General features: G+C 43.1%; 1 protein-coding gene across 2 annotated transcripts; it reads right to left on the reverse strand.

The window, feature by feature from the left end:
- Nucleotides 1-11,141: 11,141 nt before the first annotated feature.
- ARFGEF2 (ADP ribosylation factor guanine nucleotide exchange factor 2) lies at nt 11,142-111,408 on the reverse strand. 2 transcript variants are annotated; one of them, XM_036825423.1, is made up of 40 exons: nt 111,128-111,408; nt 96,347-96,377; nt 95,555-95,678; nt 88,017-88,163; nt 86,893-87,072; nt 86,299-86,533; nt 74,846-74,914; nt 73,049-73,200; nt 69,218-69,348; nt 67,776-68,010; nt 67,050-67,149; nt 66,190-66,329; nt 64,804-64,912; nt 63,919-64,102; nt 62,032-62,143; nt 61,280-61,485; nt 57,245-57,329; nt 56,970-57,141; nt 55,845-55,996; nt 54,645-54,773; nt 53,445-53,603; nt 49,496-49,643; nt 48,257-48,356; nt 46,331-46,371; nt 46,059-46,228; nt 43,331-43,482; nt 35,304-35,476; nt 32,909-33,069; nt 31,093-31,223; nt 30,810-30,939; nt 27,587-27,722; nt 26,596-26,734; nt 26,433-26,487; nt 25,138-25,252; nt 22,076-22,206; nt 18,551-18,719; nt 16,787-16,925; nt 14,786-14,903; nt 14,084-14,230; nt 11,142-12,050 (listed from the first exon to the last, which is right to left on the reverse strand). In XM_036825423.1, exons 1-40 carry the CDS (start codon nt 111,246-111,248, stop codon nt 12,039-12,041), a joined length of 5,340 nt encoding a protein of 1,779 aa, XP_036681318.1. In that variant the 5' UTR covers nt 111,249-111,408; the 3' UTR covers nt 11,142-12,038. The 2 variants fall into 2 exon arrangements, with proteins under 2 accessions (XP_036681318.1, XP_036681317.1); XM_036825422.1 differs by having other exon boundaries at nt 11,142-14,230.
- Nucleotides 111,409-144,179: the final 32,771 nt, after the last annotated feature.

Below are 144,179 nucleotides of genomic sequence, written 5' to 3' on the forward strand. Positions count from 1 at the left end.
ACCTCATTCCTACGTGCTCTTCCCTCTTTGTCTGGAAGGCTTTTCTAGATCCTTGAAAGACTGGCTTTTCTGCACCTTCAGATTCCAGCTCAAATGTCACCTCCTCAAAGAGGACTTCCACTTTTTTCCAAACAAAATTACCCACTCCTCACCACCCAATAACGAGACATTTAGGGTTGCCAGATTTAGCAAATGAAATACAGGACACCCGGTGCAACGTGAATTTCAGAAAAGCAATGCATGATTTTTTAGTATAAATATCGCATGGGACGTAGTTACACTAAAAAAATTATAGTGTTTATCTGAAATTCACATTGAACCAAGTGTCCTGTATTTTATCTGACAGCCCTACCTCCATTATATCATCTTCTTCACATCTTATCACTCCCTGTAATTGTCTCCTTTTTTTTTTTTTGGCCGCGCCGTGAAGCATGCGGGATCTTAGTTCCCCGACCAGGGACGGAACCTGTGCCCCTTGCATTGAGAGGCCGGAGTCTTAACCACTGGACTGCCGGGAAGTCCCCAATTGTCTCTTTTTCAATTGTCCCCCCCGGACCTGCCTAAGGACGCTATTAAAACAAGGACTTTCGGGCTTCCCTGGTGGCGCAGTGGTTAAGAATCTGCCTGCTAATGCAGGGGACACGGGTTCAAGCCCTGGTCTGGGAAGATCCCACATGCCGTGGAGCAACTGGGCCCGTGAGCCACAACTACTGAGCCTGCGCGTCTGGAGCCTGTGCTCCGCAACAAGATAGGCCGCGATAGTGAGAGGCCCGCGCACCGCGATGAAGAGTGGTCCCCGCTTGCCACAACTAGAGAAAGCCCTCGCACAGAAACGAAGACCCAACATAGCCATAAATAAATTAATTAATTAAAAACAAAAAACAAAAAACAAGGACTTTCTCTTATTTACAGCTATACCCCCAGCACCTAGCACAGCGTAGCTGTTCAATAAATATTTGTTGAATGTTGAATTAAATGCCCTATATAAATAGGTGAAGACCATTGAGAAAGGTGTACATCATTAGGATACTGGTGGAAAAGATGTATTTTTACCATTGCAGCAATAGTATAAGCAATCATCTTGATCATACTAGTCTGCTTTCCTGGACATTTTCCTCTAGTCCTGGTGAGAGCAACCCTGATGACTTAACGGTTTTTCATCCCCGAGAGCCAATCAGGAAGGAAGCTGGCTGGCATCTTGTGTCTGTCTAGCATCACTGCCCGTTTCTGTAGGAAGCCCTCAAGATGTGCCAAGGTTATCACGTCTGTGGACGTGGCTCCAGCGGGGCGCTCTCCCCTTACCCGTAGCAGCCTCAAGAACTACAGGGGTGAGGGCACAGAAAGGCTTGTGGGTCCTCTCCATCCTCTGTGGGGCGTGGGTGATCCGTGAAGATTCCCTGGGTATCCCCATCCTCCCTGCCCCCACGTACACACACTCTTAGGTTTGCCACAACTGCTGTTGTGCTGGAAACCAAGGAAAATAATTCAGCCATTTTCAGGAGCTAGAACTGAGTATGCATGTAGTTTTCTTTCTTTCCAAACCCTGATAAAACAATGCATATACTGTATGGAAAGATTTCCTGAAAAAAGGAAGATACTCTTACATTTTACTTGGATTCAGAAGGGCATGGACACATCTGGCTGTGCTTGGAAAGAAGAAGTCTTCTTTTGGTTCTATCTCACTTTTAAAGCCCAGCTGAGATGCAGAAAAGTGTTGACAGCTAAAATTGAGACGTGTCAGATTGCTGTTTCTTACCTTTTTTTAAATGGAGGCACCTTTCTTTCTTGTGCACATGGTAGAAAATTCACATGGTACAAACAGCTTTTGGTCTTTCACTAATTAGGACATTAGCTGTAGATAATATATTGAATATTTAAGCCCTTTATGTTCTTATTTTTTAAATGTTCTTTATCTGATGTTCTCTGAGAGGCATGTGAGTCTCCCATCGTGGTTCGTTGTTAAAGGGTACTTCAGTCAGCTTTTGATTTATAGTTTGAAGCTGTTAGGTGGATAAAGGGTTCCTGCCCTTTCTTCCTTATGAAGTCTACCATTTGATAATGTGAAATATTCCTCTTTGGCCCTTTCAAAGCTTTCCTCTTCCAATTCTTATCTGGTATCAGTACGGTTGGACCTACTTTCTTTCTGTTAACAATTTCCTGGCTCTTCCCCTCCCCCAGCTTTATTGAGATACAATTTTTTAAAATAAATTTATTCATTCATTTATTTATTTTTGGCTGCGTTGGGTCTTTGTTGCTGTGCGCGGGCTTTCTCTAGTTGCGGCGAGCAGGGTCTACTCTTTGTTGTGGTGCACGGGCTTCTCCTTGCAGTGGCTTCTCTTGTTGCGGAGCACAGGCTCTAGGCATGCGGGCTCAGTAGTTGTGGCTCGCGGGCTCTAGAGCACCCGCTCAGCAGTTGTGGTGCACGGGCTTAGTTGCTCCGTGGCATGTGGGTCTTCCCGGACCTGGGCTCAAACCCGTGTCCCCTGCAGTGGCAGGCGAATTCTTAACCACTGCACCACCAGGGAAGTCCTTGAGATATAACTGACATATCTTTCAGCATCCCTTTATTGCCAGAATTCTTTCATCCTTTTGTATCATGCTAGTTAAGTGCGTGGATTTGAGCCAGACTACCGAGGTTAAGACCCCAATGCCATCTGTGTGACACTGGGCAAGTTACTTATAACTTGGTTGCCTAATCTCTAAAATACGGGTAATAATATTGTTTTCCCTCAGGGTGGTAGTGAGGCTCAAAGAGCCAATATATATGAAGCCCACAAAAGGGCACCTGGGAAACAGCGCCCAACAGTGTTAGCTGTTATGACCATTTGTTATGACCGGTGGGAGTACGTTCTTGACGCCCTCCCATTGTCCCCAGTCCTCCGTTTTCCCAGGTGTGCTACTTTAGAGCTGCGCGAGCCTTCGGACCTTGGCCACTGTGCCTTAGCGGGCTCCACGCTGGCCCTCCTCCAGCCACTCCCTGCCCACAGGCAAGGGGTCCACAGGCCAAGTGGGTGCCCTTCCGTGCTCACCCGAACCTGTGCCACCCCCTTTCAGACCACGTTCCAGTCGTGCAGGACCCTGGAAGTCCCCACCCTTAGGCCCTGAGCTCTCCTCCAGGGTCTCTGGAAATCTCTTGCCCGGGTTACTTCTGAGAGCAAATGCACAGCTGGCGTGAGCGCCTGTAAGCTGGAAGTGTGACTGGGGGGCAGACGTGTTCACAGCTGGTTTATTTAAAAAATAAATTTATTTATTTTACTTTTGGCTGCATTGGGTCTTCATTGCTGCACGCGGGCTTTCTCTAGTTGTGGCGAGCGGGGTCTCCTCCTCCTTGCGGTGCATGGGCTCTAGGTACACGGGCCTAGTTGCTCCGCGGCATGTAGGATCTTCCCGGACCAGGGCTCGAACCTGTGTCTCCTGCACTGGCAGGTGGATTCTTAACCACTGTGCCACCAGGGAAGCCCCTGCAGCGGGTTTGGACAGAGCTCGATATCCACACACACATTCAAAGCCCTGTGGTGCAAGTTGAGCCTTGAGTGGGGAGAAGAAAGGGTGCAGGACAAAGGCCAATTCTCCCCCCGCTGCTCTGTTCTGGCATGGGGAACTCTGGGGAGCCTGAGAATTCAACTTTTGAACCTGGACTTGCAGGTATTACAAAGGTATTTATCAAGGAAGGAGGTTAGGGTCTGTTTTATTCAAAAGCTTATAGCTTGACATATAACTTTGAAATATGTAGACTTACTGCATGTGAGCCCACGGTTGTATTTCTGCCCCACAGCCAGCAGATGTCAGTAGTGGGCTGTGCTCTCTGCCCTCTGGAGCCAATGCCACAACGATCTATCAATACATCCATCTGTCTGGTCTCCAGCACATTAAATAGCCCTTCCCTTGTGTGAGATCCCTCCTTAGGGAGGGACTGAAGGGAGCATCAGTGATGCAGTGGAGGGAATTCCCTGGGAGTCCAGTAGTTAGGACTCTGAGCTTCCACTGCCAAGGGCCCAGGGTTCGATCCCTGGTCAGGGAACTAGGATCCCGCAAGCCACATGGCCCCCCGCCCCCTCCCAAAAAAAAGGTGTAGTGGAGGAGAGGGATGGGGACAGGAGCTGACGGCTCTCACAAGCACTGATAGGTGGTGTGGGGCAATGGTTAAGAGGCAGGCTCTAGAGCCAGACTGCAGGGCGTCAAATCTAGCTGTGTGGCCTTAGGCAAGTTCCTTGAACTCTCTGAGCCCCATGTTAAAAAATGGGGTGTGATGGGAATTCCCTGGCGGCCCAGTGGTTAGAACTCTGTGCTTCCACTGCAGGGGGCACGGGTTTGATCCCTGGTTGGGGAACTAAGATCCCACAAGCTGCACAGCCAAAAAAAAAAAAAATGGGGTGTGACGATGGTAGCTATCTTATGTCCTTATGGAGTGGTTGTGAGGATTAAAGGGGATAATATATGCAGAACAAATGCCTTGCACATTAAAAATCCAGTAAATGATCATTATTTGATCACTGCTCTGGTGCTATCAAAGAAATGGAAAAAACAAAAACAAAAAACGCTGAACAATGGCTGAAATGGCAAAAAGCATATCAAATGATCAACAGGGAAGCCTAACAGAAGAAATGAAGTTCTCTTTCTCACCTCCTTTGGTGGAGGGGAAGGGGGAAGTGAGGCCAGCAAGAATCCAGGGAATGTGGAGTTTCAAACCCGAGCCCTTTGGGCACCTTTGGAGTTGAGGACTGAGCATCTTCCTGAAAGCTCTCAGGGGAAGTAGGTGCCTAGTGCTAATTTCCACCATGGCAGGTATAGAGGGCAAGTGGAGTCTTTGGGTGGCAGCTTCCTCTTCAAGCTGAGCAAGGCAAATGGAGAGTGGAATTGCCAGCAACTCAAGAGAGCACAGGAAATTACCAAATTCCCCTGAGTTTGTGAACTGTCCCATGATCACCCTAGAATTTCCACTTAAAAAAAAAAAATCCCTGGGCTTCCCTGGTGGCGCAGTGGTTAAGCATCTGCCTACCAATGCAGGGGGCACGGGTTCAAGCCCTGGTCTGGGAAGATCCCACGTGCCGCGGAGCAACTAAGCCCGTGCGCCACATCTACTGAGCCTGCGCTCTAGAGCCCGCGAGCCACAACTACTGAGCCTGCATGCCTAGAGCCTGTGCTCCGCAACAAGAGAAGCCACTGCAATGAGAAGCCCACGCACCACAACGAAGAGTAGCCCCCGCTCACCGCAACTAGAGAAAGCCCGCACGCAGCAACAAAGACCCAACACAGCCAAAAATAAATAAAATAAATAAATTAAAAATAAATAAATAAAAGAACTAAAAAAACATTAAAAAAAAAATCCCTGCATTCTTTCACCAAAAGTTCACTGAGTGAATTTTATATCTGGTACTGTGTTCTGGTTGGTGAGATTGTCATAAACAAAACAGCCCTGGTTCCTGCCCCGACTCCATTCCCTCATTTCAGTGCGGGGAGACATATCAAACAGATCATTACAGATGGTGGTGAGCTCTGAGGAGGACACCAAGAAGGCACAAGGAGTTAGTGTTTTGGTTGAACCCGGGAGGAGGAACTAGCCATGAAGCGATCTAGAGAAAGTGCCTTCCAGGCAGAGGAACAGCATGGGCAAAGGCCCTGAGGCAGGAGCAAGTGTGAGACTCTAAAGAAGTCACGAATTCGTGCTTTTTTTTTAAATTGGAGTATAGTTGATTTACAATGTTGTTAGTTTCAGCTGTATAGCAAAGTGATTCAGATATCTATATCTATATAAATATCTTTTTTCACGTTCTTTTCCATTATCAGTTATTACAAGATCTTGAATATAGTTCCCTGTGTTATACAGTAGGTCCTTATTGTTTATCTGTTTTACATATAGTAGTGTGTATCTGTTAATCCCAAACTCCTAAATTATCCCTCCCTCCCCACCTTTCCCCTTTGATAACCGTAAGTTTGTTTTCTATGTCTGTGAGTCTATTTCTCTATTGTAAATAAGTTCATTTGTATAATTTTTTTTAGATTCCACATATAAGCGATATCATATATTTGCCTTTTTCTGTGTGACTTACTTCACTTGGTATGATAATCTCTAGGTTCATCCATGTTGCTGCAAATGGCATTATTTCATTCCTTTTTATGGCTAATATTCCTATATATATACATACACACACACACACATCCCACGTCTTCTTTATCCATTCCTCTGTTGATAGACACTTAGGTTGCTTCCGTGTCTTGGCTATTGTAAATAGGGCTGCTATGAACATTGGGGGTGCCATGTATCTTCTTGAATTAGAGGTTTTGTCTTTTCTGGATATATGTCCAGGAGTGGGATTGCTGGATCACATGGTAACTCTGTCTTAAGTTTTTTAAGGAACCTCCATACTGTTCTCCATAGTGGCTGCACCAATTTACATTCCTACCAACAACATAAGAAGGTTCCTTTTTCTCCACACCCTGTTCAGCATTTACAAATTGGTGACTTTTGAGGTGTGTATTTTTTTTTTAAACATCTTTATTGAAGTATAATTGCTTTACAATGGTGTGTTAGTTTCTGCTTTACAACAAAGTGAATCAGTTATACATATACATATGTTCCCATATCTCTTCCCTGAGGTGTGTATTAAAGTGGAAAAATGAAGGCACAAACCACAAGCGCTTACTGGCCCAACCTCGGCATCTGCTCGCTTCCTCTTACATCTTCTCTGCCAGACACCGTTCCTTTCCTCGACTTCTGAATGTCTGTGCTAGTCTGGAAAGGGTCTGAGGGTATAGCCCTACCAAGGTAGAGTAAGAGATCTGATAACGAATGTTTCTAACTCAGGTGTTTGCAATATCCAAGCAGCTCAACTTACAAACAGGGGCCGTGGAACATCAGCTCCTCAGAGACCAGGACTGTGTTCTGCTGGATGCCCTGCTGGGTTTCCCACCTCATCCACCAGATCAACCGGCGCAGTGAGATGCAGTGTGGTTGGTGTGTGTGTGTTCTGAAGACAGAGCCTCGGTCAGAATCCCAGCTCTGCCACTTCCCAACGGTGTGATTTCCCCCTCGGTGGGCCTCTTGGGCCTCAGTGTCCTCATCTAATGCTGCGACCTTCATCATATGGTTCTGGTGAAGTTTAAAGGACTTCCTGTAGGCAAAGCACTTAGTAAGGTGTCTGGAGTGCCGTAAACATCAATAAATGTTAATGATGTTGGGACTTCCCTGGTGGCACAGTGGTTAAGAATCCGCCTGCCAATGCAGGGGACATGGGTTCGAGCCCTGGTCCGGGAAGATCCCACATGCCGCGGAGCAACTAAGCCCATGCGCCACAGCTACTGAGCCTGAGCTCTAGAGCCCGTGAGCCACAACTACTGAACCTGCATGTCACAGCTACTGAAGGCTGTGTGCCTAGAGCCCGTGCTCCGCAACAAGAGAAGCCACTGCAATGAGAAGCCCGTGCACCGCAACGAAGAGTAGCCCCCGCTCGCAGCAACTAGAGAAAGCCCGCGTGCAGCAACGCAGACCCAACGACCCAACGCAGCCAAAAATAAATAAGTAAATAAATTTAAAAATGATGTTAATTAACATCATTAATGTTAATGAATGAATGACATTGATAGCCTGCTCAGTGCTAATACCCCAAAAGGGCAGAAAGTTAGCACAAATCCTTCTACACAAAGAGTTCTTCCTCTTTTTTGGATTTCCTTCTCATTTAGGTCACCACAGAGTACTGAGTAGAGTTCCTGTGCTACACGATAGGTTCTCATTAGTTATCTATTTTATATATAGTATCAATAGTGTATATATATGTCAATCCCAATCTCCCAGTTCATCCCACCACCCCACTTTCCCCCTCGGTATCCATACGTTTGTTCTCTACGTCTGTGTCTCTATTTCTGCTTTGTAAGTAAGATTGTCTATGCCAGTTTTTTCAGATTCCACATATATGCGTTAATATACGATATTTGTTTTTCTCTTTCTGACTTACTTCACTCTGTATATGACAGTCTCTAGGTCTATCCATGCCTCTACAAATGACCCAATTTCGTTCCTTTTTATGGCTGAGTAATGTTCTATTGTATATATGTACCACATCTTCTTTATCCATTCCTCTGTTGATGGACATTTGGGTTGCTTCCACGTCCTGGCTACTGTAAACAGTGCTGCAATGAACATTGGGGTGCATGTGTCTTTTTGAATTATGGTTTTCTCTGGGTATATTATATGCCCAGTAGTGGGATTGTAGGTATAGCTGATTCACTTTGCTGTACAGTATAAACTAACACAATATTGTGAAGCAACTATACTCCAATAAAAAAAAAGATATGAAAAAAAACAGAACAAAAGAATTCTTCCTTCCAGCTTCCATGATCTGACCACTGGCCTCTCCTACAGCGTGGTGCTTGGTTCTTCTCAGAAACCCATGCACTCTGGAGAAGGAAATCAATATGCCATTATTTAAGCTCAAATTCACTCAAGCTAAGAAGTTTATTAGAACATATGGGTATTTCTTGGACATAAATCAAGATAAATTCTTTAGGCAAATCTGAACTAGGTTCAAGGAGAGGAGGCTATACAAGCTTCATGTAAAGACTGGGAGTCTCTGGGAAAGATGAAAATTGACTATTGTATAAAATTATCCTCAGAGGCTCAGTCTTCAGTTGAGTACCAGATAAGGTTGGCTTGTGTCTAGAAATAGGCATTTAAAAAAATACTAAAATCATTTTTGCCAGAACCTCTGGGGAGTCCCCATCCCTGCTCCTCCTCCTCTTGCTGTGGGCACGTAGCTGCATTTACTAAGCTGGACGCTCCTAAGATGTGATACAAATCACTAACCCAAGGACAACTTAGATTTCTTAAACTGGACAACAGGCATGTTACACAGGTTTGCAAAAATTCTGGGGAACCACTCTGGTCCTCTGAAAAAGGAAACGTACTTTTGCCTAAAATGTGTTCCAGTCTGTTGGCAGGGTACAAATGCAGAATAATGCTAAAATTACCTTTCAAAATGCTTACGGGGGGTGGGATGAACTGGGAGATTGGGACTGACATACATACACTACTATGCATAAAACAGATAACTAATGAGAATCTACTGTATAGCACAGGGAACTCTACTCAATGCTCTGTGGTAACCTAAATGGGAAGGAAATCTAAAAAAGAGTGGATATATGTGTACGTATGACCGATTCACTTTGCTGTCCAGTAGAAACTAACAGAACATTGTAAAGCAACTATACTCCAATAAAAATTAATTTTAAAAAAAAGCTTAAATAAGTAGCACTTGAAATAAGGTGGAGCTGGCCCTTCCCTAACCAGTGACCTCAGCATGCCCTCCGTAGGGGCGAGCAGAAGAGACTTTTTTACAGGAAGGCCAAAGAAAGCTGAAAGTATCTGCCACAAAGGGACTTTTAGGTCCTGTAACACATGCTGAAGGAGCCCTGTTACTCAGAAGAAAGAAGTCACTTTAGTTCAGGGTGTTTCAACCTTGGCACTGCTGACATTGGGGCTGGGTTATTCCTTGTGGGGCGGGGGGTCGGGCTGTTTGTTAGCCTCTACTCACTAGATGCCAGTAGCACAGCCACTCCCACGCTGTTGTGACAACCAAACAGGTCTTCAGACCTTGCCAAGTGTCCCCCGTGTTCCCTGGGGGCAGAACTGAAAACCACTGGTTGGCAGCAGGTTGAAAACCACTGCTCTAGATAAAACTCAGGCACTATCTGCTCTGAAGAGATAAAGACTCTTCAGAAAACTTTTCCAAAAGAGAGCGCTGTCCCTTTGTTCTTCCCTGGAAGCACCTGAAATGTGGCACCAGAGAGAGATGTTTTATACCAGTGAATTAATAAAGACGACCATGTATTAGTCAATTTCACCAGTGGATTTTTTTTTTTTTTTTCCTGGCCGTGCCGCGTGGCACTTGGGATCTTAGTTCCCCAACCAGGGATCGAACGCGTGCCCCCTGCAGTGGAAGCGTGGAGTCCTAAACACTGGACCGCCAGGGAACTCCCAGCAGTGGAATATTTTAAATATAATCATGATTTACAACTTTACATATTTCAGAAGGAATGGATTCTGCGCTTGGAGGCAGGAAAGGCAAGGTTAGAGCTCACTGTCTTCCTAGGCCAGCTCCCTGTGTGAACCTCAGAATCGTCTCCCGCTCAATGCCCACTTGGCTTACCTGTGAGTCTTCCTCTGCGATCTTGCCCTCAGTGCCAGCAGGAGGAGATGTCTGTCTTTCTTGGGAACTAACCCACTGGTCAAACTAATTAATGAGATAAATAAGAATCTTCTCATGACCTCATAACTGGATATTCTTCCCTTTCACAGGGGGGAGGAAAGTGAATGAAGGGAATTTTACTTAAAAAAATTTAAACCCACAATTAATATTCTCCCATTAATAATTATAATAGTTAAACATAAAGGCCAAATTTTACCACCAATACCTGCCACAAGAACAAACTAACCCAAAACTTGATATACATTATCAAGTTTGATATACATAATGGCTTGATATACATTAATTACTACATTAAACGCAGCTTTACTTTTTAAAACTTTATTGATTTACCACCTGATTAAAGCATGGGATATTTATTTTAACAGTATTATACATAATATTTTTACATAGAAAACTTTACATAGCATTTCATATTATATAATTCTGCTTATTCTTTCAAAAATGTATACATCCATTGGGCAAGGAATGCTTTTCATTAAATTACCAATATTAAATGCACTTAATCATCGTGTATAGATTAAACGAAAGTAGCTATTAACTAACTTTTAGGCATTTTTAAGGAGGTAAAACATACATTTGCACATAAAGAAATATTTGATGCAAATATGCAGATAAAATTTTTTAAAAATTAGAACACTGAGAAAAACTACACTTTTGATGAGTGTCTTTTTTTGAGAGCAAGGATTTCCATATATAGTCATTCTTTTAAATATTCGGCTTTGGTTTCTTTGTTTCCCAAACTACAAAGCTGCCGATAGCAAAACTCCAAGATTTCACGTGAGTTCAAGCTATGTGTACTTTAACACAAATACTAAAACAGAATTCAGAAAATGCAGTATTAAGGATCCAGCTTCTATTTAAACCAATACCCATTTGCATCATAACAACAAACGTCTGAATGAGATGGCCATACTTGCATTTGTCAGCAGGTTCCTTTAATAACTATAGAGACTACTAAATGTATAGCCATAATCACAAAAGAATGACGAGAAAGTTTAGGTTTTTTTTTTTTTTTTTTTTTGCATTTTGTACAAAAGTCACCTCTCAGAGGAAAATGTTGTTTCCAGATATTATTATACAATTCCCATTATGTATGTTCTTTGCTTGTACGTGAGGAGTAACAGGGAAAAGGTGTATTTGACTCTAAAGATGCATACTAGAAATAAAATTTCCCATCCACCGTTTGTTGTTAAGATGCCAAAGCTGGTGATCTCCCTAAAGGACAATGAAGAAAAACAAAACTGCTCAAGGCAGCAGTCCTGTAACAAACAAAAACTTCTCCAGAGACTCAGCACAAAAAATCAACACTTAAAGCATGCTGAGAAAGAAATAAGGCCTTGGAAATGTGTCGCTCTTCTCCATAACCCTGTGAATGAATGGCCCCTGGCCCGGTGCTGCAGGGGCACACACACCCCTTTCACTGGTGTGTGAGTGGCACAAGCCACGTTCACCGTGCGCTAGAACAGATCCGTCACAAAAGAGAACTCGGGCTGAGTGGCTTTACCATTGGGAGTGAGGGATCTCCTCTGGACGTCACAGTCCACAGACAAGAAAAGTCACCCTAAATGGTTTTACATCCAGTTTCTAAAAAGTCCACGCTGGTACAATTCAAATGCCTTATTCAGAATATCGAATCTTTTAAAAAACACAGCTGAAAAGAAATTCAAACCTGAATGTTTCGGCAAGTGACAAAACGCGCTTACACATTTCCTACTCTGCCAGAGGGGGCAAAAATGAATGAAAGAGAAGGCAGGAACACGTGGGCGAAGTCTTGCAGTCACATTCAGTGAAGAAAACGTCACGTAAGAACCTCAGAAGGAAAGGAAGAATCTCCACCTAGGGACGCAGCTGGACAGAAAATGTAAGTATGAACAAACCCGCATGCTCCCCATTTATACCTTTAGTGCAAATGTTAATGGAGACGGCTGACTAGCGGAGGCTGTGACCACCACAGTACCAGCGAGGCCGTCTCAGCATGTGGGGTCCATGCTGCAGCGTAAAGACGTAACGGATTCCAGGACCAGGACGTCAGACATGCTGACATTTTCCATTCACGGTAAAATATTTAGCATGTCCTTTCCTGCTAAATTCCGTAGCCCCTCTTCTCTCGTGTATGTAAATAACGTAAAAACCTAAACCTGCTCTTTTTTTTTCTTTGGTAGAGAAATTAAAACACTTTTGAGGAAAGAAGAAAGTAGACAGAGTACTGCTGGCCAAAACCACACATTGCTCAAGGCTGTTAGAACACAAAAAATGTAAGAAATCAGTCTCTTAGTAAACAAAAGCACCAGAAATCCTTCTCTATAAAGAAAAACTATCCAATTGTTTAGATAGGTTCCCAACTTACTAACTTCTAAGGCACCAGAGTTGACATCAACACAACCCAATTTACAGGACTACAGGGCGCAGGGAGCAGTCTCCATGTCTTAATAACCCTGCAACGCTTCTAACGCTGAGTGCTGCTCTCGGTGAGCAGGGGACGAGAGGGCAGAGATGAAGCCTGTGTTCTTTCTCACTGACTCAGAGTAAAATTCAGCTCCCACATCTACTGCTTGCAGGCCTCGGGCTGTGTTCCTAGACCGCCGGCTTCCACACAAGCTGCACCAGAATTCAGTTCTACTGCAGCTGAGAGTATTGCACCGTCATTCACGTGATAGGGACCCCAGAATGTAACCCTTCCAAAGAACTCAGCTCCTCGGTTCAAATTAACGGAAGCACTGAACGCAGGCCACCTCCTGCCAAGGTCACGGTCAGCTGTGCTGGCCCACAACAGCACAGGTCTGCTCGGGTTCAACCCATGACACGTGGCTGGGGGAGGCTCACAGGAGCCACCCTTCTCACGCAGAGCCCCCAGCCCCTCTCTCTGGAGGGACCTTGCGTGGGGACGGTGCCCAAGCAGGGACACTAACCGCTGGTACACTCACTATCCCGAGGTACAAAGAAAAGGGCTACTCAGATATAAATTAATTCTCTTAAATTACTACTTCACTTTTGTTACTGCTTCATAGATTAGATGGACAATGTATTCTGGAAATTTTAATACTCCTCCACAAATACTTACTTCAATGAAGACTTATCATCTTCATTCAATTGTTGACTTTTTCCTATAGCCTTTTTCTCCCCCAGTTACTAAAACAGGGAGAGCCAGGAGGCACTACATTTGTTTTTTAAACCTTGCAAGCTCTTAATTCTAACTTAATTACTAAACTCTGCCTTCAATCAAATCCTCAGTAATATCTTTTTTGTCAAATGCTTTAAAAATCACCCAGACGTTAACAAACGAAACAAAAAAAAACCCAAAAGAAACCCCAACCCTTTTCCCCCTACCTTTCCCCAAACTAATGTAACTACAGCTGACTCACAACTGACAAAAACACTCAAACTTCTCTAGCACACTCAAACAACAAAAGATCCCAGCATATTTTAGGTGGCACTTAGCCGTTACAAGAAATTTTATTAACATACTCTCTAATAGTCACGAACCTATACAGCTATGTTCAGTATCATCAAGGAGAGCGACTTCCTCTGACAGAACATCTACAGCCAATCGTGGGACTTTGCTTGAGAATGACGGCAAGTGCAATGACAGATGTGACAGGCAGTTCAATCGGTAAAGTGGAATGACAGAGATGAGACTGACTCCCCACCTACTGTGTTAACTGGGTGTGCAACAGTTTAGGGAAATAGCACAACGCCTCAGTCAGGGACTCTGATGGAACCGTCTTTATCCAGGCCATTCTGAGCTCCAGGATGCCGACTTTCTACGGTCTGACCCTTCCCGAGATGTGCCAGGCAGAGGCGGCGTGGTGACAGGGCTGCAGAGCTGCAGCAGTGGCCGGGAGGGGCCAGGGCTACCATATTGGTGACGGGGTCCCTGGTACCTGGGATGGCTCTTCTGGAATCCATATCTTATATACAACACCTATCCTTAGGAAGAACTTCCGCAGAACTGCTCGGAGCTCAGGAATCAGGTCAAACTGCATAATTTCACACAAGTAGGGGTAGTACATTGCAGCATGTGCTTTAAACTTGAGGTGGGAGAAACAGAGAGAGAGAAAATTAGACATGGAACTATTTTTTGGCACTAGTTTTTCAAAAGTATTCATCTCACCCTGGAACTTCTTGCAAATAATATTGGTGTTTTTTCTGGCTATTATAAAGTAGGTGCAAAAAATTTGCAAATTAAAACTTCTTTTAATTATATTTAACTCCTAACACAAACTATTTGGGGACAACCTTGCTACCAAAGTCAACTTTCATTTTAGTAAATCAAGTTTCCAATTCTAAACCAGTGTTTCACAATCTCAACCCTCTCTTCCAACAAAGCCACACTGAAAATCACGGTAGCTGTTTAACAGCAACCTGCCTGGCTTCAACTTCAGCCTTTCTCCGCTGGGGCTCTTTGAGAGAAAAAGCCCCAATAACCCCGGGCACCCATTGTTCATAATTAATTAACTTCTCTCCGATGCATCTAGAATGGTGCTAGTTATGTAACCATCCTTGGAGGAATGAGGAAAGTAGTTACTTCAAAGTCTCAATGAAAAGCCAACCCAAATCCCAGTGGAGACATTACTTGTTTATACCTTTTCATCGTTTATTTTGAGGGTTTTTGTTAGAAGTAACAACAGGAGACTTGTCCAGGCCTCCCGATGGCTTTCAGAGTTCACTGTGATGAAATAGGCCAGCGCCTCGCTGCACACACTAGAAGAATCAGAGGTGGGGTGGGGGGGGGGCACATGTCAAATAAAAGAGGAACATCTCACATTCCAATGGAGTGAAGAACTCTTTATTCTTTTATTATTCATTTATTTTTAAAAAATCTTTTGGCTGCGCTGTGCAGCGTGTGGGATCTTAGTTCCCCAACCAGGGACTGAACCCACGGCCCCTGCACTGGAAGCGTGGAGTCTTAACCACTGGACCGTCAGGGAAGTCCCAAGAACTCTTTATTCTTGCGATGAGTATTTAGTGAACACCTGCTCTGGCTGTGCCATCTTGAACGAATCCCTGAGCCTCAGTTTGCTCAGCTGTAAAATGGGAATAAATAACTGTACCAAACTCAAGGGGCTGCTGTGAAGATGAAATGAAGCAAGTACATTAAACGTTAGCCAGCGCAGGCCTGGCACGTGGCTGGGGCTCAATCAGGGTTTGCAGCACAATCAGCACGAGAGCCTGTTACCCACAGTTAACCATGAACTGCCTTTCTTTTCCCACATCGCACACAACGGCTATTTTTAAAACATGTTGTGCTAAAAACATTTATGTATCTCCTTTAGAGAAACTTTATGAGACTATGTAGGTAGTTCTCTTTTGGGCCTGATGTAAATTGAGATGAGCTGCTGATGTCCTCTTTAATTAATGCATTTCTCAGCTTATGACGTCATATATTGTCCTTGCAAGACGACTGAAAAGTGCAAAAAATTATAGAAAAGAAAAAAATTCCCATAATTCTGTCATCCTAAGAGACACATAACAATATTCTGGAATAGGAAATATTCCAGTTTTTTGGTCTGTGATTTTTAAAAAACATTACTGAAAAATCACAAGTATATATGGTTTTACATCCTGCTTTTTTGTGGTGAAACTTGTATTATGAGCATGTTCCCACATCAAGGAAAATTATTTTTAAAAAACTTCATTTTAAAAAAAATTTTATTTTTTTTGGGCCACGCCGTGCAGCTTGTGGGATCTCAATTCCCTGACCAGGGATTGAATCCCGGGCCACGGCAGTGAAAGCCCAGAATCCTAACCACTAGGCCACCAGGGAACTCCCCAAAACTTCATTTTTAAAGGCTGCATAATATTCTATCATAGGATATACCACAATGTAGTTATCCATTCCACAGTCAAGCTGCTTTAAGTTTTTTCTCTTTATAAGTAAGTCTGCAATGAATGTTCTGTGTGGGAATCCTGATTCCCTAACAGTGGATTACTGAGTCAAAGAAAGAGATTGAATACTTTAAGGCTCTTGATATATATATAATGCCCCCTGATTTCCAGAAATCGGAGAGTGAGTGTCTTTATCCCGTGTTTGCCAGCACTGCATGTTAATGTTTTCAAATCTTAAAGGAGCGAAAGGAGGCTTAGACACAGCATCTTGCTCACAGTTGCCCAAGAAACTGGGTGGCAAAGATCTAGTTCTTTGCAGGGGGCTCTCTCAATGCCATCCGCTGCCAGCCCACTGCTGCATTTCCACACAAAGTAAGTACATCCTGGTACCCGCACGATTGTAATATGTTCCTCTTGGGAAGAAAGAATGGTGGGATGTTAGAGCTGACAGTGCTCTAAAGAGGACGCAGTCAGGACTTCAATCCAGGCTGCATGACTCTGAGCTCAGAGCACTTTTCCCTGCCTATGTTTCTGTGCTTTAAGCAATGTTGAATGGAAGAAATGAAGCCCTGCCCTCCTCAGGGCATTAAGAAAAGTGAAATAGAAGAACCAGATAGGATGAAAAAACAAAAAGGAAAACAGTTGGTGAGGGTGTCAGCATATAGGTATTTTTCTCCTACTCTTTTCAAATCATAGTATTGTTATGAAGCATCTGTGTATTACAGGTAAGAAATTTAATCAGAAATCATTCTTCTTACGTTAAAAGTCGCTGCTGTATTTCTTCCCAGGAATCCCTGCGGTTCTCATCGACATACATTCGAAACAGGATCCTCAAACAACAGGCCAGGCTGCTGGTTTCTTGTTTTAGAAGGTTGGGTTTAGACTTGCCCTTAAAACCTAGAGATCAGAAATAGTCATATAAATAGTGCACACTTCCAGGGTAATGCTGAGAAATCACATGGGAAACTAACTGAGTTACTTTAGGAAATACTGAAAGATCTCACATTTTTAATACGGCTCAATTGTGATACCAGACAAGGCAGCCCTGACATCTCATCCTCCCTACAAGGTACACTTCGCTCCTCAACACCCTGAGCTGTTCTCCATTCAGACTCTGCTCACTGGCCGGTGAAGCCATTCATTTCACCCTCTCAAGCGCGACAGTGCTTAAGAATTCCAGCATGGCTCTGACTCGCTAGATGTTTTTCACAAACCACATACAAGAACACATTTTTTTTTTGAGAACCAACATGATAATTATTTTATTTTTCTAGCCTTCCAAATTAGACCCTCCATTAGAGCATTTTATCATTTGAAAATAAGGACCACTGCCCTAGATGAAAACTTCACAGCAGTTCCTGAAATAGCTCCTCAGTGCGTCTCTGTCACCCCTTCTCCCTCTGCCAATCCATCCCACACACACACCTGCCAGAACAATCTTCCATAAGTATCCTTTTCTTTGTATCTCATCCCTGAAGAACACGTTTTCTTAAACAAAGCAATACCAATCAGCCACAGAGATGTGTAAACCACTCTTATAAGCAAAATCTTTTTTTTTTTTTTTTGGCCGTGCCACGTAGCATGTGGGATCTTAGTTCCCCGACCAGGGATCAAATCTGTGCCCCCTGCAGTAGAAGTGCAGAGTCCTAACCACTGGACCACCAGAGAAGTCCCTAAGCAAAATCTTATTACAGGCAAAGACATAAAACACCTAGATAGTTTAAAGCTATAGAGAAAAATGACATTTTAGAATTATGGATTAAAATAGGCATTTTGGTGGAAAATTCAAGTAATGGTAACAGTACAAGAATTATATAAAGTATCACTTTTGTACACAGTTCACAAAATGAGACTCCTACCATCACCCCTGCACATACATGTGTGTCTATACGCACACACATATCACTCACTTCTGGGACTTATATATTTATTTGTACACGTGGGAGAGAAAACCCCTAAAAACCTCAAAAAAATGTACGAATGCTTTTGTTGCTCCTAGACGACCACACTTTTTATATCATCATGCTTAACTTTACATTTATTTATTTATTTAGGCTGCGCTACGTCTTAGTTGAGGCATGTGGAATCTTTTAGTTGTGGCATCCCGGCTTCTTAGTTGTGGCATGCAGACTCTTAGTTGCAGCATGCATGCGGGATCTAGTTCCCCAACCAGGGATCGAACCCGGGCCCCCTGCATTGGGAGTGTGGAGTCTTAGCCACTGGACCACCAGGGAAGTCCCTAACTGTACAATCTTAACCTAATGTAAAATTTCTTGCCCTTGCTAGATCAATTAAACTCAACCAATTCATTTTTCCATCAAATACTTACTGAGAGTCTCCCATGTGCCAGACAATATTCCTGGTACTAGGATGAAATTTCCCTTCTCTCTCCCTCAAGCATGAAATATCTGGTAAGTTATTCCAGCTGCGTGTACCATGCCAGGAATTTTCCAAAGGCTTTAATGTTTTAGGATGGTGACCAGTGTGACCACCTGTCGCATCTGCTGTGCTTCCTCCCTTACCTGCTCGCCACAGGACAGTCCGTTGCTCGTAATTGGAGTTGAAGGCCTTTGAGAATGAGTGGGACTCCTGCAAGCAGTCTAAGAGCTTGAAGAGGTGCTGGGAAGACATGCACTTATACATGCCCTGGTCCTCTGTCTCTATATGGATATCTGCATCCAGCGTGTCTTGCTAGAGAGGGGAGGATAAGAGAGCTAAGTAAAGAAGATGGAACGGATTTGGACACTGTGGTATCAGACAGAGATCATCACAACTCTCCAGAAGTCCTCCTCTCTATAAGGTACACTTCATTCCTCAGTACCCTGAAATGTTTTCCATTTAGACTCTGCTCATTGGCTGGTGAAAGAATATGCTGAGCTCTTGCATGATGGCAGGCTTTGCTGGCCAGAGTTTCAGTTTTGTCAGTACTGCCTTCATTGCATGAACAGGAGTGTGTACTTCTCCAATTATTTCACTACAGGATTGCACCGTCCTCTTTTTATTTTATAAAGAAATTGGAAAATGAGAAAATCAAACTGTAGTGCGTGTGATAGAAGGTGTGAGTCTCAAAACATACTCACTGAAAAGAAAGAAATTGTTAAGCAAAGCCCAAGGGCATCTTTAGCCTCATCAGGTGATTAATGAACTTTAATAAGATTGACAACTGTGTTTTCAAATGTGAAGGGAAAAACCATAGAAATAGGTATGGAATGCTAGAAATTTTTATTGAACATGTTGCCTAAAATAATTAGGGATTATTAGACATAATTAAGGATTTTATATTTGTTGAGCCCTCTAGGAATGGACCACAACCCTCCCTAGAAGCCAGAGGTTACAAAAGGGCAGAGTTTGCAATACTCCCCAAATTGATCTATAAATTCAATGTAATCCTTATCAAAATTCCAACTGACATCTTTGCAGGAATTGACAAGCTGATCCTAAAATTCATATGGAGATGTAAATGACATGGAATAGCCAAAATAGTCTCGAAAAAAGAAGCACAAAGTTGGAAGACTCATACTTCCCTATTTCAAAACTTACTAAAAAACTACAGTAATCAAGACAGTGTGGTACTGGCATAAAGATAGACATATAGATCAATGGAACAGAACTGAGAATCCAGAAATAAATCCTCATATTTATGGTCAAGAGATTTCCAACATGGCTATCAGAACAATTCAATGGGGAAAAAATAGTCTTTACATCAAATGGTGCTGGGATAATTAAACATCTACATGCAAAAGAATGAAGGCAGACCCCCTATCTCCCATCATATACAATAATTAACTCAAAAATGGATCAAAGAGCTAAATGTAAGAGCTAAAATTATGAAACTCTTAAAAGAAAATGTAGGCCTAAATCTTTGTGACCTTGAATTAGGCAATGCTTTCTTAGAAATAACTTTAAAAGTACAAGTAACTAAAGAAAAAATAGTAACTTGGACTTCATCAAAATTAAAAACTTTTGTGCTTCAAAGGACACCATCAAGAAATTGAAAAGACAATGTACAAAATGGGAGAAAACAGGTGCAAATCATACATCTATCTGATAAGAGACTAATAACTAGAATATATAAAAACTCTTACAATTCAATGATAAAAAGATAAATAACCCAACTTAAAACTGGGCAAAGGATTTGAATAGACATTTCTCCAAAGATACACAAATGGCCAACAAGCACAAAAGATGCTCTACATCATTAGTTATTAGGGAAATGGAAATCAAAACCACAAAGAGATACTACTTCACACACACTGGGATGGTTCTAATAATTAAAAAAAAAAAAAGACAGTAACAACCATTGGTGAGGATGTGAAGAAACTGGAACCTTCATACATCGCTGGTGGGAACGTAAAATAGTCTAGCTGCTTTGGAAAACAGTCTGGCAATTCCTCAAAAAGGTAAACACTGAGTTACCATATGACCCAGCAATTCCACTCCTAGGTATATACTCAAGAGAATTAAAAACATGTGCACATTAAAATTTGTATAAAAATGTTCACTGCAGCGTTATTCATAATAGCCAGACAATGGACACAACCTAAATGTCCATCAACTGATGAATGGATAAACAAAATGTGGTACCGCCATACAATGGAATATTATTCAGCCATATATAAAAATGAAGTACTGATACATGCCACAATACGGATGAACCTGGAAAACATTATGCTAAGTGAAAGAGGCCAGGCACAAAAGCTCACATATTATATGATTCCAGTAATATGAAATATCCGGAATCAGACAAATCCATCAGAAAATAGATTAATGGTTGCTGAGGGCTGGGGCAAGGAGGGAGTGGGGAGTGACGCTGATGGTTAGGGAGTTCCCTTTTGCAGTGATAAAAAATATTCTGGCGCAGATGTAGAGAATGGACTTGAGGACATGGGGAGGGGGAAGGGTAAGCTGAGACGAAGTGAGAGAGTGGCATTGACATATATACACTACCAAACGTAAAATAGATAGCTAGTGGGAAGCAGCCGCATAGCACAGGGAGATCAGCTAGGTGCTTTGTGACCACCTAGAGGGGTGGGATAGGGAGGGTGGGAGGGAGACGCAAGAGGGAGGGGATATGGGGATATACGTATATGTACAGCTGATTCACTTTGTTATACAGCAGCAACTAACACAACAATGTAAAGCAATTATACTCCAATAAAGATGTTAAAAAAATATTCTGGAATTAGACAGTGGGGATATTTGCACAACTCTGTGAATATACTAAAGCCACTGAATTGTATACTTAAAAAATAAAACCAAAAACCAAAAAAGGACAGCCTTTGTGCTGGATCTGGCCAACAGATGTACTTTGCTGATCAATAATTATAGTATTTAATAAACAAGAGATGTCCTATATGAGAAAAATCTTGATTTCTGACTCCTCTTGAAAAACTGGAAGACCATCCCAGCTTGACCCACCTGACAGCAACTTGCCCCCGGAGCTGGAGGTGGCTGGGCTCCAGCGGGCCTCAAGCTCGGTGGTTCCCACTGTCCCACCCAGCCTGCCGCCCGCACTCACAGCATCTCCCAGCCCCTGAAGCACTTAAGTTTGCAGCCCACGGTGTAAGGTTACTGTCCAACTTTTGGACACCAAATTCTGTTTCCAAGCAAACCGTGTCTACAAAAGGTTGCACACAGAAAACAAAAAAGTGCACTTCCTGAAGGAAAAATTGGTACCTTTATCCACATATTTTCCCTCTCAGTGATTCACGGTTAAACTGTATATCAATTATAAGGAACAGTCCCTGCGATTAATGACACATTTTTTCGAAGCACCAAGGTGGGGGTGGAGTCCGAGCAGTACTATGGTGGTAAACCAGCTCTCGGTGAGGGCGGGGGGAGAAAATGCCTGATTTCTAGCGTTCGGTGATTTCAGCGGTGTAAATACTCCCATCGTGGCCAATTTTAAGTTACTAGTACCCTGTCACTGAACGTGGGCCTGGGAGGAATGAGCATGCTGGGCTCTTGCAAGCCAGTCTCACTGGCTCCAGCACACCACTGCATCTGAACAACCTCCCCGCAGGTGCCCTTCTTCAGGCCACTCTCACCTGGGCAGCAACCATGTGCTCTGCATCTTCCTTTTTGCTCGTTGCAGGGTAGAACACGATGTTGTCAATGGTCTGTATCAATTCCAACTGGACCACGCACTTGATGAGGAGGCTGGCAAACAGTTTCTGATCTATATTAGATGATAAAGATTAACCCTAATAATGACTCAGCCAGTACTGAATTCACTGAGCTCCGACTATGTGCCAGGCATGGTTCTTGATGCTGTGGCATTAACAGTGAATAAGCTGGACAAAAATCCCTGGTCCCGTGGCAGAGACAGACAGTAAACAAGTTACTTAAGTTAAGATGTAGTACGTTAAACGATGAGGACATCAGGCAGGGATGGGGATATGGTAGGGATGGTGTCAAGGTGGGGATGCAAGTTTAAACAAGCTGGTCAGGAAAGGTTCTCTCTGCAAATGAGCTCCCTGAGCAAAGACCTGAAGACGGGGAGGGAGTAGGTAGCGATGTCGGTCCCATGTCCTCTGGCACGTTTTTCTGCTGCCTGAAGGGTCACTCCTGCAGACCAGCTCTGGACTGTGCTCTATCCACAGAGGCTACAGGTTCCTGCGGTAGCCGACTCTCCAAAGGGCTGAACCTCAGTCTTGAGGGGTGGCGGTGGGGGGGGGTGTGGGGGGGAGGAGGGTGCGGCTTATTTAAGCTCTTAGTTCCTGGATCACTTTCTGTCTGCCCTGAAGGTAGTAGCTGCTTCCCACATTTTCTGCTTCCATATCCCTCAGAGTCTTCTCCTACTTCTTTCAGTGGTTAGCCCTCTTTGACTAGTTAACAATTCTTTTTTTTTTTTTTAATTTTTAAAAATTTATTTTTTTTTATTTTTTTTATTTTTTTTTTTAATTTTTTTTTAACAATTCTTTATGTAGAATTGTCCCTGTTCAAATTATTGGTGTGGTTTCTGCCTACTGATTAGACTCTGACTAACGTCTCATCTTCTCAATCCCTGGGCTCAGGGACAGTCCATGTCTGGCACTTTGTAAGTGTTGGCTGGTTTGACTACAGTAAAAGTAGAGCTTCCTTTTCAACTTGTTAAAGAATCAGAATGTTGAAAATATTAAATAAACATTAAATAAGAACAAGGAGTTGGGTCATCTTCAAGCTTTTGAAAGTGACTGTGAAATTATATATATACATATAAAAATTCTCCATGCAGAATTAGTTTTTTTTTTTTTGGCCGCATCGCAGGGAATGTGGGATCTTAGTTCCCCGACCAGGGGCTGAACCCATGGCCCCTGCAGTGGAAAGGCAGAGTCTTAACCACTGGACCACCAGGAAGTCCCCAGAATTAGTTTTAATTGAAAAAGTATACAGTGGAATTGCAACAGATTTACATTTAACTTATGCCAATTCAATGACACCATCTTGGACCAAAAAGAAAAAGAAAAAAAACAATACAAGTGGTGTAAGAGATTCTGCCTGCTGCTCTATTCACTGAGCTCATGCCCAGAAGGGAGGCTGAGATGGGAGCCTGGGAGAAACAAAGCACGGTTCCTTGGAGGAATGGCAGGGGTCTCAAGCCCCAGGCATCTCTTAGAGCATAAACATCTTGCTGCACTCAGTGGTTCCATTTAAAGAAATGCCCACTTGCCCCTCCCACACAAGCCAACCCCTTTATCAGGGGCTGATGAGGAAACAGCTTCTCTCCCTGGACACCGGAGAGACACCAGCTACGCTGCAGACACAGAGGAGCAGCCCGTCAGTCTCCAACATGGCGCCTCCTGAATGGATTCCATATTTTTTGTGCCTTCAAAAGGTAACAGTGACCACACCGGGCTTTGTCTAATGTGCTGCTTCAGAAGTTTAATGTCAGTGGGAACACCTACAAACTGGCATGTCGAGAAGAGGCTGAAACTGCTATGAAGAAAAATAATGGGCACCACAACTTTCAGAAGACCAGACTAATACCAGAAAAGTTCCAATTTCTCAGTCAGCCAAAAGGGTCTGAATCCCAACTCTACTACATACTGGCAAGTCATGTCATCTAAGGCCCAGTTCACTCAAATGTAAAACAGTACCGCTTCAAAGGGCAACCATAAGGATCACATGAGAGCACACACATGGGACACACAGTACTGTGCCTGGCTGATAGCAACTGTGAAACCTATTTGTTTAAATGACAGACAGGGAAACACACCATAAGCAACATTAAGAGGTAAATCAGTAAAAGTAATTTGAAACTCATATCCAGAAAAGGGATATCTAACACATAAAAAGCCCCCCACCCAAACCAATAAAAAGACAACAATCAATACAAAATGAACAAAGATTATGAATAGATAGCTCATAGAAATTGTTCTTAAACACATGAAAAACTGCTCAATTTCACTCATAATTAGAAAACTGCAAATTAAAACTACTCAAAAGATACCAAATATCACCTACGTATTCCCAGAGATCACGTAAATAGGTACAACCTTAATAGGCAGCAATGTGGAATTATCTATCAAAATAGCAAATGCACTTTCTCTTTTAACCTAGCAATCTTTTTTTCTGGGAATTTACCGAACAGATAACCTCACAAATAACACATGTATTAGGTGATTCAATGCAGTATTGTTTATAACAGAAAAAGACTAGGAATAACATAAACGTCCAGGTAGGAACCGAATTAAGCAAATAATAGCACATCTACAACCTGGGGCAATGTACACAATAGTACAGAAGAGTGTGAAAGCACTTTAGGTACTGATTTTGAATGATCTATAAGCTATATTAAGTAAAAAAAGAATAATGCATAGTATTCTATAATTTGTATAAAAAGGAGTGGAGAATTCATATATAAATATAGATACATATTGTATGCTTGTGTATGTGGATATGCATTTGCTTGCACATGAGCAAAATGTCTCTAGAAAGGTATATAAGAAACTGGTGACACTGGCTGCCACGAGGGAAGGGACAGGCAGACTGAGGCCCAGGGGTGAAAGAAAGGCTTATATCCTGTTTACCTTTCTGCACCTTCTGAATATCTGAATCATGTAAACATGTTACCTATTTAAAATAAATAAATAAATAAATACAAAAACAATACAGAAAGTGGTCTTACTTGCATACGGTCTAGCTTTCCAGCTGTCATCGGTCGGGTTAGAGAGTTGGCTCTGGCCTCTCTCAGAGGCATTTCTATCTATGCTGCTTAAAGACTGGCGGTCCAGATCCACATCCTAGAAGTAAACCAGAGAGAAGCACAACGTTCATTTCTCGGCCCACAAGTCAGTACCTGGGCAGAGATGAGCCCATTTTAACACTGCTGGCCCAACTTCAATCTGTGTCTGCTCAGCCTGAAGTATAAATGCAGCACTTCTCAGAGGCTGCAGGGGAGAGATTACAAATTTCAATTACTTCTCCCTCCCATTAAAATTTCACATTTTCTGATTCCAACTTAGACGGCATTTCTCCACATACTATGAGTTCATGATGAGGTGTGACAAATTTTTAATGAGCTCAAGTTCAAAAATAAACGAGCACGGTAGCTAGGCTTTTTTTTTTTTTAAGTTGACAGCAGAAAGTTAAAAAACAAAGAATGTTTATATAATGTGCTTCATTTTTAAGTTGCTATATCCCAAATGCCTTTGAAAATCTAATGGCTTTATAGGTACTTGGAAATAGAAGCTAATTAGACAAACCCCCTTGTAAACCAAAGTATTTTAAAGTGACACTTGAATTAGAACTTTTTTATGGGGCCTTACACAAAACATAAAAACTACTATTTCATTGGTGGAGAGGAAGGTGCTCCTTAGGTAGGAGGGCAATAAATAAGGATAATGACACCAAAGTGATATTTATAACAGTGAAACACGAGAACTGACGAGAGTGTCCAACAAGGGAAAACTCGTTAAATAAATTACAATAATGTGCAGCCACCGAAGAGGCTGTTCTCAGAGAATATTTAAGAATATGGAGGGACTTCTCTGGGGGTCCAGTGGTAAAGATGCCACGCTTCCAGTGCAGGGGGCGTGGGTTCAAATCCTGGTCAGGGAACTAAGCTCCCACATGCCACGCAGAGGGCCCCCCCAAAAAAAAGGAATATGGAAAAATGCCCACAGTGGTGTTAAGTAATACATTATGTACAAAGTGAGCCCAAATTGCAAACATGTGGGTTGTGTGTGCTCAGTCACATAAATAAGAAACTAGAAGTGTTTTGTGGTTTTTATTGAGTGAAGTGACTTATTTCCTTAATACTTTTCTGTACTCTCTAAAAAATATTTTAATGAACATACACAGTGTTTAGCTCTTATAACCTTTTCTACTCACTTCCCATCAGAAAAGCACAAACCCTTTGGGCTGCTTAATTTTTTACTATAATATGTGATCAGAGAAAAGACAACTGAAAAAAAATCCTACCAAATGTTTTTCTGATGGATCTTCCTCCGTTCCTACAGGTCTCCATGTCAGCAAACTAAAGGGAATGCAAGAGAAGGAAATCAATCAACGTGAAGGGCAACCTGGAGCTTTAAAATAACCACTGAAAGTAGAAATAAACAGCAGTAATCACATTAACACTTACACATGTGGGATGGTTGTTTTGAAAATATCCAACATACAATTGCATGTTTTGTCCCAGACGTCAGAACTGAATTTCTCTCCATTGGATATTACTAAGTTTTCTAAGCAATTTGTACCTGATCGAGCCAATTGCTCATTATCTGCAAAATAAAACACCTATCATTAAACTTCAAATGCTGTTTTGATTCCAACCTGATTGCTGATGCTTCCTATCGTGAGGTAGAGACAGTGCAACTGTTTGGGCTTGTTGGCTTCTAATTAATGAAGCATTGCTACGGACGGTAAAATTTTCAGAGTTTAAGTAGGCTATAAAGAGGCAGAATTATTTATCATGCTATATTGCTAGGGATGGAAGAAGGTCAACATTTTGCTACTTAATTAACTGGCTCCTTGTTTGAGAAACGGTAAAGACAGAAAATATTAGACCAGTGTTTCTGAAAACTTTGTCAAACATTACATTCCCAATTTTTGCTGTGTATCAACTGTTTTATCAGTTACTTGAAAACTGAGTACTCTTTGAAAAACTTAACTAAATTAAGCCTTGTCCTAAGCCAAAGTTATCTATGGGATCCAGGTCTAATGTGCTAGGTGGGTATTTTTCGTAATACATACTAAAATAAACACGTAAGTACTCAAAATAAAAAATGTCCATTGATGAAGCTGTTGATCTTGATTCTCACAGTACAGTTAAAAAACATTTTATTTTAGAAAATTTCAAACATACACAAAAGTAGAAAGAATAGTAATATACAAGGGTACATCTTTTGAGATATAAAATTTACTATATCCCACCTTAGAAGAAATGCTTATAAACTGACTTGGTGGAGAGACTGTTTTTATGTTCTAATTAAATTTTAAAAATACACATTTTCACCAATTAAATTATACATTGTACTCCTTGGCATTACATCCATGCTTTTATATACTGAAAGAATTAATCTCTCGTTAAGGACTATGTCAAGAAAAATGATGCCTAACCACATAAAGAGTACCTTGTTTTACACACCACTGCAACTGTGCAAATACATCAGAAAGAAGAACTTCATTCAAAGCTTCATAGAACTGGGTAAATACGTCACAAATAGCATAAAGTGCATGATTGCAAGTTGTTGTCATCCACTCAGATTTCTGGAAAAACAATTAAAAGATAATGTTTAAAAGCCACTCTCCCTGCGGTGAGATGGGCATTCTCACATATCATTGGCAAAATGTTCTGAAAAGCAATTCAGCAACAGGTAGCAACTGTCTTAAAATGTTCACATCCACTGATGCGATAACACTACTTCCAGTAATGGACCCTGAAGAAATAATCAAAGATCTGTGGCTGAAGGTTTATGAATAAAGATGTTTACCAACACTGGTATTCATATACTGTAAACACAGACATAAACTAATGCTCAGTAATGTGGCAATTAAATTGAGTACATCCATATGACAGAATATTAACAGTCATTCAAAGTGATACTTCCAAAAAATTTTTATTATGCTAAATATTCACACCTTACACCAAAGATTTAAATACTAAAAATGATGTTGGATAGACATTTTTCCAAAGAAGATATACAAATGGCCAACAGACAAGGTGCTCAAAATCACTAATTATCAGAGAAATGCAAATCAAAACCACAATGAGATATCACCTCATGCCTATTAGAATGGTCATCATCAAAAAGACAAAGATAACAAATGCTGGGGAGAATGTGGAGAAAAGGGAACCCTTGTGCACTGTTGGTGGGAATGTAAATTGGTGCAGCCACTGTGGAAAACAATATGGAGGTTCCTCAAAAAATTAAAAATAGAACTACCATATGATCCAGCAAATTCTACTTCTGGGTATATGCCTAAAGGAAACAAAAACACTATGTTGAAGAAATATATGCAACCCCCTGTTCGCAGCATCATTATTTACAATAGCTGAGACATGGCAACAACCTAAGTGTCCATCAACAGATGAACGGATATAGAAAATGTGATATATATACACATAATGGAATACTATTCAGCCATAAAAAAGAAAGTCCTGCCATTTGCAATAACATGGATGAAACTTGAGGGCATTACACTAAGTGAAATAAGTCAAAGACAAATACTGTATGATCTCACTTGTATGTGACATCTAAAAATGAAACCCAAAGAACAAAAAACAAAAAACACCCAAAACCAAACTCAGGAAAAAAAGATCAGATTTGTGGTTCGGGATGGGGATGGGGGAACTGGATGAAGGGGGTTAAAAGGTCCAACTTCCAGTAATAAGATAAATAAGTGCTGGGGATGTAATGCATAACATGATGACTACAGTTAACACTGCCGGATGGTATACCTGAGAGTTGCTAGGAGAGTAGATCCTAAATGTTCTTATCACAAGGAAAAAGAAAAGTTTTTTCCTCTTTTCCTTTCTATCTACATGAGATAATGGATGTTAACTCAACTGACTGTGGTAATCGTTTCACAATACATGTAAATTGAGTCATTCTGCTGAACCCCTCAAACTTATACAGTGCTTTATGCCAATTGTATCTCAGAAAGCTGAAAATAAAAAAAATAAAAATGTCATGAAATTACCAAAGGAAATATACAGAGAGATTTATAAATTAAGGAAAAGGGAAAGGTTGCCAAGCATGATTTCCAAAGTGGAAACTATAAAGTAAAAAACTAATAGATTGGGTTAGTTAAAAGCTAAAATTTTCCAAAACAAAAAAGAAACCAAGTGGGCAAAATCATCTGCAATTTATATAAGGATATGCTGTATTATTTTTATACTAAAAAACTCATAAATCAATAGGAAAAAGATGAATAAGTCAATAGATGGGCTAAGGATATGAAAAGGCAATTTGTAAAAGAAGAAATGTAATGATCAGTGGCGTGAAGGAAAATAACAGAACCTCGCCAGCAGTTAAAAAACTTTTAAATGTTTTACTCTTGGTCTATCAAATTGATGATTAAATAAACTAAAATATGAAGAGCTGGAGTGGGTGTGGAGAAACAGGAACTCTCCTGCATTGCTGACAGCAGTGTAAATGACTACATATGTATTTGGTCAACTCAGAAGTATGTATCAAAAGCCTCAGTAACATGTATGCCCCAAACCTGACAGTCAGGCCACTTGCCCTAAACAAATAAAGAAATAAGTACAAGTGTAGCTGGAAAAAATGTTCATTTTAGTGCTGTTTAAAGAAAGAAAAACGGCAAAGAATTTTCCATGGACTATGGAACATCCACAACTAGGAATGTTTTGCAGTCCTTAAAAACATTGTAGAAGAAAAGTTACAGCTGTGGAAAAAATACTCATGTATTAAGTTAAAAAGTATGTGAGGTGGGATTCCATTTTTGTCAAAAGAAAAAAGGTATGAGATATACAAACACACAAGAACTATCTGAAGGGGTAACAGTGGTTACCAGTGGAAGACTGAAACTGTGGGTGTTTAAATTTTTTTCTTTGTTTTCCTGTTTCTTGTTTTATAATGAAGAAAACTTTACTTTAAAGTAAGATTAGAAAACTGTATGTATACTATAACCTCAACCACATCTGAACCATGTAGAAGACTGAGGGAAGTTTGCCACAGCATTAAGTCTAATTTCGGAATGGTAAAATTATGAATTTTCTGTATATTCCTAATATTCTTTATTAAGCATATGGTACTTTTATACCGGGGGGAGGGAGGAAACATTGTTCCTAAAAGAAGGTTAAAATGTTGCACTCCTAACTAAAAATCTTGGAATAGAACATCCTTTCCTGACCCCCTTGTCCCTAGGGGAGAAATAACAAAGACTCCTAGATGTATCAAACATTCTTTAAAAAAAAGGCCTAATATTTGCCAACATTATCTCCAGCTGTAACCTCATTAAAAATCCTTTTAATGGATTTTTAAAGGGAGGAGAGATGTTCCACATTTTACCAACTGTTCAGAAGTCCATATGAAGCAAATAAGTAAGAGGACCAGTGGGGTGCCTGCGAGTCCAATGCCCGAGGGCCAAGTAGGCAGACGGTGGTGATTTATTTCCCCTCACTCTTCCCCAGATGGGGAGTTTCTTAGCACTACTCGATACTGGTAGAAGAAGGCCAGGAAGGGTGTTTCCATTTTCAAAACAGACCCGAAATGGCTCAGTATTTAAGACTTCCCTGTGCTGTGGATGACGATGCAACACCAGACGCAGACAAAGGCTGGAGGGGCTCTTCTCCCATCTCCCCAGGGCAGCGCTTTAGTCATCACCCACCTCCGACTGCTGCTCGGGGAGTTTCATATTGTCAAAAATCCTGAACACGATTCTGAACAGGTCCTGCCACCAGTGCTTTTCGAAGGTATGGCCATAGCTCTTCATGATCTCGAACATGACCGTGAGCCCTCTGGAGGAAAGAAAGCCAGCATGGAAGAGGGAACGGGTGGGGGAAGAGGACAGCAGAGAAGACAGTGGGAGAGCCTGGGGTCGGGGCGGGGAGCAGGGGCCGGAGGCTCATTCAGTGACGGAAGGAAGGGGCACCACCGTGGGTCACGGTTACCTTGTCCGTACATCTAGCTTGCATCTGTTAATGATGCAGGAGAGCTCAAAGAGGATGGGGAACCAGCCTCGGACCCAGACTCTGTCGCCAGTAGCCACATTCATGTCGTCGCTTGTGTATTCTTGCAGCACCTGCAGTGAGAATCACCTCTCAGAGACAGACTATGCAAGTGAAAGGAAGGAACTGAAACAGAACTACACGAAGGTTAAAGCCCCGCACATTTTCCTCGCCTGAAAATACCCATTCAGCAAGGGTCTGATGGGAAATCCTGAGGAGACAGAGACAAGCCTGTTCCAAGGGCACATGAGCAGTTTTCCCCTGTGAACCTTCGGAACTTAGTAGGCTTTAGAATAAGTTGAGTGGGGCTGACCACAAGAGTCCTGGGGGCAGGAGGTGGTACGTTAAGAAAAGCAATAAAGGTCAAATGGTGATAGCAAAATATCCAGGATGATTCAATATCTTAGGTCTTTCTGGAATGTTAGTGTAACACGTATTACTTAATAGCGGCAGCAGCTACTATCTACTAAATGCTTGCTATGGCTCAGGAACTGTGACGGTGCATTACATGGATTAACAATTCTCACAACAATTCCATGAAGCAGGTAGAAATAATGGTCCCATTATACAGATGAGTCAACTGAGGCACTAAGAGATTAAGTAAGCTGCCCAAGGTCATGCAGCTGGGAGCTGGCAATCTTTCCACAGTCTAAGTAGGAAGCCCTACTTTCTGCCCTATCTCTGGGATCTTGAGCCCTCTGCTCCTTAACCACTCTTGAAGTAGTATTGTCTGTGGTAATGGAATTTCTTTAACCAACCCCGGTTATTTAACATTAGGCAATTTCTCTCTCTGCTTTGGTTAACTCCCCTGTACAATGGGGATATAATTACCCATCTCGTAGGTCTGATGTGGGATTAAACAAATCTACACACACAAAATGCCTAGAATGTTGCCTGACATGTAGCGAGTACTCAATCAACAGCGGCTCTCATTATCATCACATCTTAATGAACCATTGTAGGGACCAGACATATCATCTTAGGGGTTTACACTTCTGTAAAGAATGCTTAAGAAGAGATCTATACAGCCCATCAGTTTAGTTGTGTTCATTTCCACCCAATTTCAGTGTTTTGAGACAGTCAGCTGAACCAAACAGGACTCTTTATTTTTTTATTTTTTAAAGGTTTTTTTTTTTGATGTGGACCATTTTTAAAGTCTTTATTGAATTTGTTACAATATTGCTTCCGTTTTATGTTTTGGATTTTTGGCCGCGAGGCATGTGGGATCTTAGCTCCCCAACCAGGGACTGAACCTGCACCCCCTGTACTAGAAGGTGAAGTGTCAACCACTGGACCGCCAGGGAAGTCCCAAGCAGGCCTCTTTAGAAAGGTGAGATGTAACAGAAAAACCCTAAACATTTTCGGAAGTAAACAAAAGGTCATCTTTAAATGTGATTTCTCAACCACATCACAGTGGCATAATGTCATTTCCTAAAAGAGAGGTTTGTTTTCTTTCAAATAGAAATGTCTTGCTTCTTCAGCTTTGCCAAAATTCATAGCTAAACTATTATCATCTACAAAAACAATCTGTAGAATACCATATAAAAGTTCAGTGTGAATAAAATAACTTCATACGTACAAAACAACATAAAAGGTATAACCCCTGTAATGGCAGCATTCTGAAATAAACACCTAGTTTAGGGGAAACATGCGTTTCTAGAAGAGTACCTGGAACGGTCTTTGCCAGGAGCAAGGAGTTTTTGCCTACAACTCCTTCCCCCCCTCACAGCCCAGATGAGTGAAGAGAGGAAAACTGTACCCGAGGCCTCTCGGAGACGTATCTCCCACAGAAGCGGATGAGCCGGATGGCTTCCATGCTAGTGTCAGGGAAAGCAGCGTTGCAGGCAAACTCGGAGAAGCACTTCACAGCGTCCTGAAAGGAGTCGATGGCTGCGGGGAGATGGTGCTGGAAAATGGCTGCTGGGGAAGTAAGGGCGCAGTTTTATAAGCCCGGGATTGAGAGATGGGGATCGAACACACACACACATACGTATACCAGGGATGATTACTTTTATGAAAATCTAAGGAAAGCGTGTCAGTGTCTCTGGAAGACAGGATTTCTTATTAAATTATTCAGGAATGAATGCATTGAGTACAGCTTGGGCTAAACTACACTGGTTCCTGAGCTCACGCAACGATGTAAAGGCCTAAACAGTCATTGATTCAACAAACATTTGTTGAGTGCTGACTACATGCAAAGCGTGGTTGTGGGCCCTGGGTACACAGAGGTAACCAAATTTCCTGCCTTTGCTCCAATGGGCAAGACGGACAATAATCACCTAAATCTGTAGATATATAAGATCATCTCAGCTGGGGTAAGTGCTGAGTAAGGGGACAGAAGACAGAAAAGGCTGGTGGTGAGGGAAGGGGGACTCTGTGAAGAGGTCCTTTCTGAGAAGTGGCCTTAAGGAAGTGAGAGAGGACAGCCAAGAGAAAACCAAGTTTCTCCAGGATGCCAAGGTGTCCGTTTTAGGATGGAGCTTGCGTAACCATATAAGATATAAACATGGATGTGTGTGTGGGGTTGGCCCAGAGAGTCTGCCTGACAAAAGCTGAGCACTGAGCAAAGCTCTGGCCCCAGTTCTGTGATTCTGAGCACGTCCCTTAATTCCCCAGCCGTTTCCACCCTAAGACCACACCTCATGCTACCTCACTGGAGCCTTATGAAGACAAAGTGAGATAAAGAAAGTCAGTGAGCTAAAGGTGACAAGGCAATTTAGAAACTGAAGGTTTTCAAAACCCTACAAATACCACCTAAGAGAAGAATACGAGGGGCGAGAAGTTTACAAAAAGTTAAACGACCTCAAAAAATCAAAGCTGACCCACTGCTTTACAATTTCCACAAAAACCAAGACAAGTAAACATCTTGTGACGTGATGACAGGCAGGACCGGGGACCTGTGGTCAGTGCAGAGTGGAGGGACACCGCACCAGCTCCGGGCTGGACTGCCAGCTGTCAATCTTCCACCACCTCCCAGCTGCATGACCTCAGACAAGTCGTCTTACTTTACTTTTCTGTGCCTGTTTTCCTCTTCAGTAAAATAGGGGGAAATAATGGTATCCACATCAGTGGGTTCAACCAACCCCAGATCGAAAATATTCAGGAAAAAAAAACTGCAGCAAGTTCCAAAAAGCAAAGCTTGAATTTGCTGTGCACCGGCTACTATTTACATAGCCTTACGTTGTGTTTATGAGTAATCTAGACGTGATTTAAAGTATACAGGAGGATGTGTGTAGATTATATCCATTTCATCTTAGGGACTTGAGCATCTGTGGACTTTGGTACCCGAGGTGTGTCCTGGAACCAGTCTCTCACAGATATGAAGGGATGACTGTAGTCAGTTCTTGTTACTCATGGTACTTGTGTTCTACAAATTCGCTGTGAACAATGAATTAGCAAATACTGAACCATCTCCTAGGGGAAAAAGGGGTTAGGTTCCTGCGAGGCTCTGGTTACAATACTTTCATCAACCTATTAACACACAACCTTGTTTTACGTGTGTTTCTGTTTAACTTATTTAATATATTTTGTTGATTCATTAACATTACACTCATGGCCAACAGCTCTATAACTCATGCCTGAACGGAGCTAATCTAAAACATGTTATTTTTCTCCATAAAGTACACCACAGTCTCCCTTAGGAACACCAGCCAGCACTTCAGCACTGGGCTATGGACTGGTTTAAATGGCAAAGTCACCAACTAAGACAAAGATGCCAAAAACGTGGCAGTAAGTTTTTACCACAGAAAGGCTACCTGTTTATTTACAGTAAGAGAGCTGAAACACAAAGGCCTTGTTCAACCTCAGCTGGGAAGGTGTGCCTTGGGTGACAAGCATTTTGCTGCTCTGTGCATGCACGTGTAGGCAAATGACCACAAAAGGGCCAGGAATGCTGGTTTTGGGGTTACATATAAATTTTAGCAAGTAGGTGAACTCACAAACATGGAACCTGCAAATAATGAGGGTCGACTGTGTTTCCTTCCTAGGGTTGTTGAGCACATGTCAAGAGCCCAGCACACCGCCTGGCATGTTAGCACGTCACAGTGTAGCTAAACAAGGAAGCCCCTTTTGGGAGTAAAATAGATGGGAAAGAAATGATCACCCTTCTAGACTTGCATGTGGGACATTAGTCAGGAGGGAACAGAGACACTTACTGACGATGTGGCCTGTGGTCTGGAAGGCCAGCTCCACGATGTTCCCGTCGTGATCCGAGGCGGCCTGGTGGAACACGGCGAAGATGTTCTTCCAGCCTGAGCGGATGTTGGCCGCCTGGGAGTTCACCATCTGGGTGATGCAGCGGATCACCATGTCCCGGATGGTTGGAGACCTGAGGAAAGAATGGGGCAGCCCATGTCATCTGTACTTTGGACAGTGGTAAGATAAATGAATACAGCTCATTGCTTAGAAGCAGCACTTTAAAAAAACATTTTTTAAAGCATGTCGTAATCCACATTCATTAAAAAAAAATTAGAGACAACAAAAAGAAAAAATAGTAAGACAGTCAACATGTCAGTTAGTTGCCTACCCAGCAGTCATCTTCCCACCTCCTTAATAAGTGTGATTTCATCTGGGCAGCAACATGCCCGACCTCAGGGAACCGATCATAAATAATATAAGACAACATGACAATCTTGTCTCATGTGCCAGGACCTCAATCTCCCAGCTTCCCTTGCAGCTAGGGGAGCTACATGACCTGTTCTAACTAATCAGATGTAAGAGAAAATCTATGGGTGTGGGAGGGGAGGGATTTCTAGGAAGGTTCTGCTTTTGTCTTAAAAGGAATACACTTGGTAGGCTCTGCCCCTTTTCCTCTTGTTCCCATTCTGATGGTGGGCTCTGCCTCTTTTAATCACTCCCACTGTGAACACAGCATGATGCCTGGAGCTAAAGTCTCTGTCCAGCAATCATGAAACAGTAAGCTCAAGGAAGAAAAGCAACCTGTTTATGGCCAAACAAAGGGACAGAAAGAACCTGGGCCCTTGGTTACAATTTGGGCTATGGAACCAAAGTTGGGACTGCCTGCTTCTGACTTGTTAAGTAAACAATACATAGACTTGTGGTTTAAGCCACTGTTGGTCAATTTTTCTGGCCCAAAACATTTAGACTAATATACTCATACTTTTGCCACCCAGAGATAACGATTCCTAAATTCTTAATGCATATACCCTCTTAGGTTTTTGGGCAGAGATATTTGTGGATGGCAAACACATACACTTGGATGGGAGCATACATATATAACTTACGATGAATATTTTAAATTTAATTATTACAAAACAAAACATGAAGACAGAAAAAATGGTCCATTTTCTGAAGCAGCTGCAAGGTTCAACATGGTGTGACCTGGATATTTACAACAGATTAGCACATATGTCTTTTAGACATATATGATTCTGGGGTGAACACTACTATCTCACAAATAGCAAGAAGCAAGGCAACACAAACCTAATGCTTCTATCGCACTAGCTTTGAAAGTCATTAGAGTGGTTTTAGGAGGAGAAACTTGGCTTGCAAATTTCATCCGGCTTAGGATAACATTCATGCTTGTCTGCTGGACCTATACTAACTGATAATAGGAAAGGTTGTTTAGAGAAGGCAAGGAGAAAGTTAAAAATTAGCTGAAAGTCCACAAAGAAAATTTGCCACCTGCAGATAATGGAGGACTGACTACATACCTAGGTGACTTTAACACATAATACCAATGAATTCATAGTTTTCTCTCCCGGGAAAAAAGAGCAACTTGTTGGCAAGAAATATACATATTTATTAAAATGTTTTTTGCCTGACTGTTAAAAGTAATAAATGATGACAATAAATGTTTTAGAAAATGTAGGGAAAAACATAAAGAAAAAGATTCTTTTATATGATGCTATGGCATTTCTTATGGAGAGATACACTATATCACAATCTTTATTATTACACTGACTGCCCAATTCTATAACCTGCTCTTTTCACTAAGCGACTAAGCATTTCTCATGTTATAAAATTTCTTTTTTTAATTGAATTTTAGAATTTTATTTATTGTTTTATACAGCAGGTTCTTATTAGTTATCCATTTTATACATATTAGTGTATATATGTCAATCCCAATCTCCCAATTCATCCCACCACCACCACCACTTTCCCCCCTTGGAGTCCATACATTTGTTCTCTACATCTGTGTCTCTATTTCTGCCTTGCAAACCAGTTCATCTGTACCACTTTTCTAGGTTCCACATATATGAGTTAATATATGATATTTTTCTCTTTCTGACTTACTTCACTCTGTATGACAGTCTCTAGATCCATCCACATCTCTACAAATGACCCAATTTCGTTCCTTTTTATGACTGAGTAATATTCCATTGTATATATATACCACATCTTTATCCATTCGTTTGTCGATGGGCATTGAGGTTGCTTCCATGACCTGGCTATTGTAAATAGAGCTGCAATGAACATTGGGGTGCATCTGTATTTTTGAATTATGGTTTTCTCTGGGTATATTGCCCAACAGTGGGATTGCTGGGTCATATGGTAATTCTATTTTTAGTTTTTTAAGGAACCTCCATACTGTTCTCCATAGTGTATCAATTTATATTCCCACCAACAGTGCAAGAGGGTTTGCTTTTCTCCACACCCTCTCCAGCATTTGTTGTTTGTAGATTTTCTGATGATGCCCATTCTAACTGGTGTGAGGTGATACCTCATTGTAGTTTTGATGTGCATTTCTCTAATAATTAGTGATGTTGAGCAGCTTTTCATGTGTTTCTTGGCCATCTGTATGTCTTCTTTGGAGAAATGTCTATTTAGGTCTTCTGCCCATTTTTGGATCGGGTTGTTTGTTTTTTAATATTGAGCTGCATGAGCTGTTTATATATTTTGGAGATTAATCCTTTGTCCGTTGATTCGTTTGCAAATATTTTCTCCCATTCTGAGGGCTGTCTTTTCGTCTTGCTTGTAGTTTCCTTTGCTTTGCAAAACCTTTTAAGTTTCATTAGGTCCCACTTGTTTATTTTTGTTTTTATTTCCATTACTCTAGGAGGTGGATCAAAAAAGACCTTGCTGTGATTTATGTCAAAGAGTGTTCTTCCTATGTTTTCCTCTAAGAGTTTTATAGTGTCCAGTCTTACATTTAGGTCTCTAATCCACTTTGAGTTTATTTTTGTGTATGGTGTTAGGGAGCGTTCTAATTTCATTCTTTTACATGTAGCTGTCCAGTTTTCCCAGCACCATTTATTGAAGAGACTGTCTTTTCTGCATTGTATATCCTTGCTTCCTGTGTCATAGATTAGTTGACCATAGCTGTGTGGGTTTATCTCTGGGCTTTCTATCCTGTTCCATTGATCTATCTTTCTGTTTTTGTGCCAGTACCATATTGTCTTGATTAGTGTAGCTTTGTAGTATAGTCTGAAGTCAGGGAGCCTGATTCCTCCAGCTCCATTTTTCTCCCTCAAGACTGCTTTGGCTATTTGGGATCTTTTGTGTCGCCATACAAATTTTAAGATTTTTGTTATAGTTCTGTAAAAAATGCCACGGGTAACTTGATAGGGATTGCATTGAATCTGTAGATTGCTTTGGTTAGTATAGTCATTTTCACAGTATTGATTCTTCCAATCCAAGAGCATGGTATATTTCTCCATCTGTTAGTATCATTTTTAATTTCTTTCATCAGTGTCTTACAGTTTTCTTCATACAGGTCTTTTGTCTCCCTAGGTAGGTTTATTCCTAGGTGTTTTATTTTTTGTTGCAATGGTAAATGGGAGCGTTTCCCTAATTTCTCTTTCAGATTTTTCATCATTAGTGTATAGGAATGCAAGAGATTTCCGTGCATTAATTTTGTATCCTGCAACTTTATCAAATTCATTGATTAGCTCTAGTAGTTTTCTGGTAACATCTTTAAGATTCTCTATGTATAGTATCATATCATCTGCAAACAGTGACAGTTTTACTTCTTCTTTTCCAATCTGTATTCCTTTTATTTCTTTTTCTTCTCTGATTGCTGTGGCTAGGACTTCCAAAACTATGTTGAATAATAGTGGTGAGAGTGGACATCCTTGTCTTGCTCCTGATCTTAGAGGAAATACTTTCAGTTTTTCACCATTGAGAAAGATGTTTGCTGTGGGTTTGTTGCATATGGCCTTTATTATGTTGAGGTAGGTTCCCTCTGTGCCCACTTTCTGGAGAATTTTTATCATAAATGGGTGTTGAATTTTGTCAAAAGCTTTTTCTCCATCTATTGAGATGATCATATGGTTTTTCTTCTTCAATTTGTTAACATGGTGTATCACACATTGATTGATTTGCATACACTGAAGAATCCCTGCATCCCTGGGATAAATCCCACTTGATCATGGTGTATGATCCTTTTAATGTATTGTTGGATTCTGTTTGCTAGTATTTTGAGGATTTTTGCAACTATATTCATTAGTGATAGTGGTCTGTAATTTTCCTTTTTTGTAGTTATCTTTGTCTGGTTTTGGTATCAGGGTGATGGTGACCTCACAGAATGAGTTTGGGAGTGTTCCTTCCTCTGCAATTTTTTGTAAGAGTTTGAGAAGGATGGGTGTTAGCTCTTCTCCAAATGTTTGATAGAATTCACCTGTGAAGCCATCTGGTCCTGGACTTTTGTTTGTTGGAAAATTTTTAATCACAGTTTCAATTTCATTACTTGTGACTGGTCTGTTCATATTTTCTATTTCTTCCTGGTTCAGTCTTGGAAGGTTATACTTTTCTAAGTATTTGTCCATTTCTTCCAGGTTGTCCATTCGACTGGCAGAGTTGCTTGTAGTAGTCTCTTAGGATGCTTTGTATTTCTGTGGTGTCTGTTGTAACGTCTCCTTTTTCATTTCCAATTTTATTGACTTGAGTCCTCTCCCTCTTTTTCTTGATGAGTCTGGCTAATGGTTTATCAATTTTGTTTATCTTCTCAAAGAACCAGCTTTTAGTTTTATTGATCTTTGCTACTGTTTTCTTTGTTTCTATTTCATTTATTTCTGCTCTGATCTTTATGATTCCTTTCCTTCTACTAACTTTGGGTTTTGTTTGTTCTTCTTTCTCTAGTTCTTTTAGATGTAAGGTTAGATTGTTTACTTGAGATTTTTCTTGTTTCTTGAGGTAGGCTTGTATAGCTATAAACTTCCCTCTTAGAACTGCTTTTGCTGCATCCCATACGTTTTGGATCGTCATGTTTTCACTGTCATTTGTCTCTAGGTATTTTTTTATTTCCTCTTTGATTTCTTCAGTGATCTCTTGGTTATTTAGTAATGTATTGTTTAGCCTTCATGTGTTTGTGTTTTTTACGTATTTTTCCCTGTAATTCATTTCTAATCTCATAGCATTGTGGTCAGAAAAGATGCTTGATGTGATTTCAATTTTCTTAAATTTACTGAGCCTTGATTTGTGACCCAAGGTATGATCTATCCTGGAGAATGTTCCGTGAGCACTTGAGAAGAATGTGTAACCTGCTGTTTTTGGATGGAATGTCCTACAAATATCAATTAAATCTACCTGGTCTATTGTGTCATTTAAAGCTTCTGTTTCCTTATTAATTTTCTGTTTGAATGATCTGTCCATTGGTGTAAGTGAGGTGTTAAAATCCCCCACTATTATTGTGTTACTGTCGATTTCCTCTTTTATAGCTGTTAGCAGTTGCCTTATGTATTGAGGTGATCCTATGTTGAGTGCATATATAATTGTTATATCTTCTTCTTGGATTGATCCATTGATCATTATGTACTGTCCTTCCTTGTCTCTTGTAACATTCTTTATTTTAAAGTCTATTTTGCCTGATATGAGTATTGCTACTCCAGCTTTCTTCTGATTTCCATTTGCATGGAATATCTTTTTCCATCCTCTCACTTTCAGTCTGTATGTGTCCCTAGGTCTGAAGTGGGTCTCTTGTAGACAGCATATAGATGAGTCTTGTTTTTGTATCCATTCAGCAAGCCTGTGTCTTTTGGTTGGAGCACTTAATCCATTCACGTTTAAGGTAATTATCAATATGTATGTTCCTATGACCATTTTCTTGTTTTGGGTTTGTTTTTGTAGGTCCTTTTCTTCTCTTGTGTTTCCCACTTAGAGAAGTTCCTTTAGCATTTGTTGTAGAGCTGGTTTGGTGGTGCTGAATTCTCTTAGCTTTTGTCTGTAAAGCTTCTGATTTCTCCGTCGAATCTGAATGAGATCCTTGCCGGGTACAGTAATCTTGGTTGTAGGTTCTTCCCTTTCATCACTTTAAATATGTCTTGCCACTCCCTTCTGGCTTGTAGAGTTTCTGCTGAGAAATCAGCTGTTAACCTTATAGGAGTTCCCTTGTATGTTATTTGTCATTTTACCCTTGCTGCTTTCAATAATTTTTCTTTGTCTTTAATTTTTGCCATTTTGATTACTACGTGTCTCGGTGTGTTTCTGCTTGGGTTTATCCTGTATGGGACTCTCTGCGCTTCCTGGACTTGGGTGGCTATTTCCTTTTCTGTGTTAGGGAAGTTTTCGACTATAATGTCTTCAAATATTTTCTCGGGTCCTTTCTCTCTCTCTTCTCCTTCTGGGACCCCTATAATGTGAATGTTGTTGCCTTTAATGTTGTCCCAGAGGTCTCTCAGGCTGTCTTCATTTCTTTTCATTCTTTTTTATTCTGTTCCACAGCAGTGAATTCCACCATTCTGTCTTCCAGGTCACCTATCCGTTCTTCTGCCTTAGTTATTCTGCTATTGATTCCTTCTAGTGTATTTTTCATTTCAGTTATTGCGTTGTTCATCTCTGTCTGTTTGTTCTTTAATTCTTCTAGGTCTTTGTTAAACATTTCTTGCCATCTTCTCGATATTTGCCTCCATTCTTTTTCCGAGGTCCTGGATCATCTTCACTATCATTATTCTGAATTCTTTTTCTGGAAGGTTGCCTATCTTCACTTCATTCAGTTGTTTTTTCTGGGGTTTCTTCTTGTTCCTTCATCTGGTACAGAACCCTCTGCCTTTTCATCTTGTCTATATTTCTGTGAATGTGGTTTTTCTTCCACAGGCTGCAGGTTTGTAGTTCTTCTTGTTTCTGCTGTCTGACCTCTAGTGGATGAGGCTATCTAAGAGGCTTGTGCAAGTTTCCTGATGGGAGGGACTGGTGGTAGGTAGAGCTGGCTGTTGCTCTGGTGGGCAGAGCTCAGTAAAACTTTAATCCACTTGTCTGCTGATGGGTGGGGCTGGGTTCCCTCCTTGTTGGTTCTTTGGCCTGAGGCAACCCAACACTGTAGCCTACCCGGGCTCTTTGGTGGGGCTAATGGCGGACTCTGGGAGGGCTCACACCAAGGAGTACTTCCCAGAGCTTCTGCTGCCAGTGTCCTTGTCCTCACGGTGAGACACAGCCACCCCCCCGCCTCTGCAGGAGACCCTCCAACACCAGCAGGTAGGTGTGGTTCAGTCTCCTATGGGGTCACTGCTCAATCCCCTGGGTCGTGATGTGCACAGTACTTTGTGTGTGCCCTCCAAGAGTGGGGTCTCTGTTTCCCCCAGTCCTGTTGAAGTCCTGCAATCAAATCCCGCTAGCCTTCAAAGTCTGATTCTCTAGGAATTCCTCCTCCCGTTGCCAGACCCCCAGGTTGGGAAGCCTGACATGGGGCTCAGAACCTTCACTCCAGTGGGTGGACTTCTGTGGCATAAGTGTTCTCCAGTTTGTGAGTCACCCACCCAGCAGTTATGGGATTTGATTTTATTGTGATTGCGCCCCTCCTACCGTCTCATTGTGGCTTCTCCTTTGTCTTTGGATGTGGGGTATCTTTTTTGGTGAGTTCCAGTGTCTTCCTGTCGATGATTTTTCAGCAGTTAGTAGTGATTCCGGTGCTCTCGCAAGAGAGAGTGAGAGCACGTCCTTCTACTCCGCCACCTTGAACCAATCTGGGTCACACAGTTCTTGACCCTGTGCGAGGCTGCTTTGGCAGTGGCTCTTTCCCTGAACTCCCTCAGCACCCAGCTCCCCGGTAAGGATGCATGATGTACTTCTACTAGCTGCCGTTGTATGATCTACCCTTCTGGAAAAGGTTACACACAGATCTTAGTGTGATTTACTTAGAGACAATAGGTGTGAATCAAAGTACGCTCATTTTATTTGCTTCCGCCAAACAGGAGAAGAAAAAATGAATCATGTGGTTAGTGTTAGGAGACCTTTTTAGACCCCCAGCAGGGATTTGACTAAGGGTCTTCTAGAATAATGCACATACCTGTTTTTCTTCATGATATGCTCAAAGGGCCTCAGAAAATCTTTCTGGAAACGGAAGTTGGCTAATTCTCCCTTCTCAAGAAACTTCATGGAGAGCTGCCTTAATGAGTCAACAGCAAAGATAGCCACATCCTCATTGGGGTTACAGCCAACCTGAGCAGGAACAGGAGGTGAGGTGAAATAGGCACAGTGGAACAACTGTGGATATGGGGTTCTGGACCTCAAACATGGACAGCCTGCCTTCAAAACAAATGCTCTGGGAAAACACACCTCAAGAGGAAGAAAAAGGTATTTCTTGGCATGAGCTGGACAGTTTTAAGTTTAATGATGAAACACATTTAATTAAACATGCTTTCAAAATATGCTCACTTTGTGTCTCTGTGTCACATTTTGATAATTCTTGCGATATTTCAAACTTTTTCATTATTATTATATCTGCTATGGTGATCTGTGATCAGTGTTCTTTGATGTTACTATTTTCAAAAAGATTACAACCTACTGAAGGCTCAGCTGATGGTTCATGTTTTTTAGCAATAAACTATTTTAAAATTAAGTTATGTACATTTTTTTGGTTGTTGCACACTTAATAGACTACAGTATGGTATAAACATAACTTTTTTATGCGCTGGGAAACCAAAAATTTCACGTGACTTGCTTTACTGCGATATTTGCTTTATTTCTTTGGTCTGGAACTGAACTCGCCATATCTCTGAGGTCGGCCTGTATACTGAATGGATAAAAAATAATTAGCTTTGGGGAGGGTCTGGTTGAGGGGTGCTGATGGTCAAAGGTGTTCTTAGTTGTAATTTTTTTTAAGTGTTCGTGTAATGTTGATGTAATTAGAGACTAATAAGAATATTATTCCCCGGCTAAAAATCCCTGGCTGCTTCAGGAATGCACACCACGCTTACTATGCAGCTTTGCACACCCCAGGACATATTTGTGCCCTAGTTTAGAAGAAGAGAAACATGTGACTGTCCCAGTGACTGTCCTAGAATCCTGAGAGCTCTACTCGGCCACTTACTTCTTCAAACCCACAGGATTTTCATGTGCTCCGGCTCCCAGGGGGAAGCGGAACATCCTTCTGAGGTGGTGGAAAGAATGATGAACCCTAGAGTGAGCAACTGAGTTTTCCACAACTTTGTGCTTAACAGCACTGATGAGATGGAATGGACATTTGTAATGAGGTTGACAACCACGACATGTCTAATGACTACCCGCCAGCCTAGATCCGAAGCTTGTCATAGGCTTGGACAAGAATACCAGGTGCAGTCATGGTAATGGTTCACATTTTTTCTCTCAAACAAGTTTATATCAGTGATGTCCACTAAGAATTTATTTACCCAGAATAGTGGGAAAGATGGTTGCTGAGCTGACTGATTACTTTAGATGACAGTGTTACCACTCACTCAACAAACAGTTACTCTGGGGCACCTGCAGGCTCTCATGGCCACCTCCTCACTGAGGGTTCAGAAAGGTCACCTCCAGAGAGGCCTGACACACTGCACTGCCTGACCCTTTACCATCAGTTATTTCATCATAAAATCCAAGTGAGCTTCAGGAGGGCAGGGACCTCATCTGTCTACTACCTGGTACAAGGCACTCGGACAGTTTGTTAAACAGATGGTGTGCTGACAGGTACTTTACTTAGAGCTGATAAGGAAGCAAAGTAAACAAAGAGCTCTGATTAGCTGATGGACCAAGTTAGAAGCAAGACTACATGTGACAATGCCTCATTTCAGTGGGGTTCCCCAGCTGCCCAGAAAAGCCAACAGTACCCAACTCTTCCCAGTTCACATTTAGTGACATCACACTGCTAACCTTCCATCGATCATGGGGTGATGTTTTAACCACAGAAATCAGCAGATGCTACAAATCATTCACCAGCGCTCTACTGCTTGTTCTATATCCCAATGACAGATTACTTCTTCTTATGATTTTCTCCTATTCAATATAGAGAGGGCAATTCTCTTTTGGATAAACTGTCTTTTATTAACACTATTTTTAAGCATCTCTATTACAACTCTTTATCTCCAGGCCTGAGAAAATTTTTTTGAAATCATGAAATGTGTTTTGGTAGCAAACAGTGTTGTTAAGCTATTAGTTTTCCCCTAAAAAGCAAATGACATTACAGATACAGACATTCATATACATAAAATATATTCTAATTTCATTTGTTCAATTTACATGTGCACGTGCCTATGTGTATATAACGAAACCTCGAGTGGAGAAAAATCTGGTTTTCTCTCCATAGTTTTCAGTTTTAGAACACAGTAGTCTCTGGCTTGTTTCTGATTTAAATAAATGTTAGTTTCCTCAACAAAGGTTTTAGAAGAGTGGTGGCAAAGGAAGCCAGAATACAAGAAGTAGTGACATTTAGAGTGAAACTATTGATATATAGAACATAAGTTAATCTTTGGTCATTCAGAAGGGGCTTCAGGATTTTGCAATGCTTTCAAACACCAAGGTCTGTCCAGTGACTATAATGATTTTTGTGGTGTGAGCCTGTCTCCTATATATGGGATATTAAAGTATTTTAGATACAAATGGATTTTTAATTCATTCTCCATGAGCTCTATCAATATGTCGGTATGCTACGAGCTGTTCTCCACTCCACAGGGAAAGTGAATTATACGCACCTACACACTCGATCACTTCTGTTTTGAAGTTAGTTGCCTGCCTTTTTTTTGGACATTGATGGAGTGGGGCTTTTGAATTTGAAGAGTTACCTTATTGAAGTGATCTCCAATCACATGCCATATTCGGGACCACTGTAGTCGGATCCGATTCATGTTGTAGTAAGATATCTCCACAATCTTCTGCAAGCTGAACATGCGGGGGTGGTGGGGGGAAGCCAGCTCATCCATGGACACGGCACACAGCCAGCGGACAAAGTCAACTACAGGCCAGACCCAACAACACACGCGAGGCCTCGTTAGTAATGGTCAGACAGTTATGATAGGAGGCTTCTGTAGTTGTCACAGGTGAGTCAAATACATACCTATTGCATTTCCATCCAGTCGGGTAGAGCCAGTAAAAATTCTAGGAAGAAAATTCCAGATATAATAAAATAAAAATTAGACTTGGAAGCTGCAGCTTCAATTTCAAACACTCAGAAAAGACAGAAAGGAAACATTTCAGGTCTGGCACTTCCACTAACATAAACAATGAGGCATCAGAGGAATAGAACTGGTCAGTGAGCTGAGTTGAGAGCTGAAATGCTTATACTGATAGGAAGAGAAAGTGGCACATCAAAAGGATGGGGGAGAGTCAAGATATGATAGCATGGAATGTCACGACAGTGGGAATGGCAGACTGAGGACCTTTAAAAAGCTGCTCCTCCATAAGAGCAACCAAGAAAACTGGCAAAAATTCAACAAAATCAACTTTTTCAGACCTGAACTCTGGAAACTACCAAAGGCTTGTAAAAATGTTCCTTCAAGAATAATGGCTGAATCTTTAGACAGCATAGAGTTGGATCATGTTTATTTTAATCCATCCTGCCAATCTCACTTTAGATTCAAAGACACAAATAGGTTGAAAGTAAAAGTATGAAAGAAGACACAGCATGCAAACAGTAACCAAAAGAGAACAAGAGTAGCTGCACTGATATCAGACAATGTAGACTTAACACTAAAATCATTACTAAAGACAAAGAACATTTTATAATGATAAAAAGTTTAATCTGTCAAGAAAACCTAACAATTATAAACATATATGCATCTAACAACAGAGCCCCAAAATCATGAGGCAAAAAACACAGAATTAAACAGGAGAAATAGACAATTCAACAATGTCCAGAATCCGCAAACCTACACAAGCAGAAAGTATATCAGTGGTTACAGGAACGGCGGGAGAGGAAATGGGGAGCGACTGCAATAAATGCAGGGCTTCGTTATGGGGGTGATGAAAATGCTCTGAAATTAGATAGTGGTGATGGTTGCACAACTCTGAATATACTAAAAACCACTGAACTGTACACTTTAAAAAGAGTAAATCTTATGGTGTATGAATTATATCTCAACTTAAAACAACGAAACAGCACACAAAAAGGTGCTAGGCAAGTTACTACTGCGCACTATCTGGCTAAGGCAGAAAAACAGGAAAGAAATGTGCGGTTAATGGTACAACAAACATTTTATTGTATTAGCCTAAACCTAAGGGGAAAAGTAGGGAAAAACTCATCAAAAGTACATTACAGACAATACCTCTGTTGGAGAGAAGCAGAAAAGCAACAAGAGCGAGGTGATCAAAATATGCTGATTAAGAGTTTAAAATACTAGGAAAATTGTTCTGAGAGCAATACAAATTATGTCATAAATTCTATACTGCTATCATTTCAGAATTATCTATATTTAATGTACATGATTAATCAATGGTAATTTTCAGAGGTTTGTTGATTTTAAGAAAATTCCTATTTTAAGCCCTCATATATAATGAATATCTTCAAATGGGAATACCTGTATTTCTCCTGGATGTTTAGGTCAAGTTTTAAGTGAACAGAAACAGTGGGAAGGTTTTGAGGAAAAAGAAATGCAAATGTCAACTTGGCCAACTCTCACTCATGGGTAGGCTTTAAATCCGAAACTCTTCTTGAAATTTTTTAAAAAGTAATTTCTACACTAAGGAAACAAGGTGATTTAAAACACTAGCACCAGGAAAAACTCTTGTTTTTGACATAATTTGGTCACAGTTATAATTTTAAAAAAGGTTATGATACAATTCAAGATCAAAATCCAAACGAATGTGAAGGTAATTAGTAGCTGCGGATCATGTGTGCCACTTTTAATCTTTCCTAGTTTGAGTAATCTAGAACTGACAACACTTACAACAGTCAAACGAATTAGTGATCATTCATACCCAGTAAATATACAGAAGATGCCAAGCCACTGGGTAGTCCAGCTTCACTGGAGAAGAAAATCATTACCTGTCTACAGCTACGACCACACTCTGTGAGCTGGTCTCACCGACCGATTCCTGGAAGCTGGCCATCTGTCTTTTGTCCACTCCACCACTCACCAAATTACCTGAAACACAATGCACAAAATCAATGGTGTTTCCAAAACAGTGAAGTATTTAGAACAAAGTATCCTGTGATATCCAATATGCACAGACAAGAAACATTAGTGAGAATGGTTTGCAGGCAAAACAAACAAACAACCCCCCAATGATGACAGAATAAAATTAAACTCAGGTTTTGGCATTTGGCATTCAGAATACATTCTTAGTAGAGGCTCCCTGGCTTGTACCATTCATCTCCCTTTCTTAAGCGTCTTTTACATTTTTATAGTATTAAATGTCTCTTTTTAGGAAAACAAATTCAAATTGATCAATACTAACTCAGAGCTCCTAGAACACATAATGGTTTCCACAAGCAGAAGGTCTGGAGAGCTCTCTAGGATTTCACTCCAGTCACCCTCATATACACCCCAAGAAGTAGGTGCTATTACCCCTCCCCCATTTTCAGAGTCTGTGCTTTTATACTGTACTACTGTATGTGGGACCTAGGAAGCCTGCTCTCTGCATCAAATGGCCTGGGTTTGAAACTTACCTCTGCCACTTCCTCATAATGTTCACCTTGTTCAAGTCACTTCACCCTCTGTACCTCACTTTCCTCATTTACAAAATGGGGATGATAACAGCCCCAATTTCACTGAGTTGTTACAAGGTTTAAATGAATTAAAATATATAAACTGAGTGCTTAGAATGTGGCCTGGCACGTTTGTTTACCCTTTTTACTATTATTATTATTACATCACGGACAAGAGAGTCTCTCAGTTCACTGTATCGCCAGAAATAATTCTACTTTGATAAGAACATCAGTTAACAAAAGATGAACATGGAAGAGAGGTTGAATCTACCTTTGAAAATCTAGAGATACACACACCCACTCCTCGAATACCAGATGGCTTTCCCTCCAACATACTTATACGTATAGAAAGAAAAGTAATGCACCCTGCTGATGTTGATAAAATAGGCATTTACTCGACAGTTTAATCACAACTTAGAGAGCTGAGGCAGCACTTCCGCTTCCATCAACAAACATACTGTCAGGTGACATGTAAGGAAGAGACGATCTACGGGACAGTCCTGATGAGACAAGAAGGGTTTCATGCCGGTTAACTGGTGAGTCCGTGACGGCTGGCTGGGGGGCCTGGTATCTTACCGAGGCCAAGGCCCATGAACTCTTCTCCCGACAACGTGTGGCCCTTCAGGCTCCCTTCTCTTTCACGCCCGGACCCAGACAGGTAGCGCGTCTTCACACCGGTTCCTATCAGCTGAGCGAGCTCCAGCTGGCTGATGCATTTCAAGATCTGATGAAAAGAAGGTGTGAAGAGATGAGTTCCCATTTCATTGGCTGAAAAGGGCACTATCATCTTAAATTAGCCAATAGAGAGTTCTCTGAAGCAAGCAGCTTTTCAGGTGAGAATAAAATCTGAGGGTCTCAGACTGGCTTCCCTAGTTCCAGCTAGGCAACCCTCTGAGTGTGGGTCTGGAAGACAGATTTCACTATTTTTTTTTTTTTTAACCATTAAAAAGGGAAAGAGAAAACGAGCAAAAGAAAAACTGGTACAGTAGAGTTATGCTACACAGATGTTTAGTTATGCAAATTTAATAAGTGCTCAATAAAGAAAGAAAAAGCATTTGATTGGAGCAGGGGATTCCATCCACCATGCCACTCAGTAAGTGCACCATCTAGTCTGACTCAGCCACCCCCCATCTCCCTTCCACCCGACCCCTCAGATATACAACACACTAGACTCCCCAGCCTCCCTGCTGCTCCTTTACCTCGACACGTCTAGTCCTACCCCAGAGCCTTTGCACTCGCTGTTCCTTATGCTTGAACGTGTTCCTTATGCTCCTCCCCATGGCTCACTCCTTAGATTCCCAGCTCAGACATGTGTTCCTCAGACAGACCTCCCTCGACCGCCCTGAGATCACACACCCTCCCCTGGCCACACATATTTTTTTTCCTTAGCACTTACTACTTTTTGGCATTATGCCAGGTATTTGTTTGTTCTCTGTCTTAAGAGCCAACAGGGCATTAACTCTGTCTTATTCACTGCTGAATCCCCAGTGCTTAAAATAGTTGGTGATTATTATTTGGTTAATCAAATAGATGAGAATGTGCCCTGGAATGGTGTGCAGTAGGAGAAAAGACTATCTCCCAGCCCTACGGGGTGGTTCAGGTGCTTGACAACGCGTCCCTTCGCACAGGCTGTCTCTCACCTGGAGCTTACCCTGAGAAACAGAGATTGGTTTCAACTTCTACTGGAGCAAAAACTGGCTGCTTAAAACTTACTGAGGGATGGCGGCATGTAGACCTCCAGGTAAACCCTTCCTAAGGAATTTCCATGGGGACTTCTGACTAAAGCTGAGTTTTGCTTTTCATGGTGACCTTACAATCCAATCCCAGAGTATGGGACTCCGCTATACCACTGAGCACTGCTGAGTATTTTCACTTATAAACTGCCTTCCCCTTGACTGAGAAAGGTACTTAATTCGGCCAGAGAGAGCCAACGCCTGACTGTTTCATATGGCATGATACTGTTAAATTACTACTAGTAAACTGCTAGTGTCCTCCCTTTTCCAGAAGCTGGAATCTCAAGTATGTCAATAACACTTGTAGCCGAGGACTTACTGATTCCAACCTGATTTCTCAAGGTTTCTGCATATCGAATAGGTGGTTGATTCATTTTTAACATTTCCAGATGCTGCTATATACTTGGCAACTGGCAGGAACCCCACCTTCACCATATCTCTCAGGTTAAAGAAAAAAGAAAGTTGTAGGAGAGAAAGCAGCTATTTATTGATTCACTAGGTATCACGACTCCTCAGAAAACAGGAAATTATTTCTTAAAAAAGCACACAACTAGGGGCTTCCCTGGTGGCGCAGTGGTTGAGAATCTGCCTGCCAGTGCAAGGGACACGGGTACGAGCCCTGGTCTGGGAAGATCCCACATGCCGCGGAGCAACTGGGCCCGTGAGCCACAACTACTGAGCCTGCGCGTCTGGAGCCTGTGCTCCACAACAAGAGAGGCCGCAATAGTGAGAGGCCCGCGCACCGCGATGAAGAGTGGCCCCCGCTTGCCACAACTATAGAAAGCCCTCGCACAGAAACGAAGACCCAACACAGCCATAAATAAATAAATAAATTAATTAAAAAAAAAAAAAAAAAAAAAGCACACAACTCAAAACACCACCACTGCCCCCCCCCCCATCTTTTCTAATATGGAATACTCCAGAGTGGTGACAGAGAAAGGAAACATTTGGTGAAAAGGGACTGAGGCATGTGCCATGATGATGAGCATCATGACGACCGTGACTGCTAATATCTACTGAGTTCTTACTACTTGCCAAATGCAGTTGTAAGCCCTTTTCCACATGTTAACCCCCTTTTTCTCTCAGAACAACCCTATGAAGATTGTAGAGAGGAGGAAGATGAGGCTCAAAGACTAAGCAACTTGCCATGTCATACAGGCAGGAAAAGGGTGATACCCAGACTGGATGCCAGCCGTCTGGCTCTAGGCCTTTCCCCTGAACCACATGACCCCCATGGCAGGAGGAGGCTGATAGCAATTTTCTTTCTAGGTCACCACAGTCCCCACCACTCTCCATGCCCTCACCTCTACTCTTTCAGTTTTCTCTCTAAAACAAAAAGTAATACGTACAGACAGTAGAGAAATTAGAAAACTTCAGGAAAAAAAGAAAGTAAATCGCCTGTATAATGCTATCACACAGATAGGATGTTAACATTCCTGTTTATCTTTTCAAATCCATTTTCTGTGTACGTTTGGCACGAGGGACGAAGCCTCACAATGTTTATAACGATTTTTTCATTTAATATACTGTGATCACCTTCCCACAGTGTTACAGTGTTTAATAACATCTTTACCTTTTTCTCTGAAGTCTCTTTTAATCCACAGGCCCGCCCCCGCCTCGTCCCCAACCATCTACTATTTTCCATGCAATGTATTTGTTGAAGAACCTGGTCACAGGCTCTGAGGCTCTGTCACATCCTAGAGTTTGCACGCTGCATTCTCATGATACCATTTACCGTGCTCCTCTGTCCCCTACATTTCCTTTAAACTGACAGTGGAGGCTTGAATTGACTCAGGTTGGAGTTTTGGGCAAAAACATTTCTTAGGAGGTATTGTGTGCTTCCATCAGGGAGCATGTCATGTCCGGCTGTCTCTCCCTTCAGCAACATTATTTTATTTTGTTTGGTTTGGTTTTATTTCTTTATTTTTTTAAGATTTTTTTTTTTGATGTGGATCATTTTTAAAGTCTTTATTGAATTTGTTACAATATTGCTTCTGTTTTATGTTCTGGATTTTTGGCCACAAGGCATGTGGGATCTTAGCTCCCTGACCAGGGATCGAAGCTGCACCCCCTGCACTGGAAGGCACAGTCTCAACCACTGGGCCTCCGGGGAAGTCCCTCAGCAACATCATTTTAAGTGGCCACACAGAATTCTAAGGAGTGGTGCAGCACACTTTTTTAAAAAAAGAGCAATCTCTCATTGTTGGGACATCTAGGCTGTTTCTAACTTAATTTTTCCCTTCAACAACTAAAATTTCGATGAACAACCCTTCAAACACCTGTTTGTGCACATGGATAATTATATCCTTACGTGAATCTCTTAGAATATGGTTTAGGTAAATAAAAACGTGAAACCACTGGCAATTTCCCTAATGGCTCATTGTAGATGCTGACCATCTCTTTTCTGATACACTTAGGAGAAATCGGGCTCCTTGGCTTTGCCTTAAACCTACTCTCTGGTGGTAAGAGCTCTCAGGAGGTACATAAGGACTTGGGAAAAGTGGGAAGAAAGCTGCCACAACAGAAGTGCTCTCCGTGTGGACACTGGCCACCGGGGACAGGAGCACCTTGTGAGGTGGCACATCTGAGGCATTTCACCCACCATGCCCCAGGGAGTCTGACTTTTCTGATACATGATGTATTTGAGGAATGAGACAAAACCCAGTTAAAGTTAGGCTTGACTTCAAGAAAAATGGAATCGACCAAAGAGAGACTGGCTCTGAATCAAAGGAAAGCTGGGACTCATCCTCACTAAGAAAAGGCAACCACCAGGCTTTCAAAGAAACACACACCTCGTGCCAGGAATTCCCGAGGTAGTTGCCGTCCGTGTGAGCCACCGTGATGAGTGTCTTTATGGTGTCGATGTTCTTCTGCTTCATCTCTGTGATGCTGGAGCTGGCCGTCAGCAGGGAGAAGCGCGCAAGGGCCTGAACGTAGGCATCTCGTTCCAGCTGTAAGGGAAGCCGAGAGGGAACGCTGAGATCCCGCCCAGAGCAAGACCATTTTCACACTGAAGGGACTGAGCACTGGATCCTCTGCCGCCTCCTGTACGCACGTCGACAGGTTTCACGTACATGAACACACCAGTTACTCCACGCTGCTATCCTTCCGCTACCTGAACAGCCCATCTCATGTTTGAGAACTAGTCTCTCCCTTGCAGCTGACCTCAGACTGATGTTCACGTTCCATTCCGTTCGGAGGGAGTAGGGGAGGAATCTGCCGAATGCTAAGGTTGTCACATAAATGCTAATTTCTACAACAATCCTGCAAGGTAGGTCTGTTTTCTCAAGTTTACAAATGAGGAAATAAATGGTGTCTTAGGGGGAAGTTAGCTAGACCAATGCTAGAGAAGCAGCGGAGCTGAGGTTTGAAACCCAGATTGTCTGATGTCAAAGCCCGGGGTCTTGGTACAAAAGAAAATGTCTAACTGTAAGATAAATGGGAACAGAAGACTGAGTTTTTCAACATAAATGGGTACCAATTCTTAGTGATTTAGAAAATGATACATGGGACTGACAACTTCCTGATTTCCTAACATTTTGAGAATTGTATTTTGCTTATTTGCTTATTTGAATTTTTCAAGAGTCAGAAGATTTACAGACATATTCATTGTGCATTGAACTATTTATTTCCCCCAGAGAAGACCTGGAAATAAGGGAAATTAAAATAATAAGCTGACTTGAAAAGGAAAAACAATATTTTAAGCACCAGGGCAGGCAGTTAGCCAGACGGACAGGAAGGCTGTTTTGTCAAATCCATTTAAGTAGCTTGGACCCCACCTACCTTCAAAGAATGTTTTACTCCAAATCTCCAATTTTTTCCCCTAATGAGGCTGTTGCCAGCACAAATCTGCGGGCTTCCTCTCGGTGGGCATGAGTACGGAGTTTGCTGAGATGTTTTTGGTTAATTGGAAATGTCTGATAGTTTCTAAATTTTGCCAAATCTGAAAGAACACGGCCCACCAGTATCTCTGGAGCTGTGCTTATACCCACCTGCATTCCAAAGATGCAGGCAATCCGGATCGCACATCGGATGCCTTCCAGACACAGGGAGGCCACTTCCGTGTCGTCACAGTTCTGCAGTCCGATGCTGTAGGCTGCCAACAGCGGCGTCCACACCAGCTACCAAGGAAGGAAGGTTTCAATAACGTCTAGAATCTCAGTGTGTTAGAGCACTTAGAGGCCACACTGTTAGTTATGAGCACAGCCAGGATGCCAAGTTCACTGCTACTTTGATTCATTCACAAAGTAAAATAATTCCTCCTAAACTGTGGTCAAAGCTGTCACTATAGATATGCCATTTACTAAACGTACAGTTCTAAAGGAAGGATGGCAAACATGCGGCTAGTGTGCCACCACCATACCTATCTGTGCTCATGGCAGACATCACTGATCAGTCAGAGATCCCACTCCCTGCTGAGTCTAATCAGGGCTCGAGAATCCTTTACACAGTGCAGCAGGCATCCATCACTAATCAGAGGCCGGCATGCAAGGTGAAATCTATAAGCAACTTGTGTTCTATAAACTTTGTTTATTGAAAGGTTCCTAATTCAAATTATTTAGACTTTACTTTTCCTCCAAGTTTCTTGTGAATTCCCTGAAAATAAAAGCTCACAAAAATCTAGAATTGATCAGTTAACAGGATATTAACAGTTACTATAAAAACATCTTAGAGAAAAACATGAGTGCTATGTATTTAGAAAGGTACCTTTTCTAGACATTTAAAAAACAGAGACCTTAGGATATTGTCTTTTACTTCTACCTAATTTCATCTGATAAACTAACCCTGAGGCCACTGAGATGAGATGTCACAATAAAACTGTCTCTTATGCCTGAATAATTATTAATTCATTCAATCCCCCCAGCAGCCCTGTAGCACTCTGTATTTGTCTCCATTTCACAGACGATGAACAGAGAGAAGCTGAATAACCTCACCATGGTCAAAGAGCGACAAAGTGGCAAAAGCAGGGTTTAAACCAGACGTTCTGACGGTAGAGCCCATGCTGACGTAGCCCTAGCACCATCACAGGGCTTCTAGGAAGGACTTGCTTTACTTGCTGTCCAGAAAGACACACCCAGGCTTGGCCTTTTCCTCTCCTCAATCTCTTCACCATTATAAACTCGCTGGTGAGCTTCTGGCTGGTCAGCTCTAGAATCAGGCTTAGCTGTGTCCTAACTTCTCAGGATACTCACTTTGAACATTGGCCGGACGTGGTCCAGGTGAGTGGCACTCGTAAACGGGGCTTTGGCGTGGCTCACAGCCTCCATCAGGGCTTTGGCTGTTTTAGCCATTTGCTCCATCTCCAAGTTGTATAGTAGCCGTCGCTGCTTTTCACTAGCGACACCTACAAAGAAATAAGAGAATAATAGCAGCTAACATTCACTGAGTGCTTGCTATGTGCCAGGCTCTGTTTCAAAAGATTTACAACAATTAACTCACAAACGCTCATGAGGACCACTACACGAGTCTGTTACAAGTATTATTGCCATTTTACTGATGGGAAATGAGGCACAAAGACATTAAGTGACTTGCCCAGGGTCACACAACTAATAAGCAGTAGAGCTGGGACTTGAATCCAGGCAGCATGGCTCTAGAGCCCGTGCTCTAAACCAGCGGCCCCCAATCTTTTTGGCACCAGGGACGGGTTTCGTGGAAGACAATTTTTCCACGGACCTGGGGGGAGGGGATGATTTCGGATGACTCAAGCACATTACATTTATTGTGCACTTTATTATTATTACATTGTAATACATAATGAAATAATTATACAACTCACCATAATGCTGACAGGAGGCGGAGCTCAGGCGGTAATGCGAGCAATGAGGAGCAGCTGTAAATACAGATGAAGCTTCACTCGCTCGCCCGCTGCTCACCTCCTGCTGTGCGGCCCGGTTCCTAACAGGCTGCGGACCGGAACCAGTCAGTGGCCCGGGGGTTGGGGAGCCCTGCTCTAAACATACACACTGCTGCCTCTCAAATAAAGAAACTGATAGTTTCACAGGGGTGTTAACGCAGAGAATTCTAATCAAGATTGGCACAATCACCACTGGTATTACAGCAGAGTTTTAAGGAACATCTCTGGGGAATAACTTAGCTCTAAGATTATTTTAAATTCCCTCTTATAACTAATTACAAATCTAGCAAGAAGATAAGTGATATTACGAAAGTGCCAACATAATCATAATAACTAATTTAATCACATTTCTTATTCAGATAGCTAGATATGCAACTTAAATCTATCACCAGGGAACTTAATCATGCATTCTGATACACTCGAAAATTGGAATTAATAGAAATAATTTGCCATTAGACCTTACTCTGCTTAGTAGATTTGGTTGCAATCGTGTGTTCTTTTGTTTCTTTCATCGCAATTTTCTTGCCTTCTATCTCTTCATAGATGCTTGAGAGATATTCTTCAGGCAGATCTTTACTATCATTGATACCCCGATTCATTTTAATATACTGCTCTTTTGTCATTTTATTTTTTACCTGAAATTTAAAAAAATTAAGAACCCATTTAGAACACAGTCAATGGCCCAAATAAAGCTCCTTATTTAGCCACTATAGTATATGTATCATTAAAATATTTTACCTGAGGGCTGTGCAAGTCTGTAGTTAGCATAATAATTGAATATGCTAGGACATATGCAGTGTCAGCACTAGCAAATAGAGTCTGCCTGAAAAAAAAAAAAGATTCCAGATGTGAGAACATACACGGAGCCGAGGCTGGAAGGGTACAGTGCTCAAGGAGATGTGCTTCTCTCAGAGCAGGCCAGCTGCTCTTTGGGATGCTTTCATCATCACTGAATGATAACTAATGATCCAGAGTGTAGAAAAAGCTAGTTAAGAATACGTGTCAGATTTAGACTTCTTTGAATAAAGCAGTTTCAAGTCGATTTTTTTTTGTTTAACATCTTTATTGGAGTATAATTGCTTTACAATGGTGTGTTAGTTTCTGCTTTATAACAAAGTGAATCAGTTATACATATACATATGTTCCCATATCTCTTCCCTCTTGCGTCTCCCTCCCTCCCACCCTCCCTATCCCACCCCTCTAGGTGGTCACAAAGCACCGAGCTGATCTCCCTGTGCTATGCGGCTGCTTCCCACTAGCTATCTATTTTACATTTGGTAGTGTATATATGTCAATGTCACTCTCTCACCCTGTCCCATCTTACCCCTCCCCCTCCCCATATCCTCAAGTCCATTCTCTAGTAGGTCTGTGTCTTTATTCCCGTCTTGCCACTAGGTTCTTCATGACCTTTTTTTTTTTCCCTTAGATTCCATATATATGTGTTAGCATACTGTATTTGTTTTTCTCTTTCTGACTTACTTCACTCTGTATGACAGACTCTAACTCCATCCACCTCACTACAAATACCTCCATTTCATTTCTTTTTATGGCTGAGTAATATTCCATTGTATATATGTGCCACATCTTCTTTATCCATTCATCTGATGATGGACACTTAGGTTGCTTCCATGTCCTGGCTATTGTAAATAGAGCTGCAATGAACATTTTGGTACATGACTCTTTTTGAATTATGGTTTTCTCGGGGTATATGCCCAGTAGCGGGATTGCTGGGTGGTATGGTAGTTCTATTTTTAGTTTTTTAAGGAACCTCCATACTGTTCTCCATAGTGGCTGTATCAATTTACATTCCCACCAACAGTGCAGGAGTGTTCCCTTTTCTCCACACCCTCTCCAGCATTTATTGTTTATAGATTTTTTGATGATGGCCATTCTGACCGGTGTGAGATGATATCTCATTGTAGTTTTGATTTGCATTTCTCTAATGATTAATGATGTTGAGCATTCTTTCATGTGTCTGTTGGCAATCTGTATATCTTCTTTGGAGAAATGTCTATTTAGGTCTTCTGCCCATTTTCGGATTGGGTTGTTTGTTTTTCTGTTATTGAGGTGCATGAGCTGCTTGTAAATCTTGGAGATTAATCCTTTGTCAGTTGCTTCATTTGCAAATATTTTCTCCCATTCTGAGGGCTGTCTTTTGGTCTTGTTTATGGTTTCCTTTGCTGTGCAAAAGCTTTTAAGTTTCATTAGGTCCCATTTGTTTATTTGTGTTTTTATTTCCATTTCTCTAGGAGCTGGGTCAAAAAGGATCTTGCTGTGATTTATGTCATAGAGTGTTCTGCCTATGTTTTCCTCTAAGAGTTTGATAGTGTCTGGCCTTACATTTAGGTCTTTAATCCACTTTGAGTTTATTTTTGTGTATGGTGTCAGGGAGTGTTCTAATTTCATACTTTTACATGTACCTGTCCAGTTTTCCCAGCACCACTTATTGAAGAGGCTGTCTTTTCTCCACTGTATATGCTTGCCTCCTTTATCAAAGATAAGGTGACCATAGGTGCGTGGGTTTATCTCTGGGCTTTCTATCCTGTTCCATTGATCTATGTTTCTGTTTTTGTGCCAGTACCAAACTGTCTTGATTACTGTAGCTTTGTAATATAGTCTGAAGTCAGGGAGCCTGATTCCTCCAGCTCCATTTTTCGTTCTCAAGATCACTTTGGCTATTCAGGGTCTTTTGTGTTTCCATACAAATTGTGAAATTTTTTGTTCTAGTTCTGTGAAAAATGCCAGTGGTAGTTTGATAAGGATTGCATTGAATCTGTAGATTGCTTTGGGTAGTAGAGTCATTTTCACAATGTTGATTCTTCCAATCCAATCCTTAAGGAGCCTCCAGGGCCAGGGACGAGGGTGAGGCAAGCGAGGCCCCCCTACTCCCAGGTGCCGACCCTACAGCACATGACTCTGAGCGAGGCCCTTTACAGTCTGCACCTTTAGTGCTTCGCTTGCCTCACCTTGGTCCTGTTCCTGAGAATATCTACTGTGTGCTAGGCACCAGGTGGAAAGATGACTAAAACTCCTGTCCAGTTATTAGCCATTTAAAGTTTACTTTATACACTATAATATTTAACAGCAGAAATACAAAGAAAAATATTTATGTTGCTTTAATAAACAATATGCTGGTGAAGGCTGACTTTTTTTCCCTCAGGCAAGAGAAGAAAGACAAATACTTGGGGATGCACAGCCTTGTAATACATGAGGCTAAAGAAAAACTTGTCTATCCAAACTGCCCCCAACAGGAGAAGGAGAAGTTCTGAAGAACACAGTAAAAGGTCTACATTCTAACGTGACATTTAATTGGGTCACGTATTTACCGACTAGGGGACACAGACCAAGGTCTCTAGGTCCACATAAGATATATGTTTAAAGTAAATAACATCTAATTGTGTCTTCACAGAAAATTCTAATACCTATTTGGTTAAAATGACCAGAGGCTGCCTTTGCTGACCAGGTCATCTCATGGGGACAGCTTGCTGTGCACTTGGAGGATTGGGACCAATTAATATGAAAACCAAGCTGACTTAAGAGGCAAAACTGTTCTCAAAATGTTCCCACTGAAAATTTTCCACTTCACGTTCACAATATATTCAGACATTCTTAACTTCATGTTCAGAGGAAAGAGCATGAGCTTTTCTGAGTCAGACAAATTCATATTCAATCTCTGCTACTTTCTAGCTGATTAATTTCTGGACAGGTTGCTCACTATCTCAGAGCCTGTTTCCTCACCTATAAAACAGGGATACTACCTCCCAGGCTTACCGTTAATTAGATGAAATGCATGTAAAACTCACGGCATGGCTGGCACACAGGAGGTGTTTAATAAAGGTTAGCTCTCCTTTCAATTTCCATTTCCTATACAAAAATGAACTACCTATCAAAAAAGGTCCCAAGGGACTTCCCTGGTGGTGCAGTGGTTAAAAATCCTCCTGCCAATGCAGGGGACATGGGTTCGAGCCCTGGTCTGGGAAAGATCCCACATGCCGCAGAGCAAATGAGCCCGTGCGCCACAACTATGGAGCCTGTGCTCTAGAGCCTGTGACCCACAACTAGTGAGCCCACGTGCCACAACTAATGAAGCCCACGCGCCTAGAGCCCGTGTTTCGCAACAAGAGAAGCCTCCACAATGAGAAGCCCGAGCACCGCAACGAAGAGTAGCCCCCACTCGCCGCAACTAGAGAAAGCCCGCGCACAGCAACGAAGACCCAACGCAGCCAAAAATAAATAAAATAAAATAATAATTAAAAAATTGAACTGTAGGGAAAATAAACTATTTTAAAAATAAAAGAATTAAAAAAAATTTTTTTAATTAAAAAAATAATAATAGTTAAAAAAAAGGCCCCAAGATGAAATCATGTACGTAGGTAGGGTTTTATTAGTTACAGAGCCATTTCAATAATCTGTTCATCAGTATGTAATCAAAGAAAAACTAAAATTCTTCAGATCTACCCCATATATTAAGTCAGGGAGCTGTTCTTGATTAGGGAAGAGATGCCTGAGTGCCTCTTCTCAACCCACAGAACTGCTCTTTTGTCATAATTAAGAGCGTGGGCTCTAGCTGTGTAGTCTTGGGCAAGTTACTTAGCCTCTCTGGTCCTCAACCTCCTGTAGAGGGGACATGAACGGTCGAGGTGAGGTCTTACGTGAGACACAGTGAACAGAAACTTTAATAGCCTGGCGCGGATTAAACCCCAACCACGCTAAGACTGGTGCTCTGAGGAAGGCAAAAAGAGAGCGCAGAAGGGACTTAAACACGGTGCTCACCCCTGGTTGCACTCTATGTATCTTGCAGCAAACTTCTCCATTAACCGATCAATCTTCTGAGCTTCCCCAGGTAGGCGGAAACCTTCTAGAAACGTCCGCAGGGCTGAGACAAACTCCTTTTCACAGAAGTCAAGTTGGTCCACATAGGCATACATCACCTCCTTGTTGAACTTCATGCTTTCTCCCAGAAAATCACCTACTTGGGTCTGAAACATACACACTCACTCATACCTACAAATTGTCAAATATTAACACCCAGTGAAAGACACTTCAGTCAAAGGCGGGGCGGGGGCCCCGAATGCCCCGGCTCTAAACACCCAGAATGGGCTGAACTGCTAGAAAAGTTAGGCAACTCCCTGAGCCTGCCCACCCACCCAACCATTCCAGGTTCAGAGTGTCCCGCCACGAAGGAAGCGGGGGAGGCACAGGAGACTGAAAAGTGGAGGAATGATGGGGCGCACTCAGGAGGGAGGTGAGCTGCCAACGAGCACCCAGAACCGTTCCTAGCAGCCAAGGGGCACTTTTAGCTCTGACACTGTCCCACCAAATACACTACCACCTGTCAGGAGGCTGGTTTATTCCCTTTAAAGCACTTTTTGCAACACTGGCCAAAGGGATAAACAGGACTGCTGTAAGCAGGGGTGTGGACAATAGCACTGCACTCAGGGTCGGCCAGTCTCTAGGTTAAAGCCAGTAAGGTCTCAGAATCACACGAAAGAACCCACATGCTCGTACCCAGCCCCCAGTCTTACAGAATCGAGGCGCTCCTCCTGGTGCAGAAATTGGGCAATGTCTTCAACTGACGTTCCCAGCATGCCCTGCTCCTGGAGATACTGGATCCCTCTCTTGGGTTTCTTGTTGAACCTTTTCCAAGAGATGGGACACAGGTTGCTTATTTCAAACTCTGGAGGATAGAAAAAAGCTAGCATTTGAGGCAAATTACAGTAACACCATGAACTGTGTGTCCTGGTAGTTTTTCTCAATTCCACTTTTAATTTTTGACCTAGCTTTAACAGAATCTGCTGGTTGTCACCCAATATCCATTCTCCTCTTCTCCAACACTAATAAAACCTACACGTTTAGCTGGGCACACAACTATCTGGGATAAGAACTACATTCCCCTGCCTCCCTTAGACAAAGTACGGCCGTGTGATAAAGTTCCGGCCAGTAAGAGATGAGCAGAAGTGGTGTGGGTACTTCTAGGAAGGATCCTTAAACAAAGCTGACTTGGCAGGGAGGTATACATTTTTTGCTCTTCCCCCTTCTTCCCCAGAATATATGTGTGATGACTGGAGCTCCAGCAGTCCTCTTAAACCATGAGGCAACACTGAAGATGAAAACTGTATTCAAGATGGTGAAGCAGAAAGATAAAAGGAGCCTGGGTCTCTGACGTCCATAAGAGCCACTGCAACTGTCCTAGCCTGTCCACTTTGGGATTTCCTTTAATGGTGCTTAAGCACTGTTATTTCTGGATTTTCTGTTAAAGGCAGGCAAACTTAATTGACATATAAATTCAACTTGTTATTTACCAGGCCATGCACTGGGGAATGATCTTCATGTATAAGCACAAACTGTGGCAAGGACTGTGAGGACAGGCTGTGACTGTGGTGCAGGGACAGAGAACACCTCGGAACTGTTCAGAGAGCGTGGTTACGGGGGCCTCTTTCAGGAAGAGATGCTTTGCCAAGCCCGAAGAATGAAAAAGATCCAAGAATATTCTAAGCAGAAGGTGCAACAGGGCAAAAAGCTTGAGGTGTTCAAGGGACTGAAACGCCCTTTGTGACCCAGGAGCACTGGAAGGGGATGAGGTCAGTGAGGGAGGCTGGAGGCTGGATCGGGCTGTGGGGAGGAAATGGGAAACCTGCAATGACTGTAGGCAGGGAGTGACAAGACCTGATTTAAGTTTTTAAAAGATTCCTTTAGCTGCTGTGGGAGAACAGACTGGGGGGGATGCAGGGATGGTGAGACTGGAAATGAGGAGATCAACATTTTAATTAATAAATGAGTATTATAACATCAACTTTTAAAATAAATTGAGTTTACAAAATTAACTAATCATTCAAAAGTTGGACAGGATGTGAGATTGTGTGTGTATGTACTTTTGTGTATAAAAAACTGAAAAGAAACATGATGATTTACCAGTGATTGTAATGATGATGATGTGGTTATAAGGGAGAATGTCCTTATTTTTCAACTATGTACAGCTGAAATATTATGATGGCTACAAATTACTTTCAAATGGTTCCGGAAAAAAATACACAGATAACACTAATATGGCAAAAGTTAATTTTTCTGCATGTTGAAATTTTTCACAATACACAGTCAGAAAAAAATGTTACCAATGGTGACTTCCTCTAGGTAGTAATTGTATAAGTGATTTTAACATTCTTGCTTTATGTTTTTCTGTATTTTCTAAACTGGTTTGATATTTTTAATTAGGGGGGAAAAAAAAGACCAAGCATCAACCACACAAAGCTATTAAATTTCTCTCTCACACACACAACTCACTCTCAGCCCAAGCCCAGCCTGACTGGGCCTGGCCACAAGTGCCAGCACTGGCCTCTGGAAACAGGCATTTCGTCTTGAGGAGTCAGTGCCAGGTTCCCAAGAGATTCAGCTAGAGCGACAGCCACACTCACAGGTCAATGCCGTGTTCAATTATCTCCTTTTGTTGCTTGATGACCTCAAACTGTTCCGGATCATCCTGGACGGCTGTCTGAGTCCCCGAGGACACCATGGACTCCATGGATGTCACGCTGCTCCGTCTTGCCATGTCAAGGCCTTTCCCGTCCCCCATTTCCTGATCCATGGGCCTCTCCTGACCTGCGATGACACAAAAGCAAAGGAAACCAAATAAACAGATGGGACAGAGACACGGCTGAGGTGAGGTCTGGCTCTGCAGTTCCCTTTCCCAGACCTGTAACAATAAAGTTTGTACTGTAAGGGTCATGAGCACCTTGATAACACTCAGTTACTTCACTTAACAACTTACTTGTTTGTGGAACTTGATAAGCTAATGTTAAAATTCACATGAAAGAATAAAAGTACAAAACCAGTCAAGACACTTAAGGAACAATGAACAGGAGGACCTGTCCTAGCAGGTATCAAAACTCACTGCTAAGAACTCTAGGCATTTGAAAGGCGTGGTATTGGTGCAAGAACAGACAAATCAATAGAACAGAATATTCAGAAACAGACTTACGCACACAGGAGAATTTCGTATATCATAAACCAAATCAGTGGTGCTTCAAATCAGTGAGGGAAGGAGAGACTACTAAAAAAATGTTGGAATAACTGGCTCCCCTTTTGGAAAAATGGAGTTTGAGCACAACTCACACTATTCCCCCCCAAATTCCAGATGGATGAAAAAACAGAACATTTAAAATACTTCACATAGTCTACAAATGAAAGTGTTTTGCTAACTCTAAGACACCTATATCAGGATAGCTTCTCCCGACGACGTGAGTAGCCTATCGTATGTGGTGGGGGGTGAGGGCTGGATGTTTGCAGCAGGGGTCCCTCACCGAGGCTGGCCTGGTGGTTGGGATTCACATACAGGTCTTTGCTCCACTCCACCATGCACTTGAGGATGGACACGAGGCACTCCAGGCCTTTCTTCCTCAGACTGAGCTCCTAAAGGACAAAAGTGACACGACACAGAGACTCAGCAGATAAACTAAGTGCCGACATCTAGAGGGCTCCGGGAATCCTGTGATGACACGAGATAAGCACTGACATTCAGTGCTATTAACCCAAGGAAAAGCTAACGGGTGACATAAATATTGATGGCTCACTGCAAAAACCATGAACATCTTTAAAGGTGTTCATTACAAACTCCCCAGCAGCAAAAATATGGGATGTGTGCATTCCTAAAAGAGTATTATCTGGATTTTTAAAAAGGAAGTTCTCATTCATTGCTTGTTTAAATTAAACAAAACACTTAAAAATACCATTTAAAAAAATAAATAAGTAAGAGGGTCTTAACTAGTGACCCTGAAAAAAGAGAAAAGAATTTTATGCAGCAGATGAATGATTGTGGACATACCATTATCCCCTAAACACCCACAAAAGCATTCCATTTTAAGGCTTATTCTGCAAGTAAATAAAAATACTGGGTTTTTTCCCTTTTAAGTAGAATTTCTTAAAAGTTGAATGCAAGTTGTAAATGTCTTAAAAAATGTTGCAGTTCCCTGCTGGCCTAGTGGTTAGGACTCCGGGCTTTCACTGCCAGGGCCCAGGTTTAATCCCTGGTCGGGGGACCATCCCACAAGACACGCAGCCAAAAAAAAAAAAAAAGCAAACATTTTAGACTCAAAACAGCATCTAAAATAGTATGGATCTCTCTCTGTGAATCTAATGACAACTAAGGACCTTCATCTAGGAAAAATGCCCATACACCAAAATTCTATATATAATTCCAGGTGGCTCACAGACCTTCTGACCAGTTTCTTCAGAGACCTCAGGTTAAGAATCCTATTCTCTTTGTAGGCACTCTAATAATGAGGGAATCTAATAAGAAGCAATCTCCTTTGCCTTTACTGGAGCCTGGGATCCTGTTTTCACATATCTATGGAAAGGTGACAGAGTGAACTCGCTTCCTACAGGTCTCAGCTCAAGTGTCACCTTCTCAGGGAGACTACCCTGATGCCCCATTAAAAATGGCACCACCCTCACCTCCAACATCCCGTCTCTATCGTCCCTGCTTTATTTTTCTCTGTGGCTTACTTCTTCACTGTTTGCTTTTAAGTGTTGGGACCACAGCAATTGTGCCCATGGAGGTGCGTGTCTGTGTTTTTTTCACTGCTGTATCCCCAGCACCAAGGACAGTGCCTGGCATGGGGTGACTCTCGACAGATGTTTACTGAAATGCATGAACTTTAAATATAAATGAGTGTTCTCAGTGTTTGTACCTGCAGAGGTGTCATTCCCAGCTCGTGTCCACTTCTTCCCTGAGCGATTTTGGATAAATCGTTTACGAGGCGCTCAAAAATGTTAGCAGCATTTAAATCACAGTCGTAGTTGACATAAATATCTACAACACACTGGGCATCTTGGAAAATAACACATGGATATTAGAAATTCTGACTGAGCACAGACAGCAGTTACGTTATCTTATTAAATGAGATTTCTTGGTCAAAAACTTTTCCCAGTGAATTACTAACTCAGGTTGGACACACCTCACTCTGGAAATGCATGTTGGAAGGACCAGGAGTGTGGAAGGCCCTCTTTCTAGGCCTGCCCTGGTAATAACTGAAATCTTAGGCAGCTGCTTCCACCTCTCTACAGCTCGCTTTCCTCATCAAAGAAAGGGAGAACAACTGCCCGATCCAATTCTTAAAGTTGTGTAACTTTTATGCAGTTACTCTGATAACAAATAGATGCTCGGTTTATAGCTACACAATTGTACGGTGTAAGGGAAATCCACGTTTACCTTAGCATCCAATCAAGGGTTGGCAGCACCAAGACCCAGGACCCTGTGACTTACAAACCATGTTCAACTTGTAGGTAGGGTGACAAGTGTCCTGGTTTTCCAGGATTACGGGGTTTCCCAGGACGTGGGACTTTCCATGCTAGAATCAGAAAGTCCTGGGCAAACCAGTCTGAGTTGGTCATTAGGTTAGCAGTAGCCTTTAAGGTAATGATTTCCTCAGCACTTCATTAAAACTCTAAAAGGAGGAGTTAAAGGTCTTAATCTGGACTTTGGAGAATGAAAGCATCAAAGGTGTTTCTGGGCAAGTCAAATAGATAAGCACCCTCAGGGTGAAAATACCTGCACAGATCCTTGTCAGGGTCTGAATGACCATCCACCTGTGCTCAAAAGAACTTGTTGATGTTTCTAAAATGTTCAGGAAAATCTCTTTGAAAAAGACCTATACGACAAGAAGAAGATAAAGGAGGACACCAATTAATAGTTTAAATTAGGGCTCAAAACCCCCAAAGCCTTTGAAGAACAGGCGGAGCCTATGAGTGAAGCAGCCCGGGCAGGAGAAGAGGTGAGCCCCACACACTGCTGACCAGCACCGGAACCCTGGGTGGGAAGAGCTAATAGGGTAGGACCACAGTGAACCGAGAACACGGCCCCATCAGAGGGAGCAGCTGCTCCTGAGAAACCACCAAGAGCTGCTACGTGGAAAGGCAGGACCGGGGTTGTGGTTTTTTGAGAGAAATCACAAATCTGGATTTTCATGGAGAATCTGATTTCTCAATTTGGAAACTAATTCAAGTTATCCCAAACAACTTATAGGCACATGTTTGGGGACTGAGCCCAACACACAGACCATATGATTTAAACCTTTGGTTAAAATGAAAGGTATACAAGATTTGGGGGCAGTAACTTTTTATGAAAAGGTGTTCTCTTGCTCAAAAAATTCTTCTCTGGGGTACCAGCAAGTAGACTGTGTAACTCTAGTTCCTGGGGACTATGCTGCCAGCAGTTAACACGTTAGGCAAAAGAGTCATCAAACTTAAAAAAAAAAAGTCAATTTGGAGTCCATACCTCTATCTGCATCTTCAAGTGCATTTTAAAGTTTGAAAGAAGAGTAAGAAAAATGGCAAGAGAGAGCTCAAAGACATCAGGCACTGAGGAGACGCCGTTTTTGGACAACGCCACGCAGAGATATTGCTTGATTGCATTGATGAACATCTCGTGAGTCCTGAAGACCGGGCCAGCGTTCTGCAACACGGAGAGGAGGAGCTGCAGGGAAACTACCTTGGAGCGCAGCTCGTGGGATCTGGCAAAGGAAATGGAATACAAGGACAGAGCTGAAAGGTGAAATTTTAGAAAGGATGTTTCTTGAGAAGGTCTCACTCCTCTACCAGTGAGCAGGATTTTCTGAGAAGCCAGGGAGTTGAGAATTGGCAACAGCACCTAAATGTCAAGAGAATGAGGGCAGATGGCATGAGGTGGGTTCTCACAGAACCTGCAGGCCCTGGGAGAACGAGAGCTGCCAACTCCCCGTCATAAAGCACAGAACCGAGCAGGAGCAAAATAAGTGCACACTGACTCTGGAAAGCTGGTTCTGCAACTAATCTAATAGAACCAATCACTTCACATCAATCATGTGAGCCTCAAGCGTCTGTCCCGCTCTACCTTCAGAGACGAGGAGAACAGTGCTCTTCACCCATCTGCCTCACGCTCCCCACCCCTGCGCACAAGGGATGCAAAGAATGGGAAACTTTCATGAGTCTTTTCCCTAACGGTCATCATATTCTTAACAGAAGAGTGAGGATTATTATTAGTGACTAATAATAATAATGATAATAATAATAATAATAGTAACTATAAAACTCTCATAAAGTACTAGGCCCTATGCTTGGGATGTCAGTCTATCATTTCATATCATTGATCCTGTGAGGTGATTTTCCGTATTCCCATTTTTCAGATGAGGTTTAGTAGCTCATACGGCCATGAAGTTGGCCTCAAGTAAGCCAGGGCTGAACACAGCTCCCTGTGGCTCCAGAACTTCTGCTTTGACACTCCACAGCACTACCATCCTTGTGGTACATCCTTGACTCTATAAAGGTTTGGCTTCCCTGAGTTGAATCTGGGGCTTAAATCTGTATCCACAAAGCAGAAGTTTCCAATCAGGGTAAGAAATTGAGGTTTCTATGCATCCTGATGGTGGACCCCCAGATCAGGAGATTAAATTAATTCATTAGTCAGTAAAAAGAAGATGAATGTTCAATAGACTGATTATTTTTAGCACGTAAACCAAGGAAAGGAAAATTGGGCACAATAATCATGGTTGGTGGGAACACAGAGACAATTCATGATGAAAGGACTAGGGGACCTGCCTGAGCCTGAAAAAGTTGTAAAACCATCCTGTAAATTCCTGAATTTACACCAACCAGGGGACAAGGCCCTGGGGTTTCTTGGAGCCCCCAAGATCCTCCTGGGTCATTTGGGTTATAGACGGCCAAGAACTGCTGTGTGCTCACTTTGGATCTGGGGGACCTTCGCCCAGGGGTTTCATGGACAGCTTGCACAGGGAGCGAAACACCAGGAAGGCGTCCTTCTGCAGAATGTGCGAGAACCTGGAGGCCACTGGATGTCCTTGTGCATCTGATTCCTAAGATTAGAACAAGGATGAGAAAAATGAAAGGGTCCAAACCAAAGGATAACTCTTCAAAAATAAGAAATATAATTATCTCATGAAAATTTAAATTATTGGGTGGGCCAAAAAGTGCCTTCGGTTTTTTTAAGTAAAAATAAAAGACACATTTTTCATTTTCACCAAGAACTTTATCGAACAACGTATTCACCCTTCTGTTCCATTACCTTCTGCCATTTTTCAGGCAACTTCATAATTCTATTTTCCCAAAACTTTTTATCTTTTTGAGCAAAGAACTGTTCCAGGTGCCTTTTACAGTCTTCCAGGGAACTGAAATTTTTTCCATTAAGAGAATTTTGTAAAGACCGAAATAAATGGAAATCCAAAGGAGCAATGTCTAGTGAATACGGTGGAGGAATCAGAACTTCCCAGCCAAGCTGTAACAGTTTTTGCCTGGTCATCAAAGAAACATGCGGTCTTGGGTTGTTATCCTGATGGAAGATTATGCGTTTTCTGTTGACTAATTCTGGATGCTTTTTCTTGACAGCCGCTTTCAGTTGATCTAATTGGGAGCAGTACTTGTTGGAATTAATCATCTGGTTTTCCGGAAGGAGCTCATAATAGAGGACTCCCTTCCAATCCCACCATATACACAACATCACCTTCTTTGGATGAAGACCGGCCTCTGGTGTGGTTGGTGGTGGTTCGTTTCGTTTGCCCCACAATGTCTTCCGTTCCACACTGTTGTACAGTATCCACTTTTCATTGCCCGTCACAATTTGTTTTAAAATAGGAACGTTTTCATTACGTTTCAGTAGATAATCGCACGTGGAAGTATGGTCAAAACGTTTTTTTCCCCTTAACTTATGTGGAACCCAAACATCAAAGCGATGAACATAACCAAGCTGGTGCAAATGATTTTCAACGCTTGATTTGGATATTTTGAGTATGTCAGCTATCTCTCACGTGGTATAACGTTGATTGTTGTCAATTATTGTTTTGATTTGACCGCTATCAACTTCAACTGGTCTACCCAACCTTGGAGCATCGCCCAGCGAGAAATCTCCAGCACAAAACTTTGCAAACCACTTTTGACACATTTGATCAGTCACAGCACCTTCTCCATACACTGCACAAATCTTTTTATGCGTTTCAGCTGCGTTTTTACTTTTCTTGAAATAATAAAGCATGAAAATGTTGCTTTTTTTCTTCCATCTTCAATATTAAAATGGCTACACAAAAATTCACCAATTTTGATGTCTTTTTTTAAAATGTCTGCTGATATGACAGCTGTCACATACAATTTAACAAACCTGTTTCAAATGAAGTTAAAGACAACTAAGTGCTACTAGAGCCATCTTATGGAAAAAGCTGAATGAACCTTTTGGCCCACCCAATATTTATTCAGTGGGGAAGTTAGGGATGGGGAAGTGAGGGATGTGGAGGAGGAAACAATATGTCAAAACAGGAGCTTATGGGGGAGTCATTACAGCAATTCTAAAAATTGTTCCTTGTCCTTCAAAAAGTGGGTGTGGGTGGTTTAAAATGATAAACGAGCAAAGGTTAAACCATAAAAAAACCCAAAACAAATATAGGTAATTATTTATATTAGCTTGGGTAAAAAAGGTATTTCTAAGAATATTATTGCAGGATAAATGGGGGAAAAAAATGACAGGTGTTTTGTTTTAAAATAAACTTCTTTAACTAAAAAAGTAAGCTACATTAAAATTTTTTAAAAATAAATATTTGCAACATATGACAAGGATTAAATCCTCAACATACAAAAAGTTCTCATAATTCATTCAGGAAATATGGAAACCCTACTCCCAAATGAAAAACAGGCAGAAAGCATGAGTAAGCAATTCACCAAGAAATGCAAATAACAGATAAACCAAAATAACCTTACTACTAATTATTAAGGCAGGATCTTTCTTCCATCAGACCAGCAAAGATTTGAATGAATGCTACTGCCCAGTTTTAATGAGGGAATGGGAAAATGAGTGCTGAGAGCCTCCAAGCGGGTAGAAATTCGACCATTGCCCTCCTGGCCGCCTAATTTGATGTTAAGGAACAAAAGCCTTAAAGCTTCCAACTCCTACCCACCAATACCACTTGTATGAATTTATCATAAAGAATTAAGGATGGACATAAGATCTATCTACAAGGATGTTCATTGTAGAACTGTCTCCTGTGATTAAACTGAAAATAACCCAAAAACCTAATAGGGAACTGTTACATTATGGTAATCCATGATAGAATTTCACATGGCCATTAAAAACATTAGTTAGACATATATGTACTACTGATGTAAAAAGATGTCCATAAAACAGTGTTGAGTGAACAAAGTTGCAGCCTAGTACATAACACACAAACACCTAGTGTGGACTTAAGTACATCCCTGTATAAGTGCATTCTTAATGGGGATGATGTAACCCCAAGGGGACTGCTATAGACTGGAGGTCTGTGCCCCCCACTCCACCCCAAAATTCACATGTTGAAACCTAATCCTAATGTGATGGTATTTGGAGGTGGGGTCTTTGAGAGGTGATTAGGTCATGAGGGTGGAGCTCTCATGGATGGGATTAGTGTCCTTATTAAAGAGGCCCCAGAGAGCTCCCTCACCCCTTCTGCCAGAAGGACAGAGTAAGAAGACAGTTATCTGTGAGCCAGGAAACAGACTCTCACCAGACACTGAAACAGCTGGTACCTTGATCTTGGACTTCCCAGCTTCCAGAACTGTGAGAAATACATTTCTGTTGTTTACATGTCACCCAGTAAATAGTATTCTGTTATAGCAGCCTATACAGACTTAAGACAGGGGCAAAAACTGGTTGGGGGCGGGGGCAATGGGTGTGGAAAAAAATCATTCTTTTTATGTATAAAGCACAGATACACATACAGTACATAAACAGGTATCTAGTTTACCAATAGCTTTAAAATTTCATGAAACAGGGTGATGAATGGGAAAAAGAAATACATAAAAAGGCTCCCGTGTGTGTGTGTGTGTGTGTGTGTGTGTGTGTGTGTATGTGTGTGAGAGAGAGAGAGATCATTTAAAAGATTGAGAAACATTGGTGAAAAGGTACAGTGAGAGAGTGGGTTCAGGTGGGATGTTAATATCATTTCTTCCTGTTTTGAATGTTTATATATAGTGTTTTCAAGAAAACAACAAAGCTACCTAAAAAAATAATAATAATGTAGCAGACACACTTATGGGGGGCCCTGAAAGGATGTTCATAATATACCTTAAATTTAAAAAGCAGGTTACAAAACAGCATGTACGTTGTGTTACTACATTTAAGTGGTAAAAAACATGGGAGGGAGAGAAAAGTCTAGAGTATAAGTAAAATGTTAACAAATGTTATCTCTGGGTTAGAAGATTATGGATGATTTCTATTTCCTTATTTTCCTTCTCTATATTTTCCTATTTTTCTATAATGAATGTACACCATTTTGAGAGAAAAGAAAAAGGGCAGGAAATATAAGTTTTTAAAAGTCTGAATAAATACGGTTTAACAACCCTATTATATACCACCAACATTAGCATGTTCCAAGAATGGAACCTATTAGCACAAAGACTATCAGGCCAGGATGGTGTGACTAAAGAATTGAACAGGGCTTGCTGGTTTTCACTCGCTTCTTCTGATAGAGATTTAATTCTGCATCTTCTAAAAAAGTAAAAACCAAAATGAGCCAGATAGGAAGATCACCAACGTACCAGATTATCTGCCGACGACAAGGACTGCCTGTCGTCCGCTATCCCATTGGTCTGTGAGTTTTCGTCAGCCGCTGGGGGCGCGGCATGTTCCTGGCACTCCAGTTCACCCAGGACCCTCTCAGGCTCCGTCAGACCGTGCTTTTGTGCTGCTTCTTAAAATACAATGCAAAAGTCATCACCAAGTTTTTAGTACTTACCCTAAGAGATGGCCTCACACCAAGAAGAAGTTATTTACATAACCTTCCAGCTACTGCTTTTTCCCTTTCCCTGAGCCACTGCCCTGCTCTGGCTATATGTGTCTATTACCCACAGCCCCACTCCCAGGTGGCTTCCTTCATATTGTGGTCCAGGTCAATGGTGCCTCCAGAATTGTGCAATACAGCAGTCCTGCCCACCCCTACCTACTTCCGAAGAAGATTAGAACCAGCTAAACATAAAAAGCACAGATTTTTTTTTTTAAAAAGGGCTACTAATACAGGGGTTAGAGAACAACAGTTACATAAATGAAAAGAGTTTGATAGTTATGATAGAAAACCTCAGTCACAGGAAAAAAGAAATGTAGACCTGAGCTTCCTGGCAGCCATGTGGAAAAGGAAAAGACAAAGAATTAAATAGATTCCATCATTTAATGAAAGAAAGCACATCTGATGATTAGCAGAACAGCTGAACTCTATGAGGAATTTACCATGTGGATCATTATATATTTAAGGGACACCAAACAACTTAATAAGCATAATCGTCCATAATGGTTTTTGAAGCATATATTCATTCAACAAATATTTATCAGGCGCCTATTATGTGCCAAGCTCTGTGCTAGGGGCTGGGGGATATAGCAGTGAACAAGACAGATAAGTGTTCATTATGTGAGGACTTCGTGCATTGGTCCCAGAAAAAAAAAAATCTAAAGGTAGGAAATAAAATTATTTTATTTAAAAGACATTTCTATAAAAAGTTAAATAATGAAATCTATGAATATAGTTTGGTGGTACCCTAAATTAATAAAAGGATAAGGCTTAGAGCAGTGGGTCAAACTTCTTTGACCATGACCCTCACTAAGAAATACATTTTAACAGTCATGAACCAGTATACACGTGTGCACATAAATAAATCACTGAAACATGTTTCATGAAACAATGCTTAACATTACTATATGAGTCACATTCAGCTTGCATCTATTTTCATTTATTCTCTTCCATTTAGAAAACGCTGATTGCAACCCACTAATTTATTGACTTCTCAATCCATTAATGGTTTATTGGCACTGGAGCTGAGTGTTCAGCACATAACCACTGACCTGAGATTCTGGGTAAAAACAAAGGAAAAATCATCTGATAGTCATTCTGAGCTATACAAGGTTAATTCCACTGAAACTACACCAAAAAATTGAGGGAGTTAAGAATGAAGTCTAACAAAATGAACAAAGCTTCCCTGTGCATCTGATACCTGCTGACGTGGGGACAGTCCCCTGGATACATCAATGGCTGGCCAGGAAAATTCACCACCTCAGGGCTCCCCGCCCACTTCTGGAAAAACCTGGCTGTATACAGGAGTGGCCCTCTGCATCTCCATGTCGAGCACCCAACTCTTAACATTGTCAGACTGTGCTTCTTGAACCCAACCCGAGTGAGAAGAACACGAATCACTAACGACAAGTAATTTCTGAATTCCACATGAAAGTTGGGCAGACACGGGCAGACTCAGTTTCCATGAGTTTACTGGGGGTGGGCACTAAAATACGTGGCTGGGGACTTCTGTGAAGGAACGAGTAGGAGGAAAGGCTGGGGTCTTGGTTCTTACCTTTAACTGCAGACGTGACCACATCTTCTAAGATCTCCTTCACCACTTCCTGAGCTCCATCTTCGGTCCCTACACATACACCAAATACACAAACGCAAACACATACGTGTGGGCATTTCCAGGGAAAACTAAGGAAGGTGGAGAAGGAGATTAAGAGTCACAGTTGGAAGGCAAGGGTACAAATAAGCCCTCTCCAAAGCCAAATCTGACTGTGTCCCAGGAAATCTGGAAACTCACAGGCAGCATCTTCTATGACTCGGTTTTCCCTCTGTGGAACACTAAGGCCTCGCTGTCTTATACAGTCTTCCTTCCTGAGTCACAGCTGCTGGCCCAGGGCCCTCTCTAGCACCCCGGCTTGGAGGCAGGAGCTGGACTGTATCCAGCTATGGTTCCTGGCAGAATAGAAGAAGGAGCTTCATCTTGTCCCTTCCCCTCGTGTACCACAGAGCCCTGCTAAATGACATGCCTTCTGCTGCTTCGTTTTCCCACACTGCAAACCCAGAACTTAGCATGAGATTTCTAATGTGACAGTTGAGAATTCACTAAATTTTAAATTGAATTATTCTATAAAATGTTAACTGTTTAAGTGGAAGAGGTTTGGTACCAGTTGTTTTTGTAGAAAACTAGTTCTGGGAGAACTAGTAAACAGCACTTGACTAGACTTTTGGAAGTAAATATTACTGATTTATAAAACATCACTGACAAAAAGACCATCATGTTAAATAAACAAAACCAAAATAACCCTTTAAATTCTTCCTTAACGAGGATTTTCCATCAGGCCACTATTTTTATGAGTTCTGGGCTTGGTCCACTGGATCCTGGAGAAGCAGCACCAAGTATTTTCATTTCCATTGAGCACTTAACTCATGTGAAAGAAAAATGTTGCCCCACATATCATATCAGTAAACAAAGGATGTTGCAGCCAACAAGCCACGAGGGTCGCCCCCTACGGTGAGCCCTGGGGGAACTGAGGATGGAGACAAATGACACCACGCCCTCAGCCACTGCAGCCACCTCCAAAGGGTGCACCCTGAGGGGACTCAGGATGGGAAAGCACAGGATACTGGCCCCAGATAGTTAAGCTGCACATCAAAGGAATGACTTCAATGAGCCCAGACTCTTGCATCTTCCCATACACAGAAAAGTACTCAATTCATTAACTTGAGATATCTGGTTTTCTTTAATTAACTAATATTTTGAAGTTCCGACTACCCGGTCTTTGTTGCAAAAACTCCTCTATACCCTGGCTCCTCCCTGACCTCAGGCCCTCAGAGAGGCTGTGTCCTGGCTTAAGTCCTCAGGTTTGTCCGCCAATAAAACGTAATTCTCAACTTTTATTCTCAACTGTGCATTTTTTTTTCAGTTGATACTCACCATAACTATTTATTTATTCTCCACCCCCTAGCTTTACTGAGGGCTAACTGACAAATCAAACCATCATAATTATTTAAATGGGTAAGTAAATTTATGTGGAAAATACTGATGTCATATGCTCTTCTTAGAGGGCAAAAAAGAACTTGAATGGAAGTTAGAAAAGTCCGCAGCCACAGGCAAAATCTTCTAAACCTGTTTTTTCATCTAAATAAGATGATTTAGTCTAGATCAGTGTTACTCATACCTTCAGTCATTCTCACACAACCTTCACAATTTTTGCCATTTTCGTGCACCACTTATATTATTATATTTATTTTTATTATATTTATTACATACATATTTACATACATATTTAACAGTGCTCTTTAACTCACCTTAAACAGTAACTAATATTCACAAAATCACAGGCCTCATACGCTAATCATACTTTCTGAATGCGTGTTAAAATAAATGTACAACTATTAAAATAAAAACCATTCACCTATGAGCCGTCTAAGATCTCATCTACACCATGATTTGGTAAACAAGTGGCTAGATATTTCCAAGTTCCTTTCTAGTTCCAACATTCTCTTATGCTATGATTTAATAGAATTATGATGACAGTTTCTAATCTGTTAGTCCCTTGTACACATTCAACGCCCAAGAAATATCAGCCTGATGCATACATTTCATCAGAGGAGCTGCAGGCTTGATGAGTTAAATCAGAGGCTGGGAAGTGGTGGCTGCCGGGGACATCTGGTCTGCAGATATGCACTGTTTAGCCTACACCCTGCTTCCCCCCGCCCCCAAACTTTAGTGAGCTATAAGTGACAAGAATTATATATATCTAAGGTGTATGACTTGATGATTTGATATATGCATACATTGTGAAATAGACACTACAAACAAGCCAACTAACATATTCATCACCTCACACAGTTACCTTATTTTTTTCCCTTTTTTTTTTTTTTTCTGATGAAAACACTTAAGATCTACACTCAGCAAATTTCAAGTGTATAGCACAGTACTGTTAACTCTGGTCACACGGTTGCACATTAGATCTCCAGAGCTTATCCATCTTGCATAACTGAAACTTCGTACCCCCGACAAACATCTCCCCATTTCCCCAGCCACCTTTCTACACTATCTCTATGAATCTGACTACTCTAGGTACACCTCATATAAATGGAATCATGCAGTATTTGTCTTTTTTGTGACTGGCTTCTTTCACTTAGCATAATGCCCTCCAGGTCCATCCATGTTGTTACAACTGGCGGGATATCCTTTTTTAAGGCTGAATAATATTTCACTGTATGTATATAACCACATTTTCTTTTTCCATTCATCTGTTGATGGGCACTTACGTTGTTTCCATATCTTGGTTATCGTGAATAATGCTGCAATGAACATGGGGGTGTAGATTATCTCTTCAAGATCCTGATTTCCTTTCCTTTGGTTACATACTCAGAAACAGAATTGCTGGATCATAAAGTATTACTATTTTTAATTTTTTGAGGAACCTCCATACTGTTTTTTTTCCCCTCCATACTATTTTTTTGTAACAGCTGTACCAATTTACATTCCTACCAACAGGGTACAAGGGTTCCCTTTTCTCTACATCCTCTCCAACTGTTTCTGATGAAAGTCATTCTAACAGACATGAGGTGGTATCTCATCGTGCTTTTGATTTCTATTTTCCTGGTTATTAGTGAAGTTGAGCACCTTTTTAAATGTCTGCTGACCATTTGTATGTCTTCTTCTGAGAAATGTCTATTCAGGTCCTTTACCCATTTTTCAATGGGGTTATTTGTGGTTTTTTACTCTTGTATGAGTTTCTTAGATATTTTGGATGTTAACCCCTTATCAGATATATGGTTTGCAAATATTTTCTCCCAATCCATAGGTTGCATTTTCACTCTGTTGATTGTTTCCTTTGCTGTGCCTATGCACTGCTTTCTAAAACTTTTGAATTAGCTGTGAACATTTAAAAACTGGGAGACATGTCATAAAAATCCAGATCTCGCTTCTATTTAAAAAAAAAAAAAAAGAAAGAATATCTGGTAACACTGGCCCCAACCAGCTAGAGCCAGGAGCAGCTGTCCCCTTTAGCCAGGGCATGAACTTGCAGACGTCCTGCTGCCTCATTCCTTGCCACTCCCAACTGTCTCTCCTCCATTGAGGTCAAGCACAGAGAGTAGGAAAGGAACACATGCCTAGTAGCATGTCTCTGACAAGAGTGGTAAAAATGGGAGACTGACAGGGTAGGGTGTTTTAAGAACCTCAGAGAGAAAATGTTTCTCAACGCGGTGATTAAGAGTGAGGGCTCTGGAGCCAGTATGCCTGGTTCAGATCCCGCTCTACCACTTCCCAATGTGGGAACTTAAGTAACTGCCCCGAGCCTTGGTTTCCTCAGCAGTAAACAAGGATGATTACAACAGCACCTACCTCACAGGGTTTGTGAGAACTGGATAAGATAAAACACGTAAAGCGTTTAAAATGATGCCTGAAAAGAAGAGCACTCAAACGTTAGTTTTTCTTAGGCCTGTGTGTTTTATATGTAGAGCGCTAATTGCGTTAAGACGTTCACGATGCCCTGGTGATAGAAGCTTTCTCGTTTCTGCCATCTGCCTGGCCCTGGAGACTAAGTCCATATTGGAATTTCCCAACTAGCCATGTTGAAAGCACTTTCAGTTAGCTAAAGCCTTCACTATCTTTCCACTCCTACAGAAAAAAGTAAAATTTCCATTTCAACATGGATCTCCCCTTTCCTTCACTGCCGTTTTTCCATTTAAACAGCATCAGGATCACCATTTTTTTGAGGGATAAGAGTGTTTAACCTATTTTCCTTGACAGGCTGGATCCATACCAGCACCCATTCAAAATTAAAACAGTCTCAGGCTAGGAAGGGGTGGGAGAGTCAGGAGGTCCAGACTCCCGCGGAAGGTTCCTGCAGAGGGAGCTGCTGCTGAGGAATCCCACTAGCGGCCCAGAAGCAGCAGGACTCCACACAGGAGCCCTGGGCCGCTTCCCCTGCTCACATGACAGCCTGCAGGACTCAGAAGAGGCTTTCCTGGATGGTGTAACGACCACTAAGAAGGCTGCTGTGTTTAAGTTTCAAGCCTGCTGTGAAAATGTGAGACAACCAAATCAAATCAAATCCTTGCAAAGTTCAGAGTACACTTAAAAAGCACTGGTTTTGCTGGTTTGTGGGGAAGTCCAGCGGCCACCACCTGGCCGTTACTGATTTAGGTACCAGACCCTACCTGTTTCACAGACTCTGTCCCGAAGTAAAATAAGATGGACACCTTGACTAGGTTCAGATTGGAGAAACCCTTGCTGCCACCCCCTCCCTAGCCAGCTAGACAACAACCCCCGAGGCAGGCACTGCCAGTTACCTAACTCAGATCCTTCTTCCTTTCGGAAGGGACTGTGCCTATGTTTCCTGGCCTTCCTAGTAGAAAGGGTGGCCATGTGACCCAGTTCTAGCCAATGAGGGGCAAGCCTAAGTAACGGGGATGGCACAGGATTCCAGGAAGGCTCCTTAGAAGGGACGTGACTCGGCTAGGAGTCCTTTAGTCCATAAAAAAGAAAGAAATCTTGCCATTCGTGACAACATGGATGGACCTAGAGGGTATTACGCTAAGTGAAATAAGTCAGAAAAAGACAAATCCTTTATGTTTTCACTTATATGTGGAATATAAAAAACAAAACAAATGGACAAATATAACAAAACAGAAATAGACTCACAGATACAGAGAACAGACTAGTGGTTGCTAGAGTGGAGGGGGGTGGGGTATGGGGCAAAATAGGTGAAGGAGATTAAGAGGTACAAACTACCACTTACAAGATAAATAAGTCACAGGGATGTAATGCACAGCACAGGATACAGAGTCAATAATATTGTGATAACTGTGTACAGTTTGTCACCTCTAAAAATATCAAATCACTATGTTGTACACCTGAAACTAATATCAGGTGGTAAGTCAGTTATACTTCAATTAAAAAAATAAAAATTAATCAGTCAGTCAAAGATCCTTACCCTCATGGTGCTTACATCCTAGCTAGGATAATAAATAAGTAAATTATACTGCTACATGCTAGGGAAAAAGTAGAGTGGGAGAAGGGAGACCTGGAGTTAGAAGGGGCAAGGGTGTGCATGTGGTGACAATGAAATATGACATACACCTGTTTCCTAGAAACGAGGCTTTGGTGATTGTCCAGCATCTAAGCATTTGATAACGCGTAAGAAAACTAAAGGGAAAAACCAAGGCACAAAGCTGTTTGCTGTCACATTCTGGCCACGTACCAATACGGTTCCTCAAATGTATGAAATACATTGGACAACTTATTGTCCCAAAATAAATGTCCATTACACAGCTAATAAAAATGCTATAAACCAATGAGCTGCAAAGCCTCCCTGTAAAGCAGGCTGTGTCAAAAACAAGTCAGAAAGAAGGGGGACCTGTGGGTACATTTTGTTGTTTTGATAAAGTGTTAGCCTGAGAACTTTGTTTGTTTAAAGCTATTTTAGTTTTTTTTTTTTTTTGGCCAGGCGGCGCCGTGCAGCATGCGGGATCTGAGTTCCCCGACCAGGGACTGAACCCACGCCCCCTGTAGTGGAAGCGTGGAGTCATAACCACTGGACTGCCAGGGAATTCCCCAGACCCTTTTTTTTTTTCTGGTCGACAAAAATAATAAAATTCCTAAAGCAGAGGATCTGGTATCGTTAACGTGGAAAACAGACTCACGTTATCCTACTGCACTGTTCCCATTATCTTCACGTCTGATTACCATCTGAAATATTTGTAATTTTTTTCTCTAAACTAACTCATTTTTTAAGCTGAAACTTATATGAAAGATAATAACAGCAAACACTTATAGAGCCCTAAGTGCCAGACACTGTTCTCATTAATTCTCACAAAACTGTAAGTACCAGTTGTATTCTCATTTTAAAGATGAGGAAACTGAGGCTCAGAGAGGTTAAAGATTTTGCTCAAGGTCACAGAGCTACTAACTGGTCAGTCATGATCTGAACCCAGGCTGTGTGATCAGAACCTCCACACTGGCTGAGGGAGGATACATTTCTCTATTTTGTAGTACCTAAGAGTTGGGTTGTTTTTCCCTTAAAGAATGGGTTGCAAGATGAAAAAAGTGAGCTAAGAAATCTGTGAACACACTGGTAACTCTGTACCTACAACAGCTATATATTAGCTGTATACATGTAAAAATGCTAAAGTCTAATGCTGGGAGTTAAAGAGTCAGAATCTTAAAAATAAACTTAAAAGAAAAGGGGAAGTGACTGCTCGTGGGTACAGGGCTGGGTGTGATAAAAATGCTCTAAAACTGTGTGGTGATTGTTGCAAAACTCTGTGACCATACTAAAAAGAACTGAACTGTACATTTTAAACGGGTGAATTTATGGAATGTGAATTGTATTTCAATCAAGCTGTTTTTTAAAAAATTGACAAGAATAGTTGGGCCATCGGAGGGGTGTGAGTGGACAAATGGGGTGAGGTCCCAAGGGAAGGCTGCTGGCCATGCCCTAAAATTCACATAAGCTAGTACGTCACAGGCTCAAAAATCTCATTTTGCGAATTTACAAAGAGCTATCTGATCCACTTCTTGGTCAGGCCGATAAGACTGACAAATTGTCGATTTATCAACTTGGGATGAAAAACTGCTGAGGGGAAAAAGATGCTCTGGTCTGTCGGTGAACTGTCATCCACACAAATTTCACTGGGAGGCACATTATCCCAAGAAGGCCCAGGAAGGGTTCCCAGTAAAGCAGGACAACGTATGTGGAGCACCCAGGTAGCGAGCCCCACGCCTGGCACAGTGACTGCCTAGCCAGGGGTGGCTACGTGACGGCCATTCCACAGGATGGAACCCGCAGGAGAGCTGGATGTGTCCTCTGCCACAGAGGCACTGGAGCCTGGGGGCCTCGGCAGCCTGGACTCTACCCTGGGGTGCAGTGTCCCCCAGGCCGGCACCTCCCCCATCTGCCTCGCAGGCTGCCCTTCCTCCCAGGCCTCCCAGGCTCCTCAAGCGGTTCTCCTGAAGGACTCGTTCTTTCTTTAGAGTCACATCTGGAGAACTGGAAGCCCGTCACTCTGTGTAAGGGTGACGGTGCACCTCCATTCTGACCTACCATTTGCAGGTTTGTGGTGTGATTTCTACAGGCAATCTGATGCCCACGTTCTTGGGAGAAGCCTCACAGGGTATATCATACTGGCAACAAAATCCACAGCAATATACTAAGTGTAAAGCATACTTTGTTAGAACAGAATTTTAAGTTAAAAAAATGTACTTACTGAATATGTGTGCTGGGCACCAGACCAGGTGTTGGGAATATAGTGGTGAACAGGGTGGCCAAGGTCTTAGACCGGGAGCAAGTGAACACAAACTCTTCAGTGATGTGGGGTAGTAATAAGTGCTATGAAGGGGACTTCCTTGGTGGGGCAGTGGTTGAGAATCCGCCTGCCAATACAGAGGACACAGGTTCGAGCCCTGGTCCAGGAAGATTCCACATGCTGCAGAGCAACTAAGCCCGTGCGCCACAACTACCGAGCCTGCGCTCTAGAGCCCGTGAGCCACAACTACTGAAGCCTGCGCACCTAGAGCCTGTGCTCCGCAACAAGAGAAGCCACGACAATGAGAAGCCCATGCACCACAATGAAGAGTAGCCCCCGCTCGCCGCAACTAGAGAAAGCCCGCATACAGCAACGAAGACCCAACGCAGCACAGCAAAGGAAACCATAAACAAGATGAAAAGACAACCCTCAGAATGGGAGAAAATATTTGCAAATGAAGCAACTGACAAAGGATTAATCTCCAAAATTTACAAGCAGCACATGCAGCTCAATATCAAAAAAACAAACAACCCAATCCAAAAATGGGCAGAAGACCTAAATAGACATTTCTCCAAAGGAGATATACAGATTGCCAACACACACATGAAAGAATGCTCAACATCATTAATCATTAGAGAAATGCAAATCAAAACTACAATGAGATATCATCCTACACCAGTCAGAACGGCCATCATCAAAAAATCTAGAAACAATAAATGCTGGAGAGGGTGTGGAGAAAAGGGAACACTCCTGCACTGTTGGTGGGAATGTAAATTGATACAGCCACTATGGAGAACAGTATGGAGGTTCCTTAAAAAACTAAAAACAGAACTACCATACAACCCAGCAATCCCACTACTGGGCATATACCCTGAGAAAACCATAATTCAAAAAGTGTCATGTACCACAATGTTCATTGCGGCTCTGTTTACAATAGCCAGGACATGGAAGCAACCTAAGTGTCCATCAACAGATGAATGGATAAAGATGTGGCACATACATACAATGGAATATTACTCAGCCATAAAAAGAAACGAAATTGAGTTATTTGTAGTGAGATGGATGGACCTAGAGTCTGTCATACAGAGTGAAGTAAGTCAGAAAGAGAAAAACAAATACCGTATGTTAACACATATATATGGAATCTAAAAAAAAAAAATGGTCATGAAGAACCTAGGGGCAAGACGGGAATAAAGACGCAGACCTACTAGAGAATGGACTTGAGGATACGGGGAGGGGGAAGGATAAGATGTGACAAAGTCAGAGAGTGGCATGGACATATATACACTACCAAATGTAAAATAGATAGCTAGTGGGAAGCAGCCGCATAGCACAGGGAGATGAGCTCAGTGCTTTGTGACCGCCTAGAGGGGTGGGATAGGGAGGGTGGGAGGGAGGGAGACACAAGAGGGAAGAGACATGGGGACATATGTATACGTATAACGGATTCACTTTGTTATAAAGCAGAAACTAACACACCATTGTAAAGCAATCATACTCCAATAAAGATGTTAAAAAAAAAAAGACCCAATGCAACCAAAAAATAAATAAAATTATATATATTTAAAAAATCTGCCGCTGGACTAAAAGCAAAATAAAGTAACCTTACAAAGGATGAAAAAAAAAAGTGCTATGAGGAAAATAAAAGAGGATGATGGGACAGAGTGATGGGGAGCTTCAGAGAGAGGGATCAGTTAGAACTGAGAGACCTGAAGACAAAGCGGGGGGACAAGGAAGGGATAGTAAGTGCGAAGGCACCAAGAGCAAGCACCACACTTTCAAGAACCAGAAACACTATCGCAAACAAGGGGAAAGGAAGTAAAGGAAAGGTATAGGGAGGTGGGCAGGGCCTGGCCACACAGGGCCTTGGAAGCTGTGGGGATGGGGCAGGCACAGACTTCACTCTGAATGGGACAGGATGGGAAATTATCACAGGGGTTTAAGCGGGGGGGGGGGGGGGGGGTGGTGATCTAATTCATGCTTTTAAGAGATCACTTTGGCTGCCTTGTGGAAAATGGGCTGTAGTGGAAGGACGTTCTTACAGCTCAGAGAGACTTGCTTTTACATCTGCACAGCTATGCTTACTACGGTCTGTTTAAATATTAATATTTATTGATTGAACACAGTCTGATAAAGGCTACAGTAAAAACCTGCCTGGTCCTTGCCCTGAGAGTTAATAAGGCAAAGATGATGACACATACAGAGGGTGGGCCGGGACTTCCTGAGCACCTTCCAAGACACGTGACAGTGGGACTGAGTAGCCTGCAACAGTGTTCACACGAGACACACATGCAGTTCTTTGTGGCAACTTTTTCTTTGATCCCTGCCTTGGGTAAACTGATACAGAACAACATTCCAGCAACAACACTTGGTCTGTTCCTACCTGTGCCAAGCACTGGTAAATTACAGATGAACAAAAACTGCTCAAGTATGTTCTCTCTGGTAGCAACATACCACCAACAGACGTCATTACCAATAATGGGGCAGAAGAAGATATGAGACCAATTATAAAGGCAGGTCAGACATATATACGCTACTATGTATAAAACAGATAACTAATGAGAACCTACTGTATAGCACAGGGGAGAAAAAAACACAATCTGTTTGTAGACGTATATTAAGTTAACCTTAAAAATGCGTTTCAATATACAGTAGGTGCAGAAAAATACTGTTTGATTCCACTTATACGAAATACCTAGAATAGTCTAATTCATAAGAGTCAGAAAGTACACTGCTGGATGCCAGGGGCCAGGGGGTGGGGAGGGGGAATGGGGAGTCAGTGTTTAATGGGGACAGAGTTTCAGTTCAGGAAGGTGAAAATTTCGGGAGATGGATGATGGTGAGAGTGGCACAACGATGTGAAATGTACTTAGTGTCACTGAATCGTACAGTTAAATATGGTTGAAACAGTATGTTTTATATTATGTGACTTTTACCACAATAAAAAAAATCAAAAAAAAAAAAAAAGGCGGGTCAGATACTTCACTGGTAGAGCCGTCAGCTAGAGCGAAGAATTATTTGGCAGAATCACTTGGGAAGAAGGTACATTCTTGAAAAATATATGAACTTAGGATCTGGTTTGTACAAACTGCCCAGAGAGAGATGCAAACATTCAGAAATACATGACAACCCAGTCCAAAATTTCATGCCTAATGTTTTACTTACTTTAAGACTATCATCAGGTGTGGAATATCTCTTTCAATTAAAAAAGCAAACACAACCAAATAGTGTACTTGGTCTCAGAAGAAGAAAACAAAGCTATCTGTTTATCTGTTTCTCTATGAATCCACCCACCCACCCACCTTCTGGCTCCTTTCACAGATGTCCATAAATAGCAACTAACTGTCCGGCAGTGGGCAAAGCACGGAGATCCTGTGGATACGTGACAGAGGAGGTCCTTGTCCTCCTCTGGGAGATAAAACAGACACTGAACAATCAACCACCCAAACGATTAACTCCTGGGAGACAAATGCTCCAAAGTGAACCCATGGCATTGAAGCTGACATCAAATAGCAGTGGCTAGATATCAATACATTCCAGGAACTATCCAAAGAAAACTGCACAACTGACAACGTGATCTGCGACACCATGCCTCACTGGCTGTGGTTCGTAAGAGAAAAGTGAAAGGGAAGTCAAGGGGGAGGCCCAGAAATAGAAGAGCTGCTATCAGAGGTTTCCTGCGATGACACCAGACAACTCTTTCACCTGCCCCTCGGATACAGGATGGACAGGGAAGCGCACGGGCCGTACCTGATAGCGACGGGTTTCTCTCTCTGGGCACATCTCCATTCTCTGCGCTCACTTCTCCAGAACCACTCCTGCCATGTTCACCATTGGTTAAATCTGTCTTCTCAGGAGTTGTTGGTTTGCTGTGTGCCTGGCTCTGCTTCAAACGACTGAACTTTGGGGACACTGCTGCAGCTTGGATCACAGGGGACTGGGGTTTCGAATGGATTGGTTTTTCCAATTCTCTGGCCTCCTGCAACTGAAAGGCAACGAAAAAGGGATTCAATCTAAATGGATCCAGCGTTTTGATAAGGAACAGAAAATACGCCAGCCTGTTGCATAAAAAATTTCCAAACAGAAGGACAGAATTTAAAAAAGGAAATAAATTCCTTCAGCAAACTCAAAGCAAATTCTGAATGCAAATTTCAAAACCCATGCTAGATTCTCTCTCTGCTTTTTAAAGCAAGGATAAAAACAGAGTGCAGAGCACTCAGAGGAGGAAGGGACTGATTTTAAAATGCTATGAATCTTCACCAAGCACCGAGGCCACACATGAAATAGTTCACAGCATGGGATGGTGTCCCGCCCCCCCAGCAGCTGATAACTGCTACCGCTCACCACTTGGTTTTCCATGCGGGTGAAAATGACGTTCAGCATCTGAGTAAGAGTAGCCTTGGCAGTGGTTTGATTGATGAGATTTTTGCTGGCCAAATAGACATTGTAACATGTCCTGACCGTCTGCAGGATAGTACCCTCATGAATTTCAATGTGCGGGGACGTCACCGCAGTCAGCAGAGCCTAAAACAGAAATCCGCAATCTTCACCTTCACGAGCACCCACCTCCCATCCTCTCACAGCCAAACTTTTCTACAGGGTTTGGCTTTGTTTTCAATTTGGTTTGGTTTAAGAAGATGGCTCTGCAAACTAAACTGGATGATTAGTACCAAAAGCCAACCCTCTACTGCTCTGAGTTTAAACACAATTATTAACTCCATAGAATACAAGTTATTTAAAGTACGTAAGTTGTGTTGAAGTGGGCTTTCTACCAGCTTACTTTTTAAAAAGCCAAAAATACAGACACTTCTCTCAGGAGGGAAAGTGCTCCAACTTGATCTCACCTACGCCAATCACAAAATATACATGTTTTGACGCAGGGGAGAGGGTCAGTTTCCGAGTTCCCTGGTGGGTTTTCAAGGGAGCTTCAGGAAAGGTGTGGCTAACAGGGAGCTCCCTCACAAAGCTAATACATCCAGGATTTAAGATGTGAAACACTGACCGCACCCATCCTGATCGGTTCTCTGACAAGCAGATGGGACCACCCCATGCCAAACCATTCCTGGCAGCAGAAATGGAACAGGGCGAAGGAAAGGGAGGGTAAGAGGACAGGGGCAAATTGGTGATAAAAGTATCAACAGGAGGACCTGCTGAGAAATGGCAGTCTGGGAATCCAGAATTTCCAGGGGAAAGAGCAGAGGATTTGAAGTTGGTTTAATTCACAAGCAATTTACGTAGTTATTAGCAGAACTGTTTACTTTGAAAACACACCTGGTTCCACTCTTCTTGTCTCAGTCCATGCTAATCAGTTCTGACACTTAACAAAAGATCTAAGTGATGCTTACATTTTTCTGTTCCAGCTCAGCACCTCCTGAGACAACTAACACATGGTAAATTAGAAAACCAAATTCCCAAGGGCGATGAGCTTTCTCATTTAAAATCCAGACCAGGCAGACAGACAGAAATACCTTAATTATTTGTAACTGAACTCCTTCATCGGTCTGAGGGCCTTGAAAACAATTGCAAATGGTTTCAACGATCCTGTCAATCAGCCGCTTCCCGGGGGCTCCACTGTCGGGGGCATTGCCGGTGATGTGCCCATATGCGATGAGTTTCTAAACACAGAAATCACAGACATGAGAAGTTTCTGCCAGGCCAGGGCTGAGGCCGCCCACAGCAGCAAGAGGCAGGCAGTGGGCTCGGCCTTTAACTTCCGGTTCCCACAGATCCCTCCGCTCTCCTGGGTGCAGGGGGCCCAGCCACCCTGAGAGCGCAGCATCCAGCCTGACTCCCGATGGCAGAAGAGCCCACGACGGTGGAAAAGGCACGTGTAGAACAGCCCCCAGCGCACAATCACTTGAGGAAAACATGGAGCGATTAAAAACTATACATAATAGAGACAGAAAGTAGTCAGCGGCTGCCTAGACCTGGGAGGATCCCAGGGAAACAGGGAGTGACTGCTGATGAGCAAAAACGGGGCTTCTTTCTAAGGATAAAGATGGTCTCTAATTAGATTGTGGTGAGGGCTCCACAACTCTGTCAATATATGAAAGTCACTGAATTGTATACCTCAAATGGGTGAATTGTATGCATGTGAATTATATCTCAAGCTGCTAAAAAACTTTTTTTTTCTAACAGTAAGATACATAAAAAACTAATGATAACATGGTTTGCTTGAGTGCAGGAAGAACTAAGGCAGCTGTAGGCAGGGGTGGGACTAACATTTTGTAGAGCAGGCTTTCATTCTTTTAGAATGTTGAATCATGTTGGTGTATTTTCTATTCCAAAAATTAAAGTAAAAAAACTAACTGACTTCTGCACTTACGTTATCAAACTGCATGTCACCCGTGCGGCAGCCTCTTCAGATGAGAGGCTGCTTGAGCTGTGCCCTCTCGGTCAGGTGACAGATCAGTTTGGACAGGGGCCACCTGCCTGCCTGGGCCACCTCACTCCTGACCAGGATTTCATCAGGGACAATCTGAGAGCTGGAAGGGAACTCAAAGGTCAGGATGGTTTCAAAGCCTGGCTGAGATTCAGGGTCACCTGAGGGAACTCGTTACAAATACAGATTCCTGGACCTCAACACAAACTTCCTCTAACAGAACTCGTCGGGTGGAGCCCAGGAATCGGTTTTTCTCCAAGCCTTCCGGGTTATCCTGATGGCTGACCGGATAAAAATAACCACTCATCTGCTACAAGCCCTCTGGGATCCGTGAATTCTAAGGCACCCTCTGCTTCCAGTGACTTAGTAAAGACTCTGACAAATGCTGTTCTGTTCTTTATCTTTTTGGTTTCTGGCGTGTCACATTCTTGATCTATCTGCCCAGAGTGACACAGCTCCTGAGGCGATCCACAGTGCCACCACCACTGCAACAGGAAGATGCGCTGCCCTGCGGAGGCCAGATGCCGTTTCTCAATGGCTCTTCCCCATCATTAGTCTCGAAAGCGCCGCCATTCAATAAGCAGGAAGAAAAACAGATGGAAAGAGAGTGACTGAGAGCACAAATATGACACTGCTGGATCAAGTGACCGAGTGAGCAAGAGAGAGGCCTGCACACACTCTGCTGCTCAAGACCAACCCCAGAGAGCTCCAGACGGAGGCAGGGAGGTGCTCAAGTGTGTTTTTGAAGAACAAGTCCAGATGCCCATTACCTCATCTGCTCTCATTGCTGCTCCCCATGCAGGCTTCCTGTGAGGGCAACGCCGGCCGCCTGGTAACTAAGCTCTGGTGCTGGCCACGTGGTAAATGAGCTCTGGTTTTGGACACTGCTGACTCCTTACTCCTAATGGACTCAAGTCCATTTTGAGTACTGGGTTATGAGTGGGATGGTCTATGAGCTCCTAAAATGTGAATGCTGAAAAGCAGGCCCCACAGAACCCAACACTGATGGTGCATAGCAAAGATGGAGGTGAATTACAGATGTTTAATTCAAATATAAAAAAAGATTGGAAGTATTCGCCCCTCTATGCACTCCTTAAAGGGCACGTTACCGTTCCAATGGAAAAGGGTTTTAAGTATAATTTTACTCCCTTGTGAGGCAGGGCCGGAAGAAAGCAGAGTTCCTGCAACCTGTGGGTCTTTCTAGTTCTGCCTTCTCACCCTTCCTTGTTCCGGATGTTGTTTTGGCACTGGGGGTACAACAGTGACAAGACAGTCTTTTTTCTCACAGGCGCAGAAGCGTGCTTGGCAGGCTCACTTGAGGAAGGTGCTCTGCACAGTGAGTGAGGTAGGAAGTACTAGCAGGTGTAAGCAAAGGATGGACATGATGGGATACATTTCTAAAGGCTCCGCCCGGCTCCTGAGTACAGAACAGGTTGGAGGGCAACAGCAGTGGAAGCCGGGCACCCATGACGAGGCCACCTCAGCTGTCTAGGGGGAGACGCTGGTGGCTTGGACCATGAGGGACTGACAGAGATGGAGAGTAGAAGTTCCTGTCTTATTCCTTGCTGATGCGAAGCAGGGATGGGAAGAAGGGCGGAGGAGGCAGGCCTCTGGGCAGCTGGCTCACTGATACTTGTGTCCAAGGAGGCTGCTTGCACAGGGATGCGACTTGTCAATGCCCCTCTAGACGGGGAGGGATAAGTAAAGTGGTTGCATAACATATCATTTATCAGTCCACAGGAATGCCCTCAATTTGCATGCAGTGTTCTGGCATTAAAAACACTGTTGTAAAAAGCAAGCCACAGAAAAATCTGTACAAGTATAAATGATATATGATATCATTTCCAGCTACTACAGCTGAGTTGAAGAGTTGGAATGGAGACCATACGACCTACAAAGCCTAAATATTTAGCATGTGGTCCTCCACAGAAAAATGATATCATAAATGATATCATTTATGTTAAAAAAAAAAAAGAAAGAAAGAAAAAAAAAAAAGAGAGAAACTTATACACCTAAATAGGCAACTGGGTTTGGGGCTAGCAGTCCAAGGGCCTTCAGCCTTAATCTGTAAAGTTCTAAAAGAAATTTCTAACAGAGAATGTAGTCAGGTACAATTTATATTATTACAATAGATTTTAAAATGTGCATTAAAAAATTCAAAGTCTTTTAGAAATAAGAGCTAAAAGATAATGCTTGTGGGCTTCCCTAGTGGTGCAGTGGTTAAGAATCCGCCTGCCGGGCTTCCCTGGTGGCGCAGTGGTTAAGAATCTGCCTGCCAATGCAGGGGACACAGGTTCGAGCCCTGGACCGGGAAGATCCCACATGCCATGGAGCAACTAAGCCTGTGCGCCACAACTACTGAGCCTGCGCTCTAGAGCCCACGAGCCACAACTACTGAGTCCACGTGCCACAACTACTGAAGCAAGCGCGCCTAGAGCCCGTGCTCTGCAACAAGAGAAGCCACCGCAATGAGAAGCCCGCGCACCGCAACAAAGAGTAGCCCCGCTCGCCGCAACTAGAGAAAGCCTGTGCACAGCAATGAAGACCCAACACAGCCAAAAATAAATAAATTAAATAAATAAATTAATTTTTTTAAAAAAAAGATAATGCTTGTGGTACAAACCAGATGGCTCAGACCAGTGGTTTCCTACAGCCTTACGTAGAAAGAAAATATTAGAAGTCTGTTTCTATCTACTTTTTTGTCCTACCCTTTTAAAAGGTCTGTTTTTGTATTGTTTATAATGTACATAATTTAATAACAGTAGTACCTGTATATAATCTTATAATTGAAGAAATACGAATATTCTGAGAGAATATTCTCAAAAATAATTTATGTGGTTGGTATGTGCCAGAAAAACTTGAAGATCACTCACTAGTTTAGGCAAGACTGAACTAACCCTCCTTCCTCCAGTCCTGGCCTTGGGGGAGTGTGTGGCAACCAGGTGCTGAAGGAAAGGAATAAGGAGAATCTTTATCACTTGGGAGAAGTGAGAAGGGAAGGCTCTGGGCTTCTCCCTGTGGAGGGGGGAATGCTGAGCTCTGTACTCACAGCAAACCAAACCCAGAAGCACCTTTGCTACCCCATCATCTCTCCATGCTCGAAAAGGGACTCCTTAAAATGCCCAGGGCACAATGTGGATGCATCTGCAGCTGGCTTCAACCCTGCCAAAACCAACCTTTACTCCTAGACACTGGCCCTCCATTTCCAAGGCAGAAGTCACATCACCCACACTGGGAAAAGCCAGTCAAACAGGTTTGCAAGGACAAACCCCAAGAGGAAATGCATTTTTTCATTCAGTATTCCAGGGAGCACCCAGCCACTTTCTAATGTCATAAAAAGGACGATACATTTTGCATTTTGTATACTAACCAAAGAAATCTTAGTGTACCTATCACATTACAGAGAACTTCCGTTCTGAAAAAGAGAGTTAACCACATGCCAAAAGCCTCAAGACAGGTACTGCACTCAAGTCGCTGAAGTACAGCAGGACGTCAATGTTTCCATCAGAAACCATACTCACATGTACACAGAGTTCCAGAAACAGATTATTTCCAGGAAAACACAGCATATTTTTAATTAAAGAGGCCAGAACTACAGGGTAATAGTTAAGAGCAGAGGTCAGCAGCCTTTTTCTGTGGAGGACCACATGCTAAATATTTAGGCTGTGCAGGTCACATGGTCTCCATTCCAACTCTTCAACTCAGCCGTAGTAGCTGGAAAGCAGCCATATAGATAATACATCAACGAAAGGCCATGGCTGGTGTTGTGGACTGAATGTTTGCGTTTCTGCAATTCCTATGTTGAAGTCCTAACCCTCAATATGATGGTATTAGGAGGTGGGGCCTTTGGGAGGTGATTAAGTTTACATGAGGCCATGAGGGTGGGGTCCTCATGATGGGATTCATGCGCTGTAAGAAGAGACCAGACACCTAGCTTGCTCTGTCTGCCATGTGAGGACACAGTGAGAACTTGGCCATTTACAAATCAGGAAGACGGCTCACCAGGAACTTAATCAGCTGGTACTTTATCTTGGACTCCCCAGCCTCCAGAACTGTAGGAAATAAATGTCTCTTGTTTAAGCCACCCAGTCTGTGGTATTCTGCTATATCAGTCTGAACAGATTAAGGCAGCTATGTTCCAATAAAACTTTATTTACCAAAGCAGGCTGCAGGCCAGATTTGGCTCATGGCGTAATTTAAGGACCCCTGATTAAGAACATAGGCTTGGGGTAAACAAGTCCTAGACACCCACCCAATCCCATCACTGCCTGGCCAGGGGAACTTGGCAGGGCTGGTCATTTTATTCTCCAAGCCTCAGTTTCATTGATTCTAAAATGAGGATGAGAGTAGGAACCTCAGGTGGTTGTTGGGAAGATTAAACATGATGATGGGGATAAAGCACTTAGCACAGAGCCCAGCACAGGCTGAGTGCTCAATACACTGGCATTGTTTAGGACATCAATAATGTTAACTATCAGCACCAGCTTCCAAACTAAACCTTAACATGAGGACAAAACAGCTAATTATGCCAAATTTCCTCTGAAAATGTTCACAGCAACAAATATTTTAGGATAGAAGTAGGATTTGAGCCTGCCACTTTAAGATTCTTGGCTCATTACATGTTCCACATAGGACAATTTGTACAGAATTATACTGAATGAGAAAATGGCTTTTCATTTGGAAGAGCTGCTTCTGTGAAGAAACTCTCGTCAATTTTCAAGCATAGATATATCAAACAAGAGAAATTAATAGAGTAAATATTAGACCAGAGATGCCAAAAATGTGGCATGCCCACCGCCACTCGGCAGTCCTGTTCCTCAGCAGACATAACCAATCAATCATGGCACTTTCTCAAGAAACCCAGACGAGGTTCCAGGTATTTTTTCAACACAGCTTCCAAGCAACATAGTATAGAACCTATTCACTATTCCTGTTCTAGAAAGTACTGGTAAATTGTGGCTCTCTCCACTGTATTTTTTAAAATTTATCAAGCTCTTTTCATTGCTGTAGGTTGCCCACTGGGGTTAAAAACAAATGTTTCTGAGGTAACCGGAAGCTTCATGAGTAGATCTTAGGAAAAATACAAGAATGCTGGACTGGGAATTAAGAAGCCCAAGTTGTAGGGCTTCCCTGGTGGCGCTGTGGTTAAGAATCCGCCTGCCAATGCAGGGGACACGGGTTCGAGCCCCGGTCCGGGAGGATCCCACATGCTGCGGAGCAACTAAGCCCGTGCGCCACAGCTACTGAGCCTGCGCTCTAGAGCCCGCGAGACACAACTACTGAGCTCAAGTGCCACAACTACTGAAGCCCATGCGCCTAGAGCCAGTGCTCCGCAACAAGAGAAGCCACCGCAATGAAAAGCCTGCGCACCACAATGAAGAGTAGCCCCCGCTCGCCGCAACTAGAGAAAGCCTGCACACAGCAACGAAGACCCAACACAGCCAAAAATAAATAAATTAAATAAATAAATTTAAAAAAAAAAAAAAAAAAAAAAGAAGCCCAAGTTGTAGTCCTGTTTCTGTCCCTCACTATCTGCACGTCGTTGGACAAGTCACCCTAACCTCTCCACTGCTGCTTTTTCACCAGTAAAAAGTAACTTATAATAAGGTTACTTATGGCCCTAAGTACAGTCGATCCTCATTATTCACAGGTTTGTACTTGTGAATGTGCCCGCTCACTAAAATTTGAAAGTCCCCAATCAATATTTGGGACGCTTTTGTGGTCACTTACAGACACCTGCAGCGCAGTGAAAAATTTGAATCACTTGATGCACAAGTTCCTGGCTAAGGTCAAACAAGGAGACGTTCTACCTTCTTGTTTCACCTCTCATATCGTAAACAGTGTCTTTCTTGTGATCTATTTATTGCCATGGTTTTCACATTTTTGTCCTTTTCGTTGGTGATTTCGCCATTTAAAATGGCCCCCACGCACAGTGCTAAGCGCTGTCTAGTGCTGTCTCTGTAGGATGTGCCCTACAGAGAAATGACGTGTGATCAGCTTTGTTCAGGCATGTGTCATAGTGCTGTTGACCATAAGTTCAATGCTAACAAATCAACAATATATATTAAATAAGGTGTCTTTAAACAGAAACACACAAAGAATAAAGTTATGTATTGATCAGCTGATGAACACGTGACCAGAGAGGCTCACAGGAACCTAGCCCTGTATTCCCTCCAGGAACAATGCTTCAGGATTTGCTAATTCCGTGTTCACAGCAACTTTATAGACCATCACCACAAATAATGAGAGTTGATAATATCTATTTCTCTACTTGGCATTATGAATATTAATGCCATCCATAAAGAAGTAGCATTAAATATCTTATGTACCCGCATAGGTACCAAATATTCCAATCAGTGCTAAAGGTTTCATTTAGGAAAACATACATAAGAGAGATCAACAAAATACTTCGAGAGAAACAAATTCTTTTTTAGGTAAAGAGGTCAGACCTCTCGTTCTTCCCTCCCTCACAAGACCTCCATAAAGAATGAGCTGAAATGCTCCTTTCTCCATCACCTCCGGAAGCATTCTGAGTACCAGGGGGTCACGGGCACAGCTCGTGTGTAAAGGACTACCTGTGGCTTGAGAGAACATCCTTTATACCACCAAGTTGAAACATGGTACCTGCAAGCAGTCGAGGGATGTGCTGACCACCCGTGGGGACTTGGACTGGCAAGCCAGCTCGAATGGAAGGAAATACTTGTCAGCTTCAATGAAGTTTGCCTTTGGTGGTGCGATAGCACCAAGCCTAGGACAAAAGCAGGAGAGGGCCGGAGAGGGGAAATGAAAAAAAAAAAATAAAAAGAGCTTGCTTTTCCTACCCCCCACTCTAACTTCCCATCCCACTTGCAACCATTTAATTAAAAGTGCCTGCAAACTGCATCTGTGGGGCTAGACAATGAAAAGTTTAAACACATGCATTAGGAAAAAACACCAAGGGGCCACAGGCAGAGAACAAGGTCTCTGATGAGCAAGCTGTATCGTCAGCGGCCTGGACTGAATCCTGGCACCTGCCACGTCAGAGCTGTATTTCTGAAATGGGACTCACTGGCTTCATTACTATGAAGATGAGGAGCAGCCCCTTAACAGAACAAGCTGCCCTCCTGCCTGAGGAAGCATGACATACAAGAGACAAGGGCTTTGCCTCTTCTGTCAAGAGAAGGTACAACAGCATTAACTTGACCTTCCTTATCCTTTCCTCCAAATATGCAGTTGTTGAGGCAGTAACCTGTTAACTCGGTATCAGTTCAGACACATACAGAGTCTTGCCATGTGCCCAGCGCTGTGCTAGGAGAGTGTGTGCCACCCTTGAGGATCAGAAATATGGGAAAACATGCAGAGAAAGGGGTTCCCATGGCCACCACCTACTACTCCCTTCACACTGCACTTCAGCAAGGAGAACGTGCCCAGGCTTACCTTTGCTTTTCTATTTCTGCTTTAATTTCATCTGGTGGGGAAGAAAGAAAGGCATGTTAGGAGCATGCAATATGTATATTAAAAAAAACAAATATAACAAAATATTGAAAGCTATCTAAGTAGGGGGATGATGATCTTTTTCTCTTTTCCACATTTTCTGTAAGTATATATACTTTTTCTTTAGCACTTAAAAAAATTGTGGTAAGTATGCGGAACACAAAATTTACCACATTAACTATTTTTAAGTGTACAGTTCGGTGGCATTAAGTACATTTATATTGTGCTAAGGCATATATAATTTTCATGAATTAAAGTTAATTTATAAACCTTTACCATGGAGGGTACAACAACTACATGGTTACGGTTATGGATATAGTGCCAATACTCAGAAGTCACAGTCTCAAAGAGATCATCTTATTTCCAGGAAAACAAGATTTTGTGCCATTGAGACAAGAACATCCTATCTAAACACGCCAGATTCCCCCACAGCCACTTAGTCGAATGCATTCCTACGTGTCAGGCTTGGCAGGCTCACGGTATTATCAAAGCAGGCCAGTGAAACAGGTCTACCTGAATGCCATGTATTCAGATAACCTCCAAAAGGCCAGCCTTCTTCACACAATCTCTTGAAAGCCAGTGGTCTGGATATGGCATTAGTTATCCTAGCAACCCCAGAACACAGTTCTGGAAGTGACAAGTTTCCTTTTCCTGGACAACTCTATTCTAGACTGACCTTTAGGAAGTGAAAACCGAGTAACTGGACTCACTAGAGGTGGCAATTTTAACCTTCAAGCCGCTCTTTCAAGGTCCTCTTACTACACACATAAGAAAACAGAAGAGGAACACCAGATGGCTAATATCAAACATTTCGCTCATGGACCATAAGGCCTGTGACACACAGGGTCTGCTAAAGAGAGCTCTGTGGCAAGGTTTCCGCTCCTCTGGGACAAGAATCCACTCAGGAAGTAGCTCTGGCCTCCTCTAGCTGAGGCCCCAGGCTGTGGGAGTGGCCCGGGAAATCCTGCCCAGGAGGCTGGTGGCCAAGCTTTCAGCTTGCAGAAATCAACATGCATAATGTCAACACTCTGCTTGGTGGTAATATCATCTGTCGCTGTGTGACGTGTCAGAGGGGCACTGATGCCGGAACTCAAATGCAAGGGTTCTTTCCAGTCATGGTTACCTTGTTAGAGTTAAGTTTAGATGTTAAGTGTATCTGAAGCAATTAGGCCTTTGTTAGAGTCTGGGCTGACCTCTGAGCTCTAAAATAGTCTGTTCTAGAATGCCACTGGTGCCAACCCACCAGTCGACAAATCACCAGAACTGCTACTTACTCACTGAGGCACTAAGGGTAATCAAACCAAAGACCTATGGAGGCCAGGCAGGAAACCTCCTGGAGACACGAGGGGGTATAAGACATGAGGGGCAGGGAGGACCCCCTCCCCACCCAACAGGGCATGGAGTGCAGCAGAGTCTCAGTCCCAGCTGACTGAGCCCAGAGGTGCCCGTTGTTCTGATTTTTCCAGAAGTCAAAATCTGGATTTGAAGTGAAAACTCCAACTGTAATTCGAAGTAATTTCAACTGTTTAAAAAAATTATGCTCAGGGACTTCCCTGGCAATCCAGTGGTTAAGACTCCACGCTTCCACTGCAGGGGGTGCTGGTTCCATTCCTGGTCAGGGAACTAAGATCCTGCAAGCCTCGAGGCATGGCCAAAAAAAAGAAAAAAAATTATGCTCAAATGCAACTGGTTTGCAGGCTGCCCTGACCTTAGACTACCAGTTTGCAACCTTTGCCTTAAGGGACAGGGAAGAATGGAGGAGAAAGTAATTCACTGGCCACAGAAAGCTAACTGCAGGGGATACAGAACTATGACCAGCACCGGGAAAACAAAACATCCTCGTTCTGTGCAAGCAAAACATTGCCCGGCCAAAGAACAAAGAGCAACTATGGAGCCAGAGCACCAGGGCTCGAGGCCAAACTCTGCGCTATCTTACAGATGAAGAGACAAGATCCAGAGAGGTTACAAGCTAGTGAGAGGCGGGGCTGCGACTTGAACCCAGAAAATTAGGCTCCCAAGCCTGTGTTCGTAACCTCTTGGGTAACTTGGCTCTCAAATAAGCATGTCGAATTACTCCATAACCTACAAATGCGAAACAATATAAACACTGGTTTTGCATCATTAATTCAAAGCGTGAATGCTGCGACCATAGCTGGAAGGCTTGGTGTTCATACTGCTCCGTGAGCCTCATCCGGCCTCGGGGAGCCCATTTACAACCCAGGCTCTGGAATCCCCCCACCTCTTTTCCTGGCCTGATGGGACAGGACCACAGGAAGGTGCACCCTGGTTTCCCGATGGGAATGAACAAGGGCCAGTGTGACTTGAGCAGGGCAGGGCACAGCCCTCCACAGTGAGCAGTACCTACTGCAGAAGACCAAGAAACTGCGATCTTCACAAAACACGTGATCACAGATTTCCTTTAGTCTTCTTAATCTATACTTAAGTATTCCCACAAGTATGAGGAATTGTTGCACTCTCTAGAACATTCTTTGTTAGAGAAAAACAATTTGAAAAATCCTCTCCACAAGGCCCAGTAGGGGTCCAGATGATGAGAAGCCCCTGGAGGGCAGTGGGGGAGGGGCCTGAGCAGACCTATGTCTGGACAGATCCCTCTGGCTGCAGTTTTGAGTATAAAGAGGAGGGTGGACAGCACAGAAGCAGCGAAGCCAATCAAGAGGCTGCTGCTAATAACCCAGGCAAGCAGCAGTGGGGGCTGGGGCCAGGGCGGGGGCAGAGAAGGATGAGCATGAGCCACAGGAAAGCTGGAGATGGCCTGAGGGTAGTAGTTCCATAGAGTCTGACCCAACAGTTGGCTTCTAGATATATTTGGATAATACAATACTTTTTTCCATTGAAAAGAGGCAGGGGACTTCCCTGGCGGTCCAGTGGTTGAGACTCCGTGCTCCCACTGTGGGGGGCACAGGCTCGATCCCTGGTTAGGGAACTATGATCCCATATCCCACATGCTGCATGCAGCGTGGCCAAAAAGAAAAAAAAAAAGAGGCAAGGAAAAAAAAAAAAAAAAAAGGAAAAGGAGTGTGGCATGGGGTCCCACAGAACACTTGACATAGCCTGGTGTGGTGAAAGACAAGAAATGGGTTGGAAGTTCCGAACGAAGATGGACATCTATTCGCTGAATGACGCCAGGTGGGTTATTAAACCTCCCTGAATCTTGATGTCCTACTCTAAGAAAAATGAGGATGATAAAAAGCAGCCCCGTATGCTCCAGACACTGTAACTAGGCAGTTGGGTGTAGGTAATTCTTTGGACAAACCGGAAGTATTGATGGCTAAGGCAGTGTCAGGCATACACAGGTGGTCAATAAATGTCTGTTCCCTTGCTCTTATCTTAAAACAGCAGTCAGTAATAGTGCAAAATCTCTAGTGCCATCGGTGGAACGACGGAAAGCCAAGGGAAAGAAGAAAATCAGTGGAACACAAATCATCATAATAACTGCTGACATTCGCTAGGGGCAGGTGCCCATTTGGTCCTCCTTACAACTCAGGAAGACAAGAGACTCATCTCCTAACCATATACAGGTGAGGAATCTGGACACAGAGAGGTGAAGTCACCTGCCCACAGTCACAGTCAGGAAGTGCCACTGCAGGATTCACACCCAGGCTGTCTGCTCCAGAGCCAAAGAGGAGGAGGATGGGTGAAGGAGGAGGAGCAGATGGTGGGGCACACCTGCTCCAGTTTATTGCCCTGCCTTTTAACAGGCACTGCTCTCCCAACAGCCAACTGGACAATTAGCAGCAATAAATGAGCAGGCTGGAAAGGAGCGAGACCTGAGTGGGGTGGGGCAGCTGCAGCTGAAAAGCCACGCTGGCTTCCTGGGAAATCCTTCCTGGGCATCGCTGTCAGTTAGGAACCTCAGGTCACACCTCCCCATTCATCAATGACTTTGGCACCAGCTCACATTCTCTGCTCCACTCCCAAGCTAAGTCCAGCAATGACCACAACCAAGCTCAACAACGCCATCTCTGGTCAACCCCCCAAAGCCCCACGACATCCCTTGGAACCTTCACCTCCCCTCACACATCTGACCTGCACACCCCTCTCTACTATGCAAACCAGCACTACCCTCAGTTCCTCCTCCACCCCAGTCAGCCTGGTGTGGCTGGCCACACTCTGAATCTTGTCCCTGTTTGGAACTGTGCTACTTCTAGCTGCTGCCTGTTCTCCGCCCACAACCTCCTTTCCTTCCAGATGACCTACTAACTGCTCCCAGTAGGACCCTTCTTTGGCCTGTCAGACCTGACAAGGCCAAGAACTTGTCAGCTTTCCCCTTTTTTCATTTTCCAGGATGGATCCCATTACAGGATTGTTATCTGAATGACAGCCAAACAACAGGCTTGACTCTCTCTGACCTTTAGTCTTAACTTCTGGCAAAATCCCAAACTTAGATTATACGACCCTCTCCTCTGACCTTTCTCCACCTAACGACCAGACCTCTGACTACAGGGCAAGTTGGTAGGTCTATAAAGGCCCTAATCGCCAACCACAATGGAACCCTAAATACTGCCAGTTAAGCTCACCACCCCCAACTCTCCACAAGGACTACTGCACATTTCTCTGCTCTCTTCAAATACCCCACCTCTCCCTCCTGGTCATCACCATTCATCTTTACTCACAACCGATGGAGCAGCCTATTTCATGCAGAAATTAGAAGCCAACACGAGGAGACTCCCTCAACTTCCTGTTAGCCAATCTACAAACTCGCCTACTTCTGTACCCAGCCTGCACTCTCTCCTGCTAGAAAACAATGTCAAGCCCCTCCAACTCTGCCGTCTCCCATCCCTACTGCCTTCTGAGGAACTACCTAGAATCTGATCACTTCTCACATGCTGGACCACCCCCATCACCCCAGACCAAGCCACCATCATCTCCCACCTAGACTAAGAGCCTCTTTCTTTTTTTTTTTTTTTAATTTTTAATTTATTATTTATTTATTTATTTATTTATTTTTAAATTTTTGGCTGTGTTGGGTCTTCGTTTCTGTGTGAGGGCTTTCTCCAGTTGTGGCGAGTGGGGGCCACTCTTCATCGTGGTGCGCGGGCCTCTCACTATCGCGGCCTCTCTTGTTGCGGAGCACAGGCTCCAGACGCGCAGGCTCAGCAATTGTGGCTCACGGGCCTAGTTGCTCCGCGGCATGTGGGATCCTCCCAGACCAGGGCTTGAACCCGTGTCCCCTGCATTGGCAGGCAGACTCTCAACCACTGCGCCACCAGGGAAGCCCAAGAGCCTCTTTCTTAACTGGTCTCACAGCTTCAGCTCTCACCCTTCCTCCCGGCCCACATCTTTGTCTACACAGCAGCCAGAGGGATTCCCTTAAAAAGTAAATCAGATTACATCTGCTCAGAATAGATTATCCATAACCATCATAATGTAAATCTGATTAACATCTGCTCCTTTGCGCAAAACTCCACTGGCTTCTCATCTCACAGAGTAAAAACTCACAATCTTGACCTTGGCCTCCAAGCCTCTAAAACATCCGGCCCCCTGCTATCCCTCTGATCTCACCTCCTACCACCCTGCCCCCAGCTTACTTGTTGCCTGTCCTGTTCAGGGCCTTTGCACTTGCTCTTCCTGCCACCTGGAATGCCCTCCCTCCCCCAGATATCCACAAGGCTCACTCTTCCCTTCCTTCAGATGACTGTTCAAATGTCACCTCTTCAGAGAGGCCTTCCCTCGCCACTTAAAACTGCCCTCCTTGTGATTCTGGACCACCTTACCTGCTTTATTTTTTCACTTTACACCGATTTTTCCTAGTCTTTCATCACAGCATTTACCACCCTTGACATACTTTGTATCAGTTCACTTATTCTCCACCTTCCCCAGTAGAATATAAACTCTGTGATAACAGAGACTTCCGTCTGTTTTGTTCACTGCTGAATCCCCATTATCTAGGAATTCCTAGACACAGAGCAGGCACTCAATATTTGCTGAATGAATAAACTGTCCTTTCTCTTTCTTGCATTATTTAACCTCTCCCTTAACTGGCTCCCTTCCCAATGACATTTAAACAAGTTCAAGCCTCTTCTACCTTTAAACAAAGAAAAATATAAAACCAAAAACTCCTACGATCCACATCTCCATCCTCTCCTTCACACCCCCAGGCAAAGCCCTGGAAAGACTTGTGTCTGTTTCCTCACCTCCCATGCATGCCCCAACCCATTCCAGTCTGGTTTTCACCTTCACTGCATCAGCAAAACAGCTCAAGCTAAGGTCACCCATGACCCGCATGTCTCTAAATCTGATGGGTAATTTTCCAGTTGCCATCTGACCTGACCTCCTTGCAGCATTTGACCCTACTGACCTCCCCCTCCTTGAAATTTTCTCGACTTCCGGCTTCATAAGCACCCGTTCTCATCTGCCCTCTGCTTCTTGTCCCATCTCTTCTCCATTTCCTTGGTAGACTCAGCCTTCTCTGCCCAGCCAGGCAAGCCGGGGTTCCTCGGGCCCAGGCTCTCCTGCCTCTCCTTTTCTGTACACTCTCCCCTACAGGCCTTCACAGCCTCAACTGCACCTTCAATTCCCACCTGGGCTCGGATGACCCTCAAATCTTGATTTCCGGCGCCGGCCTGCCTTATGAACACGAGGCTCGTACATCCATCCACTTCCTATTCCACCTGTCCAACTGGATGCTCAAAGGCAGGTGAAACTCAACACATCCAAGTCCCAACTCAGATCAAGCTCCTCCACCCACCTCTCCCTAGATGGTCTTCCCACTCCCATCTAAAAGAACTGCACCACTATCCATCCAGTTGGGTGAGTCAGAAACTTAAGAGTCAGCTTTTACTGATCCACTTTCTCGTGTTCTTACCCAATCCATCACCAGGTTTTCTTAGTTTTACCTTCTAAACAAGTGGGGAATACATTCACTTTGCTCTGTTACTACTGTCACTACTCTAAGTCCAGGCCACCAGCATCTCTCCCCTGGATGATGGTAACTGCCTCCTCACTGGTCCCTGGGCAATCCCTCTGGTTTTCCTCGAAGATGTTCTGAACACAATGGCTCAAGTGATCTTTCCAAAATACAAACCTGTTTATCCCATCACCTTCTTCCCTGTTTAGAACTCTGCAGTGTTATCTCACTGCTTTTGGTCTAAAAATCAAACTCTTCAACATAACCTCCAAGGTCTTGCATGGTAGGACCCTGGACTACCTCTCCCACCTTATCCCCCAAACCTCTCCCCCTTCATTTGCCATGCTCCAACCACACAGGGGCTTCTTTTAGTTTCTTTTTTAAAAATTATTATTAAAGCTTTTTAAAATTTTTGAGGTAACTATAGATTCACAGGCTGTTGTATCTTTTAGTTTCCTTAACCGTCATATTCCTCTCTGCCACAGGGCCTTTGCATATGCTGTTCCCCCCCCTCCTGCTGCCATAATGCCTCTCACCCTAACCTATTTAATTTTTATTTATCATTCAGCTCTCAAGACTTCCTCAGGGAAGCTTTCCTTCATCCCTTTGTCCACTCCCCTTGTGGGACCAGGTTTCTCTCCTTCATAGGAGTTGTCAGGTTGTTAGTATGACTCAGAGGATGTGATCATCTGAACAGTCCCCTTCTTCCCCATTAACTGCAAACTCCATGAGAACAGGGTCTTTGTTTGTTTTGTTTTCCTTGCATCATGACACCTGGTATGACACCCAAATAAATATCTTCTGAATGAATGTCACCCTGGTTTAGTCAGAAGGACTATATAGAGAACAAGTATGCACTGACTACTCCTTAGGACAGAGGGAAAATTTAAGAATTCTAGGTCCTAGCACAAGAAGGCTGCTCTCCCCACAAGTCTATAAAACCTAATGAAATACCTAATAAAAAAGCTAAAAGACTCATTTACAACCAAGACAGTAAACCCAAAGAAGCTTCTTATAGGAAGACTCCAGGAATGAATTCGCAAACAGTTAAGTATTTTCTAAGATAACCTTGCTGGAAAGAAAGTTAAGTATTTTCCAGGCAGGCCCCCTCAGCCTGGTGAAAAAGAACTCAATACAGTTCTGAGCTATTTATATAGGAGACTCCATGTACTTGCTGATTAAGCACATGTTTTCACAAGTTTGCTCTTTTCCATAAAGAATGGTCTTACTGTTTTCCCCAGCACTGCTTACAGTCTCCCCTGAGATTTACAAGTACAGGACAGAGCTCTAAATTTTTCCAACCACTTGCCTCACCGGTGTCGAAATGTCAGAGACCAGCAAAGGTGTCCATAAACCAACCAATAATGGAGGCAGGAAGAACAAGTATTCAGTTCCTTCTCCTTTAAATATGGTAACACCAATGCCTCTGAATTTTAGTAGTTCATTTGTTAGGTGCCAGGTACGATGTCAGTTATTTATTGCGTTAGTTCATATAACCTTTACAATAATCCTGCGACACAGGCATTATCACCTTTCTCATCCCAGGAAACCAAGGCTCCGAGAAGCTAAATGATTAGTCCAGGATCACAAGACCAATCAATAAGCAAAGTTTCAAACGCAGCTCCCAATGAATTTTCTGCCAATCCAACAAATAAATGCTTTTCAATAATCAAAATCCAGTTTTTAGTGCTGCTTCTAGACAGAGAACCTCCTCCTGCAGAATTACTATAAAGCTTTTCAACAAAAAGTAATGTCAGGGTCCCAAGTCCTATTACTTCTCAAAATTTTTATAATCTACAGCACACATAAACAAGATGTCTAATCAAAACACCCGACTTTGCTAACATTAATGGTTTTATTTTGTGTTTCAACTGAAAGCCTTACTTTATGACAATTTAGGGATATTTTTGATATTTTTCAAATTTTGCACTTAAGTTCCTCCTAATGATGAGAATAGTTACTTCAAACACATCAAAGTTAGAACAACAACATCGTATGCAGGAAAAAGCCATTTACCGTATATTATATGGACATGTGAATGCTGAATGTTTTTTGTATATTAATATGCAACTAAAATTTATGAATATACTCCCTTAATTGGCTTCATCCTAATGACATTTAAACAAGTTTGAGTCTTTTCTACCTTTAAAAAAAGAAAAAGAAAAAACCAAAGAACCCCCATGATCCACATCCTCCTCCCCTTCACAGCACAGCCAAACTTTGGGAAAGAGTTGCGTGCGCTCACGGTCTATTTCCTCACCTCCCACTCACACCTCAACCCACTCCAGTCTGGTTTTCACCTTCAGCGTGCCACCAAAACAGCTCAAGCTAAGATCACCAATGACCCACATGTCTCTAAATCCCGTATATTAAACAGAGTAGCAAATCTAAAAGTGGATTTTATGATTTATATGTCAGCTACACGTTGTAATTGTTGCCCACCTGGCTGTGCAGATGTGGGCAAGTTGCCCTCTGAGCTTTGGTTTCCCTTTGCCTGCTGTACCCAAAGACGGACATCAATCACACGTCACAACTCCAGAATGAACAGAGGGAGTTTACTGCTGATGTAGAGAGAGGTCATAAATCAGCAAGATTTAATACCGCAAATGAAACTCGCGGGAAACCAGCTCTTTAACTTCATTTCTTTCTTCCTGTTAGTCCCTAAATTAAACCAAAGACATACGCAGTAAAAAGCTGCAGAGAAAAAGCTGTGATCTTTTTGATTAGAGGCTTTCATATACTACATCTCAAAATTCAACTACTAAAAATACGGTCTCTTATTGAATGCTCTACTTACTGAAACATCACCAGAACTTCACTGCATAGAAACTTCACTGCCAATATAATGATTGTTTAAGACTCCAATGAGTATTTTATACAACACAAGAACTTTCCTATGGAGAAGCAATGGTAGTAATAGTTAAGATCTTGGGCTCTGGAGCCAGACTGCCAGTGTTCACAGCCTGGCTCCACTGCTTCTTGGTTAAGTCACGTCAGCCAAGTTCTTAAGGCCTCGATGAAGATAATAATAGTAAGAACTAAACTGCATGTAAAGCATATGGCACTGTGCCCGGAACACAGAAGTGCTTAGTACATGGTTGATATCATATAGCTATTATATAACATGTGATTTAAAAAAGTCACTCACTCGGGCTTCCCTGGTGGCGCAGTGGTTAAGAATCCACCTGCCAATGCAGGGGACACGGGTTCGAGTCCTGGTCCGGGAAGATCCCACATGCCGCGGAGCAACTACGCCCGTGGGCCACAACTACTGAGCCTACGCTCTAGAGCCTGCGAGCCACAACTACTGAAACCTGTGCGCCTGGAGCCCGTGCTCCGCAACAAGAGAAGCCACTGCAATGCGAAGCCCACGCACCGCAAGGAAGAGTAGCCCCCGCTCGCCGCAACTAGAGAAAGCCCGTGCGCAGCAACGAAGACCCAACGCAGCCAAAGATAAATAAATAAAATAAATAAATTTATAAAAAAAAAAAGTCACTCACTAAATTGGGTGATAACGATGCGTCAGAGTTAGGTTCGTCACTATATAATCGCCCCACTCTGGTGAGGGATGTTGGTAATGCGGAGACCATGCATGAGTTGGGGCAGGGAGGGGAATATGGGAAGTCTCTGTACCTCCCATGCAATTTTGCTGTGAACCTAAAACTGCTCTAAAAATTAAAGTCACTCAATTTCATATGAAAAACATAGGTATGTTTAATGACAACTGGCAATTACAGAGCACTCAGCCCCTACTTGGCACTTTCTGAGTATTAAATTATTAAATAAGATACCGAATCTCTTACAATATATGAGGACTACTGTGAAAACAATTCAGTTAAAGTTTTCGAGATTTCCAGATTTTTCCACACCATTTGAAACCACTCAGATTACCTTCTCAAGTCTCTAAACTTGATAGAGTTTAAGACCAGAAATATAATTTAAAGAGACCATGGGAGAGAATGGCTCTTAAATAAGACCGTTGTGAAAGGGAGGTTTAAAAATGTAATTATGTACCCCAACTGGAGGGCTGAAAGGTTCAAGATTATTAATATATATCAAAATTTCATTAAGAAAGTAAAGAGCAACAACGTCCTTGGGGTGATGAATACTTTCACAGGCTCTTTTGATTTCTCAATAGCCTGGAAGGCCATGATCCTCTAATTGGGCAGACCCTATCTATGCATTTGGCATTTAGTGAAGATGAATCCCTGAGATTACTCCAAACCTATTCCATCCTGATCATCACTGCTTTTACAAGGAACAACTCTTGTCTTCATTGAGCTTAGCAAGTTAATACTCTAATAAACACAGCCTTTCAGTCGTGTAATTACTTTCTTACTTATTGCATCTACAAACCAAATAGAGCAATAAGTCATTCTTGAACGAGGACCCAACCTAAGTTAACATCAAGCCAGGGTGCTTAGAGTGTCTTGTGGTTTCTCACAGCTTAAAATAATAAAAACAAATAACAGAGCAAGCCTTTACGGAGCACCTACTACATGGCAAGTTTTCTGCACACGTCAACTATCTTTTTTTAAAAATAAATTTATTTATTTTATTTATTTATTCATTGCTGCGTGCGAGCTTTCTGTAGTTGCAGTGAGCGGGGGCTACTCTTCGTTGCGGTGCACGGGTTTCTCATTGCGGTGGCTTCTCTTGTTGCAGAGCACGGGCTCTAGGCGCACGGGCTTCAGTAGTTGTGGCTCGCGGGCTTAGTTGCTCCACAGCACGTGGGATCTTCCCAGACCAGGGCTCGAACCCGTGTCCCCTGCATTGGCAGCCAGATTCTTAGCCACTGCGTCACCAGGGAAGCCCCCTAACTTTATCTTTATAATAACCCCATCAGGAAGCTATAAGATCTGTCCAAGGTCACAAAGATAGCAAGTAGAAGGCAAGGGATCTGAACCCAGGCAGTCTTGAGTCCACAGAACACACTCCAAACCCCTACGCTACACAGCCCCTGCATCCGTGATCCCCTCCCCCTAATATGCTACAACTGATGGAAGGTCACAGAAGCTGTTTCCTGGAAGTGCTCCTATTGTTCAAGCATTTCAACTTTGAGCAGTCACTTACAGTTCCTCTTACCAAAATGAGTAATAATCTATACATGGCAATCTCTAAAATACTCGCCATATTGCAATGCTTCGTACACAGGCTTGTTTCAGCTACTTTTACTGGACACAAAACTGGCCTTGAGATGCAGAGTGAAATATCACCAGATACTTTGCTATATGCTTTCTTCTGCAGTCATTTTTATTTAATAGCAATGACACACAAGTACTGTCTTAAAAAAAAAAAAAAAGATGGCCAGTCTAACTCAACACTTTACATAGGTAATAATTCCTCAAGTTGATGATGATGAGCCACCATGACAATTTGCTATTCAATTAACCTGTGGTCAAATTACTTCCTTTATAGGCTATTTCTTTTTTTTTCTTAACTAACATCATATGCGATATTTTATTTACCTCATCTATATTGTTTGACAAGAAAAATATTTTTAATGGAGAATTTATATTTTCAGTATAGGCTATTTCTTACAATTCACTACCGAAACACTGAATGTGCATTCCACAATTTGGGTTGGAAAACTCTGAACTTCTCAACAAGGCATGATCCAAAAATATCTAAAAAGCTCTCAATGTTAAGGCCCTCTATGACCCATGTAACGATTTTATACGTAGGTTCCAACAAAGTGATATACAATTTGCTGAAAATTTGATGTTAAGTGTTCTGAAGGGGGAACGAAAACTTCTCTGCCAAATAACTATTTGAAACTTCTGCAACAATTCACTTAAAGTAACATTGAGAGGATAGAATGCAGGCAGATTTCCAAGCAGAGTTGTAAGTACCAGGCTTTTGCCTAACTAACTGCTTTGTAGTGCTTATCCTGCATTCCTGATAAAACAATATCCAACAGTTAGCCTTGGTTTCCTGAATAAAAAAGCTTTACAAATCTAAATCTCAGTAAATTCCTCTAATTGATCCTGAATTTCACAGGACTAGTATGTTTCCAGATTTTCTCAGCAACAACAACCTTTGTATCAATAGTTCTTGATCCTTGAGGGAGTCTCAGACCCTTCTGAGAAGCTGATGAAAGCCATGGCCTTCTTCCCAGAGAAATAAATGCAAAGTTCACAAACCCATTCCTAGGCCCCAAGAGAAGACTCCCAGAGTACCCTGCACCAAATGAAAGGAGAAAGGTGATGGTAATCTCAAACTCTGTGACAGAAAATCAAACTTTCCATTTACATGGTCACTTGTTAGGGAAAACAGGTCTTTTTACAGATTCCAAACCAAAGGCATTGGGGTGATGAATTAACTTGACGCCAACTCTCGTCAAATGTATTGATCCTCACGGCCTAGAACTCTCTTCTCCTGAAATTCCACGTGGTGAATACTTCCTGCCTTTCAGTACTCGGCTCAAATGTCACCTCCTCAGAAAGGATTACTTTCTTGACCACCCTATGGAAAGCAGTCCTCAGGCCCTCTTTATCACATCTACTTTTACAAAAAATTTTACAAAAGTAAAGCAATTATGAAAAATTACTTTTAGGGCTCCCCTGGTGGCACAGTAGTTAAGAATCCACCTGCCAATGCAGGGGACATGGGTTCGAGCCCTGGTCTGGGAAGATCCCACATGCCGCGGAACAACTAAGCCCGTGTGTCACAACTACTGAGCCTGCGCTCTAGAGCCCGCCAGCCACAACTACTGAGCCCAAGTGCCACAACTACTGAAGCCTGCAAGCCTAGAGCCCGTGCTCCACAACGAGAAGCCACCACAATGAGAAGACTGCGCACCGCAACGAAGAGTAGCCCCCGCTCGCCGCAATTAGAGAAAGCCCGTGCGCAGAAAGGAAAACCCAACACAGCCAAAAATAAATAAACAAAATAAATAAATTTTTAAAAACTGCTTTTACGAAAGTATTTATTAGCATTCAAAAATGTCTCATTCATTTTTAAATTTACTTATTCTGCCTCCCCTATTAGAGTAGAAGCTCTGTAAGGGCAAATACCTTGTCTGTCTCGTTCCCCATTGTATCCTCAGTGCCTGCCACCGTGCCTGGTACACAGTGGGCATTTAATAAATATCTGTTGAGTGACAAACTAAAAGATAGGATGTTGATGATGGAATCAACTACCAAGGTTTTAACTAGAGATGAATCAGACTTCTCCCCTCTTTCAATCATCTGTGGGTCCATTCAGTCAGCGTCTACTGCGTGTTAGGCCCTGTTGCAAGTGCAGGGGATCCAGCGGTGAATAAAACAAACAAGTGTCTCTGCCCTCACAGACCCTCTATTTGAGTGAACCGCAAGGAACGAGCAGATCTCTTCAGCACTACAATACCTGAAGGTGCAGGATAACCCTCTACATCCCTCCTGGAGGGAGTTATGGGCGATCCCCAAATGGAAGGAAAACATACACCAGTTGGGCACCTCCAAAGCAGGCCTCAGGAGTTTCCCTAAACCAGCTGGGCAGCTCTTCTCACAGGCTCTGCTCACATGGGGGAACTCCAATCAGCAGAAGCCAGGTAAAGAAAAAACTTAGAGCAAGGGCTGCTGCTTCTGAAGGTGACGAGAGAAGGAACCAGGAAATAGGACGGCAAGGAGCCGTGACAAGAGCCCTGGGCTGGGAGGCTGGAGAGCCAGCCCTGGCTGTCACCAACTTGCTAGGTGACCTTGGGCCAGTCCCGAGCTGCCAGGGCATCAGTTTCTCCCGGGGTATAATAAGGAGGGCCGGAGGATGGGACTCGGGGTCGTGGGGAAGTGGCGCCCAGGAGGCCGGGCTGAGGCCCCATGGGGTAACGGCCGGCGTGGGGAGGCCGGCGCGGGACCGGGCCGGGGCGGCTCACCCACCGAGCGCCACCTGGCAGGCCCTGCGCAGCTGGGAGTGCTGGGGCCGCTTCACCTCCTTGTCGGCTAGGATCTTCTCCAGGGCCCGGGACACGAACATGCTCTTGGTCTGGCTCTCCTGCATGGCCCCGGCCCAGCGGGGGCTAGCAGCCCCGCGGGCGGATGGCGCTAGCAGGCGGGCGAGCGAAGCTGTGGGCCCGGCGTCCACGCCGGCACCAGCCGCATCCGTCCGCGCCGCCCAGTCAGGAAGCGACGCCGCGGCCCCACGGCGCCGCCATGTTGGAGCGCGTCACGTGACCACGTGACTGGAGGGGGCGCTACGGCGTCCGTCGACCCCGTGACCCTGGAGGGCGTGGCCTAGGCTGGGGGCGGGGCGGGGCCAGGTGGACGAGGAGGGGAGGGGCGAGGGTGGAGGAAGGAAGGGGAAAAGTTGGGAGGTGAGTAGAAGTGGGTGGAGGCAGGAGGGCATGTGAAGGACGGAAGAAAGGTGGTGACAGGCAGGAGGGGTGGTGATGGGGGTGTGAGGAGAGTAGGTGAGGAGAAAGGCCATGAGGAGCGTGAGAGTGGGGATGACAGGGTCAGAGAAGAGATGAAGAAGGAGAGATAGAGGCGGAGGAGATAGGAGAGGAAGAAAGGAAAGGGAACAAGAAGACTGGAAAAAAAGAGAGAGTGAGAGATGCTAAAGGGCTAAGAGGAGGAAAGAGAGGAGGTGAGGGAGAGAGAAGATGGAAAGAAAGTTGGTGAGAGAGAGGTGATTAGGGAGTCAGGGGAGGTGAGGAGAAAAGAGAGGAAGCTAGAGGATTGGAAGAGCAGGCAGGTGGTGAGAGGAGGGGAGGCGGGAAGGTAAGAGGAGAAGTGAGGGGAAAGGGAGGGGGAGATAGGGAGAGAGCAGGGAGGAAGAGGAGAGTGCGGGAGCAGAGCAGAGGAGGGGGGAACAAAGAGGAGGAGAGGGAGGGAAAGAAAGGGAAGGGGGGAATTAGGAGGAGAGGGAGGCAGAATGGAAAAAGAAATGGTGCGGGAGGGAGGTGAAGGGGTAAGAGGCGAGAAAGGCAAGAAAACAGGCTGGGAGAGGGAGAGAGCAAAGAAAGGGGCGTGTGGAGGGGTGGAGGGAAAGGGCAGGTGAAAGGAAAGCAAAGTGAGGGAGAGAGAGAGATTGAAAGGAGGTGTATTCATGCACACTCTCCAAAAATGGGATTTCACCACCCCTGTGGCAAGACACACACCTTCCACAGAACACCCCGTCCCTGGAGTAGACCCGACTCCTGGCATCCATTCCAGTGAACTTCTGTGTGTCCAGTGCCACATCTGTGCATGGTGCTGCCAGAAAGGACCATCCCGAGTGCACTTCCCTCTGGAGTGTATCCATCTATTTTCATAAACCTGTGGTTCCTCCCAGTGCAGTGTGTGAGGTGGGGACACTTGAGGGCATCAGACAGGGGAAGAAACACAGATGGCCAGTGTCACACAGCCTGCCAATGAGGGTAAGGAGACAGATTCTGGCCCACTCTGTGCTGTCCACTGGAGCCCTTCCTTTCACGCTGCCCACCTCCCCCAAGGGAGCCATGGTGCTGCTGGGTGTGCAAGGGCAGTGTCTTTTTGGAATCTCAGGAAACTTCTGACACAGACATGCTCAGATGCTCAGGTCTCAGCTCAAACATCTCAGGGAGGCCCTCCCTGATCACTGTGTTTAAAGTAGCCCCTCTCTCCCTACAGCACTTTCTGACCTTTTTCACTTGTTGATTTGTTTGTCGTCTGACTAGGGTTTAGGCCACAGAGGAGCAGTGTGCATCCCCAGGGCCTGTTCTGGAGCTAGGTAGAAGGTTTCATGGCCATAAATTCCATTGCTGTCTGGAGACTTTGCAGCGCCTCCTGCTAAGAAGTGAAGTCTGTATAGGATGGATAAACAGCAAGGTCCTACCGTATAGTACAGGGAACTATATTCAATAACCTGTGATAAACCAAAATGGAAAGAATATGAAAAAGAATATATATATATATATAAAACTGAATCATTTTGCTGTACAGTAGAAATTAACACAACATTGTAAATCAACTACACTTCAATAATTTTTTTTTAAAGCCTTTTGGGAATAGGGTCAGGTTTAAATGAATAAATGTTATCTCAAAAAAAAAAAAGAAAGAAAGAAGTGAAGTCTGTTTCTCTACCCTCTTGTGACTTGCCTTGACCAATAAATGTGGTGGAAGTGAGGCTGTGCTCTTCCAGAACCCAGGCCTCATGAGGTCTTCAGATGTGCAGGAGCATCTGGAAGAAAGAGCCCATGGAGAGACAGGCCCGTTATCCCAGCACTCCTGGCTGAGCCCAGCCCCCAGCTGACCCACCAGCTGAATTCAACAGCTTGAGAAACCCTGGTGAGACCAGTAGAGGAACTGCCCAGCTAACCCACAGATTCGTGGAAAACAACAAATGATTGTTATTTTAAGCCACTACATTTGGGGGTAGCTTGTTACACAGCAATACATACATCACTGAGACACTCCTCAGTCCTCACGTGTTGAATGAATTAGTGAGTGAATGAATGAATGTGTGAAACGCAGAAGAAAGCAGTGCAGTCCACTGACTAACGGGTGTTTTGAGCCATCCCCCCATGACAAGGTCAAGCCATCACTCTCCATTGTCCCTGGAATTGTGTCTAAGTATCTCACTGTGGCCGACTTCTCTGGCTTCATCTCTCTCCCCCTTTCCTCCTTGTCAGGACTCTCAGGCCATTCTGGATTCCTTTTTGTTCCCATCAAGGGCTTGACTTATGCACCTCCGTTCTGCTCAATCATTGCTTCTCCTTGAGGGCAGTACCACCCCCAGGGACATTTTTTAAATTTTGTGGAGGAAGTATTTTTATTGTCATGACAGGGGGAGCAGGAATGCTTGTCTACATCCTGCAGAGAGCTGGACATTCCCAGATAGCAAAGAATTACACATGTCCCACTTGGTTGGACTAGACATTCCTGGAGGTGAAAAACCTATTGATGATGATCTGGACCTAGAACCTACATGTAAACACAAAGCATTTTTGGTGCGGTTTAAATATATATTGAATTTTCCGGGAATGCAACTGTGATTATAATTCAAGGGAAAACTGTATTTTGTCTGGAGCGTTACCAAATGCTGTTCACTGTTTCAAAACCACATTGCCACCATTTAGGCCAGCCATGGTATTTGAGTTGCCCCAATGGCACCCTTGCATTTGCAGCTGTCGTAATCCAGGGGATTCGACTTTTAGGTTCTAGCAGCTGACTGCTTCATTATATCTCTTAGTGTAATAGCACCTAAACATTTATATACTGAAATCAAATCTGCAAATTACACATTGCTTTCCTTTTGTTTCATCTTTATTAGGTCATTATATTTTCCAAAAAATTATGTGCATAGGAAGGTTTCATTATCTATGAATTTCATTTCAGGATAGTTAACGGAGGTAGAGTGTGCATCTGTGAAGGTGGAGACATTGTCTGTTCTGTTCACAGGCTCTATGCCCAGAGCACATAGGAGGTGCTCAATAACTACTTATGGGACGAATGAATGCAGGGAGGGAGGGAGCTGGATTGGGGGCCACAGAACTTAGTCATTTAATCAGCAGGTTATTTGGGGGCACAACTTCTGTTTTTCTATGACGTAATAATGGTCCCCAAAGTTATCCGCATCCTAATTCATCCCCAGTGAATATGTTATGTTAGAGGGCCAAAGGGGCTTTGCAGATGTGATTAAGTTAAGGGTTTTGAGATGGGGAAATTATCCTGGATTATCTTGTTGGCTCAGTATAATAAGAGTCCTTATAAGGGGGACACAGAAGGGTCAGAGTCAGGAGGAGATGTGTTGACGGAAGCAGAGGTTGGAGTGATTGTGGAGCCGCAAGCCGAGGCACTCAAGCCTCTAGAAGCTGGAAAAGGCAGAGAAACAAGTGCCCTGAGTGCCTCACAAGGAACACCACCCTGCTGATCCGTTTTACACTTCTGACCTCCAAAACTGTGAGAGCCTAAATTTGTGTTGCTTTAAGCCACTGAGTTTGGGGTCATTTGTTACAGCTGTTACTTTGAATTTCAGCTAAACAAGAAATCCTTTTTTTTTTTTTTAGTATAAGTAGGTCCCATGCAATAATTTGGCCATAGTTATATTTTTAGAAGAATTCGCTGTCTACCTGAAACGTAAATTTAATGAGATACGTTGCATTCTATTTAGCCATCCTCCTCCCAGCCCACTTTGTCCAGCAGCCATGTTGCACCCAGGAGGCGATCTTTGGGATAGAAGTTTTTCTCAGCAGAACAACAAGAGAGAAGGCGCCTGAGTCCCTGACATTCTGGAGAGTCATGCCAACTCTGGGGGTGCCATGCCAATTCTGGGGTGCTGACCTATTGACTTTTACATGAGATAGAATAAGCACCTTTTATTTTCAGTTCCCTATCTCTTGCAGCTGAACCTACTCCTAACGGATAAAGTTGGCAGCCCACACTGTCTGCTTTGACTCCTGCTTTCCTCTGAGTAATGTCTTGACTTGGTAACAAGCACCAGTCATTTAAGGCCCTTGTGGCTGTGCCTGCAGTCTGCCTTTCCGGCTGCCAGTCTGGCTTCTTCCCACGATACACAGCCTCTTTATAAGCCCAGCCGTCCTGGATGACCACCCCCCCACCGCTCCCACAGTGCCTCTGTGTGTCACTGCTCCCCTGGAAACAAATTTATTTTCCGTGTTTACTCTAAGGCCAAACTCAAGTGCAGCCTCCTTGATGCCTGTCAGCACGGCTGGGGAGGGGGCTCGAGGCAGAAGCACCATGTGGTTGGGGCCTCATATTTAGGAAAAGCCTCAAATGTAGATTTTCAAGATTGTCTCCAAAGGAGGTTATGTATATGGCAATTGTATGCTGCTTGTTTGTGTCTGTGTGTCCAGCTGCACTAAAAAAGTGTTCACTTGCCCAATGTAAATATTTAAGACACCACAGTTGTGGGGTTTTGTTGTTTGTCTGTCCCTGGATCTTGGTTTGGGCTCCCTGAGAAGAAGACCCCAAGACAAGGATTCAAGTGTGTTTGGGGAGGTGATGCCAGGACACAGCAGCAGAGGAGTGGGGCTGCAGCCAACACAGGTGTGCTATCAAGCCCGTCATCACTGAGGGCATCTGGGGTTCCATCCCATCGGAGAATTCTGGGAGCCAGTGTAGGCATGTCTCAGAGTTATCCCAGCCAAGTGATGGGGGAAGCAAATGTATCCATTCACCAACTTCCCACCCATCATTGACTAAGGGCTGCTTCTGGGGGCATCAGCTCTGACGCTGTGTCCTGCTTACAGGCTGGCCAAGCCCCATGGTTTATGCAAAGCAGCCTCCTGCAGCCAGGAGAGGTGAGTACCCAGGGCAAACGTCTGGAGCTCTTACAGGGTCTGCTACATGCTGTTTTGGTATTTTTTGTTTTTAAATGTGCCAGACCCTTCGCCTGAACGCTCTCCCTGGACCCAGATGTGTGCTTGGCTGAGCCTAGGGCACACCAGAAATGCCAGTGGGTTGACACCCTGGGGAGAGCTACCCAGTGATGAAGAGACAACTCTGGCCGCACACCCTGTTGTGGCTTCCTCCCCTCCCCTGTCTCACTTCCCCTCTCTCCTACTGATGCTTCCCAAATAAACCATGTGCATCCAAATCCTTATCTCAGAATGAATGAGTTTCTGGGGAACCCAACGGTGGTAGACAGACCAGTAACTCTCCAAAGATACCCACCCACATGCTAATCTCCAGAACCTGTGAATATAACCTTACGTGGCCAAAGGGACTTTACAGATGGGATTAAACTGAGGATTTTTTTTTTTTTTTTAGTTTTTATTTAATACTGGAGTATAGTTGATAAACAATGTTGTGTTAGTTTCAGTTGTATAAATTGAGGATCTTGAGATGGGAAGACTGTTCTGGATCGTCTGTGTGGGCTGAATATAATCCCAAGTGTCCTTATAAGTGAAAGAGGGAGGCAGAAGAGTCAGAGCCAGAGAAGGGAGATGTGATGACAGAAGCAGAGGTCGGAGTGATGCCCTTGCTGGCTTTGAGGATGGAAGAGGACCACAAGCCAAGGGATGTGGGCCGCCTCTAGAAGCTGGAACAGGCCAAGAAAACAGATTCTCCCCTAGAGCCTCCAGAAAGGAACACAGCCCTGCTGACACCTTGAATTTGGCCCAGTGAGACCCATTTCAGATTTCTGGACTCCAGAACTGTGAGGTAATCAATTTCTGGTATTGCCACTAAGTTTGTGGCAATTTGTTATAGCAGCCGGAAGAAACTAATACCTAGACAGTGAGTGTATCAGACAAGGTTCTGAATTGTGAACAACAGCATTCACTCCAGATAATTTAAGCAGAAAAGTGTTTTATTAAAATATACCAAGAAGCTGATAGAAACTCTGGGAGGGCCAGAAAATCAGGTTTGGAGGCTTTGCAGCCGGATGCAATGTCTATATTTCACTGCTGGGCTATACCAGAAAGATCCACTGCCACCATCCTCGGTACAGGCTCCACGGCCAAGGCTGGGCATGGGATGCCATTTCCAGGACCCCCACTTCTGCAAGCTGCAGGCCTCTCCGCTACTCTTACCTGATGGATTTTAGGTGGGCCTTCTTCAAGTCACTCACCTCCAAATTGAAGGCTGGTGTGGGTGTGGCTGATTAGCAGAGCCAAGGCCACGTGCCAGCCCCTTTGCTGCGAGGGAGGCTGGAGATCATGTCTGGCTCTGCCTTCCACTCTGGAGGTGGGAAGTCCCCCAAATATAGACAGAGTGGCCAAAAGCATGGCACATGTATACCCACAGGTAATCTTTTTTTTTAAAAATTAATTTATTTATTTTATTTCTATGGCTGTGTTGGGTCTTTGTTTCTCTGCGAGGGCTTTCTCTAGTTGTGGCAAGCGGGGGCCTCTCACTATCGCGGCGTCTCTTGTTGCGGAGCACAGGCTCCAGACGCGCAGGCTCAGTAATTGTGCCTCACGGGCCCAGTTGCTCTGCGGCATGTGGGATCTTCCCAGACCAGGGCTCAAACCCGTGTCCCCTGCATTGGCAGGCAGATTCTCAACCACTGCACCACCAGGGAAGCCCGGTAATCTTTAAATAAATCAGAAGGACAAGGATGGCCCTTCCAGGTGAAAGGGCCTCAAAAGAGAAAGTATGGTGCAGTGGTAAAGAGTGCAGACTCCAGATACAAACGGTCTGGGTTGGAATTCTTTTTTTATTTTTTTTTAATTTTTAAAAAAAATTTTTATTTTTGGCTGCGTTGGGTCTTTGTTGCTGCACACCAGCTTTCTCTAGTTGCAGCAAGCAGGCTTCTCATTGCAGTGGCTTCTCTTATTGCAGAGCACAGGCTCAAGGTGTGCAGGCTTCAGTAGATGCAGCACCCGGGCTCAGCAGTTGTGGTGCATGGGCTTAGTTGCTCTGCGGCATGTGGGATCTTCCCGGACCAGGGCTCGAACCCGTTTCCCCTGCATCGGCAGGCAGATTCTTAACCACTGCGCCACCAGGGAAGCCCCTGGGTTGGAATTCTGACTTTGCCTATTTGCTGGCTGTGTCACTCTGGGCAAGTGACTCACCCTCTTGTGTCTCAGTTTCTTTATCAGTAAAAGGGGGATAATAACAGTGCCTGCTTCGTGGGTTTGTGTGAGGATAATATAAGTCAATGTATATATAAAGCACCTAGCACATTACCTGGCACATAGTAGGTGCTCTGTATTTGTTCTCACTCCAAGGACCAGTTTATTTATCAGTAGATACCCACTGGGTGAAGAACAGTTTGAAGTTCAGGATGGGACAAAAAAGAGAAGAAGACAGGGTCTCTGGATCTTATGCTTTATTATAATTGGGGGTGGAAAGTAAGACACAGTCAAGGGCGAAACAATACAAGAAAAAAAATATCATGGATATAGGCGGATTCATAGACACAGAGCGTAGATTAGGGGTTTTCAGGCCCTGGGGAGAGAGGGGGATGAGAAATGACTGCTAATGGGTACAGAGTTTCTTTGGAGGGTGATGAAAACATTCTGAAATTAGATTGTGGTAATGGTTTCACAAGTCTGTGAATACACTAAAAACCATTGTATACCTTAGATGGGTAAATTGTATGATCTGTGAATTAAAGCTCAACAAAGCTGTCTTAAAAATAAAGAAAATATGCTGGAAAAATAACTAACAATGCAGAAATATGAGAGCTAATAGTGGATAACACACATGGTACTTCCCCCAGGCCACACTGTTCTAAGTGCTTTTTTTTTTTTTGGCCTCACCTAGTGGCATGTGGGATCTTCCCCAGGGATTGAACCTGTGACCCCTGCAGTGGAAGCACAGGGTCTTAACCACTGGACCGCCAGGGAAGTCCCTAAGTGCTTTTCTTTTTTTTAAAATTTTATTATTTTTGTCTGCCTTGGGTCTTCGTTGCTGCTCGTGGGCTTTCTCTAGTTGTGGCAAGCGGGGGCTACTCTTCGTTGCAGTGCGTGGGCTTCTCGTTGCAGTGGCTTCTCTTGTTGCAGAGCATGGGCTCTAGGCACTCGGACTCAGTAGTTGTGGCACGCGGGCTTCAGTACTTGTGGCTCGTGGGCTCTAGAGCACAGGCTCAGTAGTTGTGGTACACAGGCTTAGTTGCTCTGGGCATGTGGGATCTTCCCGGACCAGGGCTCGAACCCATGTCCCCTGCATTGGCAGGTGGATTCTTAACCACTGTGCCACGAGGGAAGCCCCCTAAGCGCTTTTCTTAAATTAACTCAACACTACCCCAGGAGATAAGTAGTAATAGTACCGCCTTTTTACAGAAGAGAAAACTGAGGCTTTATGAGGTTTCTTGTCCAAGGTCACACGCAGGTTCACATGAGCGCTGGGATTTGAATCCAGGCTCCCAGGCTCCCACAGCTGAGCTCACCTCTATAGGGCGCTGTGTTTTAAGATGTGGCAACTTAGTATACAACTAAGTGACTTGGGGCAGGAGTTTGGGAGAGCCACAGAGGAGGGAGGGAGCTGGATGGCGGAGGATGCTTTGGCCTAATCTAGGCAGAGAGGAGAGCGACAGATATTTCCTTCTGTCCTATCACCCTGTGGTTCTGGAACCCTGTTCTAGGCACTGGGAACACTGCAGTGAACAAAATGCCCAAGTCCTTACCCTCATCGAGCTTAATTTCTAATGTGGAGAAACAGATAATAAACACATAAACTAATGTGAGGGGGTTGGTTGAAGCCTTATCTGTATCATATTTTAAATTTTTACCAAGTATTAGTTCTGGTGGCAGGTTTAAAATATGTCCACAAATTCTTTGACACTCTGCCCATTGAGAGGTGAGATCGATGTCCCCAACCCTTGAAACCGGGTGGGCTTTTGAGACTAAATCAACTAATAGAGTAGGGCAGAAGTGATGTTATGTATTTTTGAGGCTAGATCATAAATAGTGGTTCAGTTTCCGCTTTGCTCACGGTAACGCTTGTGCCTGAGCCCTGAGTTGCCATTTAATCAGGCACACTGCCCTGAGTCCACCATGCTGTGAGGAAGCCCAAGCAGCCCACATGGAGAGCCCAGGTGGAGATAGGAAGATGCTGAGCCCCTCCAACCCCCAACTGCTCTGGCTCCCACTGTCCCAGCTCCAGCCATTGCAGTCCTTGTCACACTGCAATCACAGAAGAAACTTCCAGCCAGAACTGCCAAACCACACCCTTGCCGAATTCCTGACCCACAGAAACAGTGAGAGGTACTGATTATTGTTTTAAGCCACTAAGTTTTGAGGTGATTTGATCTGTAGCTCAGTAACCAGAACAGATATTTAATCAAAAACAATTTGATGACAAAGGGAAAGATCACCCTGCTAGAATGGGTCTAAGAGAGAATACTCAAAACAGGAAAACTTCTGCTGTTTTCTAGCTGACGGGTTGGTGGCCTGGACCAGAGCCGCAGCAGGAGAGGTGGTGAAAAGCAGGCAGATTCAAGACCAGTTTAGAAGGTTACATGATCAGGCCTCAGGAACTACCTGAATGTGAGGATGAGGGAGAGTAGGGTATCTAGGATGACCCCCAGGTTTCTTATTTGGGGAACCAGACTGGTGGTGAGGCCATTTACCAAGCCAGGGAACGCAGGAAAAGGCGGCTTCAGAAGGAGAAGGGTGTTATAGACTCCAACTCCAAGAGTACCCCTTCCAATGGACATTCCTCTTAAGCAATGCCAACCTCTCTGAAACGTCTTAGTATATCTAACATTTCTCTTTTCATAAAAGGAAAAGAAGACCCTCCACCCCTCCTCCGTCCTCAACCTTCATGCAATTTATATATATGGCCATCAGAGGGCGCCAGTGTTCTGGCAGTTCTGATTAGACTCACCACCTGGTCCTATTTTACAACCCCCTGAAAAAAAGGAGGGAAGAAGGTTTTGGTTTCCTCCTCTTGCTTTAGAATCATTCTCATGCGCTACCTTGGCACCAGAAGAACATCTAATAGCTATGTCATGTGTGAGTATGGTACCGACTTATTTTATTCCCCAGAGCTAATCAGAAAAAATCTCTCTCATCACAATTTTCCATGAGCCCATCTTACAAAGTCTGGGGACTTTTCCTTATTTATTTTCATTGCCAGTCTTGCGTGAAAATCAGTCAGGTTTGATTCTGATTCTCTGACTCTTCTGCCTGATACTCCCTATGACCCCCCCCCCCGGCCCCCCCCCATCTATGACCTTCTCTTTTGTTGCCTTTTCTCATTTCTGTGCTTCCAGCAGTGAGCTGTGGGACTGGAAAGCTAAGAGGATAATTCCTCCGCATAATGAGTTCAGCTACAACTGCCCGGTGTGCCCCCGAATTCTCCCAGGGGTTCTAACGAGTTGGAGGGCCACAGGGTCTCAGAGTCTCACGGAGCCCAGTCCTCTGACGTCTGCCGTCCCAGGTACCTTATTTTCCTTCATGATGGTGCAAGGACCCCATATATCTCCTGACCTTCCTGGGGGCTGCAGCTTCCCTCTCAAACCTGCACTGGCCGGCACTTGAAGGCTAAATTCCAAGCTGGATCCTATCAGAGGTGATGGTTCTCAGAGCCTCTGGGGCCCAGGAGGAGAGGGGACCAAACCCGCCCACTGTTTTCATTAATGCCGCAACTGGAAGAGATTATTTGGCGATAGAATCTCTGCTCCTAAAGGTACCAAGACTCTAGGAATTGCAGATTCTCTTTGGTCTGGTAAAAATTATCTCCCAGACTTATGGGCTCATAGAATTCATCTCAGCCCACTCAGATCTCTGCTCCCCACCTGGTTTTCCCACAGTCAGGATTAATTTCTCTCTCTGAAAAAGAGAGAAATTCTCTTGTTGCTTGTGCCTCAATTAAAGCAATTATCCTGTTTTTTTCTTCTTCTTCTTCTTCTTCTTGGAACCTGAAGCTCCTTAGGGCAAGAACCACTTTTAACGAATCTCAGAATTTTCTAGAGCTGGGGTACCCAACATCCCCCTGCTACATGCACGTGCACACACACACACACACACACACACACACTGGCTAGACGATGAGGAGGGTTTTTTGGGTTTGTTTTTGTTCTTTTTTCTTTTAAACAGTTCATGGTACTTTGGGGAAAACAACAATGTAGTGAAAATTTTATAAACTTAAACAACTGCTGTTTATTCTAATATTTTAATCTCGTTCCCTTTTTGGCGCATAGCGGTGGTTAAAATGTTCTTTCTTTGTGAAGTAATGATGAAAAGAATTCTTTAATTTTCTTTTATCTTAAAGTCTTTACTTAGCAGTATAAAAAGGAGACCATCTTATGTAGATCACCAAATCACTTGTTTTGTGGAAATGTAGTCTGATTCCAGACAGCCCCGTGCCTAACTCAGGAAGAAGGGGAGAAAAAGCCACTGGGATACTACTCATAGCCTTTCCCACAGTAGTTTACAGTTTATATGGGCCTTTCTCACTGCTGTAAACATCCACGTTCATGCTGACAATAGCATTGGGGTCCCTGGATCAAACTGTGCTTGCAATCAGTACATCCTCAGGACTTTTCAGTTACATAAGCTGATAAATTCCCTTTTGCTGCTTAAACCATTTGGGGTTAGGTTTTCTGTCACTTGCAATCAAGAGTCCTGACTAATACATTTATCAAACACATTTATTCTTGTATTCAGGAGATATACTCCATGTGTGGCCAAGAGCTCATCATTCTGATCTAAGAGCATGGAAGGAAACCAGATCCTATATGTAGCAGAGTCCAATCAGAGAAGCAGAAACACCTCTAGGTGTTCAAACTTAGGGAATATAATACAGGGAATTGGTTATGTGGGTGATGGAAGAGCTGAGAAGCCAAACAGGGCATATTAGGCAGCCCGGTGATTAACCATAGCAGGAAGAGGCTGCCACCCTTGTAGAGGGAGAGAAAAGACAAGAGTTGGCGTTAATGGTGGCATGGGAGCCTGGGCCACCTGCTGGAAGCTTTGACAGGCAGCGGGAGCCAGGACCCATGAAGGAGGGGCTGTAAGGCAGGAGCTGGAGACACAGCAGCTGCTGAAGATGCTGTTGGAGACGGAGAGAGGAGAAAAATGCTCTGGATCTTCCCTTCCTTTCACCCTCCAACGTCCAGCCACTGCCTCCCATTTGGCAGAATCCACCCAGAAACCAGTGAGGTTATTACACGTACAATACCTCCCCGGGTCCCGGCCCATAACAGGCCTTTGGGAGGCGCTGGTTGAATTTGGATTTGAAGAAAAGAGAGAAGTTTGTAGTTGCTTCATCTGTACAGTGAGGATAAGGATAGCAGTGGCAAGTAGGATAGGCTTGAGGATTAGATGACCTAAGTAATGCCAAGCATCAGCACAGACATTGGCATGTAGTAAGTGCTCAATAAACACATCATAATAACCACAATCTGTACCGCTGCCATACAAGGCAGGAATTAGCATGTTATCATCCCAGTTTTACTGGGAGGCTTAATTCATTTTGCAGCAGTGGTTCTCAACCAGGGATTATTTTGCTCCCCAAGGGATACGAGGTTGTCACAAAGTGGGGTGGGAGTGCTAATGGCATCTAGTGGGTAGAGGCCAGGGATGTTACTAATCCCTCAATGCACAGGACGGTACCCACAACAGAGAAGTATCTGGAGAGAACCCCAGGCACACACACCACAGCTGCAGCGGAACCCAGTGTGCGTTTCCTTTTCTCCCTCAAGTCCCTTTCTTCCCCTCCCCCAATGCCTGACACTGCTTTCAATTCCCCACTGGTTTCTGGGAAGCATTTCTGCCTATTTATAGAATCTCAAGTTTGGAAGGGCCCATCTAAGTGTCTCAGCCCAGCCAGGCGGGCACTCCGTGGGGAGCTATTCAGGTGTTATCTCACTTAATCTTTACAACGACCCATTGAGGCTGGTGCTACTCCCTGCCCTTCACAGATGGGGAGACAGAGGCTCACAGAGGATGAGTGAATTTCCACACAACTAGGAAGTGCTGAGCTCCTGACCTTGAACCCAGGGCTGTGTGATTGCAGAGGCTGGAGTTGACACCATCTTGCCGAGGACACTTCCAAACTCTCTTGAACACTTCTAGACAAGGAGGTCCAACCAACAGCATCCGCCCCCATCTCCAAGAGCCACATTGCAGCACAGCCCGACTTGGGGATGTTCCGGGCTGCTAAGGGAGGAGGGGGATTAGACACTGAAGGGGCTGCACAATCAGTTTCACGTGTACCATCCAGAGTCAGGAGAGTGTGGATGGACTGGGTCCAGAGGGTGCTGGATCAAGGGGCGGAGTGTAGGGAGATAACATGATATTGCATATGAGTGAGTTTACCATTCGTGAGTATTTTCCTGTGATTTAACACCTTGGCACATCCCCAGGAGATGGGTGATGCTCATATGCTCCCAGGAGGGCAGCTTGAAAAAATGTGTGTGGTAGAAACGCCAGGACTGCCCCAGCAGACCATGCAGGAAGGGAGCCAAGACCCAGAAAGGCAGGTTTGTGAGAGTGAGGACACTAAAACCCCGCCCTGCCAGTCTGTTCTGCAGACGGGCCCAGGGAATTCTCCACTTATCTGCACAAGAGAGATCTGGTGGTGGAAAGCTCAGGGGGGCTGGCTTCTGTAGATCAGGGCTGGTGATAGGAGATGCTGCCATAGACCTGGGCCCCCCAGTAAGAGTGGTGTTGCTGGCCATATCACGGTTTTTTTTTTTTTTAATCAGCTCTCTTCCTGAAGAACATTTAGGGTGTTTCCAATTTATCGCCGTTACGAGCAAAGTCTCAATAAACATCCTTGCACACGTGGGTATGTTTTTCCCTGGGGTAAAAAGAAGTGGAATAGCTCAGCAAGAGGGTGTGTGTAATTTTAATTTACTAGATATGCCAAATTTCCCTCCAAAGAGGCTGCTATCAGTTTATAATCCCGTGTCCTTATATCCTTGCCAATGCCTGATAACATCAATTTCAAAATGTGTATTTCATAACTAGTAAGATTGAAGTTTTTCATATATTTGATGATGATCTGTTTTCCCTTCTGAGTGAATTGCCTATTTCTCTCCTTTGCCTGCTGTTGTATTGGGTCATTTGTCCTTTAAAAAAATTAATCTGTGGGACTTCCCTGGTGGCGCAGTGGTTAAGAATCCACCTGCCAATGCAGGGGACACAGGTTCGTGCCCTGGTCTGGGAAGATCCTACATGCCCACTTGCCGCGGAGCAACTAAGCCTGCGTGCCACAACTACTGAAGCCCGCGCACTGCAACGAAGAGAAGCCCCCGCTCTTGGCAACTAGAGAAAGCCCACGCGCACCAACAAAGACCCAATGCAGCCAAAAAAAAAAAAAAAAAATTAATTTATAGGAATTCTTTTTTCTAAGGTATTTATTTATTTGTTTATTTATTTATATCGAAGCACAGTTGATTTACAATAGTATATTAGCTTCAGGTGTACAACATAGTGATTCAATATTTTTATAGATGATATTCCATGGAAAGCTATTATAAAATATTGGCTATATTCCCTGTGCTGTACACTACATCCTTGCATCTTATTTATTTTATACCTAGTAGTTTGTACCTCTTAATCCTCTTCCCCTATCTTGAATTTGTAGGAGTTCCTGATACAGTTTCAGCACTAATCTTTTGCTTGTATAAGCTACAAATATTTTCTCCCATCCTGTCCCTTGGTTTTCAACTTTGTTTCTGGTTTTTATTCTTCTTGTTGAGCTGATAGATATTTATAAAACTCTTTACAACAACTCCTGGTGCAGAGTTAGCAATCAGTAGCAATAACAATGGCAAACGTGCAATGGATGCCTCCTCTATGCAAAACAAGCCTGGGGCTAGGTGGGTGGAAGCAAGCCAGGCGAAATGTAAGGCGGTGCCAAAAAACCTCCATGACTGGGAGAAATGATATTTATAATGCAGTATTTACAAACATCAAAATGAATATGAAAAATCCATAATGAACAAAATACCAACATCTTCTATAAGGACAGGATCAGTAACAGTGCCATGTGGGGCCCTATTGGAGCCTGAGACAAGAGGCAAAGTCTGTAGTACTGATCCTGTCTATTTAACATGTTGGATATTTTTATCCGTCATGGATTTTTTACATTCATTTTGATTTTTAAAAAATATGGTATTACAAAGATCATTTATCCTAATCACTGAGTTTTTTGGTGCCCCCTTAAATTTTGCTCCAAAGCAAGTTCCTCACTTGCCTCACTCTAGTCCCAGCCCAGGTTCCAGGCACCCTTCTAAGTGCTTTCCATGTATTAATTCCCTTAATCCTCATAAGAACGCTAAGAAAGATGGGGAAACTGAGGCACAGGGGTATGCTTTAACTTGATCATGGTCATGTGGCCAGTCAGTAACAGTGCTGGGGTTTGAACCCAGCCCATCTGCCTCTAGGTCCTATTCTGTGTATCATGTGACTTTGGGCAAATCACCAGCCTTTCCAGGGCTTCAGTTTCCTCATTTGCTATCCCCTCATTGCCACTCCTAATAGGGATAATAATAGCTGCCCTACCTACCTCTAATGGTTGTTGTGAGGCTTAAATGAGATAGTGCATGCCTGACAGCATTTTGCAAACTGTAAAGTACTGTGCACACAGGACGCAGAATACATAGCAATCAAGAGCCTGGGCCTTGGAGCCAGCCTGCTTGGGTTCACAACCTAGCTCTGATCTCTGTTAGCTGATTGAGTTTTGGGCGACTGACTTTGCCTCTCTGTGCCTCAGTTTCCTCATCTGTAAATGGGGATAATAATAGTACTGACCTCAAGGGGTTGTTGTGAGAGTTAAATGAGTTTATGTTTTTAAAAGCTCAGAAGCGTGCCAGTTATGTTGTTGGTGCTCTTTATAGAGCCATAGAGCCATTGTCTGGATGTACCAGAGTTTATTTATCCATGCACCTGCTGAAGGACATCTTGGTTGCTTCCAAGTTTTTGGCAATTATCAATAAAGCTGCTATAAACATCCATGTTCAGACTTTTCTGTAGACATAAGTTTTCAATTCATTTGAGAAAATAGCAAAGAGTATGATTGCTGGATTGTATGGTAAGAGTAGGTTTAGTTTGTAAGAAACTGCCAAACTGTCTTTCAAAGTGGCATTTTAAATTCCCACCAGCAATGAACGAGAGTTCCTGTTGCTCCACATCCTTGCCAGCATTTGGTATTGCCATCCATGTTTAAACTAAAGCTCTACTGCGCTCATATTTCATTCATTCATTCATTTATTCACCGGCATGAATTCATTCAAGAAATATTTACTAAGCACCTGCAATGTACAATACCACACACACACACACACACACACACACACACACACACACACACACACACTGTTCCAGGTGCTGGAGATATAACAATGAAACAAGACGGTGTCCCTATCTCGGCTGTATCTATTAGATCCAAATGATATATGGTGATGGTGATGATGATGATAGTGGCTAATTTTAGACTCCTCACTAAGCTGTTCTTTATATGCATTAACTCAAAGGAAGTACTACTATAATTTCCCCCATTTTATTGATGAGACAACAAAAGCAGACAGAGGTTGAGCAACTTGCCTGAGGTCACACAACTGCATATGATGGACCAGAGGTCAAACACAGGTGATCTGGCTCTGTTGTGAGGCCATCTGTCCAGGTTCAAAACCCAGGATTGTTTAGGTTTTACACCTGTTGCTCTATCATAATTATTAGTAGCCACACCCATTGGTCTCAAAAGTGTGCTGGTCTGGATGATAAATTATATGGTCAGTCTACATCTTAGCCATGTAAAGTCTTTGTGCATGGTAAAACTTCAGGAAACTTTAGAGTTTCACAAAATCCCAGAATCCAAAGCTACCTTACAAAAAAAGTTTCCTCATTGAATAACTACATATATATATTGAAGACTCTGAATACTAAACTCCCTCTTGGAAATCCACAATATTAGTAAAAATAGCACAGTTTCTGGGAAGCTCCATAATTAAAAACAAAAATAGAAATGATTTAATATGATTAAATTCAGTGTTTCCCAGAACTATTTGATAACAAAAATCCTTTTTCTTCACCAAATGATATTCTTGGTCCTGTGGAAAATAATTTAGAAAACACTTCATTTTAAATATTATGGATAAAGCTAAGGCAAGCAGAAGAAATAAATATTAGAGAAGACATTAATGATATAAAGAATAGGAAAAAATAGAGAAAATAAATGATATCAAAATTTGGTTTTTTGAAAAGATCAACAAAATCAACAAATCTTTAGCCAGATTGACCAAGAAACAAAGGGAGAAGACTCAAGTTACTAAAATCAAGAATGAAAGAGGGGGCATCATTACCAACTTTAAAGAAATAAAAAAGTTTTAAAGGAATACTATGAACAACTGTGGCAAAAAATTATGTGATTTAGATGAACTGGACAAATTTCTGAAGAGACATAAACTACAAAACTGACTCAAGAAGAAACAGAAAATTTGAAATAACCTTGGAAAAGAACAAAGTTGGAGGACTCACAATTTCTGAATTCAAAACTTACTACAAAGCTACAGTAATCAAGACAATGTGGTTTCAGCATAAGACTAGACAAAGATCAGTGAAACAGATCAAAAGAGTAGAAATAAATTCTCACTCTTACAGTCAGATGATTTTTGACAAGGATGCCAAGATAATTCAATGGGGATAATCTTTTCAGTAAGAGGTGCTGGGACCACTGGATATTCACATCCAAAGAATAAATTTGGATCCCTTCCTCACATTATACACAGAGAATAATTCAAAATGGATCACAGACCTAAAGGTAAGAACTAAAACTATAAAATTCTTGGAAGAAAACATCAGAGCAAATCTTTGTGACTCTGAGTTAAGCAGAACCCTCTTAGATATACCACCAAAAAAGCACAAGTGACTAAAGAAGAAAAATGGATAAATTGGATTGTATCAAAATTAAAAACTTCTCTGCTTCAGAGATCACCATCAAGAAAGTGAAAAGACAAGCTACAGAGTGGTAGAAAATATTTCCAAATCATATATGTAATAAGGGACTTGTATCCAGAATATATTAAAAAAACACCTAAACCCAACAATAAAAAAACGATAAACAAATTGAAGAGTGGGCAAATGATCTGAATAGACATTTCTCCAAAGAAGATATACAAATAGCAAATAAATCCATTAAAAGATGGTCAGTATCACTAATCATTAGGGAAATGCAAATCAAAGCCACAAGACACTACTTTATACCCATTGGTATGACTAAAATAAAAAAGACAGACCATAGTCAGTGATGGTGAGGCTATGAAGAAGTTGGAACTGATATACATTACCGGTGGAAATGTAAAATGGTTCAGCCGCTTTGGAAAACAGTCAGCAATCCCTCAAAATGTTAAACATAGAGTTACCATTTAACCCAGCCATGCTACTCCTAGTTATATACCCAAGAGAAATGAAAACATACATTTGCACAAAAAGCTGTACGTGAAAGCTCATATCTGCATTATTCATAACAGCCCCAAACTGGAAACAACCAAAATGTCCATCAACTGAGGATGATTGGATAAACAAAATGTGGTATATCAATAAAATGGAATATTCCTTGGCTGTAAAAAAGGTATGAAGTACTGAGGAGTGCTACAACATGGATGAAACTTGAATACGTTATGCTAGGTGAAAGAAGCTAGTCACACATGAAAAACAATATTGTATGATTCCATTTACACGAAATATACAGGATAGGCAAATACATAGAGTCAGGAAGTAGATAAGTGGTTGTCTAGGTCTGAGTGTGGATGCGGGGTGGGGGAGGGGAAGGGGGTGTGACTGCTCGTAAGTGTGGAGTTTCTTTGTGGGGGTGACGAAAATATTCTAAAATTAGATTGTGGTGATGGTTGTACAACTCTGTGAGAAACCAGTGAACTGTACCTTTTAAAAGCGTGAATAGTACAGGAGGTGAATTATATCTCAATAAAGCTGTTAAAGAGTGAGTTAATAAAGTAGATAAAAAAGCCAAAAAAAAAAAAATGAGGGAATAGTTATGATAGAAACTGCCTGTCAATTAAACTTAAAGCAAGTTTATTAAAAGGAACATTTCAAAAAGCAATTATAAAAAAAAAAAAAAAAAAGCAACTGTCAGAAAGGACTTATTGCAGAGTTTAAATCTTTTTTTATTATGGAAAAATTTTAAACATATACCAAAGTAAAGGAAAACATATAACACACTCCTATGTCTCCGGCACCCCGTCCAGCAATTTTCAACTCATGGCTCATCTGGTTTTAGCTCTACTCCCACTCACTCCCTTGCCCTGAATTTTTGAAGCAAATCCCAGAATCGTGTTGTTCCTTCACTGCAGGAATATTGTTAAGGATATTACCCACCATGTCCCATGTCTCCTCATGAAGACTTGTGGGGAGACATTCTTTTTAACCTCTGTATTGGGAAAAGGTAAGTTTTTTTGTTTTTTGATTGTTTGTTTGTCTTTTGGTTTTTTTTTGGCTGCACAGCTTGTGGGATTTTAGTTCTCCGACCAGGGATTGAACCCAGGCCCTCGGCAGTTAGAGCACGGAGTCCTAACCATTGGACCTCCAGGGAATTCCCAGTTGTTTTTTGTTTGGCTGTTTGTCTGTTTTTTCTGAGCAATGGGTTTGCTTTCTTTGCTTAGATAATACACTTTGTATTTAGCCACAGATTCCTTTCTGCCTCGTCACTAGGATGCTTGGAGACAACCTGGCCGCCAGACACCTGAGACATCTTGACAGTAGGCAGTTTTGTGAACCAGCTGAACTCCTTACTTTCTTCCATTTTCTTACCTGTAGCAGAGATTTCTAGTGGCCTATCCGTTATCCGTTCTCCCTTCTTTCCTTGTAACCAAGCACTGATTTTATTGGAGGTGGCAATGTGCACGGTTAAGAGACCGCACTTCTCAGGTCCCTATGCAGCTAGGGTTAAATTCTGGCCAGTGATAGATAAATAGAAGTTTGGGGCTGGAACTTCCAAGAAACTCCTTAAAGAAAGCTGGGATTGCAAGATTTTCTCCCTCCCGGCCTCCTGCTGTCTAAATGCGGCTGCAATGGCTGGAGTTCCTGTAGCCATCTCAAACCACGAGGTGGCCTTGAGGACAGAAGCCACATTCTAAGGATAATGAAGCAAGATGCTAGGAGGAGCCTGTATCCTCAGTTACTGTGGAGCTGCTGCAGCAGTTCTGGACCTCCTCCCTCCAGATTTCAGTTATGTAAGAGAAAAATAGATGTCTGTGGTGTTTGGGCCACCACACACCGGCAGCTGAGCGCAATACCTGTCAGATATACTGCTCCTTATTTTTTCTTCTCCCTGATTCCCTCATGTGTTGTTTTCATCTTGTACATATTTTTAAAAACCACTTTAAATCCTTTATGGACTTAGAATCAAAATAAATAATTTATTAAATGGCAGCATTACACAATTGAGCACAAGGGTTCTTATTTCAAAGAGCACCAACAAAAATCATTCGCAGACGAAAAGTTAAACTGCGTCTTGTGATTCGCAAAACTGAAGTTTGAATCAGGAAGGAAATCCGTTGCTTATTACCAGAAAGATGGGCACCACATGGAAATTCAATTTCCAACTGAGTGAGTCCTTAAAATTTGAAAAGCTGAACAAAAACGGACCATATGTCTCACCGTGAAGGAAGGGTAAGGCCAGCCATCGTGTGTTAAAACAAAGGAATATCAGATTGCCACTAGGAATCACAAATATGACCATGATGTAGAATAAAGGAAGGAGCTCTACAAGGTAACAGGCAGGGAGAAAAAAGGGACTTGGCCTGGTGCCCATGCCTGCTTGGTCACCACTGTGCCAAACTATGTCTCTGGTGTGTCTTTAGGATCAGACGAGGTTACACAATTAACAATAATTGGTGATTTGAGGGATGGAGGGTGAAGGTCTTATTTCGTGGAGCTGTTGATAATTTAGGGTTTCCATCTAATGCATGCATATTGAAGAGTTGATAGATTACCCAGAGGTGATCTCAAAAATATGTAGCCTTAGTCAGAGAGCAGGTCCAGGAGGCTCCTGCCAGCCCTGGTGTTAACCCTTTAGGTGCTAGATTATAGGATGGGCTAGAGAGTCCCAAGAGAGGGGTTGGGTGTGTCCTAGAGATCCAGGGAGTACTTGGGAGATTCAGAGTGGTGCTATTTACCAGCCATTATGAAAATATTTCAGTATTCTAATAACCCGTGGCCACACTGGTACCAAGTGACTATCAGCCCTGATGACACAGAATTTTAAATACTTTTTTCTTAAGTAAAAGTTTTAAAAGTGAAAACAGATTTCAATATGTGTGCAGAAGATGGAATCATAAAATACTACTAATAATGACTCCCGTTTTTTTGAGCACTTACCATGCTAAGCACTGTATAATTCACAATCTCATTTAACCCTTACAACAGCAGCCCTTCAATGTAGTCTTTTGGTTACAAGTGACTAAAACCAAAGTCAAATCGGCCTGAGCAAAGAAGGGAATCTTCTAAGGCATGTAACTTTAAGTCTAGTGGGATTCAGGCATGGCTGAATCCAGGAGCTCAAAGATACCACCAGAACTCGGTTTTCCTCTCTCAGCCTCACTGCGCTGCTTTCCCTGGTGTTTGTCAAGAACACTCTCTCTCGATGTGGTAGCTCTTGTGGCTTAATTCTTGTATTATCCTTCTAACAACATTAGCATAAAGAGAGCTTTTTATTTCTAATAATTCCAGTGGAAGCGTCAGGATTGAAACTCATTAGATTGACTTGGGTCACATGCCCACCCCTGAACCAAGTTCCGTGAATGGTTTTGGAATGCTGCTGGAATGTTCTGGTTGGTCAGTTACAAGTCCATCTTTGGATCTGGGATGGGCCAACACTTCCTGAAACACATGGGGGTGAGGGGATGTCACAGAGGTGCCAGGAAAAGAGGAATGCTGGGCAGACAAAATGTCAGATGTCTCCTACAAGCACCCCCATCTTATTAATAAAGAAACTGAGGCTACTGCATGCCTAATGGTTTGTGGATCAGCAAGGAGGACAGCCTGGCTGGAAAGTAGTGAGCAAGGGGAGATTAGTGGGAGAGGAAGTAGTTGAGGAATCGGAGCTGGGCAGGGGTGCAGATCATGCAGTGCCTTGTGAGCTATTGTAAGGACTTGGGCTTTTGCTCTGAGTGAGATGGAAGGTTCAGAGCAGAGGAGAGAAATGATCTGATGTAGGTTTTGAAAAAGAACCCCTGTAGCTGCTCTGTTGTTCAAATGTAAAATATTATATTGCTATCTTTAGCCTTTCATATTTATTCATGTAACAAATATGAAATGGACATGGGGCTTAGGTTTGGCCAACCAGCATATTCCATTCCCCTGGCCAGTGATTGTATCAGGAATCAGCTTGTGACCCGCATAAGTCCAGCAAGATCCAGTCCAGGCACTTCTGCTGTAACTATTGGGAGAATAGAAACTCTTTCCACTGGGGTTGCTAAAGATATGTCTTGCCACCAAGAGTCACCACTTAGTAAGAATCTACTTGAAAATGAGGCCAACACAAAGAGCACAGGAATTAAGTGATGGGACAGAAGAAAGTCTGACCCTAATGACTTTGGTTAACCCCTAGATCCAGCCATGCCTGAAGTCATTCTAGCCCTGGATTTCTCAGTTCTATAAATCAACACATCCCACTTTTCATTTAAACCATCCTAAGCTGGGTTTCTAATTCTCACAACTGAAAGAATTCTGGATGAGATGACATATATATTGAGCCCCATTACGTGCTTGTTTCCAGAGACAAATGCCAGTATGGTTTTGACTAGGTCCTTGCTCCTAACGAGCTCACAGTTGAGTGAGATAGATGAAGAACCTGTGCCTCTTTTCCTGCCTTTATCTAGATTACAGACCCCTCTTACGCAAAGACAGTCTTTTACCTTTTCTGTCCCTCCCCCTAAGTGGTGTTCAATAGTTTGCTTGAGGATGTGACTTCCAACAAGAAAATGTTAAAAATCCAGGATGGCTGGGAAACCTGCCCACCTCCCAGGCCAGATTACAGTCTGAGAGTCGCCCACAAATCCTATCCCACAGACCCCTGGCCAGCAATTAACCAGGAGGTTAAAGGAGAGAAAACAAGGAAAGCTCTATTCCCTTTCTTTGATTCCAAGGAGGAGTTAGAGTGATAAGATCAGCACTTGGCCACCTCTGCCATCTTTCATGTTGCATTGGGTTTCATCTGTTTCCTCCAAGGGCCAATCCCGCAGCAAGAACGGTCTCCAGAGGACTCGGGTTGGCTTCCATCCCACCCACCTGAGTCCAGGTGGATGAGAAAAACAGTTTTCCAACCTCTGTCTTAACAGCAGACTTGGGCTAGAGCCCGCTGGGGAAAGGGCTTCCTGACTCAGGGATTGGGGATAGGATTACAGGATCTATTACCCCATCTCCCACCTTGACCTCTCCGAAAGGTGTGTCTTTGTGCAGAGGAAGAGGGGGAAGGGCCCCAGATGCCTCGTTCTAGTCCCTTGTGGTGAGACAGCACAGAGGTGAGCCCGATATATTATTACGAATCATCCGATCCTGCTCCCCAGTTCCCGTGCCTGGTGTGAGACGCTCTGCACAGACTACCCCCAGCTGAACCCCAGCATTCCCTGTGCCCCTCTCCACCAGGAATCTAAGTTCACACCCTCCAACCCGTTTCCTCCACCCATCGGGCACTTCCAGAACACCCCGCCTTTACCTCTGCTCTGCCTTCTGCCTGCTGTGTCGTTTCCCACCCCCCCATCCTGGCTTAGTGAGCTCCCATTCATTCCTCAAGCCCTAGCTCAGATGTCACCTTGTGACACCTTCCAAATGCCAATCCCTCCCCGACCTGTTCCTCTATTCCACACCACAAACACATCAGAATTTGTCTCTTCTGTGCTTTGTTCAAACTCCATGTAAAGGGCTTCTCAAGTTTTGCTATCCAAGGCACCCTTTTGAAGCCTTGAATTTTTAGCTGCAGACCTGACCAGAGGAAATCATATCCAGAATCATCACACGATTTACACAGTACCTCCCCTGGCCCTGATTCAGAGCCATGTGCTGCCCTGACCTTGTCCTCTTATATGCTCATGAAGCCATTCTTGCACGGTCATATACGTGTGCCATCTTCCTCTGGCACCAGCTTGTGGTCACGCACACGTTTCCCCTCTTATCTGCCTTCCCAATGCAGATCAGCTCAAGTCCCTGCAAACCTGGCCCCTGCCAACCGCCCGGCCTTATCACACACGGCTTCCCTACCTCCATCCCCACCCTCTACCTCACCACCCAGGAATCTTTCTCTTCCTCTGATGCCCAAGCCCTCTCCGGCTTCACTCAAGGTTTTCCCACATGCCATTCTCTCTCTTCCCTTATTCTTTGCCTAATTCCCACTCAGCCTTCAGGGTTCTGCTTGAAGGTCAGTTCCTCAAGAAACCTTCCCTGACCCCGGTCTAAACTAAGCCCCCTGGTGACACACTCACATCACACCTGCTGAGTCCGACGAGTGTAGCAATCACCACTGTTCCCAATTCAGGCCAAGATTCATTCTTTCTCTAAATTTTTCCCATTTTCTAGGAACGTGGTTAAGGCTCATGTCCTCCAGCATTCAGCTCTTAGACGGACAGAGCAAACGTCCCGTCGGTGCCCAATCTGCCAGCTAGCACATCCTGCCGAGTTGTTCAACTGCCTCAAGAGAGACTCCTTGTTTCTTTGGCTTAATTACAAGTGACCAGAGGGTGAGGGTCTTTTCTGTACATCATGTTTCCCAAAGCTCCTAACACAAGTCTGGTCATAGTGATAACTCCTTTTCCCTTTTCCTAAAACTCACTCACTCTCAACACACACACACGAGCACACACGCACAAACACAAACACAGACACACACATCGCCTTCTCTGTGGTCCCATACGAAAGGCATAGTGGGCTGGTAACAAGATTGGGGGTATAACTGAATCCCCCTTTTATAGAGACAGCCTCATTGTAATGAAAATAATTTTTGGAAAGTCCTGGGTTTGAATCCTGGTCCAGCTATTGAAGAGGTGGGTGATCTTGGGTACGCATCTTAACCCCAGATTCCTTGCTTATAAAATAGCAACTCAAAAAGTCTAATCAAATCTCCAAAATTTACAAGCAGCTAATGCAGCTCAATATTAAAAAAACAAACAACCCAATCCAAAAATGGGCAGAAGACCTAAATAGACATTTCTCAAAAGGAGATATACAGATTGCCAACAGACACATGAAGGAATGCTCAACATCATTAATCATTAGAGAAATGCAAATCAAAACTACAATGAGATATCATCTCACACTGGTCAGAATGGCCATCATCAAAAAGCTAGAAACAATAAATGCTGGAGAGGGTGTGGAGAAAAGGGAACACTCTTGCACTGTTGGTGGGAATGTAAATTGATACAGCCACTATGGAGAACAGTATGGAGGTTCCTTAAAAAACTAAAAATAGAACTACCATACGACCCAGCATATCCCACTACTGGGCATATACCCTGAGAAAACCATAATTCAAAAAGAGTCATGTACCACAATGTTCATTGCAGCTCTATTTACAATAGCCAGGACATGGAAGCAACCTAAGTGTCCATCAACAGATGAATGGATAAAGAAGATGTAGCACATATATACAATGGAATATTACTCAGCCATAAAAAGGAATGAAATTGAGTTATTTGTAGTGAGGTGGATGGACCTAGACACTGTCATACAGAGTGAGCTAAGTCAGAAAGAGAAAAACAAATACCGTATGCTAACACATATATATGGAATCTAAAAAAAAAAAATGGTCATGAAGAACCTAGGGGCAAGACGGGAATAAAGACGCAGACCTACTAGAGAATGGACTTGAGGACACAGGGAGGGGGAAGGGTAAGCTGGCACAAAGTGAGAGAGTGGCATGGACATATATATACTACCAAATGTAAAATAGATAGCTAGTGGGAAGCAGCCGCATAGCACAGGGCGATCAGCTCGGTGCTTTGTGACCACCTAGAGGGGTGGGATAGGGAGGGTGGGAGGGAGGGAGATGCAAGAGGGAAGAGATATGGGGACATATGTATATGTATAACTGATTCACTTTGTTATAAAGCAGAAACTAACACACCACTGTAAAGCAATTACACCCCAATAAAGACGTTAAAAAAAAAAAGTCTAATCATAGGGTCAATATAATTGTTAAATGGTTATTAGATACTTGTAATTGTCATGTGAAAATACATAGCGTATGAGCTCATTGTGTAAAATAAAAACCTTCTGTGTGTGTGTAAGTGTGGGAAGAAGTCTGATGGGGCTCAGCCCAAACTGATGGGGTGATTATGTCCGGCTGGGGAGAGGTGGGATGAGGAGGATGGTAAAGTATTTTCCTCCCTTGTTATGTTTTTATACTTTCTTGTTTGAATTTTTAGTGTGACTGCATTCACGTATTATTGATTGCAGTCGACTAGGTGACTTTTGAGCAAATATGTACCCTCTCCTCTTCCACTTCGGGAGATGGAACATACTCCCATCTCTTGTCTTTGGCCTTGGCTATGTGACTGGCTTTGGCCAACGGGGTATTAGTGGACATGATATAAACAAAGACTTGAAATGTGCTGGTGGAGCTGGGCTGGTCCCCTGGGTTCCTGCATTTCACATTGAGAAGAACATGTTCTGCATAGCCCACTAGTCCCCCCAAAATGAGTGACATGTTGGGGACCTCTAAATCAACCCCCTTTCCCAGAGGTCCAGCTGAAATCATGAGATCAATAGTAGCTCCCCACTGGGACTTTCCTGGCGGTCCAGTGGTTAAGACTCCAAGCTTCCACTGCAGGGGGCACGGGTTCGATCCCTGGTCAGGGAACTAAGATGCCACGCGTGGCTCAGTCAAAAAAAAAAAAAAAATAGCTTAAAAAAAAGTAGCTTCCCCCAAAATCCACAGATGTGTGAGCCAGAAATAAATGAGAGTTTGTTCTGTAGCAAAAGCTGACTTATACACTTGTGTTATTTTTTTAAACAAATCTTTTTATTTTTCATGCTCCTTTTTCAAGAATAGTTGATGTATAATACTATATAAATTATAGCTGTACAATATAATGATTCACAATTTTTAAAGGTTATACTCCAGTTATTATTGTAAAATATTTGCTATATTCCCCGTGTTGTACAATATATCCTTGTAGCTTATTTTATACCTAATAGTTCATGACCTCTTAATCTCTTACCCCTACATTGCCCCTCCCCCTTCTCTCTCCCCACTGGCAACCACTAGCTTGTTCTCTAAGTCTGCTTCTTTTTGGTTATACTCACTAGTTTGTTGTATTATTTAGATTCCACAAGTAAGTGATATCACGCTTGTGTTATTTTTTAAAGAAAAAAAAAACTCAATAGAAAAAAATTAAATCAGGAAACAGAGTGCCAAGCAAATAGCTGTTTAATAAATGCTGGGTCCTCTTCCATCCCTTAACCCTCCTTCAAGGGATGATTCAGAAGACTCCAGAAGCCCTTCCGGGCTCCAATTTGAATGGGTTGCCCTTCCCCATGGCACTTTGCAGCCGCCATTTATTTCATTCTGTTTTGCCAAATATTTAGCCGTTCCCATGCCTGTCATACCCACTAGAAGACAGTCCCTGCTGTCAATCTAGTTGCATAAACACAATATAAATGCAAAGGAATTGTTTTACATGTGTATGCAACTTACACGTATCTAATTATCTATGCTTGATGTAAAAAAAATCATAATGTGATGAGTATGGGTGATTCTGTCCACTGTTCTTGACTAAATGAGGGTGTGACATGGAGGAGTATAAGTGAGAGGGGACCCTTGAACCTTCTCTCCTCTCACACAGGCCCAGTTCCTTTGAGCCTTTCATAGCCTGAGCATCTTGGTGAGCTGATTCTCATGTTCAAGGTACTTATTTTGTGTCCACTGTGGTTACCGCAATTCAAAGTGGGGACTATTTTTATCCTTCTATTATAGTTGAGGGAAAAGGAATCTTAAAAGAGACAATTATCCAAAGTCATACAGTTTACAAGAGGGTTGAGCCAGAAGTGGAGCTCAGGTCTGTCTGGACCCAAAGCTACTTCACAGGTTTTAGTTGCAGACTCACTTCTGCAATAAGGGGCTTCCTCAAGCACTTGGGTGAAGGGCTTTAGGTTGAAAGAACAGAAATAAATAAGATTTTGTGGTTGGTTGTTACACAGCAAAAGCTGACCGATACATCCAAGAGGAGGTACTTGCTGGGTGTGGGGCCAGCTCCATCCACAGTCAACATCTGCAAATAAGCCTGGGTCTTTTTCAACTGGTTAAGCTGACAAGGTAACACTGCAGAAGCTGTAGTTTCTTACCACCAAAGCTGAGGGGTCCCCCAAGTTGGCAGTTGACTAGGAAGTTGATCAGGTACAGTCATAGGAATCAGGCTGTTGAGATTCGAATCCTGACTCTGTGGTTCATTCACTGTGCAACTTGAAGCAAGTCAATCAACATTTCTGGGCTTTGAAGGGTTGGAGTTGGTAAAGTGGGAACCGATGCAGCCCACAGCTTTGTTTGTTTGGATGCACATGGTTTTTATTTTGTTTCATTTTAGTTTATTTGTCAACATTAAAACAATAAAGTGTTTGTGAGGAAATAGTCGCTCATACATGACTGGCAGGAGCGGATCTTGGTACCACTACTATGAGGGGAAAATTTGGCAAGTTTGTTAAATATTAAAAATGCAAATATAAAAATTCTACTATTTGGAAACTAGCCCACAGATACATGTGCACATGTGAAAAATGATTATGTTGGAGGTTATCCAGGCAGCATTGTTTGTAATGCAACAGTTTCAAAAAATAGGCAGTGCCTATCAATAGGGGATGGGTTAGATCAAATATGGATCACCCATAGAATGGAATACTATGCAGCTGGAAAAAATGAGGACACTGCCCAGTACTGATCAGGTAAATTCTCTAGGATAAATTGTTAAGTAAAAAAGCTAGGTGTAAAACAAAGTGTTTATTATTCTCTCTTTTGTGTAAAAATGGAGAAACAAGACAAACTGTATGTATGTGTTACTATTTGCTTATATAATTATAAAGAAACTTTAAGTATTCATAAGAAATCAATAACTGTTACCTATGGGAGAGGAGGACCCAAGTGGGAGGGAGAATTTTTCTGTTTACCTTTTCAAAATGCTTTCAATTTTGAAAAAAAGTTTAAAACATTCAGTGGTTTCAATAGCCAAGACACGAAAACAACCTAAATTCCATTGACAGATGAATGGATAAATAAAATGTGGTATATGTATATACACACACACACACACACACACACACACACACACAATGGAATACTACTCAACCATTAAAAAAAGAATGAAATAATGCCACTTGCAGCAACATTGGTGGACCTAGAGATTATCATACTAAGTGAAGTAAGTCAGAAAGAGAAAGACAAATACTATATGATATCACTTATATGTGGAATCTAAAATATGACACAAATGAGCTTATCTATGAAACAGAAAGAGACTCACAGACATAGAGAACAGACTTGTGGTTGCCAAGAGGGAGGGGGTTGGAGGAGGGTTGGATTGGGAATTTGGGATTAGCAGATGTAAACTATTATATATAGGATGGATAAACAACAAGGTCCTACTGTAGAGCACAGGAAACTATATTCAATACCCTGTGGTAAACCATAAAGAAAAATATATGAAAAAGAATGTATGTGTATGTGTGTGTGTATATATATATATATACCTGAATCACTTTGCTGTATACCAGAAACTAACACAACATAATAAATCAACTATTCTTCAAAAAAATACATTTTAAAAAAAATCAGGTGTTTTCAAATATAGATGATCCAGCATCCCTGCAGGCGCAAGTCAGCTGGAGCTAAGTAGGCTGCTTCTCAGATGGGGCTGCATGCTTTGCAGTTTGCCGTGGTGCCCACTACTCCCTGTTCTCTCCCTGACCCCAGTGTCTGTGGCCATTTATCATTTTGCTCCCTGCAGTTTTTCTTAGACTAGAACTAAAAGAGTGATATACTTCTTATCCCCATGTCTCTACCAAGAGTGACAGGCTCATTACACAACAGTGTGAATGCATTTAATGTTCCCGAAATGAACACTTAAAAATGGTTAAGATGGTAAATGTTAGTACATTTTACCACAATTAAAAAAACTGTTGGCAGGCTCTATGCCTGTGAATAGCTGGTACCAACAAAAGTTCCAGAACCAATTCTCATGAGCCCATCTGGGCTCACGTCCCTGCTCTGCAGCCTGTGGGCTAGAACGGCTGATCAGCTTCTCTTTCAGGCATCACCTGTGTGGCCTCTCAAGTTTGTAACTCTTAAGTAGACGGTTGCAAGGTCTCTCCTACCTCTATGATTCCTGAGCTGTTTCTGCCCCTAACTTGCTGTGTGACCTTGGATAAACCACTTCCCCTCTCTGAGGCTTGACTGCTCCACCTGTTAACCGAGAAGCTTAAAGTGAATTATCTTAGAGGCCCTTCAGCTCTAAGGATCTCCCACTTGATTTCTCCTTGAGCAATACTTCTGTCACTGTCTCCAAAGAGACAGAAAGTGGGCTTGGCGCTGGGCTGGGGAGAGCAGAGGCTCCCTTTCATGTCGGGGCTGTGTGGGTTACAGTGGGAGGTTCCCTTCTCTTTCTTCCTTCCTTTCTTTCTTTTTTTAACCAGAAAGTTATTTTAAACCCTAAGTGGGGAGCTGCTGAAAGCCACATGCCTCAGACCTCACGTGCTACAACCTGCTGTGGGGAGACAGCAAGCAGAGTTCTGAATTCTTCCTGTTCTCTCCCCTTCCCCAAACCCTACCCCAAGGGAGGGGCCACTCATTCCATTCATCCTTTGCTCAGCTGAGTCACAAAACTGAAAAACACTTGTCTTCTGGCCCTTGGAGGCCTCCGGGGCTGCAGCCTGAAAACCAGTGCCTCTCAACCTTGCACACGCATGCGACTCACCTGGGCATCTTGTCAAAATGCAGATTCTCTTTCCGCAGGTCTGGGGTGGAGCTGAGGTCCTGCCCTTCTAACAGTCCCCCAGGTGAGTGAGGGGCCAGACTGTGAACCACGGGGCCCAGGTTGCTGGTAGCTCAGAAAAATCCAGCTGGAAAACCACCTGAAATCACTCAGCCGCTCCTTCTCCTTTGGAATTTGCCCTGCTCCCCTATTTAAATAATATTCTTGAAACATATGGTACAGACACAAGGTAAAAAGAAAAGCTCAAACTCTTCAAAAAGGGCCTACGCTGAAAAGTCAACAGCCCTCCCTCCCACCCACATCCTTCTGTTCCCAGAAGTAGCCCCTGTACCCCGTTTCTTGTGTCTTCCTCCAGAGAAAGTTTGTGCATAATGCTGATACTTATTATTATACCTATTCTTTACTGACCACGTCCTATGTCCTAGACCCTGAGCAGAGCCACTTATGTAGCTTACTTTAATTCTTCCAACAAGTCCAGCTATTAGGACCCAATTTTGCTTTGAGGAAACTGAGGCATAGAGGGGTTGAGAAAATCGTCTCTTGGTCTCCGGGGGAGATTGGTTCCAGGACCCCCGTGGATACCAAAATTTGTGGATGCTCGATGAAATGCTTATATCAAACGATGTAGTGCATACAGTCGGCCCTCTGCATCCGCGGATTCAGTATCGTTGGATACGGAGAGCTAACTGTACTTTGCTCTTCGTTACACAGCAAGGGAGGACCAGAAACAGGATGCCTGGCCCCAGGTCCTAGCACTCTTTCACGATTCAACACCTCTATAGACAAAGCCCTCCCTCCTCTCTTCTTTTTGTTGTAGTTGAGATCGCATATAATGTTCTGAGGCTTGCTTTTTCCCCCTTAACAAGTTATCTTGAAATCTCAATCTCAGTAGGTGGAAAGCTGACTTTTTCCTTTGAACGAAACCATAGAATTTCTTTGCGAGTATGAACCTCATTTGTTTCACCAGGGACCTGTTTAGGGGAATGGGAGAACTATGGGGTTATTCCAGTTCTTTTGCTACAAACTGCTGTAATGTTTAGGTTTGTGCATATATCATCTTAGACACATGCGTGTGGATAACTAGGATGTCTGTAGGATGAACTTCCAGCCCTGGGACTGCTGGGTCAAATGCTGTGTTCTTTTAAAGCTGAGTAGTTGTGATGAATTGTTTTTCAAAGCAGCTATAGCCACTTTCTCTCATCAGCGGTGTCTGAGTACCTGTTTCCCTAGAGCCTCACCAACACCATTCCAGAAACTTTTGGCTTTTTCTGCTGCTGATTTTGAACCACACCGGCAGGAAGCAGAGTTGGGCGAGACTGCCCCTCCTTGCCTGATCGTCAAAAACACCCGCTGAGGTGTGTAGCTTTTTTCCGTACCCAGCAACTCTGTTCTCTTGGTCAGGTCAGCCTCTCCTCTGAAGAGCAGCATTTGTCATCAGGGATTTAATGGCTTAAAAAGAAAGGGGATCTGATTGCCCTCAGGAGCCCTGGCCAGCTATGAGCCCTTCCCCCCAACCCCCAGGGACCACGGCTAAGAGACTGGAAGAAGCCAGAAGAACAGTGACGTCTGGCTTCTCAGAACTCTGAAAGGCAGGGGGGCCCCAGCACAAAAAACACGAGAAGCTGAAGATCACGGTTTAGCCTGGGCTCTGCCACCAACCCTCGGGCTAAAATGACCTCC

This window comes from Balaenoptera musculus, chromosome 15, assembly GCF_009873245.2.
Source record: "Balaenoptera musculus isolate JJ_BM4_2016_0621 chromosome 15, mBalMus1.pri.v3, whole genome shotgun sequence".
Taxonomy (NCBI): Eukaryota; Metazoa; Chordata; class Mammalia; order Artiodactyla; family Balaenopteridae; genus Balaenoptera; species Balaenoptera musculus.

What these genes read in the sequence shown, in the direction of transcription:
- ARFGEF2 (XM_036825422.1), bottom strand. Translation starts at nt 111,248, where the DNA reads ATGCAGGAGAGCCAGACCAAGAGCATGTTCGTGTCCCGGGCCCTGGAG. An exon ending in GAGAAACCCGTCGCTATCAG is followed by an intron (nt 74,915 to 86,298) that starts GTACGGCCCGTG and finishes GTGTATGTGTAG; the next exon opens with GGACCGAAGATGGAGCTCAG. An exon ending in TTGGAGATCACTTCAATAAG is followed by an intron (nt 43,483 to 46,058) that starts GTAACTCTTCAA and finishes GTTCCTGCTCAG; the next exon opens with GTTGGCTGTAACCCCAATGA.